This window comes from Corapipo altera, unplaced genomic scaffold, assembly GCF_003945725.1.
Source record: "Corapipo altera isolate COAL_440 unplaced genomic scaffold, ASM394572v1 61286, whole genome shotgun sequence".
Taxonomy (NCBI): domain Eukaryota; kingdom Metazoa; phylum Chordata; class Aves; order Passeriformes; family Pipridae; genus Corapipo; species Corapipo altera.
Genome location: NW_020884907.1, coordinates 3,694,065 through 3,838,243, shown reverse-complemented (window position 1 = coordinate 3,838,243; position 144,179 = coordinate 3,694,065).

Here is a 144,179-nt window from a genome sequence, read left to right as displayed (position 1 = left end):
GCCTTTTGCATGCAAAGACGGAGCAAATTACAACTTTTGTCGCCAAGGAACTGAGCAGCAGTACCATGTGTGATGGCCTCACAAGCACCATTTTCATCATGCGCTTGGGTATATCTTTTCAAATCTAGAGCAGGGAACAGATGTTTCATCAAAAGACACATTTAAAATAAAGATAATTATGCAGTAAGAAGCTTAATTACATAGGATTATTCAGGTCCACTTAATTGCTTGACAGTCTGAGAGCCTCCCATGTATTTGTGACAGAAGCACACTTCTCACTTGGTTACCAAACTCCGTCATGGCTTCAGGATAAATGTAGTTGTTTTAGTAATCCAACTAATACTGGTTTCTGATTTTCAGCTACAAGTAGGATAAGTAAAGACTAAGATACTGTTTTATTCCTATAGGCATTGTATTTTCTTCCATAAAGTATGAATAGCCTGAACAACAAAAATAAAAGTAAAATTGAATATTTTTATCATAGTATACTCTGTAGAACATTAATTGCACTTAGACATGATTTAGATAAAGACTAGAATCTCCTCTGGTCTGACTGCTCCCAGATGCTTATACATCCTCGGTTTTTAAAAGTTTGTCATGACTTTTCCACGTGGGCATTTAAAAAAGTCCTTTCACCTCCCCACAATGGGATACCTTCTTTCTCCACAAGGAAAAATTCTAATACTTAAAAAAAATTGTATTCACTCAAAGAAAATATTTTGGTTTTAAATCTTTGCTTAAACAATATAACGTACTCTGTGGCTGTGGGGCAGCTATTCTGAGGGACTGCATTCTCATGGTTACTGAACTGATCATACTAATACATTTCACAGAAAAATAATGATTTCTGTGAAATTATGCTGATAGGCTTTCAGTGTGAGTGTGTGGAGTCCTGGGAGCTTACCAGCTGCAGAACTTGAATTAAGCGCTCCTTCAAAATACAAAATTATGAAGGCATATATGGCATGTGATTCATGCTGAACAGGGAACCCCTGCATTTAGAGGGTCCTTATCATGCAGCTGGGGGATTTAAAGAACACACAGCATCAACCCATTAGAACCTCTATAGAATGTTTTTCATTCTATACCGGTTCCAGAAAATAGTTCAAACAATTTTTTTTGTAGAGAGCTTTGCAATTAAATTTCATCCCTCCAGCCCTATGTATGTTACTTCCTATGCTCAACACATTTCTTGATAATGTACTGTAGGGCAGAAGCAAAGCTGTGCATAGAATTTACATTTAGGGAGTGTAAATGTGATATTGAAAACCTGAGCACTAAGATGATCTCTTACTTGCCATCAAAGAGAGCACTATAATATTTGCATTTGTCAAGCCATTGCAGACTTTTCTTACATAGACAAACTAGCAATGGTTTCACTGTACATTGCTGAAAAAAAAATCTGCAGAAGAATTAACTTTATAAGGAGTTAAAGCTTGTCATTTAGAAAAAAAATCCTTAGTTCAGTCTAAGCAGCTAAATGTAACTTAAAGCTTGGGAAAGACGATTACCCTATAACGGCTCCTTTCACATTCACAAAGTTGGGGTCATTTTAAACTACTGCTATGTTTTGGAATGCTGCCCAGAAAACTTTGGTGTGAAAAATCTGCTGAATGCCTTTGCGCTACATTAGCTAACAGTATTTAAGGTCAATAATGCAGGTGCGAGCTTTCTCCCATTCAAGTTTCATTTTAAAAACTTAAAGCCTTCTTCCTAAAACTCCTCTTAAAAATGGCTTTTGCTCAGTCCTTTAAAAAGAAGAAACAATTGTGGAAGAATGAGGAAAGGATACCATTTTTCTGTTATCAGGAGTGAACATGAGAGAGGTGGCAATAAACCATAAACCAAGAATACATTTCAGTGCAGCAACTTAACTTTTATAAACATGTACCAGCACTAAGTGACTTGCCAAGCAAATCATAGGAACTTATGTTACTTTCCACACTAATGGTGTCAAGGTGCACTGAGTGTTTCCCCCCTGCTGCTTGAAAGTGACATTAGAGTCTTTCGGTGAAGCATATGCCCAAGTTCCTAGCTTTGCAGCAGTTATCGTATGCTAGGGTGACACTATGACTGATCATACTCAGGCACTGCTTCTGTCGCTGTAAATGGGCTTTCTGGTATAATGGAAATGTTTAGTTCAAAGCACCATATACATTACACATGTTATTAATGGCTGAAACAGATGCTTCCGTCTAGGTTTGTTTTTATATAAAGCAAATCCTCCAGTAAATTTGGATCCTTTAGCTGGTTGCATATCAATTTGAGGGATAATGATATAAAAAGCCCCTTCTACTTTGCCTTATATTACAAGAGCATTTAAATTTTTAATTTGTGTTTCATATAAACAAATTTATATACATCTACACACATTTTATTACACATTTTATATGGCTCTGTTTGTTTCTGTTGTAAATTGCACAGTTTCTTAATCACTACTAAGCATAAAATGCCCTATCATTAAATTATTCCTACAATAAAATACATTATGTGGTTTACAAATTATGGTTATTAATTTCAGGACAGAGATGCTGCATTTGTATTGTGGTTTATGTTCAATTAACACATTGCCGCATTAATGCAAAGTGTCAGCATATAATTGAACCAGAGACTAAATGAAAATGAAGTACCCTAAAAAGGAATTATTACCTATGTTAAGCAGAGTAAAAACCAATTTATTTGAGAGTTTGCTTTTACAGTACCACCTGAGATGTTCACGAGCAGTTCCAGAAGCATAGATCATGTTTCCAGAAGGAAATTATCTGATTGTTTTCATGCATTTTTTGTGGAAAGAACTGTGTCTCTACACACATGATTGATCAATGATTCTAAAGCTGGAGCAACTGCAGCTCATGAAAACCAGATTACAAGTAAGGGGTAGATGTCTTTAAAAATAAATCATCCATTTCTTTTATTAATTATAAACAAGGTTTTTTGCTAAGGTACAGGTAGCTCATGAGAAAAAACTGTGGTCAAAATGGAAACAGTAATTACAATCTTTTAAATGCAAAACATAACAAAGCTCTGTAAAGTACTCTGAAAAACTCCAAGTAACAGGAGCAGATGATAACAGTTCAAAATCAAAATGCTGAATTAGACTTTTTTGAGAACAGGAAGACTTTGTAGGACAAAATTACCTGTATATTTTGAATTTGAATGATGTAGAGGTTAAAACTAGTCATAGACTGAAAACCAAGTGGACTGGGATTATGTTGTTTGAACACATGGTACATCTCATTTCTTTTTTCTGCTCTCTCAACCTGTATGAATTGCAATGATTTTTTTTCTGCCTTTGACTAAATATCTGAATGGTTGTAAAATACTGGCATCCGAAAATAGGTTAGCATCCCTAAACAGATCCTGGCTTGCAGCAGACTGAAATCTGTTTAACATCAGGAAATGCATTTTGAATTAAATGTCCTCTTTTTTTGTAAGACATAGAGCTGTACAAGTTTAAGAATAACCCCACAGATTTTGCTCAGCAAACCTCCCAAAATATTTGTAAGCCACTAAATTTCATTGTGTGGATTTAACGCTAGAACTTGTGTATTTGTAGAGAAACTTAAAAAGCTCAGCTGGCACAAAATCACTGTAAAACTGGCATCACAATCCTGAATAAACTCCCTCTGAGATTTACATTTTATTCATATGGATTACATCTGCTTAACCATATTGCCCCAAAGCACCAAGCTCCCCCTCATCTCAAGGGAGCTTTGGAGGAGAATAACTCCCATATGGCTTTCTTCATGTAATTTCTCCTGTTTCACTCCACGTCAGCTGCAAGGTGACGGGTAGGATTTTCTTCCTCACAAAATAGCTTTTAGGACACAACTTCATAGCTGGAGGGCAAGCTGTGTAGATCTCACAAACCCAGGCATCACTGCTGGCCCATCTCGTGGTAAAGTCTCTCTGCTGGACTCTGGCGCACACCCTCCGTTTGGGAACCTCTTCATGAAGACAGAAGAGATAGAAATAGGGAAGAAAATAATACTCTGTTGTTCCTCAGAAACCAGGGAAAACTTCACCACTCAGTAATACAGACCATTAGCATGGGCTAGTCTGGGATGTAAAATATTGCTTGAATGGTGCATTAGTAAAGTTTGAAAAGCAGTGCTAGAAATAGAAGAATTTTCTAACACAAATATTTTTGTAAACTCAGATTTGAAAGTTCAGCATATTGAAGAAGACATACAGCATGTACTGTTACACAGTTACAAACCACTGAGGAATATCTACTGTTATACAGTCAGTAGAAAAAACAATTACTTTTATTCCCTAATAAGAGAAAAGTGTTTTCTGTGGTATTGCATTTTCACTTATAAAAGTCAGTGGAGTCCTGGACAATGGCTAGAAGTCACCATAGAGAAGTCTATGCATTTCCATTGCTTAGATTAAGATTTTTCATTAGCCTGTACTCCTACTTAGGCTTTACCACCTGGGATATGTCCCACATCTTCAGACTGTAGTTTCTCTCAAAAAAACATGTCCAGCTTAGAATCCACTGATTTGCTGCTATATGGATCAGCTTAAGCAAAATTGCCCCAGGAGATGCATTGCAGTAAAAGAATTAAGAAGTCTGTCTTTTTTAAAATTTCTAGTTCTTAAGTATTTTTTGTCCTTGTTACTAGACCTACCATAGAAGAGATCAGCACTAAAAAAAAAGGTCCTAGTTGGGGGAAAGGGGTTTGAGGTTTTGTTGTTGGTTGTTTTTTAAAATTTTTTCTTTTTTTTTTTTTTGTGGGGGAGGTGGGAGCTGGTAAATAAGGCAAATAATTTAGACATATCTGCAGGTAAAAAAAAATTAGGTACCAGGGAATTTACCATCAAGTTATTCACCATTCGAGACCTGATATTTAACCTGTGGATAGCACCTTCTACAATGAATCTTTAGCTTGAGGCTGGGTCCACAGCTGATATTGCAGTTCAGATAATAGTTATGCGTGCCTAGTAATCAGAGAAGATAAAATCTAACTGAAAATTTGAAGTAAAAATTACTGATACTGTAAAATACTATTATTTAGGGAAAATGGGAACAGTAACATTTATACCTTCTACAGCTATATGAAAATTTTCCTTCCTCTTACCCCAGCCTTCACTGACTGACAGGAGCCTTTGTAAAATTTTCTTGAATTTACCATGCTAAATATGCTTTCACACAGGCTCTTTCTGAGGTCATTTTGATGCCTAAAGCATTTGTGTTATACCTAGTTTAGAACTAACTCACTGGTACAAAACTAATATGGAAAACTAGTAAGAGGAACCGCCTTGATTGAGATGAGCATCTTTTTATGGGAAAAAGATATTTCTAATTTTAAAAATTAACTACTTCACAGATAAATCAGGATGTATAGTGACCAGGATGTTTAGTGACCATAGTTTAGTGACATAGCGACCATGTTTAGTGATCATATTTTACCGCTACTTTGCTGTATGATATCCATTAATATGTTTGGACTATCAAAGCTCAAATCATGTACATTAGCTTCAGGTAAATTTGTCGTTGTTTAGAACTAGTCCTGAATTAGGATTTACTCTATCTTTTCTTCTAGTTGATAATATAGCTAAAGAAAAATAGCTCACCTCATAGATTACACTTACCCTGAAGGACTTCAAGTGCCAGATGATAAAATTGACTTTGAGAAAAAATCGTCCAGATGAGAGAAGGAAGGATGAAGTGTGAAGATAAGAGTAAGGAAAGATGGCTTTTAAAGACAGACAAAGAAAAACCCTTGTTTACGTACTCCATACAAAGAGGTTTCTTTTCTTTTCAAGATTGACTCATTGTATGAAGAATGCTAAGAATATGGTCATGCCTGGCAGCCAGGATGCAGCAAACAAACCCACTGAAATATTCCATTTGTTCATAGATAGCTCTTGAGGAGTAGGTTACAAAATAATTTTGTCTACCAGAGACTGGTAACAGCTACCTGAGGGTTATATGCTTGAAAAATATGACTTCACATTTAGTACTTGTATGTCATATTGTTAAGTGTTCAGGAATGGCTCAAAAAATTGCTCAGATGGAAGAAAAAGAAAGCTAAACAAAACACCTCAGACATGTTTTATGCAGTGTGATTTAAGGAAAAGTGTCTTTCTTTTGTTACTGTTACCTCAAAAATGCAACGCATAGACTCATTTTTTAAGATTTTTCTCTCTTCCACATAACCTCAGAGGCCTCACTCCAACAATTCTAGCTAGTTTTTTCCCCTTAAATAAAACATGACTATAGATAATAGACTTCTAGTGTCACAGATTCAGCACAACCTCATGCTTATATATCAGGAAATATTGCTTTCCTTCAGACATGTTTTTAGTTACAAATGCCTTGCACATTTCAGCGGCTTTCTCATGCTGAGTGCTCCAGGTTTGGATCCAATCCAGCTCTCATCATAGGCAGTGGCAAGAATCTTACAGGTTTCAGTAGGGACTGAATGAAACTCTGTGGGTTTTATCCTCATTTCTTTGCATTCAGTCCCAAGTACAGCACTTAAATAAATGCTTAAATTTAAGTATGTGAGTAGTCCTATTCAAATCAAGGGATCGCTTACATATTTATGAGCAAAAGCATAAGCAAAAGTGGCTTTTCTGGTTTGGGAGTATGTACATATATATGTGTATGGTCATATGAATATGCTATTAAATCATTGAGAGCTGCACAGCTTATAGAAGAATAGTGCTTATCACTTCAAGTGTTAGAATCACAGACTCATAGAATCATAGAAATCTCAAGTTGGAAGGGGCCCACAAGGATCATCTAGTACAACTCTTCAATCTTCTCAGGACTACCTAAAAGTAAATCATATGACTAAGGACATCAGCCAGTCACTCCTTCAATTTTGACAGGCTTGTGGCCATGACCACTTCCACAGGAGCCTGTTCCAGTGGCCGACCAACTCCTCAGTGAAGAACCTTTTGCTAATGTCTGATCTGAACTTCCCCTGACAGTTTTACTCTACGTCCTGCTGTCTTATTTCTAGTCAGCAGGGAGAGGAGATAATTGTCTCCATCTCTGCTGCCTCCCCTTGAGGAAGTTGTAGACGGTGATGGGGCCTTTCAGCCTTTTCTTCCCCAAGCTGAACAAGCCAACCTGCCTCAGCTGCTCCTCCCAAGTCTTGACCCTGAGGACTTTTGTGTTGCTCTGGATGCACTCCAATAGTTCGATGCCTTTATATCGTGGTGCCCAAAACTGCACACAGTAGCAAGGTGAGGTCACCCTAGTGCAGAGCAGAGTGAGACAATGCCCTCCCTCAACTGGCTGGTGGTGCTTTGCCTGATGCCCTCCAGGACACAGTTGGTCCTCCTGACTTACTCACATTCATTGCCATCCACTCACACCCCCTGATCTCTTTCTGCAGGGCTGGTCTTCAGATAGTCTCTATTTTATGTATTTTTCAGAAGTCAGAGAACGAAGAGACTAATCCTTTTTGATGAGTCGTTATATCTGACATAGTCATTCTTCACAAATAAATGATCTGAAAAATGTAGCCCTTTATCTTACTCAAATTTTTTGTGACACAGGCCTGATTTTTTATGTTTGCTTTAATTATAATGATCAGATGAATAGTCTGGATGGACTATTTTAAATCAATAGATTATTTAGGCACTGTTCAACTTCAGTTTATTTGTGATCTGTGATCAATTACCTGAGTGTTTAAGTATTGCATCTGCCTTCTGATTGGATGCCTGAAACTTCCGCGAACAGGAAAAGAATGAGCCAGAAACAATAATTAGTACACAGACAAAGTGAGCACACTTGTTAACATATGAATGACTTAGTATAATATGAAAACAAATGTTAATATGAAAAAAATCTCTTGATAATTAGTACAATTTAAAAACTGCTTGTGTAAAATCCTTTAAACTATTTTTGCTATGTTCAGCCCTCTGTAGTTAGTTCTGTATATCCATTATCAAATTGCTGCAAAATAGTAGAAGTGCCACACTAATAAAATGAGAAAACTGATCTTTCCAGTGGCAAAGGTTGTAGAACCTTTTATGGTGCAGGTATAACATGGAAGCAAAAGCTTAGGTGCTTAAGCTGTTATTACTGCTATTGACAGAGGATTTCACTGATCTCTTATCAGAAGGTACTATTACAGGTATAACTAAATTAGTAATTAGTAAAAAGTAGTTGTTATGAGAATAGTCTAGATTATACACAGTACTTTGTTTCATACCCAGGTGACAAGGCACGGTAAAAAAAGAGCAATAAAATAATAACAATTCAGTGCCCTTAAGATAAAATACAACTGTAAAAGGTTTTGAATAATGCCTAGGATGAGGAGGGTAGCTAGAAGCAGCAGCAGGAGTGCAGCTGGCTTCTGTGCATGAGGGTAGTTGAACTGTGTTCTATTCAGATAATTAGAGGACAAGAAGGAGTCTGAGGAGGTCAAATAAATCGTTCAGGTGGAAAAGAATAACATAGAAAAAAAGCCCTGAGATGAGAGACCTGTGACCAAGAGGACCCAGGTCCAGACCAGTTTCACTGGAAGTCTGTTATAGACCCTCATCTGAAGGAGTTTGATGGCATCTCACCAGTTCCTGGGGAAACAGCCCACCCCGTGCCGCAGGTTTGGTGACCAAATCAGCACTTGCACACACATCCGTAAAGGGTGACCTTTTGTGGTCTGACTTCGACTCAAAGGGATGTCACTGAGGCAAGTCTTAACACAGCATCTATTCACCTTGTACCTGTCTCCAGGAGGAGAAGGGAAAGCTTACCATTGCAGTTACCTTTAAGGTCAAATAGATTTCATTCCCTTCCATCCTCTGAGGTTCTCAGAATTTCAGAATTACTTTTAATGGTCGAGAGAGCAATAGGTGAGAGGTGTGCTGGAAGGTCTGGCTAATGGGACAGTAGGGTGGCTGTGGGAGGCTCTGGCACCACCACAGGTGCCCCCTCGCCCCTCAAAGTCACAGCCCTTGTCTCATGGCTTGTGTGTCTTTAATGGAGATCCACAGTAGTGAGAGGAGGAAACACAGGGAGAGAGGCCCTCTGGAGAAATGGAGATATGCCATAGAGAGGACTACTGGAAAGGTGGCTGGCCTCTTGGGAAGAGGCCCCCCATGTCAAAGGGAGGAGTCTCCTGTGAAGGACTGAAGCCATCAAAGGGACCCACACCAAGGAAGTGACACTCCTAAAGGGACTGCAGACATCAGGTAGTCCTTGCTGGAGCAGGGGAAAACCAGTAAAACAGACGGTGGAGCCACAAGAGACCAGAATGCACAGGAATGCACGTAGTAACCATTATGTACTTGGACCCCAACCTGAATGGCTGCCCTTCACCCAGTGGAACCAGGATGGGGATGTGGAGAGGGTCTTAGCACTTTTCTTCCCACTTCCCCACAGTCCAGTTAGGCATTGATTTATTTGTTCAGATTTTCTTTTTCTCAATGCTTGAATCAGTTAGTAGATGTTTGGGGTAATGGACATTAAACTAAATTAAGTAAAAATTTTTCAGGTTGAAGATATTTTTCCCAGGAGAGGAGGAGAAAACATAAAATGACAAAATCTTCACACAGGCCACCCTAAGGTGCTCAGTAACAGCAGAGAAGGGGGAGTGCTGGATCTTCAGTGAGGGCACTACCTTCAGCTGTGTAGAATGAAGCCCTGACTCATTTAAGGATGTTGTGATATGCTGTTCTCCTAATAAAAAGGGAAGGGGCTGTAAGAAACAATCTGGTCAACTTTTCCAATTATGTTTTTTAAATGTACACATAGCTAGATAGCAATGAATATGACAATAGAAATATATATTTTTATATTGCATTCACTATTTCCACAAATACCAGTTTACTCTAGTAATTCTTTTGTACTATGATGATGAGTCCCTCAAGCTTACATGTGTGAAATCCCATTATGCCTTGATACATAATGAAGTACAGCTTCTGATTCAATGGGGAGGACTCAGTCTTAATGTGCATGCCAATCAATCAAGTAGATGTGAAATAAGAGAGGCTTTCTGTGAGATCTGTGACTGAAATTTAAAAGTGAATAAAACCTCTGCCTTTCTAATGAAAATATTCTAGGAGAGACATATTATCCTTCCTCTGTCAGAATTATAGGACATAGAGAAACATACAATTACTCAAAACCTCAACGTGATCAAGTATAAGGAAGAAATGTTTAGGTTGTTCACTTACATAAATTCAATAACATCTCTCCTTCGTTCACAGTCTTCCATGGATACATTGATGTTTATCTCTGTATAATCTCAAAATGTTACATGGCTCTTAATACTAGGTTGTCTTAGGCACAGTGAACCAGTCCTGCTGTGACATCTGCTACATGTACCAGGCTGTACCGGTCATTCCCTGAAGATTCAGGTATTTGGAAAAGCTTGTATAAAACAGAGATGAGAAGATATGAAGTATTTGGTGTCTTCACACAGTTAATCTTTCACTAAAAATGAGAGCAGAGCAGAATGCGGTAGTAACCATATTATCCCTTTTTTTTTTAATATTGTTCTGGAACTGAAACAGTCAGGAAACACCCAGGTTGGGGCTGGTTAAACAATTATGCCAAAATACCAAGAAATACTTGTTCATGGAAAGAAAACTGTAGAATCTTGCAGCCTTAGGTCTCCTGTGACCTTTTTTATAATTAATATATGTTTAATAAAATGCACCAACTAACCCTTTTACATTGAAATGAGATGTCAGGAAAAAGACAACGAAGATTTTTCTCATACTGATAAAAGCAAGTAGAAGCTGTGCTGGTAAGTGAGTTGCAGTACTGCAAAAACAACTCATGGTAACAGTCAGAACCAGGACTGTGTTCCCTGTCAAATGCACAGACATTGAGATTAATTTTGATTGTAAGTGAGAGCAGAATTTGAAGTTGTCAATTTACTGCTGAAGTGCTGCTTATTACTTAAACATTTGTTTTGTCTAAATGTAGCTTATGCAAATTTAAGAACAGAATCAGGGGTTCAGCATCCGCAAATATTTAGCTAGTGGATAATTAAACATCTCTGGCTAGGTGTTAGAGCATATTAGATTAAAAAATATGCTCAGAAAAGAAAACCTAACATATGTTGAATACTAATGACTGAAGAATTAAAAAAATGTGTTCCTCTTTATCTCACCATTTAGCCTAAAGTAGTCCTAAAACCCCCAGCTTAAACATGGGTTGACACAATTTTGAAGCCAGCTTGTCACTATGCTACAAAAACCATTGGTGGCTTAGATGGTTTTACTGTTTTGAAATTTTAGTTGCTCAGAAGGCATTGATAAAAATTTGAGGCAAGTTTCCACTGAAGTGGACTGTATTTTAATGAAAGCTTATCCAACTAATGACCTTGACAGGAAGTTGGTTTTCTTCTCAAAACCAAAATAAGACACCAATTTGTAGCCAATACGATTGTAGAACAAAATTTTACTGTTAAATTGTTTTCTGGGCAACAAATTAAAAGGTATTTTAATACTTAGTGGGGTTTTTTTCTAACTAATGTTTTCTTTGTTTTCTAGGACTATTCTTTTCATACTTGAAGTAGAGAAGACCTATTTCTCCATCTGAAAACCTCTCTCACATTTGGTTCATGCACAGTCAAGGTATTTGAAAGTATCTTGAACTTTGTTTTGAAACTCTGACATATCCTGGAAAGGTTCTCTTAGGCATCACCCAGCAGGACATCAACTACAACTACATGATAAACAATTCAGTTTCATTTACATTTTACCATTAGGTGTCACATTTTGCTATGATTTTATCATGCATCAAATACTTTATTTCACATCTTTACTAAATCTATGAACCATGAATTTAAACATTCCATGTTTTTGACATGTTATTCCACATGGTGTCATTTTTTTTGAACAAAACCTAGGAATTATACAAGAGTGAGCTCAAACTGAAACAAAATTAGTCTGAAATCTAAAAGCTAAGCTAAATCATTTACAGCAGCTTCATAAAAGGCTGAGATATGAAATGCAAATTCTCTCTGGCATTAAATAAAATATGTTTAAACCATGTCATATATTATAAAGCTCTCTGTTGATAGATTTTGAAAGACTGTCACTTTATTAGAGCACAGATGATACCTATTAATAGGAGATCAATATGTAGTGTTGGATCCTACCTTTAAATTCTTGTATAAATGTGGACGGTAATTAAATAGAGAATTTTGTGATTATACCCTTTGCCAGAAATAGTGTAATTTTAACCATGCAGCATAAAGTAATATTTCTTTATCTTTAATTATATTCTAAGTTTTTAATAGTTAGATGACAGACTATCCATGGAATAATTACTGTCAGATATTTTCCTTTTAAACTCTAGAAAACAATGCTCTGTTGAATACACATCAAGCATTTATTGCTCTTGAATAAGATTTTCCCATGTTCAGCTTATTTTCTTTTTGTAGTCATCTTACAAAACAGTACTACAGCTGCTGCAGTAGTTTTGTTGTTCATCTTTTTATACAAAATTTTTCGTCTGCTCAGACTATTTTCATTTTACCATTTTTCCTCTGATTCTTTTCTTTCTCAAGACAGAAATAATGCTCATCTGTAAATGACACTTTTGTTCAACACAGTAATTGAGGATTCATGTGGTGAAAATCACTAGGTACAGTGTCACATGCAGACTTTTGATGTTATGACTAAGTTCTTCTTCACAATGCCAGTTTTATGACATGAGTTCCTATTGTACATATTTTAATAGGACCTAATGGGAATAATGGAGAGCCAATACTGTGAGACACTATATCCTCTTCTAGTCTGGGCCACTCTGAAATCTCAGGCTATTACTAATTTTTTCTCTGGTCTAGTTTGCTCTTCTTTTAAAACAGGAATACATGCTTATCTCAGAATGACTGTATTTTAGCTTCACCACTAGTTTTCTGGGTGCTCATGAATTGGCAGTATCAGAGTGCCAACAGCACAGTGGTACACCCAAGTTAACAACCCATGCCAAGAGACTTAGAAGCAGATATGGAACAGAGGTAATTTAGGATTCTTGCACCCCTGTCTGAGCTAAAATTTTTTAATAGTTCTGCTTTGCCTCTCATAGGTGAGTCTGTTCTCGTTGATGAAAGCTTGTGCATTTTTCAACCACATTCTAACAGAACGTGGCACGTGTTGCACCTCTGGTCCAGGTCTCCTAAGCCAAAGCTCAATGCAGCTAACTTAGTCAAGGCAACAAACTATATTTTCAAAGTTAGGTTTGCAGTTCTACATCTGTATTGTCTTAAACACCACATTTAGAGTATAATAATGAACATTTGATTTGATGATTCCCAAAACAATCACAGAGACTGACTTCAGATACCCTGCCTGCAATACCTTGGATTATCTTTAAACCAATTACTGAGACAGCTCTTTTTGGAAGTATTTCTTGTAGAACATTTTTCAGTTGAAATGCTGTTTTGATTCTGACCTCTCTTGTTGATGTAAAGCAGGAATAATTTCACCAAAGTCAGCAGAGACGCAGTATTGTGGCAAGGTCAGAAACAGACCTTGCTTGGGAGTCATTCCAAGTCTAGTACCAAAATCTATTAGGTATCATATTCAGAACTTGGCACGAAGTTGTAAATACAGGGTCAAAAGATAGATATGTTGTGGATTATCAGATATAGATATTGCTCTTTGTAAAAGAAAATGTTGATCTAATTGACTTCAAAATACTTTTCAGCAACAGCTGCCAAGATCCCTTTAACGGAGAATTTGTAAGAATTTCATTTTCTGTCATTCTCTTAATATAAGCAGATACAAGATCGATCAGAGAAAGCAGAACCAGCCTTTTAAACCTCTTTTTCTCCAACTTCTTCCAGTGCACCTTCTTTAACACCTACAACACATCCTAGCAAAAAAATTATCTTTATACAAAGAAGTGAATAAGACAATTCATATTTTATATGTTAATCCACTACTCATTTTCTGATTTCCCCCAAAATTTTCTTATATGTCTAGCGTGAATAAGTGACTACATAGAAAACCAGACTGATATGCAAAAGTACACATTCAGCTTCTGTTATTCTGTACCATGATCTGGACACAAAACGGAGAAATGTCTAACTTTTGCTGGAAAAGCTCAGCATACTCAGAGCCCCAGTGGCACTCGCTGTAGTACAACATCCCTATGGTAAAAGGGTACCCAGTTCATTAAAGCATCATTAAAGGACAACATGGGTCTATCATCCCATTCTTATTTCAGTCATTTCCTCTGGCTAGGAGATTTTGCTGTCCACATGGAAAAAAATAGGACAAAGCAAAGGACCTTTTCCAGTCAACTGGTGAAGACAGACTCTTATATAAAGGAATTCTACCTCTGACACTGTATTGGATCATTCAATTGGTGTCTAGCTACTAGTCACAGCCCCCAGGGATCAGCATTGGACCCAGTCCTGTTCAATATCTTCACTGATGATCTGGATGAGGGAATTGAGTCTACCTTCAGCAAATTCATGAACGATACTAAGTTGTGAGAGTGTTGATCTGCTGGAAGGTAGGAATTCTCTACAGAGGTACCTGGACAGGCTGGATAGATGGGTTAAGACCAATCTTGGGATGAAGCTCAGCAAGACCAAATGTGGGATTCTACACTTTGGCCACAACAATCCCATGCAGCGTTATAAACGCAGGGTACAGTGGCTGGAAAGCTGGCCAGTGGAAAAGGACCTGGGAGATCTTGGTCCACAGCTGGCTGAACATGAGCCAGCAATGTGCCCAGATGACCAAGAAGGCCAATAACCCAGTGGCATCCTGGCCTGTAGTAAGAATAGTGTGGCCAACATGGTCAGGGAAATGATCATTCACCTGTACTTGGCACTGGAGAGGCTGCACCTCTAGTCCTGTGTCCAGTTCTGGGTTTCTCGCTACAAGAAGGATATCAGTGTGCTGGAGCACGACCAGAGAAGGGCAACAAAGCTGGTGAAGGGTCTGTTGTGCATGTTCTGTGAGGAGTGACTGAGGGAGCTGAGGTTGTCTAGCCTGAAGAAGAGGAGGCTCAGGGTAGACCTTATCACTCTCTACAACTGCCTGAAAGGAGATTGTAGCAAGGTGAGGATGGGTCTCTTCTCACAGGCAACCAGCGACAGGATGAGAAGACATAGCCTCAAGCTGTGTCAGGGGAGGTTTAGTTTGGACATTAGGAGGAATTTCTCCATGGAAAGGGTGCCTAAGCACAGGAATGGGCTACCCAGAGAGGTGGTGGAGTCATTGTTCCTGGAAGTGTTTAAGACTGGATGTGGTACTTAGTGCCACAGTCCAGTAGACATCATGGTGTTCGGTCATAGGTTGGACTCGATGATCTCAGAGGTCTTTTCCAGCCTAATTGATTCTGTGATTTGTGTGGCAAGGTTTTGGCAGCACGTGAGTTACAGGGATGGCTTCTTTGAGAAGCTACTAGAAACTTCTCCCATGTCTAATAGAGCCAGTGCCGGCCAGCTCCAAAACAGACATGCAAGCAGCCAAGGCTGAGCCCAGTAGTGTTGGTGGCAGCATCTGTGGGATAGCAGATTTCAGAATGAAATAAAGTTATTGGACAGAAGCAAACTGCGGCCAGAAAAGAGAGTGATGAGATTATATGAGGGAAGCAATTCCACAAAAACAAAAATCAGTGAAGGAGGGTAGGGGGTGCTCCACATGCCAGATCAGCAGCCTGTGAGGAAGACCATGGTGAGGCATACTGTCCTCCTGCAGCCCATGGAGGTCCATAGGGAGCAGAGATCCCCTTGCAGCCCATGGATGACCCAATGCTGGAGCTGATTAATGTCCTAAGGAGGCTGCAACCTTGTAGGAAGCCCACATTGGACCAGGTTTCCTGCCAGGACTTGTGAACCCCTGGGGGTTCCACACTGTAGCAGCCTGTTCCTGAAGGACAGCACCCCATGGAAGACACTGAAGCTGAAACAGTTCATGTGGTTGATGGGAAGGACCCATGCTGGAGAAGCTCATGGAGGACTGTCTCCCATGGTAGGGATCCTGTGCTGGAACACAAGAAGAGTGGGAGAAGTCTTCCCCCTGCAGAGGAAGGAGTAGCAGAGACCACATGGGATGAACTGACCATAACCTTCCATTCCTTGTCACTTTGTGCTGTTCATGGAGAAGAGGTAGATTATCAGGAATAAAGTTAAACCTGTAAAGGAAGGAGGGATGGGTGGAAGTTTTTTTTTTTTTAAGATTTGGCTTTACTTTTCATTATCTTACACTTTAATTGATCGGTAATAAATTCAGTCAATTTCCCTGAGTCAGGTTTGTTTTGCCCATGGAGGTAACTGGTGAATGATCTCTTCCTGCCCTTAGCTCAATCCATGAGCCTTTCATTATATTTTATCTCCTCTGTCCAACTGAGGAGGAGAGTGATAGAGCAGCTTTGGTGGGAACCTAGCATGCAGTCAGGGTCAAACCACCACAACTACTCAGATGAAAAGGTGTTGGAGCACTGTTCCAGGACTAGGGTTACACAAGTGCAAAGCCCTGAACTGCAGCACCTTTACTGAGTGACCCAAAGCAAGTTACTTTTTGAGCAACAGGTGCCCAGCTGCACAATATGGAAGATGGCACTTCCTTCTTGCTCATGTGGTGATGAAAATAGCTGTGACAGTGACCATGAAGCACTCACATTCTGTAGTAATAAGAGTATTCCATGCAAAGCAGGGATAACTCCTTTTGCATAGCTTCATCTGCTGCTTTTCATTTTACAACAGATGCAATTTTTACTCCAATGCTTTGACTTACCCATCTGCAAATATTTTGTAACAAACCTGGACTTTTAGTATTAAAAATTAACTACCAATCCTGGTAATCAGGGACAAGAAAAATACAGTCTGGAGCTTTGTACACAAATAAACATTTGCAGAGAGATTCACATCAGTTCTTATATATGTACAATCTGAGATCACTGTATTGAGGCTATTGCCTTGTTAGTCCTGGCAACATACTGTTGAAAGAAAGACAGCAGCTGTAGGGACGCTCATTCTTTTCCATCAAAAATGTATACCTAATTAAATGGAACCACTTGTGCTTTCATTTCACCTCAAGCCTCCATTTGGCAAGAAGAAATAAAAAATGGGATCTTGTACCACAACAGTTCTTTGTGCAACAAGACGAAAAAAAAAGCTTTCCATTTTAAGCTAATCAACAATTCTGGTGTTTATAAGCACTACTCCCCAGGAGATCCAGTTGACAATGTGTAGTTCTTGCTCATAAAAAAGAGAGAATTTGGTATTAATTGTTGCAGATTTTTTAGTCAACCCAAAGTCCTATTCTAAATGATGACTTTACAGGCAGTATGACATCTTTTAGTACAAAATATGCTCTTGCATTCTGGTGAGATCTCAAGTCTTTACATGTAATGTTTATTTCCTGCCGTGGCTTCAATTTACGTTTTCAGAGTGTTAGCAGAATTCCAACTGTGATTTCTTTGTCTGTTGCAAATGTTCAACAACTTACAGGAGAGATTTCAGGTCATGGGGTTTTTTAAACATTAAACATATAAAGATTAAGAATGAATGTGCAATCAGCATATAGAGAATCCAGCTTTTACAAGAATGAAATAGATGGTTCAGCTTCTTAAACCCCAACGGAATTCATAACATCTACATTCACTGTTACTGCTCTTTTGTGTCACCTTCAACTAAATAGGTTCCTTAGAGAGATGGTTTGGTAAACTAGGAAATACAGTAACAAAACTTTATTTTTCTTTCTGGCATGACACGGAAAATGTCTAGGTGCTTATCTAATAAAAAATTTAACACTTTGTGTTATGGTTTAATTTTTCTTCTTACTGTTCCCAAAGGCAAAAACTCTTGCCTTTTTCAGTTTAAAGCAGGAAGTACATCTAACCTCTGTTACAGAGAATGGAGGTATTAGAAAAGAATCCCTTCTGAATGGTGTCTTCATGATGTGCTGTGCACAAGTGTGGACTTCTGGGATCCTGAGCAAAAGTCAAGAAATGGGTGTTTCCAAGTTTCTGAACTCCTCTGCATTTACATTTCATTACCCTGAAAATCTCCCTTGGTCAAACAAACTCCTACCTGGGAGTGACTGAGAGAGGAATGTGCACAGAAGTGCAGAGATTGGTTCTTGGTCTGCCAAATTTGCCAAGCCCATTAGGGATTTCCCTCAGGACAGAGGAAAAAAACTTTATTTTGTATTTTCATTTGCAGTTTTGAGACTTGTCCACGACTATATTGGTTTATAGACTGTATTTGGCAATGGGGCAATCTAAATCTCACTTCACTCTATTCTTCCATAACCAATACCTTCTAGAATCTGAAAGTTATTTAGTCAGGACTTAGATCCTTACCCCAGTAGTTCCCTCTAAATCAAATGGTTGAAACTTTGCAAATCCATAACCATTTTCCTTCCTGTACCCATATTCTGCAACAAGGAGCCATTTTCATTGAGCATACCTGCAGGCAAAGTGCTGAATAGTATCCAATACACATAGCTAGTAAAATAAAATTATAAAAAAATTATTTGTGTTTGCTATTTTAGGTGTGTAACAATTTTTATGCATGTCCTGTAGTTATATACCAGCCTAGTTATTCTATTCTATATTAATTATGCATAATCATAAAAGAACCACATGAACATCCCATATGTAGGTTTTGATGCAGACATTCTAATATTATCTAATGCTAATATTATCTAATAATCTAGTATTATGAGGTGAAAGTGCTAAACTTCTTTTTTCCAAATCATGAGTTAAAAGATGTGTTAGAACAATGATAATTCATGTATATGTGTGATTGTGTGTAGTTCTGTTTATCAGCCTATTTATTTCCACTTTATTAATCATAAGATATTCAAATGTTTTATAATCCAATTAAAACCATGTTCATTGTTTATTTGACAGTAAGATTTATTCAGATTATATAAAATCTTAGTTAGAATTAGATGTGAATTGTACTCCTAAATCTACACGTTTGTTTCCTCTGCACTTTAAGAATTTTACTTAAAGTGATACACTCTCTGAAAAACTTTACAATACTAGGAAGTTCTATAGAGTTATTTTTGAAAAGAAATATTCTGTGGTATCAGATATCATAAATGGTTCATCCATTTAAAAGACATCACCCTGTTAGATTTTCTGAGATTTTATATATATAAAATCCACATATATAAAGTCCATATATAAAGAAAATTAGGCAAAGAATCAGTTTCCTTATAAATGAATGCTATAAGCTTTATGAAAAGGAGGTATCTAAAAGAAAAAAATACAACTTGTTAACTTCTGTAAAATAGCAGCAGTTACAGCAAGATGTAACCCACTGCCTCCTATTTTACAAAGGCAAGATATCCTTGCAAAGATGAATATTACCATTCAATACTGCATGAACCCATAGACCATTTGATTTGAAAAGACAGGGTAGCAGCAGATAAACATAAAAATATAAATAAGTTTGGAGTTGGTGACACTCTTCCTAATGAATTGCCTGGTAGTAGTAGTAGTAGTAAAATTACCAGTAGTAAATGGTAGGTTTTTCTGCTATGTTCTTGTGCTTGTGGCTATTAGAATTATAAAGTATATTCAAGAACAAGAAGAAAAATGAGGAGAATAGGATCACCAAATACTTACAAAGCAAGCCCTCCCATCTAGAACATACACACATGCACTGCAATGCTATCTCATCAGGGAACCAATTGCATCCAGGAGCCTTTTGGAAGAAAGATGTAGGAACATATTTGCTCCTATTTGAGCAATGATACGTAGGGCTATTTTTGAATGATTAATTAAAGGGAATCAATCTTCATTGCATTGCCACTGACATGAAAAGCACCATAGCTGTGCAATAATCACATGCAATTATTCAACTACCCCTTTGGCAAGGACAACGTAATTAGTCCTGGTAGTGTCAAGAGATTTTCTTTATACCCAACAAATTGGCAGTTTTAATCAAATGTTGCTGAAAATTTATCATAACACAGGGAAAACAATAGGTAAAGGTATAAGGCCCCAAGCTGTGTGAATCCTATCTATGATAGTACAAATTTACAACACTAACAACATGATGAATGCTACCAATCTCTGAATAAGCTGATTATAATTGTGTATCAGTATCATGTACCATAGTTCTTGATTGTTTGAAATTACGGACACAACCCTTTCCATGTGTCGTTACTCAGTCTGCTTCAGGTTTTTATACTTGTTATTGTGGTCACCTGTTATCACAGCTATTGCAGGTGAATGTGAATACTGATTGGGATTCAAACTACAGGGAGGACTGCTCGCAGCTCAGAGGAGCTGCCCTGCGAGGCCTAATCAGCTGACCAGGGTGTGGAGCCGAGCTCGTTGCCAGCAGACTTAAACTGCTCCAGGAAGTATGGTGTGGTAGTTCACGTAGGTAGGGTGAACAGGAAGGGCATAGCCACCCTCCTAGCTCTCTCGAGTGGGTTGGTGATGTAGGTGGGTATATATATATTTTTCCCCCCCTACAACTCAACTAGACCCTGCACTGGTTTCCGAACTAGCAAAAGCTGTTGCTGCTGCTATCAGGAGGAGCGTGCTAACCCAGACAGAACCCCCAAGAAGGATGCAGCTGTTCAGGTCTCTGGCTGCACAGGGAGTCTGAGCCTGGAGCCTGTACCAGAGGACAGTGTGAGAGACACCCGAGTACAATGCGAGCAGGTGAATGATTTGCTGTGCCTGGTGGCAGAGCTCAAGGAAGAAGTGGAGAGGCTAAGAAGTATTAGGGAGAGTGAAAGGGAAACAGACTGATGGAGTCTTTTGACCCCAAAAGAAGTCCAGCAGGAGATGGTGAAGCCCTGCCCCTCCTGCCATCAGGCAGATGGAGCAAACCAAGTGGACGGGGGGAAATGGAAACAGGTCCGTGACTGGAGAGGTAAAAGAATCCCCTCCTGACCGCCATCACCATCCTGGGTATACTTAAAGAACGGGTATGAGGCCCTGGACCCAAAGAGTCAGTCAGAGGGCAGTCAAGAAGAGTATCTGTCTGGAGGTTGCACCCTGTCTACCAGATAGATTACAGCCACAGCTATAAAGAAAAAAAGAAGGGTTGCTGTAGTCGGTGACTCCCTTCTGAGGGGAACTGAAGGCCCTATATGTCAACTGGACCCATCCCACAGGGAGGTCTGCTGCCTTCCTGGGGCCTAGGTGGGGGATATTAGTAGGAGACTCCCTGAGCTAATTGGACCCTTTGATTACCCACTGCTGGTGGTCCAGGCTGGCAGTGATGACATTAATGAAAGAGGTACCAGGCTAATTAAAAAGGACTTCAAGGTGCTAGGTTGATTAGTTAATGGGATAGGAGCACAGGTGGTGTTCACCTCAGTTCCTGTAGTAGCAGGGTTGAACGAGGAGAGGACTAGGAAAACCCATCTTATCAATAGGTGGTGATTGGTGCCATTGGCAGAATTTTGATTTTTTTGACCATGGGGCATATTCTGTGGTACCTAGCCTGCTAGAGTCAGATGGGCTTCATCTATCTAGCAAGAGCAAAAGGACTCTAGCCCATAAGTTGTCCGTGCTGATCAGGAGGGCTTTAAACTAGTTTTAAAGAGGGAAGGGGTTGAAACCAGACTCTGCAGAGATGAACCTGAGGGTGGAAAGCCAGAGTTAAAAGTGAAATCAACAGCCCAGCCAAAGTGCATGTACACCAGTCCACCCAGCATGGGCAACAAACAAGAGGAGCTGGAAGCCATTGTGCAGCAGGAAAGCTGTGATGTAGTCACCATCACAGAAACATGGTGGGATGACCCGCGTGACTGGAGTGCTGCCATGGGTGGCTACAAGCTCTTCAGAAAGGTTGGGCAAGGTAGGAGAGGTGGAGGGGTGGCTCTATGTGTTAGAGAGTCTCTTCAATCTGTAGAACTTGAAGTCAGTAACAATAAGGTTGAGTGCATGTGGATCAGAATCAGGGAAAGGCCAACAAGGCTGACAGGCTCCCCTGTATGGGAGTCTGTTACAGACCACCCAGCCAGGATGAAGAGGGTGATGACTTATTCTACAAGCATCTGGCAGATGTCTCAAAATTGCCAGCCCCTGTTCTTGTGGGCGACTTTAACCTGCCAGATGTCTGCTGGGAACTTAACACAGCAGAGAAGAGGCAGTCTAGGAGATTCCTAGAGTCTATAGAGGATAATTTCCTGCTTTAGCTGGTAAATGAGCCTACCAGGGGTGGGGGCCCGGTAGACCTTCTGTTCACAAACAGAGAGGGGCTGGTGGGTGATGTGGTGTTTGGAGGCCATGGGGCACAGTGACCATGAAATAATAGAGTTTTCAATACCCAAGGGTGCAAAGAGAAAACAAAACTTCTACCCTGGACTTCTGGACAGCAGATTTTGGCTTACTCAGAAGACTGATTCAGAGGGTACCTTGGGAAACAGCCCTTGAAAAAAAAGGGGTCCAGGAGGGATGGACATGCTTTAAGAAGGAAGTCTTGAATGGAAAGGAGCAAGCTGTCCCAGTCTGCCGAAGGGTGAGCCAGCCAGTAAGACAGGAAATGTCACATAGGTCCAAGCCTTCAGACATTCCAAATCAACAGAGAGCTAGAAACTTTCGGAGTGTGTGGCAAAATGAAACCAGTTACACTAAGCTGAAACTTATGTTCTGTAGCCAGACTCTTGGCAGACTTTTAAAAGGCACTGATGTCTTAAATACTCTTGAGCTCCTATGCTATGGCACATTTTGTCAGATTGGTTTGTTCCTGCTGTTTGAATGCTTGTAGTCACATTCAGCTGCTAGGTCAATCATGTTTCTGCTAGCTACAACAGATTTATGCCAGTACTGAATTTGGTAGCACCTCTTTCATTAGTATAGCTAGAGGAAGTGCCTTGCAAATTGCCATGTTACAGATGGTGGGTTCAGCGTGTATGAAGTGTTGACATGAGAGAAATCAGACATGCAGAGGTAGCTGCTGGAAAAGACAACACATACTAAAAATGATTGCACATCTGAGATAGTACTTGTCTCAAGTACAGACAGGTTCAGCTGTTTGTCACATACTCTTGAATGTGCATGCTGGTTTCTTTGCTAAATCTTAAACAGATATTGTATATTTTTTTTATATTACTTTCATTATAAATATTTCACTGTTAGTTGTTACTATGCCAATAAGACAGACCATATAGATAGTCCTTGTCAGTAAACCTGTGACAAGATTGTTTTTATTGTTACCTACCATTCTTACAGTGGCTGTTTATGAACTCTTTAATGGTATAAGTGAAAGAAAAGTGTGTGGTATAAATAGTTACAATCTAGAAAAACAGTCACGTTCATCGAGTCACAATCTAGAAAGGTAATATTTAGCCAACAGTTTTCTGTTCATCTTGGAAATTATAATTTAAGTGGGAAAATTTAACAAGGATCTGTGGTCCCTTCTCTACAGAGCAGATTTGGAGAGCTGTTAGTTCAGGTTATATAAATGTGTGATACCTAGACCTAGACCAAGGGGAAGAAAAGCAGACTCTCCCCCATAACTGTGGTCTGTTTTTTCACCTGTTGTACACTGAAAAGAGGAAGAAAAAAGGTCTTTCCATTCCTCTATTCTTTTTCCTTTTCCTTTTTTAACAGCTCTAAACACTGCTCTTACAAATGCTGCTGCCCTGTATCGCAACACAAAGGAATCAGTAAGATAATGGCAGAAGCATTGTTCTTTCTGCATTCAAGCACTCTGTTCAGCTTTATAAACTATTTCTGCTAGGTAGGTTGCCCAGTGCCTTCATACCTTTTATTTTTGCTTGTCTTTTTCTAAAGGAAGAAGTAGTATGTTGTCTTTTTAATATCCACTGTCTCTGAGATTAGTCTTGAGCTCAAAATGCAAAATTTTTCTTCAGACTGCATTTCCATTTTCAGTGTTTTATAACCTCATGAGTGGAACTCCACTTCACATTGTCAAAGGCATACATTACTTCTGGCAGTGTGTTGGTTTGTTGCATTGTCTTGCATTGAGTTGAAGGAACATCTCCCTCCATGCCTCCACTCATCCCTCACTCCCTAGTCCCTTGGAAAAAAAAAAAGGGAGGAAAAAGAAGGAAAGAAGAGAGAGAGTAGAGAAGAAAAAAACATAGTTCACATACACAGGAGATTTTGTGTATAATCTGAATCACTTTTACCCTTGAAGAGGTCTCTTATTTTAATGGCTTTCCCAAAAATTGTCTTAAATATATTTGAAAGCTTTTGACTCATATGAATGAAAGCAATTTGGTAACAGCATAGCACAAGATAAAGAAACTCCTGGTTTGGCAGAAGCATGCAAATATTGAACAAATATAGTTACTGATTGTCAAAGAATTTTGATTCTACAGCACTACATTTCCTTGAATACACTCCATTCCAGGACTATATGACTAACAAAGCCTGATGAGTGCATGCAGTGTTCTCTTCTGAATTCCTATAAGACATCAATGCCACAACAGCAGTCAGAAAAAAAAATCAATTTCATTCTGCACAGATGTGCATAGAATATGTACAGACAAAATCCATCTTGCATTGTCTGATATATATGTGTACTTTAGCATGCTACTTGCATCAAGCATGCTTTGTCATTCTTTTAGTGTCTTCTAAGTGAGTATTTCAAGAAGATGGGTAGTCACAAGAAACACAAAGCAGAGATTAAAATTAAAGAATCATAACGTTGAAAGAAAGAGAAATGGGAGCAAGCAGAGTAGTAGGAGGGAAGATGTGATGAAATATGGAAGGAGGGAGACAGGGAGGGACTAAGGATGTGAGGAACTGGTCTGAAGGAATAAGGAAGGAAAGAGGAGCCGACTGGAGTTTGCAACTGTATTCTGTCCTACTGGGGCTGATGGCAGCAAATGAGTGCTTAATGAGCTTGTGAAGAACTGAACTGACAGTAGTGTAAGCAAAATATAATAAAAAGTAAAGGAAACATCATCAAGCAAAGGAGAAGAAGCTGCAAGTAGAGATGTAGAATAGAAAGAGAAATGTGTAAAGGGGATGGAAAAGCCAAAAGGGTCCAAATTGCAAGATAAATATCTATATTATTTACCCTTCTTTGTGGGTTTTTTTTCCATTTTTTTTTATTGTTTGGTTTTTTAATAAATGAGTTGAAGATCTGGGGCGGGGGTGCATGTGGAATCAAAAGTCCAAGGGGTTATAGGTCCCCACAGGAATTTTGATGATAGTAGGAAGCAGAGAAAAGTGCTTGCTTATTGGTAGAAGGAGAAAAATGGATAAAGCTCAAACTACAACTCAGAAACCTGAAAGTGCCTACCTGGGCATCCTATATTTAGGGTAGCCAATTACTCATTGGAAATATGACAAGGGAAAATTGAAAGTAAAGTCTTCTAAACAGACAATAAATCAGTCATATATCTTCTTCTCTCCTTTGGCCTGTAAAGACCTCAGGTATTTTAAATTTCAGGATTTCCAGATTCCAGGAAAACAAACAACAAACAAAAAATGTTACAGGAAGAGATTTTCTTATCATTTTTTTTTCACATGTATTTTTTTAATGTTTCTCTCCTGTCAAATCCTCCTAATCCTCTGTCTGGGAAATTGAAACCCAAGTGATTTCTGATGCAGCTTGCTCCCACGTCTAAGGATTTTAAAACCTGTATCACAGAAATTAGGTGACTAAACATAGATGTAGCAAGGCACACCACATATGAACAGATCATAACACCCTCTCCAATATTATAGGTATTAAAGGCATGTATTGTCAGTAAACTATGAAAAATGGACAAATTAATAAAAACTAAACTTGGCACTTAGGTGCTATTATGAAGTGAGAAACAAGATGGTGTAACAACATAGATCCTGTTTCAAAATACAGTATAAGCACTTAGAGACTAGAATCATGAGGTCTTGAATTAGATTTGAAAATGCTTAGATCCCTTTTAGAGATTAGTCTTTTGAGTCACTGAAGGCTTCTAAAAAAATTCCTCAGAGCAGATCTGACAAATTGCTTGTGATATGCTCAAATGTGACTGAAGGAGTGAGTGCAACAAGACAGATTAAAGACCACAGATGTGTTTCTGAATTGAGATCAGGAGAAACAGAGTACATGATTATATAGGAATACAGGCTGGGATTACAACTGTTTATATGCTCTCTCTAGCTCACCGCTCCCCCCCACCCCATGTCTATGTGTGGTTTGAAATTCTTGCTGTTAATATGAGGGGTCTGTCATTAAAATGTTAAACTTCACATCACTAAAAATCTAGAGGCCATCTTCGTATTCTCCTTTTCTCACATCCCACACAAGACAATCCTGCGTTGAATGAAAAGGTTCAGTTAATCACAAATTAAATTGTGCTTTACCCATTGCTATATCATAGAATTTGTTTTATTGATGGAATTCAGTTGTGCTTTGTCCTGTTTTGTTATTCTGGAGCCATGCATGGGGCCCCAAGTATACAGTGTGAAGAGAAAAACAGCAAAGCTTGATGCTGTGCAATTTAGCTAAGTGCATACAGTGAAATCCACCGGGGTCCTGTGAAGATTTTGTAGTCAGGTTAACATTAAAAGAGAAACACTCGGCTGTGGCCCGTTCCTGCTCACTTTCAAGGTAATCAAAGGATTGCAGTAACATCAGCTGGAGCAGGTTTAGATCCTTTTTAAAGATTAAACCTAGATCTTTTATGGCATGTGGTTTATCCATCATCTCAGTGCCAATTCTGTAAGAAAACATCCAGAAAGTCAGAATTTGTAAATGTAATTTTATCATTCACTGTGGGGTTTATTATTATGTGTCAGTGTTACAAATAAATGCCTCCAGGAAAAGTAAAATCTCATCTTCTCTCAGGATATTAATATTTACAAATATTTGCTTCAGTCCTTTGGAGATGATAATATCCTTCAGCCGTTATCTTTTGACAAGTTATAGATATAGGAAAAAAATTCATGGGATGAACTCTTCCTTCTTACTTTACTATGGATTAGGAGTAACTCCAGGAAGTAAAAGCATTTACAGCAGAGTAAAACTGATCAACAAGAACAGAACTGAACCCACAGTTACACTGTGAGACTCACACATAAGTGCAATCTGCAGCTAAGAATAAATGTGTTTAATGTAACCTTCATAAGTCGTCAGCACAGATTTCTTTAATTTTGTCGTCTATCTATTCATATTGCAAAATGCCTTTGTTTAAATATTTCACTGACCTAGTTTAACAAAAAAGCACATCAATAATGTAAACTCCAACAACTGAGCTGATACATTATTTTTGTAAATAGTGGTATGTTTAATCAAATTACACTGTATGACAAATTCAAGTGCTTTCTTTCTTTAGCAGGAAAAGTGAGCTCATGTTATATATTTGTTTTATTTATATTTAGCTATTTTAGTTTACCATCTTCTCTCTTCTCTCCTTCTTTTTCGTGCAGCCAGCCCACAGAATTCTACACTTGCTGTTTGTATTTTCCCATGGAGTTTAAAGAAAAGTGAGGCCAAACAACAAAAAACAGGGAGATAACTTTTGAATGATCTTCACTATTTTTATTCTGGAAAAAAATTAATCAGGGTTTTGCATGAAGGTTTGGCATTTCATCATCTATCTTATTATCTGTTTATTTGTAATAATAGTTAAGGAACATCAGTGTAAATACCTGTTCCTTACACGTATCGTGATATAGGCCCAAAGCAAGGAACAGCATGTGACCGGAAGAGCTTTCCACCTAAACAGACAAGATGGATGGGAAGTCTTGAAAGGAATAAATAAGTTTGCCTTCACAACTTCTTATTGCTTCAAGATAGATGTAAGTAGCAGTGCTCCAGAGATGAGATGTTTTTTCTCAAATTTATTCAGAAAGTGTGGGGCACAGACAGGAGCTGCAGCTGCAGCCCACTCCATAAGCACCAAGCACAGAACTAGTCAGCGCTGTGCCTGCCCTTCCTAAGCCCTTGTAACTGTATGGCAAACATGGAAACACCAAAATTTGCAGCAGAAAATGAAACCAGGCCAGGGAATTAGTTAAAGAAACAGATTCTCAATAGTATTAACATTTTACCTGGTTAGGCAGCAGGTAATTCTAAAAAATACATCAATTCTTACCAGAACTATGACTTTGGGGCTTAGTACCAGATAAACACTATAGTTAAGTTCTTACTGTTAGTTATAAACAACATTTTTTTTCACTTAGCTTTTAAACACTATCTTGAGACAATATGTGTTTTAAGTGAGAAACCTAAGGTTCACAAGTGTGAAAACGTTCAAATAATTTACTTTAGGCAAGTACAAGTAATTTTTTATTATTTCTGTGAACTTGAAACTCAAAAACAAAAAAAGTAATTTTTAACTTCAGTTTAAAGTGAATTTTGAAACATTTTATTTTTCTTGTCATCCCAAGATGGTTATTTGCTTACTTGGAAGATAATCATAATTGGGTTACTCAGAGGGTTATTATATCCAAGTTTGTAGTTGAAACTTGGTTCTAGACCTAAACAAAACATACAGTTAATGAACAGTGTCTCTTTTTCTCTTTAATGGCATTTTATTTAATCAATGCACATTTTGCAAAAAACTCTTAATCAGTGTTCTCTAAAGAAATCAGCACTGATTTAGTAGTGACTTCCCTTCCACACACGCATCCCAGTTTGACTAGATTACATAAGGCCAAGAAGCAGTTCTTTCACACCCTTTAATAGAGCCAGTCACAGATCCAAGGTTTGGACTGATATTTAGTCTGTAGTTATTACATTACACATCATTACTCATTAATTAAAATTAATAGAGCTATTTGCTTTAATATGCTACAAATTAGGTTTAGAAATGGGATTATCATAAGGAGATAGCTCCTCTCTCTATTCTTACTGTCTGAAGAAGTTAAGGGATTTTCAAAGTATCTATCATTGCCTTAAATCAATACTGAAGAAGACTAGAAAAATGTGCTTGCTATCTATAACCTGGATAACCACCACTGGCAGCTACAGTGAACATTTCCCATGGTTGAACTTGATGATACCAGCAACCTTACCCAAGTTCATTTTGCAAGTCATTAGTGGAGTCACATGAAGAGCTTGGGGTCTCACAAGCCACCTACAGCCTTCATCTTCCTCTAGCATCTAGGTATATTAAAAGAGCACTAGCTCTTTTTAGGGCCCTTCCTGTATGGATTTTTTTTTTTAAAGCCAGCTTTAACATCAGTTTTCTTTCACCAACACAACCAAATACATTTTCTAGGGAGTCCATATAAATGGAAAATATTCCATGTATTCTGAAAATGAATCTCTTTTAATAAAAGTTAGCTGAGAGTTATGGGCTTATGTCGGGAGAAGATTTGATCCTTTTCTTCCATTCCCATAAAATGCAAGGAATCAAGACTTAACTGTCCAGTAAAATTGAATACAAAGTATGACTTAAGCAACCCCCTAAAGTTATACTTATTTTAATACTTTTTCTTTGTCCCTATTAAGAATAAAAATAAAACTTGAGTTTTGATAAAGGATTCCTCTACTAAAAGCAGACTATAAACACAAGCAATAGGAAGCTGTGTATTTTCAGAATATTGTCTGCCAAATCTGCTGGAAAAGCAAGCCATTCTATCTGGTCTTTGTGCAGCACTCTGGCTGGATGCTGGGATTGTTACTGAAAAGTATCAAGGGGTCTCTCATAGGCCATGGATTCCTGAATTCAGAACAGGTGCAGTCACACCCTCTGTGCAAACAGAGCTACTTTGTTTAAATAAGCACAGCATAGAAGAATGGGATGTATTAATAGCTAAATAGTGTCTTTATTAACAGCGGAACAGCTGGCAGTTCTGTATGACAGCACTCATTCCAATCTATTTTATCCAATTGCAAAACTATAAGCACACCACATCAGGGAACCGAGGGGACCACACACAAGTAATCAGCCATTCAACGGCACTATAATTGCTTCACAGTTGGAAGTTTGTTCTGCTCAGCTACTGTTATTCTTTTAGTTTGAATTGTTGATGCACTGCAACTATCTGGAATCTAGTGTTGTTAATGCAGATAAGCTTGCTCAGAAAAACTCCTTTTGTTTTACAAGCTAGCCTGCTGCAGGAACTGCTGCCGGTCCTTTGAGGATCACAGATACCTAAAGTGCTGGGTAGTAGAACAGACAGTCAGGCAGTCTCAAAATCTTGGCTGTATCTCCCTCAAAATGATTACCCCGACAAGAGGAAAAAAAAAAATCCCAATAAACTCATAAGGTGCTGTTAAACCCTACTTGAGAACCTTTACTGCAGACATCCTACTGTGCAAAAGAACAGACTCTGTGAGTCCCTCTGAGATGTATGAACGGCTGAAACTGTACTAGTAATGTAGATGCAGCAGGGAAGCTGTTCTAGAAGGAATTGGTTTCCCGTACAAAAGGGTACAGAGGTAGATAGTGAGTGTGTATATACACGTGGCTTAGTGTAGGTGTAAAAAAATACAGCAAGAGTAGGGATATTAGATTTACTAGTCCACAAAGAAAATTCAGCTTGATCCATTTATATTCATAAGCAACTAAGAGCTAGTAGAATTCCAGGTTGCAGTTTTCAATACTACTGTTGATTACTGTCTGATCTCCTACTTGTTTGCAATATGCAATCAAGCTAATGCTAACATTGTTCATTGTAACTTGATTCTACAATTTCATCCATCTGCTTGCCCGCTAGTCACCCCACGCCCATATATGAACACTTTTTTCCCTTCTGCCTTAGCAAAATGCTTATTTGGTGAGTTTTCAAAGTATCCTTCAGGGAGAAGGTTAAAAACCTCTTGGCTGTAGCTAGGCTAAGAGAATCCATACAAAATTATAGAATCTTTCTAATTTACAGATTGTTTTGCTTTCTGTTTTCTATCATCTTTTGGGATTAATTTGTACTATTCTAAGTTTATTACTCAGTAGATCTATCTCACACTCTATACACAACAGCACTTTGATATATTGTTGTGATTTCTTTGTTATCCCTTGATATATGGCTCTAGGTAATAAAAGCTTTGCATTGCCGCTGTTTCAGGATAACTTTCAGGCTGTCCTTTTTTTGATTCATCTCTACTGATGCACTTTGTGGATAAATGAATAGTTCTTTTAGACACAATAGTATATTTGTATGAACTGAAGATCACTGTTAAAACTAAAATTAGTCTCAGGAGAGCTTGGGAAATTCTGAGTAACGAGGAAAATGTCATATAAAGAAATCACCAACCTTATGAATGGAATAAAATTTCTGTTGAAATTGAGTTGTGAACAAGAACGTGCAAGTGAATGGTCAATAAATGTGAAAAAACCACGACACGAAATGAGAATAAATAGGGAATCATCTTTTTGAGTCATCTTAAAAAAAAATAAATTGCCAAATATAGGCATAACATGAAGGTGCAAGCTGTAATTGTACATACAAAATCAATTGGAAACAAAGTCTTTAATAAACAGCATAATTTTATTTGCCACTGGTGGAATTATTACATTAATAACCAAGACTGCAATTAACCACTAAATAGTCATTTTGCACATTTCTCTAGACTTTTTGCCATCTGCTCCAGGAGAGTCAGGTTTGTACTCCTCCAGCTTACAGTCCTTCACGACATCTTTCTTGAAGGTAAAGAACACTTTATACCCTATTCAAGAGGACCAAGTCCAGTTGGATCCCATGTACTTAATGTCCATTAGCATTGGAAGTGCATTAGATGCATTCAACATAATCCATTTCATGTACTACAGTGCTGCTTCACCGCACTTCGCCTGGTAAATGAAAGAATGTAGAAGATGTGCTTTCAAGTTGTGATTCAAATAAAATAAAATGGCAGTACAAAAAGTACTTAACATTACGATTTGCACCAACATTAAGGAGAATATTTGTAAAATTTTCTCAGCAAACCATACAGAATATTTATTTACTTAGGGGTATTTAATAATAAATGTTACAAAAATTGAATTGTCCTATTGGCCTCAATAGAGATTTTAAGAGTCTTATCAGTTAAATCTGAACTGTTTCTGGTAATTACGGCTCAGTATTCTGTTTCCTTAGAATGTCTCCAAATGGGCTATTAAGGAAATTACTGTTTGGTTTAGAATGCTTTACAGGTAATTCTACAAGTGTAAAAAATTAAGCTAAACATATATTTGAGAATTAAAGGGCAGAGAAAGCCCTACAGTTATCAAAAGACAAAAAAAAAAGAAAAAAAAACAAACAAAAACCCCAAACAAACAAACAAACAAAAACCCACACAAACCCAAACAAACCAACCAAACAAACAAACAACAAAAACCACAGAACAAACAAACAAACAAAAAACCCCACCAAAACCAACTTGTTTCTTAATTGACCTGGGGGAAAGAGTCTTGGTGATGATAATCCCAGAAATATCCCTCTGGCAATCTAACTAGTTGGAATAGTGAAAAAATATCTCCACAGAACTCCAAGCATTATGGTACATAAATGCTGTGTATCTTTGTGCCTGCTTAAAGAATACTTAAAATATACACAGATCCATGACATTCATGTGCAGTCACTGTTTAGAAAAAAATTTATACAAAACATGTATTTCATGTATGGCAAAATCATGCTGGGCACTCTTCTTTTTTTTTTTCATATTTATCTCTGCTCTTGGTTTTCTAATGGTTCATACAGTGAAAGAAAAGTTCAAGGGGTGCATGGCTGTTGAAAAGGAGTTACTGCCATTGGCAGGCAGCAGCATATTGATGTGGATGTACTCCTCATGAAGAGTGTCGAATATAAATGTATGTTTGTGAGACACAGACTTATAACAGCTTCTATTTAGGTATCAAGATAGATAAAAAATGCAGTATCTCCTCACAAGAGATTTAAAAAAAACAAACAAAACCAAACCATCCCATTTTCTGACTGGACTGGGAAACTATGCTGCCTACACATTAATGTAATTGATTTACATAAAATCTAGGTTGAGAAGAGGTCTGTGCAGTCTACACTGTCAGAATATATTGAGAATGCAAAAAAAAAAAGCAGAGTTTGCAATTTATTTCTGCTTTTGAAGAGTCACTTAAGCACATTTTGTGAGCTTTTGAGTTCCCTCCATCTTTCAGATTTTAGTGGAAAGGTTTATCAGCTGTTTTTAACCATCTCCAGGTTTCCAAAACATCAATCAAACTATTCTTTTCCTTGGATTTTTTTGGGTAAGATGCAACTTGCAGGTGAATTATCAATGCCTTCTAGAACTCCTTGTGCTACTGTCATTATCAGTATTATATTTGGTATTATAGCTAGTTGTCTAGGGTTGGTTACAACCAAAACTCTTATATAAGGTTTTGCTACAGAAGACAGATAAAGAATTCTCATTTGATTGCAAAATCAGAGGCATAGGTAGTGTAGTAACACTCATCTGTCACTGACGCCAGCATATTTTTCCAGTTTTCTTTTATTTTTCCTGGTCACTTTATCTGAGATAGACTTTTAGAGACAACTTTTAGAAAACAGTAGCCTCTGACAGCAGAAAAATGGTCTGGAGCTACTGGCAGGAATAAGGTGCCTACTACTCATGCTACAAGAATGTAGATAAGAAATTGAAAAGATGAGTGGCTTGTGCTTTCTAGAGCTGTACATTTTCTCCAGGTTATACTACACATTTTGCAACCCTCATCATACTGTTTCATGGAGAGGGCTGGATTCAGAAACCCGTGTTGTGATCTCAGCTCTGAAAAAAAAGATACTGCACAAAGGAGATCAGATTCTCTTCTTGTTCTCTGGTATATCAGTACAAATATTCTCATTCAGGGAATTTCTCATACCGGATAGGATGAACCACCAATTTAATAATCAAACATCTTGAAATTATTTACAGTGGGTAGTAGGACTGCTTCAAGGGTTTCTTCAGCCCCTCCCCCCCTTTTTTTTTCTTTCTTACCTGAACTTAAGTCAGCAGACTGAGTGATATCTCTCTCACTTGTAGAAAAAACAGTCCTACTCTGGATGTAGTCAGAAGGCCACTCTTTTACTGCTGCCACAAGAAAAGGAAAGAGAATTATTTCGGCTTTAGGGTTTCACAGATGTTATAGGGTAACCTAAGTGAAAAAAGCCAAGTTTTTCATGATCTTCAAAGACTACGGGCAAGCACTCTGTGTAACGACTAACCAGTACGGCATGTTGAGGAGGATGAGGTGGAGCCCAGATATGAATGACACACATGTCCATCCTGAAGAGGAGAGGCCAAACAGAAAGCTTCAAACCCGTGCTTCCTCAGAAACCCATGCATGGGGAGGTTAAAGGACTGATTTTTTTTACTGATTATCTGCCTTTTTCAAACCATCTTCTCCTGTAGATAGTGTAAAAAAGTATCTCCTGAAATATCTGCAGTTCATTCTTCTACTCTATACAGTTGACTTCAAGCCTCTTATAGTGCAGCAACAGAATTGTGCTGGTCAGTGTTGTCTTGGCCTGAAGGAAGATCAAGTACCCACTCTGATTTTTTTTTTAAGATTTCTCAGCTGCTTTCAGTACTGTTGACAGTGTGGTTTTAAATTAATGGCATTAGACTAAGATGAACTTGGCTCACTTCCTTGAGCATAACAACATCCAGACTTAGCAGCACTTCTGGAGTAGTTACATGTCTTGAAACTTTTCCTTTCTGCAATTTGAATTGTGGTAAATTGTTTTTCTCTTCTTTGATTTAGAGGCTTTACAGGGCTCTAGGTTCATTCTCATGAGTGCTGCAAGAAAGTCTCAGGCATCTTTGTGGAGACCCTTAACTGAGAGGAGAAGCTTCTGGTGAAGCTCTGCAGCACCAATCAAAAGGTTCATTTATTGCACTGAATCTGGTTTTCACTGAGTGTAATGTTCTGGGTAACATCTCTCCCTGAACTCTGAGAATGTATTTATGGAAAAATAAAGCCAAATTGATATTACAAATATGTTAGAGTTTAGGAAGAAGCAAAGTAAAACGTATTGCTCAAAATCTTCTTTGTGCAAAGGGGGGGCTGATAGAAGCAGAAATGCAAACTATGTCGCAGCTATTTTGTAAGCTAAAAAGGGCTCCCCCTTCTAGGAGATTCAGGCTGATTCTTTTAAAAAGTAAGGCAAATAATAATGATAAAAAATCTATAGCTGCCCCAAACACCAGCAGCTGAAAAAAGAGAGGTTATATGTGAATTTTAATATGCTGTCTAGCTATTACCCAGATGTACACATACAATATTAGAATTGCATTTAGTTTAATACTGTATTTAGCATACAAATACAGAAAACAGAGACTCTTTCAATATAAATATAGATCACATGTACAGGAGAAACATCTATGAAAAAGGCATAGTCTTTTCAAACAATGCCAGAAATAGAGGGCTAACCCTGTGTTTTTAGGCATATGACCTTTGTCTCATTACGTGTACCTTTAACTGTGATAAACATCCATTTAAATGAATATAATTTCCTTACAATTACAGAAGGGTCATACATAATATACCAAGTTCCCCTAGCAGCATACGTGTTAGTCATGCATATTTCATGAGCAGTTTCATTCTCCCAGTCAGCTTCAAGCGATGATCAGGCTTATGGTTTTGGCGTGTAGGAAATTAAGGTCTTGTCCATAAAAAGATTTCAAGGCAATGATTCTAATTCTGCACTTTATCCAGAAGAGCAGGAGAATGACCTCCTTGTAACTTCTGATTGGCATTGGTATCAAATTTCTTCATGATACACATTAATTCCCCTTATTTGTCAGTTGCTATGGAAAAAGCATCATTTCCACAAGTGTTTGAATGTAAAAACTGTGAGTGTAACTCAGCACAGAAGGGCAGTCAGAAATGTTGTAGTTGCATTGGAAATTGTGGAACAAAAGAAGAAGAGCGTGAGGAGGACTTAAATAGGTCAAGTATGGTACATGCTAAACTTTTGTGGGGCAGTATGCAAAAAATTTATTGTGATCCAACATACGATCTGAGCAGGTAAAGCAACATCTGTTTGTACACTGTAAAGGCTTTTCCGGATGCAAGAGGGGAAGAATATAAAGGGCTAGAGTGGTAAAAGGAATAAAAAAAGACTGTGGTATGAACACAAAGCTCTAGAAATTCTGAATACCACCAGCAGCAATCTCCCCCTTCTTTCTTTCCAAGAAAATCAATTTTATCAAGGCAGCTCTATCTAGTTGATATTTTTCACCCTGGTAAAGACACTGTTTGGAGCCGCATAAGTCACAGATGTCAGCTTAGACAGTGAACACATTCTGCTGTTGTAGCAGTACGGTTTGGTCTCAAGTCAAAAGGAAAGGTTATTCTCTGCTAATCTTTAAAACAGTGCAGAGCTACACAAAATCAAATCCAGCAGAAGCCCCCCTCCCAAGTGTGGCTGATGCTCAGAGATCATGATGCCATGCTTGATGCCCTGTGTTTTTGGGAGATATTTTTTGTTCCAGCAATTGCAGTGAAGAAAGCTGTTCTCCTTGATATGTTAAATTAATATTTATGTTGTTAAAATATCAGAGACACCACAGAAAAATATTAATATAAAAAGGTTATAATTATCTTTAAAAATAGGCAGCAATTGAAATGTAAATCCTAGTGAGCTGTGAGAGAGACTTGTTTGCATTGTGCCTGGGGCACCCTGCCTGCCTGCTGCAGCTACCATTGATCATTTCAAATCAAAGGAAACTGGAGATGTCTCTGGTGGCTCGACTGGGAAAAAAGCAAGCAGAGAAAGATGCTCTGTTCTGCAGGACTCTTATCAAAAAATGAGCTGGAATGTGTTTCAAATCTTGAATATGGAGCCCTTCAAAGCTTTGCCACAATAAATAAAGTTTTCAAAACACATAGAATCAGAAGGATATGTTTAAAGTCCCTCTGAACTAAGAATTTTTCCCTTTCTTGTTATTATTAGAAAACAACAGCATGAAACTAACGTACATGTGTTGATTAAATCAGAAGACTATGCAAGCAATCAGAAGCCATCATTTTAGAGTGGAAATTTGTGTTTTAAATTCCTGTGGATAGAAAAAAAATATTTTCAGGGGAAGGAATGCAAAACATGGGAATGTAGAAATGCAAATTTATATCACTATTATTTCCAACCACAATGTCTCTATGCTGTACTGGGCAACAATAAGCAATATGCCTTCAGCTGCCTACACTTTAATAATAGGAGATAAAACACATCTTCACTAAACCCTGAATATTACTATGTAGACATTTCTTGAGGTCCATTAAATTCTATTTGACATACATTAAAAAGATTTAATCACAGATGCCAGTCAGCTAACCAACCCATTAATCTAGCTGTTTTTCCTATGAAAATTGTATTTAAAAAGGTCTTTTTTCCCCTCTCAATTTAATTTAGTCATCCATTTAAATTTCGTGTATTTATCATGTAAATGTGCCTTATTTGCAAAAGAAAAGCTCAGGACTCAGTGAAATAAATAGTTATTTCATTAAAATGGATACAAAAAACCCTGTGATTAGGGTAATTAATTTGCACACTAAAAGCTATCTTTCTAGTTCAGATCATTAATATTGATGGTGTTCGATTTGTTCTCAGTAATGTTCCTTGAAATACACTCAGAACTGGCAAGCAAGTATGAAGAAGCAGCCGCTTAAACTAGAAATGAGGATTCAATAAGCACTTGGCTACTTTCCCTCTTCCACCATTCAAAATTAATAACTCACAGTCACGATGCCTGTGTCCCAAAGTGAACTGGATTATTTGGATTGTATGGGTTTATGTGGTTCGTCACAACTGAATCTTATTTACATATGCAGTTCTCACTGCATTTCCCTGACTTTATTTTTTTAAATTGTGAAATAACATTAGTAGAGATTATGTCTAGGTATTCATGCTGTTATACACATCCCTGCCAGATAACAAGGCAGGGTTTGCCAATACACTCTTTTGTCATTAGCTTTTCATCTGCATAATATGCAAATTGCGTTGAACAGCTTCCCAGTTTGAGTCCTTTCTACCACAAGATTCAGTCAAGACTCATATTTTGTTTTCCCACTGTACAGCAGATGTATTCCACAAAAGACCTTGCAGGAGAGGTGTCACATCACTGCGGTGCATTATCAATTACAGCTGTAGGTGAAGTGCCATGAAAAACAAGTTCTGGAAAAGTTTCAGACACATTGTGCTGTCTGTGCTACTCAGGTGTAGTTTGTGGTGGAGAAGTCACACTTGTACTGCCATATGGGTGCTGTATGGCTTATTTGTGTATACAAATTATAAGGATACATGATATAGGTCAAGGCAATATCTATGTGAAATATTTACTTTCAACCTGACTGCACAGTCCACTCTCTCCTCATTTTCCTTTCTCGGCACCTATTCAAACCCTCCAAGGATCATCAGAAAGTTTCCATTGTTTGAAAACAGGTTATCAAAACCATTTACCCCTCTTGTTTGCCAACAATGTTTTTTGTAGCCTCTTATCCATCTCCATAACTTTTGTCCTAGGTCAAAGACAGCTTAATGCTATAGAAGGTTATATATAAACACTTTTTATTCATGAAGGATTAAAAAAATGAATATTATCTTATTAGAGACAGTATTGATTCACATCTGGTAAATTTGGTATATAGAAAAGACTCTTCATAAATATTACATTTAAATAATTATTCAGTATAAATATGCATATCTATATAGTTTTTACAGAAAAGATCACACAAGTTTTTAAGTACTTTTTACATTTTCTAATTCATAATTATATAATTTGATGATTCCCTCATTCTCTGTCCTTTCTCAGGCACCATTTTTACACTCTTGACTTTGCAGGTAGTTGCATACCAAATCCCATGTAGTGGTTTTAATACCATAAATGGGTAATTTTTCTGCAACTTACATGTCATATGTATAACTAAGATGCTAAAATATAAAAGGATTTAGAACCATTTAATTATTCACAGTTTGTAAATTGTTTCGCTACCAATGAGCAAGAATTAATTCTTAGCTAATACAATAACGTCCTTTGTTTCTTCTGTATGTTTGAACATGGTATCCAAAACTAATGTTTGATTTGGCAACCTGAATGTTGTGCTGCAAGTGACCACAATAGTACCATCTGAAAATCTAGCCCCATCAAAAAACAACTTCCAGAATTACTAGCTGCCTTTAAAACAAATCCATATATCTGCTACACACAGGTTTGTGTAAATATGTAAATGCAAATATATATGTAATTTATATATATATAAAAGCCATCACATTTTTTGTTTATACTTTAAAACAATTTATTTCATGTTAGGAGTTTGGCATTTTCCTAACTGCTCATCCTACTCATCTGATGCTTTTAAAATATGAATTCCCAATGTCTTTCATTTAAAAAAAAAATAAATTAAAAAAAAAAATCCTAACTGCGAATAATACAGCAAATACTTCCTGATTCTTCTGCTATGGAACTGGTTGAAGACCATAAGTCACTTCAAAAATAGGAATTCCTGAGCAAAACACTGTGAATTTCTCTAATACCTTTCTGTATTATTTATTGACGAAAGTATTTGCATTAACATTTAACCATCCATGATTTAGAGAGTACAGGTCATAAGACAGTCTCATTTCTGTTCACTTTGGACAGTATCCAGCACACTCTAGGTATTTGAACAATCATGATATTTTCATAGAATTTGTTTTTAAAACCTACTTTCTCTCTTATATACTTTGATGTTGATCATAACTCAGGAGGACACATTCCTTGTGCGGTAATGGAAATGGTTTGTGCATCTTTCTAGTGAGGATCCACTGCCAGCTCTGCAGATATACAATCCCAGCACTGTCCCTTTTCCTAGATTTAGTGGAGCTTAGACAGACACATCTACACAGAATGTGGTGGGTAGAATTCCTGGGACAAAGAACCTCAGAAGTGACAGATGACCCCTATGCCCATGTGGAAAAACATCAGGAGAAAAAATCTTTAATTGTGTGAGGACTTAATAAACTTAGTTAAAAGTCTCCAAATGGAATTTTTGCATGAATCTTCAACAACAGAAGGCATTTACTTTCGACTTAGCCATTCTATTTTACTCTTTGATATCTTTTAATGATTTGTTTATGTAATAAGTATGGTATGTATTATCTTGGAGAAGATATTTTCATGAATCTCTAGAAGTCTCCATTCAAAAGTGCAGCTGCAGTCATAACATATAGGTTGCCTTTGTCAACCGTTTCTTTTCTTTATTGTTTTAGTGCCTGAAGCTTCTGACAAAATTTCTGGTCAGTCTCCATTCTCCCTTTCATTCAACTATTGCTGTTAAGTTTTTCTACTTTAATGATACTAGTGCTGAAATTCTGCTCTGTCTGGAATGGCTGTGAGAATTTTGAAAAAACATTTACAATATTATGCCAGATAAAATTATCAAAAATATGGTTTTTTAAAAAAATACTTTCCATACTATTCAACTATGAAACCCTTAAATTTCATTACATTTAAGGCATAGTAACAAGAGAACTCACTAAAAATGCTTTTGTTTCTAAAATATTATATACACATTCCAGCTCTGTAAAATAAACCTTTCCTATGTTTATAAAAATATATTTTAAAGTTACTTTTATACAACAAAATACCTACCCTGGATTTACTCACAGCTTTAACAGATAATTATTTCCATTAAAAAAATAAGTGAAACATTGAAGTATTTTAAACCAATCCCAAGAATACTCCATGGTATTTTTTTTCCCCAGCCTGTTTCATGAATTGATTCAAGTGGTATCCTCAGATGTATTGTAATAAGACAGTTCTCATCCATACAGCAACAACAGCAGTCAAGTTATAGCAATGTGCTAATTAAAGAGAGGAACTCAACACAAATCTACTCGTTACTATTCATGGCAAGTGTACAGCAAATCACTTAGTTGTTTGTTTTTAAAATAAAAGCTTTTGTCTGTCTTGTTTGGAAAGATATGCATGGGCTAAAAAGACTTTTACTAAAGCATGACATTGAAAACACATTGCCCCAAGGTTTGATTGAGCAAAAGGCTGAAACATTTATACTTTAATGTTAGACTCTAGTTTTTTTGGGTAGCTATTCTCCTTTCATAATATGTTTCCTTTAATTCACTCCAAATCAACAGCTGGAGGAGTAAGTGCAAGGAATCTTCTAGGATATATTTTGTTCCATGGAAAATGATAGGAAAAGCACCCTCGCTAATTAAAATAAAGAGATCTCTGATGCCTTGCAGTTAAATATTATTCATCTTTATTGAGGTACAAGGAGAACAGCACTGCTAATAGTCAAGAAAACCATTAGTCTCCTGGGTTGCACTGTAAATAACTGAGGCATTGAAAACAATACAGTGTGAAGAATGAATGAGCTTTATTCCTGGAAATGCACAACAAGTTTGAACTTTCTGAAGAGAGATTTTCAGCAACATACTATCTTATAAAGGTAGTTAACTGAAGTGAGGGAAGATTAGGAAAAATCATGTCATATCCAAATGCTCCACTAATCTACATTTTGTAGTAGTAGTAGTAGTAGTAGTAGTAGTAGTAGTAGTAATAATAATAATAATAATATACTGGGAAGAATACCACTTCTTTTCCAATTCTCTTAGAATTTATTTTCAAATAGAACAACAAACAAATATAGTTAACCTCCTAGAACACGAATGAAATCAAACACCTAACTATGCCATAGGTAAGATTTCCAGATTCTCTGAATGAGACCAAATTCTTGGCACTGTCTTAAGTTTTACTCCAGCCTTTGATGGCAGCAGATTTAGGATAATCCTGACCATGTCTGATATATCCCATTCCACTTTGTGGAAATATGGTGTTTACTGACAGATAGTTAGACAGTGCAAAGACTTGTGTCTTTTTGTGAGAGAATCCTATCACTTATGTATCTTCTCCTCAACCTAAGTTACAAATTTTTCTGTTGTCTTTTTGTAGCCTGGCATAGACTTATAGGAAAATACGTAACGAAAAAGGCTTTCATCTCTCCATTCATTCTTCAGTCTCATTCACAAAGGTTATCTACAGTAGCTGGTATGATTTACGTTTAACTGGAACCAGTGACATGGCCAAAGAGCAGGAGTCAAAGCCAGTGTCTTTTTTCATAAGCAAGGCAAGTTTTGGGGAGCCACAGAGCCAAGATACCCCCAAGGTGCTCAAGAGAATGTCTGGTACTGGCAAGGTGAACATGGGTCTCACTTCTATCCCATATCCAATACTGAGTGGGCTCAGGATACTGATTTCTCTTTAAAGTTGCTCCTGCTCATGCATGCATGTACCCTGTATCTATATCAGCTTTTAAATCTGTATTTATGCAATGGAAGATGTAAATATTGACTTTACTTAAAGACACATTCATTAAAAGCCACAAGAAAAGCAGAACAGTACAGATATGATGTGGAAATAGCTGAGCGATGGATATTCCTTAGCCTATGGGAAATGCTTTTAGTGAATAAGTCACACTTAAAAGGATTGGGTGGACTAGTCTGCAGTGACTAAGCAAAGCATTAAAAATTGCCATAAGCATCAATATGAATCATTTAACAATGGATAGAAAAATTCACTAAAAATTAATTAACTGGTTTTTTTTCTCTCCTTGCTTCTTGAGGAGAAAATATGTAACTGATGGAACCAGAGAGCATGGTGAGCAAGAAATATTGTTAATTCTGTTGGATGGATCTCAGTTTAACAGCACCTGGTGCTGTGGTTGGGAGGGTAAAGAGTGGTGGTTGTATCATCAACAATATAGGACAATGAGCCTTGGCACCAATAGCCGTATATTATTGTGAGTGTGTCCTTTCTTTTTGTTTTAGCATCACTACAGGGAGTGAATAAAAGTTCTTTTAACAGAGGACAAATCAGTACAAGGGGTGGAGTGGGTGGAGCAGGCCCCAAAACACAGTTTACAGTAGGAAAGTTTTTGGAAGGTAACAAGACAAGGCAGTGTCTTATGCAATTTACTGCAACATTTCTCTTAAAAGAGTCAAGGTTAAAGGATAGGAGACAGGGAATTCTGTCATCCTAACATTTAGTGTTTTCCACAGAAACTTTAAATAATAAAAGTCCTAAAAGAAATGTCCTCTCATTATATTAATGACTGGCTGTATTCAGAGCCTATGTTACACAAATTTCAAAGAGTTTTGGAAATCAGCTGCAGCTCTACAGTATGCAGTAATAAATATGAACAGAAATAAACAAGTTGGCTGGGTGCTTGATGTCTACATGTCACTGTAAATAAACCTATATCCTATAGCCTCCCATATCCCTGAATCTACATTAAGGTTTTGCTATCCACAACAATGAATAAGTGTGTTGTTGTAGCCACTTCGCCTTGTAAAACACACATCTGTCTTGTGAGGCAAAGAAGGAATACCATAGCTGCTTGAATTTGAAAGGAAACTTAGGTAGAATTTGTTGAGGACAGTGATGTTATCATCTTATTTGATAAAAGTTTCAAAAATATCTAACTGAACCAAAGTGGTTGAACTTAATTTCAAGAAAAGTTTCCTGCTATTATTTTCATCCCAAGTCAGAAAGCTGTCCCTTGGATAAATGCATTTCAATATAAAAAGACACAGAAAAAGATAGTAATTTGTGCATAAAACTGCAAAATTTTTATAAAGAGTGAAGAAAAAAATATATTTGTTTGGTTCACAACAAACAGAAAGATAGACAAGTGATTTTTAGATCAGAGTGAACGACAAATAAAGAATTAAAATAAAAATGGCTTTGGACACAAGATTAACGCTTTGATAGCCTCCCAGACCAAGGGAACATGTGCTAATAAAACTGCATTTTCCAGCAAATACAAGCTGTGAAACGATGCTGGCAGAAATACATTTTACTGTTGTCCCTTAACAGATCTAGCACAAAGACACTATGCTAATTTTCCTTTACATACAAAACCTTTCCCATAAATTATGTATGGAATGAAACCTACTGGTAATATATTACATTTTTTTTCCAGCTAGCTTTTATACTGGTCTCAGCCAGTGCACATTCAATGGAAGGATACATAAGCTGTATCTGCATATGAAGAAGTGCAAGACAAAAAACCTGAAAGAGCTCTGACGAAAATTTTTCAATGTATCTAAGTCCCTGTATCTGTATAGAAGTTAACTATGTAACTGTATCTCTACAGTTATCTACGTGAGACGTAATGTTCAAAAAATTATATTTTCAGTAATCTATAAATTATTAGAAAATGCTGAAAGGCTAGCAATTATGAAAAAAATGCCTAAGTAGAATACCAAGATATGGAGAAGGAATTCTAAATTGAAGCACTTCTTTGAAAGTTGAATATAGTTTTGCTAGATGTTGGAAAATGAGTCTGGGTAACGGACTTTCTGAAAATTTTCATTTCTGTAATTACTTTATACTCTTATTCTATTCCAAGCTGATCTATTAGCTTAATAAGAATCATTGACTGCAACATTTGCACAGCTTGTCTAAATTCCACATAAAAAGAATTATACTGACTGCACAGCAAAACCAAAACTTTCAGTTAGGAAAAGACAATGTAAAGGCTACAAGTCTTGTTGTAGCCTTTACATTGCACCAGCATTTTGCTTAAAGAGAGCACATGTTTCAGGCAAAAGTACATCTGTCATTTCAGAATACTGAACTGTAAAAACTGAGTAAAGCTATAGAAATGGGATTATTTTTGTGTTGTCATGCTTATTCAGAACACGTGCTCCCTTGGCACTGACAAGAGTAGAAGAGTTAATCTAGAGGGTGACAAAGGAGACTCTACCCTGTTGCGAAGTCACTTCCTAAACTGCGTTTAAGACTCAGTTCCAGAAAAAAGATAGGCTAGGTTGGGTTGCAGTGTCTTATCTGATGGCAAGAAAAGTAAAAGGAAAGACACAACAGGAGGAAGTGGAATGGTCTCTTCTTTTTTTAATCCTGACACAGACCGTCTGGATGTGATGTGGAAAGAGGTGTTCTTTGGATTCTCTGGACTTCCAAAACACAACCATGATCAACGCTTACCCTCTTTCCAGTAGTAATATTCTGTTTAAAAAAACCCCATAATGCTGCATAGAGATGTTGCTACATCATACCTGTCTAATTTCAAAGTAATTGGGCAAAGACATACCCTATATTTCACCATATATACAGACAAATTGAAATAACATCTTATATTTGAGAAGAAAAAAGTGCAGACAGATGGCAACATTCCAGATTCTTAACATGAAAGAAAATTTGAGTTTCAGAAATTGTCACCCACATGTTAAGAGGAAGTAAACAGGGGTTTAAAGCAAATTTGGAACTCTCCCAGGGCTCTGTGTCCGTCAATAAGGGAAAGATCTCTTACATTAGTTAGACAGATTTACAGTTTGTGCAGAGGACGTGCACAGATTTATTTGATTTAAGAAGAATAAGATAAACGGGAGAGCACTCATTAAGTCGTAGAAGACAAAGTTCTCTACAGATTTCATCTTTTACTTATGAGCTTGAGTCATGTCCTTGACTAGTAGATTCTTCTTCAGAGCTCTTGACATACATGCTTAGCTTTGTGTAAGATAGGTTTGATTGTCATGATCTGGAAAAGTATGAAAGAGATATGAAATGATAAAGGTGATAGCTTGCAGAATCTGGGGAAGTGAATATGCCAAAATAATTAATAATAATGATTTAAAAACGTGACAGAGAAAACTAATGAAAAAATAATTGGATTCAGTTGCATAATAAACAATAATCAGAAAACTGAAGAGGTGATACTTTTTTAGAAAAGTAAAAGAGGAGAGTCTGTACTGACTGTTCTGGACATTTTCTTTCAATTTGATGGCTGGAAGAGGGCTCCAGTTTCAGATATTTAAGGAATATCTACTCAAGAGCATACTATGTGATGCAGCTTTACATCTCTTTTGGCCGTATATATTTAAAAAAGTCAAGTGTTTTTCAAGTGTCAGTCACCTTTAAGGAATAGTTTCAGTAAGACCAGTATGCTCATAGTGAGCCTTCTCATGTGCAAATGGGTTGGTAGTTGAGTTTTTACAGTTCAGCAACACTTCCTGTACAGTGGCAATTCAATGCAGTGGAATGCAGTCACGGCCACATTTAAACAGGGATGGTTTCATGGCCTAAGTACACCCTTCATTCTGCATTTCCCCTTTCATTGCCTAAAATCATGTGGTTAGAAAGAGCACAGGAAGATTATGTAAAACTGTACGATCAATCATATTGCACTGTGTACTAAACTGTGGACTGTGTAAGCAACTAAAACTGTAACCAACTACCTAAAATTACTTGTTTACAAACAGAAATTAAAATTATTACATCTATAAATTTCAGTGTTGGGTGCCTCTCTTTTTTCTTCTGAGCAGCTGTTATATCACCCACTTCCACTTACTTGGAACTTGAAACTTCTTACAAGTTCTTCACCTTGCTATTCTGTGAGCTATTTTGTAAAGTCAGAACAATGTCTATACATTTATGATGTTTGAGAGAGATTTAATGTCTTTGGAGATGCATGTCGATGCTCTGCATTTCATCAAGTTCACTCTCACTTACCCATACTCCAAGATAACACGTATCTGTAAGACAAGGGAGAACAAATGCTAAGATTTCTTACTTAGGTCAGTTTTCCCACATTTTTTACAAATTACAGAAATTACAGGAAAATCAGGTACTGTGTCTTGTCCAGCAAATCCAAGAGGGCATCTGTGTGTGTGTGTGTGTGTATGTGGGGAATGGAGCTCTGTGTGTGCACAAGCACTTGCTTTTGTGTGTGTATGAGAGAGATAACTGGTCAGATACCGATAAGCCAGTCAAAAGTTTATTTATTCCAAAAATCATTTGCAATTTCCTATATATGTCCACAGAGATATCTTAGGTAGATCTGTATTTATGAGGTGATCTGGTAATATTATTTTCATAAACAAGATCTATTTTCACAGTAAAGGAAGGAGTGTTAGTAATGTACACATGCAATGTATTTGTAGTGTGTTTTTATTCTGTAGCCTTGCAGTCTCTGCCTGCTCTATATCTCTCACTGGTTACTCTCTCTGACTGCTAAAGGTGACATGTTGTCAAAATTTTGGTTTCAGAGAGAAGGAAACTGTGGTAAATATGTAGAGAACTTTTTTTAACTTGATAAGAACTCAAAAGAATAATCTTGCTTAAGACCTTCATAGTACAATTAATTAATATAGCTAACATTAATGAGACAATTATTTTTTACAAGATAGCAAAAACATAAGTTTGTTTGACTCACATTTCTCTTTTAGATGACTAATATATGGCTATCATTTCCACCATAATGGAAATTCACATCCATAATCTGTTTGCAAGGAATTAATATTTGAGATATTCATCTAAATTCTAGGGCCAAAAGATATGCTTAAAACCAGTCCTAATGAGAAGGGCTCAGTGTAAATATTTTTGTAGAAATGCCTCTAAAAGTCGTTTTAATAAAACAAAGTGAAGAAATAGGCATTCTGGAAGTCCTGATGGACTACATCAAATGCAGCTGGAGGTGCTGTGGAGGCATGTGGCATTGCAGCCAGAGAGCTAAGATGTGCCTGGCCCTCCTTCAGCTTCCACACTGCAACTGGGGACTGGTGTGCTTGAGGCTGCTTTACCCACAGCTTCTTGGTCCTCTGAGTTACATCTTCTGAAAGGAGACAGGGGAAGCAGCAGATCAACCTGCAGGTTTCATGTGTGTTGTAAGTTCACTATGGGGCTACTGTACTCTGCTTTTGCCTTGTTAAGGTGACCTTACCCCAGACACTCCCCTGCATAATGTTACTGTAAAAATCTAACAATGCTGACTTTCTGTGAGGGAGTGAGAGCTTCAGTGAACTGTAACATGGAGCTGGAAAATGGAAAGCATCCTGCAGGGAGATGAAAAAAATGTGATGTCAGGCAAAGGCACTACTGGATTGACCTCTGCAAATTTACATTTACTGAAGACCACAAATCGAAGGAGAAACATCAGTTTCAACTGGACAGGATGCTCATAGTCTTGCCACTAAAAACTATGTCTCAGACTAAGCGGGGGATAAGTAGGAGACAAATCACAATGGGTTTCAAAGTTTTGGTCATTAGAGTTTGTTAAATATGTTGACATTCCTTCAAGGAAAATACTAGCAAATCATTTAGTAGGGGAAAACACCAGTTAACGAAAGTGCAATTAATCTGGGCATGGTTTCATGAAATGCCATGCAGTTTAATAAAAGGACAGCAAATGTCACAAAGTGATAATGAATATCATGATGGCATTTTCTCACACTAGAATTATTTGCGTTTCCTCCCTTCAATTCTGCATAACACATCCAGTGTTTAATGAATAACTGGAAGAGAAAAAAAAAAGGGAAAAATTTGTCCAGACCTACAAGTTACACCTTGTATTTGATATGCTCCATGAACAAGAAAATGAAAGTCACAGAGTGTGCTGCATAAGAAGCTCATAAATTACTAACCAGCAGCCTCTGTATCTCTAACTAGCAGTTACTTGTCAGTTGTGGACAATTCCATTACATTTTTGTATGACTTGTATTTTGTATGAGTTGCATTATTATTGTTTTTGGTGTTGCCATTATTATTGTTGTTATTATTATTAAAAATGTTTTTCTCAAATAAGAGTAACTGCATCCAAGCAAACCTGTCAGCAAATTTTCTCAGCAGCTAAACAGCTACAATCAAAACTTATCTTTGAATTGTGCTCAATTTTCTACCCCTTACAGTTAGAGAGACAAAAATGCTCAATTACTCTAGGCACAATATGCCCAGTGATTCTATCATTTTAGGCCTTGAGCAAGCAAGCTAAAAAGTCATGGAATGCAATATGTTTATCAAAAATTGGCCTTGTGCTCAATAATCAAATATCTGGGAGAAACACCAAATACAAGGGAGAGAAAAACGTAATTTTATGATCCTTTTCAACACATTCAAAACTATGAAACTGACACCTCTTTGCCTTTACAAAGACATAGGTTTCAAATATCTTATCAGGCTAGGCTAAGAATACATAATTCCAAACAAAAGCCTTTCAGTACTCTGAGAAATTCTTTTTGCTCAAAACTAATAATTTATTTTTTTTTTTACGTTGTGTACAGAAGTAGAATAGTTTTTCGATTTCTCTGCAAAAATCCTTTTAGCTACCTCAAAAAGTGTATTTGGTACAGATTTACTTGATTTTTTTGTATATGAGCAAAAATTTGATTTGTCAAATTTTATTCTTCGAAAAGGCCTTTAGTTAAATGTCCATTTTGTGCAAAACAATGACTACACATCAGCTTGAAGTGATTGCACCTTAGCCTGGCAAATGGCAGCAAAATGTCAGCTGAAATGAAAGACACACAGCCCTGGGCTTATCACAGAAAGTGCAGATGATTCATGTAACATCGTAAATAAATAACACAGGCTTTGTGTTAAGGTAGGTTTAACAGTAGAGGCTCTCTTTTCACCACCAGCTCATTTCAAAGCACCCGTAATAGAAGCTTTATTTGGTGACAGTGACATGCAGCAAGATAAGGTATCCTGTCTTTAATGCTCATATTTCAAGGTCACAGAGTGTTACATTCCAAGTGAACATGCAGAAAACTCAATCAGATAAGACCTGCATTAATGGACCGTCAAAATATTGATAGTAGGTTCTCTTCCCTGCCTGCAGGGAATGTTTAGCCTACTTGGTAATTATGCAGGGGAGGAGAGAGAGAGAGAGAGAGAGAGAGAGAGAGAGAGAGAGAGGTATGAAGAGAGATGGCAATCATGATTTGTCTACATATGCCACAAAAATTAGGAGCAATTATTTGGAAATGGAGTTTGAACCCAGGATTTGTGGATAGTCGAAGTTCTTATTGACTGATCTCAGTGATCAAGTCTATGATTTCACAGCTTATAGCCAACAAATAAAAAAAATTCTGTTCCTACAAGGGGTATGAGACAGACACTCACTTCTGTTGCTAAGTCACAGCATTTTTTGCCTGACAGCTGTAAACTTCAGATCCACTTGTTTTCTTTTTTCTAAATTTGCTACTAAGTCTGAGGTTTTATTCCTAAGCATATGTTGATTGCTCAGAAGGGCAATGATGAAATACTGAGAGAAACAAAAGCATATATTGGTGACAACTCTGTCGGAAACAATAGAACAGAAAATTTTCTTACCAGCTTATGGATACTACTATTTCTCTAGCCCAACATTATTCTGGAAGCAGGTTAAGCCATGAACTTTGGTTTTACTGAACCAGTTCTGAGTGATCATCTGACTGTTTGCTACAGGGCAGCTGCCAGTACTTATTATTTAGGGTGTGATATGCCCAGGTGAGAGAATGCAACAGATACAGTCAGAACATGGTAACAGAGAACAAATTTTCTTTTGTATTTCAGTTATTTATGCATTTTATTTTTAAAATTAACAATGTGATACATATGAGACTATTTTAATAACATTTACTATACATTCAGATTTTGTGATCTCTGAAAATTAAAATTACTAAATGAAAATAAGTATGAAATACATGCAGTAGCACTGGCACTTCTGTTCAGCAATTATTGATGAACATTTTTACGTTAACAATGGTCACACTATGTTGGGGAAAAGCAATGATAAAGAATGTAGGTTTGGTAAAACTCTATTGCCTTTCAACTCAGTTATTTCTGTTAATCCCAGCATATAGCAATATATCGAAACCTCTTCAGGTTCATTAGAAGCACTTGGTCATCAAATGTTAAATATTTTCCCCATTTTCCACGGTATGGTGAGAACCTTTATGTAATCTAGTAGTCCTGTAGATAGGTAGTTTGGAATGCTGGATCCTGTCCAGCTTCAAGGTTTCTAAACAAAAACAAGTCTGTCTCCAGGTAGTAATTTCCTCTCAGGCTTCCAGAAATATCTCAGATATATAAGACCAAAAGACTTCGGAAACTTTCTGCTGAGATATGGAAGAATATTATGTCGTCTTTTGTTCAGTGATCTAAAAGGCTTGAATATCTTTTAAATTTAAACCAGCAAAACAGGTTTAACTATGTTAAACTTCTAACATACCAGATGAAATACCCAGATGATTTTCTGCAAACCCATCTGTCTTAAGTGAAGTTTTCCTTCCTTAGTTCATAAAATCATAACTTCCATCAGCAATAAAACATCTGACAAAACCAATTACTTTTTCACTTAGGATAATGTCACAAACTTACTCTTCTTTCAATACTGTTTGTCCAAAAGTAATCTCTTTTCATTCTATCATGATAGTGGATAAGGCACTGGGATATTAAATTCTAAAGTTTATCATCGATATTCTATATTCTAGAACTAAGACCTTATGAAGACTTAATTATATATGACTCTGTCTTAAATTTATGAGTTGTCAACTGCCTTGCATCAGAAAGTAAAATTTTCCCTAAAACTTCTCATTAATAAAAATTGATACTGAACTGCTATCCTGAAACAACATCTATTTTAAAATCTTTAATTGTAGACTGTATTGATGATTGTCTTGCAAATATCTTAAAAATTGAGTTTGACATTAAGTCAACCTGCAGATGATCATCAGGGCCTTATCATCTGACATTAGAGCTGCTTGCCTGATGTGAGAAACAAATTCCAGAAGATAGAAGGCAGTCAAGAAAATCATGGACTTTTAGCAATACAACAACAGCTGAAACAAGAAAGTTCTGTTTTGAGTTTTAATCCCAGCATAAAGACAAGAATGAAATGGTCATGGCTTCTGAGACAGAATTATCTAAAGACAAATCTTGAGGTCTGTAACAATATCCTTACTTGGGGAAAAAAACCCTGAGTGAGTAAAAACAAGAGTAAATTGACAGCAGAGACAGCTGGAGAAAGGCAATCTAAGAACAGAACTGTAATCACAGCTGAAATGCAAGGAAAAACAGTCCTGAAAGAAATATCTTATAATAAATGTTGTAGAAAGATAAGGGAAGGATGTAGGGTAAGGGTGTTTTAAATAGGAGTTACTTGGATCATATGGCTGCAGTGTCAGGTTAAAGCTGCATTTGGTGAAAGACTCTGATGATGTAGAGATTTGAAGAATCTTTGAAATTTCCCTTTGTCTCTCTTTTCTGTACCATATAAATCGTATCAATAAGGTATAATCAGAACTGTAATTTATGTCATTATTTCTCTTTCAAAAGTGTATCTTTCCACTCTCGTACCAAAATAAACACCACTTCATAGACTATCCAAAAGGCTTTTCTAGTGTCTTAAAAACCTCAGCCTTTTCCATAAGCAAGAACTGCGTAGAAAGTGAATCAAGTCATTAATTGACATAAATTCTTGTAGCTTCACTGACTTCAGTGAAGATAGTTTATATGTAAAGAATGTTATAGTCCATATATTTCAGAAATGCTCTGCTAGAAACCAAATAATCTAAAAACTGATGAATAATTAGAGAAACCTGCAGAGAAAAGTTTAGTCAAATGGGTCATTGGTCATATAATATCACACAAGTAACAGCTAGGACTTAATCTTTGGGGTGTCAACAAAGATTCTTAAAGTTATGGATTAATCAAAGCTTTGTCTTGGGAACTTATATGGGAAAAATATTACAGCAAAATTCCAAATGGTATCATGAAAGCTTACGAACTGAGAGGTTACAGGTGAGAAACTTTCAGCTTCCTTACATTCCTTTCAAAACCTCCACCCTAATCATGCAGACTCAATACCTTGTTTTTGTCACAGATCAAAGAGCTAACACAGGGCATGTAAAACAATGCCCTTATTTTGGTAGAGAATTTACATACATCTTTCTCCTTGTTATATTCTTATAAGGTAGGTGCTATTGTTCTCGACATTCACAGCTCTAACAGGTTTATATGGCACTGCATACAACTATTATTAAATTCCTTTAAAAAATCTTTGAGATTCTTAAGGCTAAGATCATCAAAGCTGACAAAACATGTGTCCAACTTTTGCAATCCACTGCAGTTCATTGTTTGCAGTTCTAAGTATAATATATGTTAAAGTTAAATCTTACCTCCACACCCAGACTTTTTTCAGATCCACTGCTTTATTTTTATACTTCAATGCTTTCAACTTTACTCTCAGTCCTTTCATGAGAGATATAGTAATCAGCAAAAAGCATCAGCTGCAAGAATAAGAGATTAAAATACATAACTAAATGAATGAAAAGCTAGTTATGTACAGTTTCATGCAAGTCATCATATAGCATTTTGATCCTACTTATTCTCCTAAGGCAGGAAATAGGCATTTAGTGGGAGTGGTGTTTGGGTATATCAGATGGGGAAGCAATAAAACTTAAAAAACTTTGAAGTGAAAAAACTTGCAAAAGGCCTGCAGCTAGGATTTAATCTGAATGGCCACTTTGCAAACAAATTTAATGAATAAAATATTCTCAATCACAATGTCAGGTAAATAAGTAGACAGAAAAAACTTCTTGCAGCAAAGTGCTCCCCAAACTTCCAATACTTAGCAATTGCAATTAACAGTTCTGAAAACCTTGAATAATTTTTGTCTCCTTTTCATTAGAGAAACAAAAAAGAAGTATAGAGGTTCGTAAAAACAAAAGGATTTTAAAAATATTGATCTGAGAGATTATATGGGATTAGGAAAGTCATGCTCCAAGGTGGAATGTGATTTTCTTTTTCTTGGTTAAGAATTCTTCTAGTTCACATTTCTGTTATAATCCTGCTTACATTATGTTTTCTCTAGATGAAATATTACATATACAGTAGGAAGAGACCTAGAGACTTGGACAATTTGCCTACATTTAATTCTAATAATATAATGAGACAGGGGAATCAGTGACACTACAGCTAAAAGCTAGAGATGAACTAACCATCGCTTTATCTTCTGTTGCCATGGACTACATGATGAACTCTGCAGTGACCTAAATTTATAATAAAATAGTGCTCGTTGCTGCTGTACTTAGCACTCTGTTGCAATTACAGCACATTAGCCAGAAGAGTGAATCTCAAGGGAAAATGTCTAGTCTTTTAATCAAGGAGTAGAAAAGTCAGAGTGAAAATTACTCTGCTCTATACATCTGCAGTCAATGTGTAAATGTACATCTAACAGCAGTCTTAATTTTGACCAGAAAAAATTTTTATTATATACAGGGGTCATGACTGTACAGTTCACTCACTTAATCTTTTCTGTACTTCAGTGCATTTGTTGCTGTATTATATTCTCAACCTTCCTGAACTTTGTTGGGAACACCAGAGAATTAAAATAACAAGTTTTAGGATTTCACCTTTAGCCTGACATATTTCAAATTAGTATAATCCTTTTTCTTTATTTTCCTGGTGTGTTCCACAAATCTGAAGAACTGGGGAAAGCATACTGTGAGCTGAGCACTTGAAGACAAGCACACTTTTCTTGCAAACAGCTTTTAACATTTAATGGAGTCTGTAAAGCTCACTTTACAAGTATTCTGAAATCTGATAAGTTATTCGTTTGTTTTAATGGATAAGAGGAAAGCTTTTGTAAACAGAGTGTTTCAAAACATTACTAATGAGTTTTCAAAAAGAAACTGTCATTTCTGTAGCAATAGCTGAAAGTGCTGAAGTTTAAAAAGGGGGTAATTTGAATTGCAGAAAAAAATAGGTCATGAAATTCAAGGTATATTTTAAACTCTGCTTATGGGCAGGATAGAGGAGAGAGCTCTTTTTACTTCTATTCAAATGAACAAAAGGATTCCTAATGCTTTCAGGGAAGGCAGGAGCAGGCACAGAGGCAATTCACATGACCCAACCTTAAATACCTGTCTGAGACACCAAAGCCAGGAACTTCACTCACTCTGGGCTGCCTGTAATGTAACTGCAGAGGGCTGGTCACGTCAAAGGACTAATCTGCACTGTGCAGCTCTGAATCACCATCTGAATGTGCCTACTTATTTTCTTTATCCTAAATAAGGTACTACTTAAGGGCAATTAGGGTCCTAACTTGGGTATGTAATGTTAAATGTCTGAGGGTGACTGATGCAAACCTTCTTGTGCTCAACGAACAAAATGGAAATCAAAATAATGAGTGCCTCTCATGACAACATAAGAGTATAATTTTGAAAATCCTGTTGTAAGTCAGCTTTTTTGGTCACTTATCCGGGTAAGGATTTGCAGAACTGCAAAATAAAAAGGATTTTTCTTGGTTTTCTCATTTTCCTCTTTTAGATGTTCATGATAATACGCTGCAAGCATAGTAGTAAAATGATGTGTATGCAGAACAAAATAATTTACGTGGCAAAATCTTTGCTATTTTTGTTTTCATGGTGATTTCAGAACTATGTCCATCACTCCAGGAAAAGCCAAGTTCCATACGTTTGTGACCCCAGTAAATAAACGATTACATTTTCTGAAGGAGCTCAATTCCACTGGACTAGTGGAATTACAATATATATTTCTAACTACAGCACCTTTAATGAACCATCAGTACTGTTAATAAAATAAAAATCAAGGATGAGATACTGTACATTTCACTGTTCGTTTACACTTCTCTCCATTCATCTATTTCTACAATGGCTACTAAAAGCCTTATCGTAGTATTTTACAGTAAGCACTATGTGGTATATTCTGTGAAGTATATGGGTCACCAAAACACCTTCTAAAAAGTGGAAACAGATATGCCACATACATTATGACAAATTGTAGACATTACAGGTTCTCTTTAGAATCTATTTCTTCTGATTTGTGTTTTAAGCTCAGACAGAACTTAGAGGGTATGTCAGAAATATGCATGAAAAATACAGAAGGAATTGTTACTATATCTTCAGACAGACTAATGTGTAGGTACTAAGAGAGAATAGATAACACTCTTTGAGACTTACTGTATCTGAACTCTGTGTATTTTCAGAGCATAAATGCCATTTCTATCTCAGGTATTATTGAAGTTTAGATGGTGTATTTTATGACACTTCTCTTCCCAACGCATTCTTCCCATCTTTGCGGAATAAGAATTGTAGAGGACTTGTGGAAATCAACCAAAGGTAAGTCTGCAACACCATTGTAAGAAGGTCAAAGAAAGATTTGGAGAACTGGATGCATAATACTTCCTGAAGTGTGAGCAGAGTTTTAGAGAGAGAATAACAGAATCACAGAATATGCTGAGTTGGAAGAGACCCACAAGGATCATTGAGTCCAGCCCTTAGCCCTACTACACAAGACCATGCCCAAAATCACACCATATTCCTGAAAGCACTGTCCAAATGCTTCTTGAACTCTGTCAGGCTTGGTGTTGTGACCACTTCCATGGGGAGCCTGTTCCACTGCAGTGCCCAGCCACCCTCTATGTGAAGAACCTGGATTGTTTGGAGATAGAGTTTAAAAAAAAAAAGAATAAAATGAATGAAGCTAACAGAGACTGATGAGCAGAGCCAAAGGGTAAAAAAAAGGGAAAAGTAAGTTTACTGGAAAAGAGAGTCACAAATTAGGTTTTCTTAAAGCGGAAATTAAGAAAATGAAATGAGTCTTCAGTAAGAGATTGACAAGTGCAGCTGTCTCTGCAAATAGCATTAGAAATCAGAGGTTAAAGACAAAAAATGCACTAATTTAACAACAGCACTCACATAATACTTGGCACATTTAGATGATTTTCCTTCTTCAAAGGGAGGCAAAATTATGTTTTGAGTCTCACTGAGTGTCTGTGAGATAGAATAATATAATTCTAACATTAAAGTCTTTAAAAAAAATACCTGTTTTCATGGTTGCAGAACTGAACATATAGGTACACATATATATGTGCATTCAGCAACACAGATGATTTTTTTTTCTGTTACACTTTACTGATCCTTATTTATAGCTGGAAACTCCTTTACTCTTAGGAGAAAAGCTTCAGAGATTTCAGAGGAGCTGAGCTTGCTGGTTTAACTACATTCAGCATCTCAAAATGATTATAATGATGACTACACTCTAGTAGTTTGATGGGAACATTTGGCAGCATAGTAACTCCCCTGCTGTTATTATTTGATGTGCTTTCATGATTATTTGTATGAGGACAAAGCACTATAAAAGGGTTACACATAAGCAGGCACCTACATCAGCCCACACAGAAAAAAATTCTTAAGATGCTAGTAAAAGAAAGAGAATATGTAAAGGCTTATACAGCTTCTCAGTCTAATATTTTTTTTTTCTGTTTTTATTGTAGCATGTAAAAGAGCAATCTGGGATGAAATGGAGGCCAATATATAGAAAACAATTGTGTATTTTGCATTCATTTTCAAGTACTGCTAAGTGTTTTGGAATTGCTCTGATCCTGCAATGATATTTCAAAGCTGTATTACAAAGCTGTATTGCATATCAGTAATAGTAACAAGGACCAGATTTGTTTTGTGGGTTTCTTTTCTCCATCTTTCTATTTAGAGTTATTTTTCTTATTCTGGCTCAAGGAAATTATATCACCTCAATCACAGAATCAGAGAATCAGAGAATGGGTAAGGTTGGAGAGTGCAACCGGATGTCACCTGGTCCAGCCTTGTTCAAGCAGAGTCCCCTCAAAAACCTCTCCAGACAACTTTTGAATATTTCCAGGAAAGGAAGCTCCACAACCTCTCTAGGCAAGCTCTTCCAGTGCTCACTCATCTCTACATTAAAGTTTTTCCTCATGTTCAGGTGAACCTCCTGTGTTCCAATTACAGCCTGTTGTCTCTTGTCCTGTTGTTCAGCATCAGCACCAAGAGCCTGGCTCCATCCTCCTGACACCCTTCCTTCAGATACTTTGATGAAGTCCCCTCTCAGTCGTCTTCTCTCAAGGTTGAAGAGGCCCAACTCCCTCAGCATTTTCTCACAAGAAAGGGGTTCCAGTCACCCTTTTCAGCCTTCTGTTGGACCCACTGCAGGAACTCTTTGTCTCTGTTGAACTGAGGAGCCCAAAACTGGACACAGTACACCAGCTGTGGCTTCACTAGGACTGACTAGAGAATCAGGATCACCTCCCTCCACCTGCTGGCAATGCTCTTTTCAATGCCTCCCAAGGCACCATTTGCATTCTTGGCCACAAGGTCACACTGCTGGGCCTTGGATAAGCTGGATAACACCAGGACCCCCAGGTCCTCTACAGAGCTACTTTCCAGCAGGTCAGCCTCCAGCCTGTTCTGGTGCCTGGAGTAATTTTTCCCAATGTGTAGGACCTGCACTTGCCTTCACTGAATTTCAGAAGACTCTGTTCTACCCATCTCTTCAACCTGTTGAAGTACTTCTGAAGGGCTGCAGAGCCCCCTGTGGTTTCGGCCACTCCTTCCAGCTTTGTATCATCAGTGAACTTGCTGAGGAGTCATCTACCCCTTCATCCAGCTTATTGATGGATAAATTAAACAATATTGGACACCACAGAGACACTGGTAGCTACATAACAACTGACTGAGACCCACCATTGAACCAGTTCTTAATCTACCTCACTGTCCACCCATCATGCAGCCTGTGATTCCTGAGCTTGGAGGATATTATGGGAGACAGTGTCAAAAGGATTACTGAAGTCCAGATAGACACCTCTGTTGTTTCCAGAGGAGGAAGACAAAGCAAACTGCTTCCTGGAGTAGTCCATGAGACAATCTAGCTATGTAAACGTGCTCAGGAGTCATTGGCCAGGCTGCTATTTGTCACCACTTAGGAACATGGGAACAGTTTAATGGTCTCCACAGTGCTGCATCAGGACCTGCCAGCACTCCCAGACACCTTTCAGAACAGTTGTGTACAATGTTCTTGGAGGCTGGTTGTAAGAGTGGACCTAAGATCAGTGTATGTGAGGGTGGTTGAAGGATAGGCAGTGTTGTCAGTGTTGTCACCATCATCGCTCAGCAACCTGACCACCCTGACCAACTATTGCATATTCTTACCTACTTACCAAAGACTTCTATCAGAACAGCAGCTTAGTAGCTGATACGTACCCTTTCCAGCAGCTAAAAGAACTTACACTTTGATGCTTCTGAGATGTAGGTAGGTTTTAACACAGAGGGAAAACCGAGGCATAAAATAATTAAATTATTTCTTCAAGGTTATAGTCTATAATAGGACTGGGAATTGCACCAGAGTTTCTGGCAAAACTGAATCCTTACCTTACATTTTATGCACTATTCCTCATTCTGTCATGATTTTCTTCTCTGTAGGAGTGATCAAGAGCAAAACTCTGGAAGATGCCTGGCTTCTGCACTGGAATTACTGCCAGAGGTACTCTTCTTGAAAGACTAGTTAGCATGAGAAGACAATTGCCTAATTAATCCCACAATGACTCCTTCCCCTTTGCATTTTAAAATTTTGTGTGTAATTTCCTACTTAAAATATCCCAGACCTTTCTGTGCCACAAAGCTTTTGATATTAACTTACCACTACTTCTCTTTTTCCCTACAACTATCACAGTCTCAAATCCTTAAGTAAAACATTTTCGTTTCTAACTAGCCTCATACCTTCTAGGCACGGGAAGACTCCATGTATTGCTTTCTGGTAATTTCTAGAGCTCAAAAAGAGAACAACAATGTCAACATTATGAAAAGAATAACCATGTCTGCTTTGTTTTTCACTATAACAATGGTCATTCTTGCAACTGGATTAAAACACATTGGAAAGGTAAAAGTTTGTCAGACACTATTCAGACATTTGCTGAAACATCCAAACCACCATCAGCTTAACTCAGACCAGATATTTTTCTAGAATTGATTGAGAATATTTTTTCCTAATTATTTTATTGTAAAACACTGAACCATAAAGTTTTGGATGACTGTACTTTTTTTTTTCTTTGTCACTGTTTATTGAAGGCCTGAGCCTTCAATAAAGCCTTGGACATTTTCAGTCCAAGATTTTTAAGGCCTCAGCATGGATATAATATGACAGATAGTGACCTCAACAATAGCTTTTTACAGAACATTCCTTCAGAAGAGAAGAATTTAATTTCTTAAATAGGGAGACAAAAGGTATGGTAAATTACCCTCATCTTATGGTTCTATATTTCTAATTTATAATCATTACATTAGTATATAATTTAAAGGGTTATAGATGTTGAAGGAAAAGGCACCATAATACGTTAAAAATCAGAGACACTAGGTTGATCAGCAATTAAGTCTGGTGATGGCATAAACACATTTACTCTTATACTGAGAAATATTCCTAGCATATGAATAGCCTTCCATGATTTGTTCAATGTACCTTTTCCTCTCAAGGTTAATGTTGCAAGGAAAAAGTAAAAAAAGCATTCATTTCTCCTTTTAATGCTTCCTGTCTTTTGAGAGGCCAGTGTATTTTCTAACCACATTACAAGGAGTTTGCTTTCTAAATGAATCTCCAACAGAGAATTCATTCAGACTTTTCAATCTGTTGTCTTTCAGAAGCAGACTCAGGACACTGAGATTTTTAAAAGATTCAGTGGTAATGGAGTTGCTATTTTACTATTTGGCATCTCTGTGTTATGTATTATTTTGAATTCTCTTCCCTTACCTACATATCCAAGCTTTTTCAAAAGCAGCATATGTGCCTGCTCCCTTCCAAACAAGATTCTGGGAGGTCACCTCTCCAGTAGCTCTTTTCTGCAACTCATGATCTTGGTTGTTTTTTTCTTTCTGTGATAACACTGACTTAATAGTGATGAAATCAGTTGTCACTGCAGGGATTTTTCCCATAGTTTACCCACAATACATAGTTCACAGATAAAAGTAAGCATGATCCTTCATTCTATATGCTATGTATTGATACAAATACTGAATTTTGAAGTCTACTGTTCTATTCTCTATTGTATAGGTCAACAACTTCCAAATATGCTAGTAAGAATTGGCAGTTAGAGTGAGGGCAAGGACAAAACTCCTTACTGCTTCCCTGACATGCCTTCAGATAGAGTGAGATTTAGTTGCTGCAAGTAGAGATTAAAGACTCAAGAACTTTCCCCAGACTCACTGTAGGTAAAAGGCTTGCAGGGCTACTGTGTTCATTTGCTCACCCTCAAAATAGAAATTCCCAGTACAATCCTTCAAGTATGGCCCTAACTGAAGGAGGTATGATCACCTATAAAAGAGAAATGGTTTTATGACAATTTAGTTTTATGTTTTTCTGATGAAGGACACTGTCCCCTGTCACAGAGACCATCACACCATGCCAGTGATAGTATTGTTTTGAAACACAAACACTTGTCTGATGCAACTTAATTGATACTACCTACACTAAGTTTGAGCAGAACTTTACTGTTTTCACAAAAGAAAATTTGATCTTTATACCTGTTGAATTAAGACAGCTAGTAAATATATGAAGTACAGTTTCATTTTGAATTTATAAAAAAATATTTTCCAAAATTATATTGGAAAAATAATTTTGTTAGAATCCAGTGTAATTCTTCAGACGCAGTTATTACTGGTATACTGTTTCTTGAAAAAATTATTCATACTCTGAAATAAACTATCATGAGCACACTTCTTCATGAAACAGCATTCATTAAAAATGGTTATTCTCTTAGCTGGAAATTACACTTTACCATTAGTCACTATTCTAAAGTAATATATAGTTCATAATATATTGCTAAAAAGGCAAACAGTAGCAAACCAGTCATCTTCTAGAGTCAAAGTGTGAATCAAACAGACCACCTCCAAAGAAAATATGTCAATTGAATGGATGCTGCCTGCAGTTACTACTTACTGCCATCCAGGTTCATAGTCTCTATTCTTAATAGTCACATGCTGAAGCTCCTTCTTCTTCAAGTGGTTTTCTAAAATATTTATTTAGAAAAGAATACTTTAGAAGTAGCCAGCAGAATATGTGATATAAATTCCTCCATCTATGGATATGAAGACATGGAGGTAGTTACTGCTTGCTTGGGCTGAAACAGGAATTTAAATGTATGTACCAGATGCTCAGCTGACGCAAAAAGGATCATGTCTTCCTCACATGCAGCCCAGCTGCACAGCATCATACCTTCTGTCCCAGTGTTTGTGCTCCACAACACAGGACTAGCAAAGGCTGTTAAGTTTGTAAGAAGAATTATAATTAAAATAATAGGAGTAAAACTGATTACACTGTAGCACATTTGAGTGACCTGGGGGATGAATTAGGCATGGTTTACTGAAGGCTGCCATGAAACCCTATGTGTGTGCTCCCAAAACCACCAAGTTGTTCATAGGTGTGTAATTCTCCTCTCTTTCAGAGTTTGTCATTACTGAGTTCAGGCCTCTATATTAAGAAGGTAGAAAAAAGACAAAATGAACTAATTTGCCTCGGGCATTGTTTGCAGAGGAAAGTTGCAACAGGACCAGGTACTCAGGTTTGGAAGGACATGGCATGACAACAGAAAATGGGAAGCATTAAAATTCACATAAGCTTCTTACTTTATATGGGCAATCACCTGCTTAAGCCAAACTGCTGTTTTGTCTGATGTTCCTTGCTTTGCAAAGCAGAGCTGTTTTTCATTTGTGAGTGACCAGTTTCCTAATCGGATATCCATCTGTGTTTTTCCTGCTCTACCGATGTGTACTGAACAGAAGGTTCACAAAGCAACAAGTGACAATATTTGGATTATTACATTTAACTGATTTTTGTATGTTAAAGTACTGAATGAGTAATAGCTGTTTGCCTGGCAACCTGCCGTTCTAGATACTAGCACCATATTTTTTTTTTTGGTAGGTCATATCATCCTTGAAAGCTCTAACATTTCTGCTCCTGGACACTTTGTGACTCACTGACTGCATCTTTTGCTATTCAGGAGGATGCTCCAAATCCAAATTATCATCACTGCAAATACACATTGTTCGTTAGGATACATTGAGAATATATGGTTAGATTTTAACCAGATCTCAATGTAACAACTGTTTCAGCAGACTTTTCTTCTGACTTATATATTAGGGCTGTTTTTACTTGTAAACTATGTTTTAACACTGAAGAAAAATAATGCGGTTGGTTAACCACAATTTAAAAATATAGAAGTCCTTGAAAATAACACACATACACAGGGAACTATGGGAGCCTTGAGATGTCATTTAGTTTTCTTCTTGCCTAAAGGCGGGATCAGTTATGCTGTTGTCAGCCTTGACAGATGCGGGTCTGACCTGTTCTTAAAGACTTCAAGTGTGTTTAGGGGGGGGAGCTCACAGACTCTCTTTTCACATGCTTTGCTGTCCTCATCATTTGAAATGTGACTTTTTCCACCAGTGGTTTAAGGCCACTGTCTCTTGTTCTTAGTGCCACAAGCAGAGAAATGGGGTGTAAGCTGGGTCTGACTTGCATCTCGAGTCTGTATCTTTGTACCCTATCCTTTCTTTAGCCAGTACACTTGTCCCCTGCTTAAGCATTCCTGCTATCTATCTCCGAAAGTCTAGTGCATGAAAAATGCAGGAAGAGTAAAATATATGCTGTCCAATTTACCAGAAATTATTCACTATTATGATTGTTGAATAAATGTTAATGCTTCAATTAAATATCCCCTTTGAAACATCTCAGCATTGGAAGGGATTATAAAACTCCTGAGGGCACAGTAGTATAGAATAGAAATAAAGGTGTCAAATATTTCTACTTTTGTTCTACGTAAAGATGTGTATATATGTATTGCTTTCCAATTTGCACACGAGCATGTGTATGTTAAGTTGGGCCAATACCAACTACATTTTTTATCAGTAATGAGGTGTTTCAGGCTTCTCAAATATCAACTCTCCCCCCACCAAGAAAAACCCAACAGCTGAAAACATAAATCTTGGAGTCAGCAAAATAAAAAATAGGCATTTTATTACACCACAGCATTTCCCTCAACTTTCTCTGTGGTATCATTTGAAGCCTGCTTTCTAAAACAGAAGTTGAACAAATGAATCCTTCTGTCCTCACTTTCAGTTGTCAGCAGTGCTTCAGTGTGAGATGAAATAAATTGCCAGTCTCTTTCATCTTCTATAATCAGCTCTGCACAGCTGAGTACACCCACATCCCTGTGAGCTGCCTCTGCCAGCACTAATCCTGTGTGGAACGGGAAGTCTTTGTTAGTGCCATGTTTCTAAAGTTCTACACAGGGGTGGGTTTTATTATTTTTATTTCTCCCTTTTTCTCCTGTGGACTTCTCTGACTGATAAGCTACTGTACAATCCATTTTCTTCCAGAGATAAGCTTTTAGGTGGGTATGTTATTTTCAAAATATACTTCAAGTAGGGTGCTTCTATTCCAATGGGTCCCGCTATCACTGATATAGCATCAATGCTTTTGCAACACAATACTTATAAACTGGAAATTGTTTGAAGAAACCTTCAACCAGTCTAACAGCAGATCAAAACATTTCATTTTTCAGAACTGTGAAAGCTCTAAGTTTGTGGCTGCTGCGTCAGTGCAGGGCATTGTGGAGATTTACTTATCATAGGGTTTTGTCTTTCCACCATGTTTGCTCAGCTCAAGAACAGTGCAAGGACATCATCAGGCAAGGGAGGACCACCGTTTCCAGACTCACTGGCAACTTAAAACACCAGGCTGTTATCTTGTATCAAATTATTTCTTGGGGAAGTGAGAGGCAATCAACAGAAAATCTGGCACTATACGTACAAAGATGTGGAGATGGACTTTGTTAATGCACTTACTGTCCCAGGTGACAAGTGATACAACTGTGGCACCCTAGCCTCCAGGTCATCATCTCAAACCCAGAGCAGGTCAATAGAGGGAAACATGTTATGGGCAACTGTGAAAGTCCCAGCAGACACATTGAGACAATTATCCTACCCACCACACTCGCTGGCAGCCCATGACAGTGTGGAAAATCACTGTTTTTTACTGAACTATGCTATTCTCATTCCTTCCCTGAATTAGCCCTTGAAGGATAAAACTGTACAGACTTTGTCATTTGAATGCTATCTTCTACAATAGGGCTAAGGATTGAAGTTTTCAGTCACTGTCCCTATCATAGTATGCATTGTTTAGAGGTAAACAAAAGCACAGTATGCTACATCTCAGTAACCAATGAGTTGAAGCAGTCCAGCAAAAGGAAAATAAGGTAGACCAGAAGATCAACTTTTTCCAACATTTTTACTTCAAACAAATCCTTTTCTGCCTGCTAAATGATGTCAGGAGTAAAAGTCTAAGATTTGGCTACAACATGGTTTCTGGTATGTGGGCTGGTATGTTCTGTGAAAAGGAGAACACTATTAAGCAGTGAGACTTAGCAGGAAGTGCAGTTTTATCGTAAAATAATAACAATACTGGTCAACTCCAAGGCAGAAGCAAAACATGGCATGACCCTATAGAATCTGATTCTCCCAAGAAATGCACAACACACATTTTTATTAAAAATTATTTTTAAAGGTCTTAGAATTTAGAGCACATAAAATTTTTTAGAGCTCTTAGAATTAAGTAGTTACTCTTCAGGAAGTTCATATTTCAGCATTTGTTTGAAAGAAAGTGGACTATTAACAAGGCAGATATCATGACGAGAGTCTGTTATAGACCCCCCAACCAGGATGAAAAGATGGAAGTTTTCTATAAGCAGCTGAGAGAAGTCTCACCATAGGTAGCTCTCATTTTCTTCAATTTACCAGATGCTGCTGGAAATACAATCTAGCAGAGACAAAACAGCCCAGGAGGTTCCTGGGGCATGTGGAAGATAGCTTCCCTACACAGCTGGTGAGTGAACCAACTGGGGAATGAACAGCACTGAACTTACTCTTTGTGATCAGAGAAGGACCTGTGAAAGATAGAATCATAGATTCATCTACATTGCAAAAGACCTTTAAAGGATGGTGACTCAGTCACTTTCTTTTGCAGCCTGTTCCAGTGCTTGGTAACACCTTCAGAGAAGAAATTTTTCCTAATATCCAATCTAGTTCTCCCTTGGTGCATCCTGAAGCATTTTCCTCTTGTCCTATCACTTATTACTTGGGAGGAGAGACCAACCCCCCACCTTTCTACAATATCTTTTCAAGTAGTTGTAGCAAGTCTTAAGGTCTCCCCTGAATCTCCTTTTCTTCTGGCTAAACACTCCCAGTTCCCTTAGCTGTTCCTCATAAGACTTTCTTTTTAGATCCTTCACCAGCTTCATTGCCCTTCTTTGGACACTCTCCAGTACCATCTTTGGAAGTATTTCCTGTAGATGTAGCCCTTAAAGACAGGGTTTAGTGCTGAACTTGGCAGTTCTGGCTTAACAGCTGGACTTGCTAATCTTAGAGGTCTTTTCCAACTTAAATGATTCTGTGATTCTATGATTAAGGGTACTGTGTAGCAGAACAAGGCTTATATATTATTCTACCTTTAAAAAATGTTTTAACAGCCAGTAAAATTGCTCCCTGTGACAAGTAGTTTCCAGTCTTCAAGTCACAGCTGAAAGTGCTGTTAATATTTTTTAAATTACTACATATTTGCTGTTGACCTCTAAATCACCTAGTTGATCTTTGGGCACAAGTTAAAAAAAGCTATACATTTTTCCAAGATGTGTGTATCCTCAATGAACTGACTTCCACTCTTCTTAGAACTGAGGGGTGCAGCAGGCAGCCGCTGTGCTCTTGGAGCTATTGGAAGCAGGAAAAAGACGTTTCTGTGAGGTCTTGTTCTCTGCTCACTGAAAAATTCGGAAATGAGGACTTTCTGGAGAATACATTTCACCTCCTAATTTTGTGGTATGCACACTTCCACTAAGCCATGTTGAACAACACTAAGGAAGATGTACCATTACAACTACATTTCTAGAGAATTTTCTTCTACATGAATGCTTCAAGCTTGGCATTCAAAAGCTGAATGGACACCCTGTGTAAAAATATTTTGAGGGGTAATCACATCTTCACATAGGCTGCCAAATATTTATGACTGTTGTATAAATACAAAATGTAGATGTGATATGTCCCCTCCTTTGTAAAATCACTTACAGATCAGAATAATATCTAGTAAACACTTACAGTTGTAAATATGCACAGCACTGGAAATGCAAGTTCTGTAGCTATATCGTAAGAGGAAATGACCTGAACCAAAAGGAATACCTAACTACCAAGTATGTTAGAATTTAAAGCCAGATCTAAATTTTGCTATTCATAAGAAGCCAAAATAAAATTCCTAAAGTTGAGCTTCCTTGAGCTTTGAGGTATTTCAAATTTGGATTCAGAACAGGAATGCTGCATCCATTGGTAATGTCACAAAAAGTTAAATACAGTTAACACAATGATATATGTAACAAAGTCTAAGGAAATTCAAAATGAAGTCTAGTTATGACTTCAGACCACTGAAGAGAGAATTATAAACTTTTCCCCACAGATTTATCTTGCATATTCTTCAATTAACTATAATGTACTTTACAGAAATCTCTATCATGGGTGTAAATATTATCAGGAAAAAGAGTAGGATAATTATATGCGAATTTACGTGTCTCAGCAAATAAATAATTGGCATTTATTTCTGAATCAATAAACCCTTCTAGTTTTCTGTGCTTCTAGAAGGCCCCTCACTGCTGCCAATGTTAAAATCAAACAAAGGTCAGAAATTCCAATCATAGAGTCAAGACTATCCTGGAAAACAGTGCTGAAGTACTTGGACCTGGATAAAAGAGCAGACTATCTTTTTCCAGCCACCTTAGTGGGAATTGAGCATGTAGATGTGGAGGCTTCAGGGCTCAGCTCCTGGTTGTGACTGCTTGTAGGGTATAATGGCCATCTCCTCAAGGGTCAGGAAGAACTAGCCAAACTGCAAGTACCCTGTTTATGGCTATGAAGGAGGCAATGCTGATGTCCACAACAGTTCTCATTTTCATACCTCTGTTTGATAAACAACAACCCGTTTTTGGTAAAGTTAACAAGGTCCATCATGTTAGTCAGGCAGGAGCTAAGTTGCAACCATATTATTTTCATCAAAATTTTGTTTCATCAAAGCAATCTTTCCAACCATTAGGGAAAAGAAGGTCAGGATAACAGTTATCTGGAAGTCAATGAAATCAGCACATCCCTCCCAAAGCAGGAAATTTTTTTAAAAATATTTAGACTAGCAGAGTATTTTCTCTCTTGTTTAAGAGCATCTGGGGTAAATAATAACCTTCTTTGCACAAAAATCTAGATGCTTCAGGCTATCTACTGTAACAATTATGAAATCAAATCCATATGCATAAAAATGACATACAGGCATGCATGTAGGAGCTATATTATTGCTACTGTTGAAATACTTAAGAAACCTGTTGCAAACTTGTTCCTTTAAGCTTGATCACAGCTGTATTTGAAGAGTTTAAAGCAAAATTAAGATGCAGTGTGGCTACTGCTATTTATTGCTGCTAATATAAATCAGAACATTAAATATTAGCAGAGGATATAGCCCAATGCCAGTATTTGTCCTTTGCATAAGACTAATTTCTTTACTAATTTCTAATGAATAATTTTATTAGTTAAAATAAGCACTTTAATATTCAGAAAATGGTTATGTTCTAGGTAATTTTTTCCAAATACTAATCTGTCTCATTCCCACATGTCTGTTGTCTGCAGAAAAGCTCTTTTTAAACTATGTGAATTGAATTAAGCATTTCTCAATGTGGTTTACTGAAGAGTAATACACTTGGTATAACAATAATATCCAGTTAAATGAATATTTAACAGCTGGAGCTGGGACCTAAGTAGATTAAATGAAAGCAACTCAATGAACAGGTGCCTAGTTAGATCTCAGCACATAAAATGTCAGTAAACATGGCATTTGCTTTATAGTATTTTCTAGGTGTGTTTGTGTAGAGAGAAGGGTTTATTTTTTGCAAAACATGTTTCATAATCCTCTCAGCAGTAGACTGATTGGCAGAAGCTTCTTTCTTACATTTATTTTATATAACTATTAGATCTTATTGTTGTTTCCCATATTTGACAGTGGTTTTCCTTTTGAAGGAAAGAAAAGAAATCTTCTCATTAGCTACAGCTGGCACAAGGCTAAAACCACTGACAGAGAAATTTGCTTTCAATTATATATTCCCATTACCAGTAATACATAGCATATGGGTGAAAGAGACACAAGAGGCAACAAATACTTTTGGACAGCGCTGAATATCACAGTCTTGCCCTATTGTACTTTAAATTTACATTATATCCAGCAGCCAAGGAGAACATTAAATATGTTGATATTACAAGTTTGTAATATCCTTTCTCCCAAAGTGTTGATATGATTTTATACTATGAGGATTGGTACAATTCTAGACAGAACTGTGACTTTTTTAATGGTCACTTATTAAATTTCTGAGATTCCAAGTACTCAGCAAGGCGGAGTTCAGAGACTGTGGCCAAATCCTGCATATTCCGTAGGGAGTCTACAGAATGAGGTGCACAGCAGGTTATTGCAGGGCAGATCTTCTGCAAAGTACCTCTGTGATTTTTTTTATTCTTTATTGGCCCTGTGTTTTCATCACTGTAGTGTTGAGGGATATTATATTCACAAGGCTGCTATTGGGGGAAGCACGTTGATAATGCTGTACACTGGAAAAACCACTTCTATAGGTGTAGATTTCCTTCTTAGAGAATTAAAATTTTGCAGACATGCATCTGAATCCCAAGTTCAACTTCCTGATAGTTTAAGACTTTTTGGAATTAACATTTTGGCACCACTTATTACAGAAATGAGACCCAAGTGTAATTCTTGGATCCAGGCCTATACATGGATCCAAGTTTTCCCTATTTAGTTCTTGATGTAACTTCTGTTACAGCCAGTGGGAGGTGTTCCACTGACTTCACAAAACATACATCAGGCCCTTGGCTGAAAAATTATTTACACAGTGGAATTCATCCCACCACTAATTTTAATAAACATGTTTTTAAACTTTGCTTACAACATTTTCCATTAAGAAGAAAAGCTAACAAACTGAAATGCTCTTTCGAATATGAATTCTGTCTTGACAATATATTGCAAAGAATTTCCTAATGACAAATTAAAATGCTCATATGAAACACACATGCCCATTTATTATGCACATACTGTTAAGACTTACAGAAGAAAAAATGTGTGGCTCCAAAAGAAAATTTGGTTATTCTATCTGAGACTAAACAGTGATGGAAACCCACTAATTTTTATATAGTTTAGAGAAAGACTCTTGACAAAAAATCGGGTTACATTCAGTATTAATTTTAGAGATTATAACGCTATACAGATCTCCTGAGAGCATGAAAACTAATCAGTCTTTTATTTTGTTGTGTGTATAGCTAAGATTTTTTGCAAGTATCGATACCTTGTTTTACTAAGAAATCCTGGAAATTTCCTTAGCACGTTAAAAAAAGTCTTTCAAGAAAGAAAAAAACACTACTATGAAAACAAACTATCCACAAGTGCCGTCTTGCTAAAGTTAACAATTCCAACAACTCTTAATTTTGTCTGGTTCCTTGGTGGAAGGTTTATATTGCAAACACATTCCCAGTTATGCTGTAATCCATCTCAAAGGTGGCATGATATCAACACCCCGGCAGCCAGGACCAAGTCTGTGGGTATGAGGGCAAGAGAAGGGCATCAAAAAAAGAAACAAATCTTGGTTCCTGCAGTTCAAAGGCTGGTCCCATCAGAGCAGAAGGAGCTTATTTTGATTTTATATTTTGGTAAGAAAAACTGACATGAGTTTGTTTGTGTCTATTAGGCTTCTGCCAGATGGAAAGGTTTGCTCATGAGAGGCAGCTGTTTTAGCAAATTACCTCACTGTGGTATAATGACTGAGTTATAACATGCTATTGAAGAAAATCCTTTCGTTTCCCAGTGAGATCATGATAACTAGAAACAATTTCAATAAGATTTTTGATTTACTTTGGAAAGAGTTCAGTTGAAAAGACTGGTGATACAATGATGTATTTCTCTTGTTCATATTTCTTTCTTATATGTATTAAGCATTTGGTTTTGCTCCGAACTAATGTATTGATAATTTTCTCTGGGGTGATGTATTTCATTATTTAAAATATAACTGCAATTGCACTGGGTAAGAAGCTGCTCTATATACAATATGCTTTACTGAAAAAAACTATTGCAGAACTCACAAAGAATTAATTCTTTTCCATTTATACACCTACTTTGTGCTTACATGATTAAAATTATTTCAAGAGAGAATGTAAAACAACACAGATAGCACAAGCTATATACAGTCTGCATCCAGAAGGGTTAATGAAGGGATAAACCTTTCTGGGGAGTTCAGGTGAAGTTGGCTTGGCTATTTTGAGGAGCTGAAGGAAAAAAAACCAAAACCAAACACAAACACTTTCACAATTTTAATTTCATTACTGTAACTTTTGCTAGAAACAGAATTAGCATGCTGGAGAATAAAGCACCACAGAACCTTTGGCAGGATCTTGGTCCCCTGGTCACAGAGGTGCCTTAGGAGGTCTAGTAAAAATTGGCTGTGATGTGCTTTGGCATCAGTTGCACTTCCTGTGGCTGCAGCAACTACAGCTGCCCAGCACTTGCATTTGTAGAGGCAATGTCAGTCTTTTCAGCTTTTTTTCACCCCAGCTCCATTTTGAGATATTTTTACAGGCTGTACTTGCGAAATAAGACCTGAACTGGATGCACAAAAGGTTTTCCTTCCTCCTAATAGGCCTATGCCTCTGTCCAAGCAAAGGTGAGTGTAGGAACCTTGCCCATGCACTCCTCAGCATCAGTACTCTTCCCAGAGCCTGCCTCCCCAACCAATGAGCTTAAAAACCAAAATCCCTTTTCTGATCAAGCTGTTTCTTTCAGTCATCTTTCTCTGACTATTGGAGTGGAAAATGAACTTTCAGTCCTGCTCGTGAATATTTTAGGACACAGCTACAGAGACTGACCAGATGCTAATCCTTTTTGAGCCCCTGGTCTCTTAAAGGGCAACTCTCCCGTGCCAAGCACTTGGTAAAAAAAATTTGCAATTAGCTTAGGAAAATCTATTCCCCATATTTAGTTTACACAGGTTAAAATAATCAACAATAGCCCACCAATACCAGCACTAGCAACTGGATTGCAATACAGCTTGACATAGTTTATGACATCTGGCCACAAGAAGGGCACTCTGTACACACCACAGCATTATTTTAGGCCCTTCTGGAGAGGATATAATACTTCAGTTTGGTCAGCCAGTTCTATGGTTTCACAGTTCATTGATCTTGGACAGCCTCTGAGGTACAGCAGCCACAGCAGCAAATTTAGTCTAGACAGAGGTTTTGTTTACTTTTATGAATGCAAGTGTATACTTTGAATGAGTGACTTCACTGAGTTGCCTCACAGTGAAGCCCACATTGTATTTTCATAAGCACTAAACAACACAAAAGTCACAAGCAATTTAAAACACTCTTTTCACCATATATGATTGTCTTGCATTTTATTCGTTACTTGCTGTCCACTTTTTATATGGTATTGTAAAGCCCTTTGCAATTTTCTTCACCAGTGAATCATTTCAACACTTTTGCCATCTACTCTGTGTATTACCACCATATATTTCCCACCTCTACCAGCTTATTAATAAGAAACTTAAGTTCCACCATCACTTTTTGCCAGTTGGGAATGAGTAATTTCTTCTTCTTCATTATTCAGAATGCACAACATTTACTCTACAGTTCGGTTATGCTGAATATGTAATATAGGGTACACTCAATTAACACTATGTGGCAGTAAACAATATTTGTACCTCATGTTTGTATCTGGATATCCAGCTCTAAAGTATTTATTATGTAAGCTCTTTGCTTACATAATACACATATTCTGAAACCTGAGGAGCTTTATAAAAATTTTTTGTGTTTGTTGATAGGAAAGATCATAATCATATATAACGGGGAGTTCTACTTCAGGAATATGTTATTTAATTTCCAAATCATAGAAAACCTTCAGGATTATCCTATCTTTAGTCCACTTGGGAAACCAGCTCAGTTTAATAGCTTGTTTTTCCCCAAGCATACGTTAGGGATTTATTAACCTGCAACGTTTCCTTCTTTATATCACCAGGTATATCATTTGGGGAGTGATCTTTAGATAGCAACATCAGTTGGGAAATCTGCTGGAAACTTACACTCCTGATAAACCTTGCTTTTTGCTGGCTACTGGGAGGGGAGGGCAGGTATGTGAGCAGGCAGGATTGACAAGTTACAGGCAGAAAAGTGGGCTCCTGACAGGGAAGATGCTGGGATCCAGGAAGAAACCATACTGAGAAGAACTCCTGGGAATGAACACTAGGGTGTAAGACTAGCAGTGACTGGTTGAGCTGCTGTGTCCAGCCCCTTGCAAAGGCAGACAGTTGTGTGACCAGTCAAAAGGGTCCACAGAGCCGCTGTCACACATTCCCCACATGTTCCATAAAATATTTCCCAATACCTCACAGCAAAATTAAAACCTTTAGTACAAAACCAAAGGCACAGAATCTATAAAGTGTCACAGGAAATGAAGCAGATAACAAGGACATTTATAATGTACTAAGTCCATGAAGTAGCCAGAAATGTGAAAATTAACAGATGACTTTAGAAGACAGATTATGCCACAAACAAAGACAAAATAACTGCAATAGGCCTGCCAGTATGACCTTGTGAAAATTTTTTCCTGAAGATATATTTGTCAAATTATAAGCATGTGTGCAAATGATACAAAGACGGAAACCTTGATCTTGGCCTTCGCATTCAAAACTTGGTAGCTCTCTACCCCATAACGCTTAGGATCAACAAATTTTTTGAGAATGGATGAAAGGAAGTCCTTGCTCTCATTTAAAAATTCATGTGTGCATAGTGCTTAGCTTAAAAGTCCTGTTCAGTCATGGAATAACGTCTGCCCAGTGCTGAATAATTTCCAGGTAATCCATAAAAGCCTGCTGACTGTGAAATGAACTGAGGTTTTTATAAGGTCCTATGGTCCTTGGTCACTGTTCACAAGAGTGGTAAAACATACTGTTCTCATTAAAAAACCCCACATATTATTTCTTCTTGATGACATGTGGGGTGTTAATTTCTCAGAGAGAAGTTTAGTGGAATTTATTTAACACAGGCAAAGCAATGAGATTTTTTTTCTTTTCCTTCCAAAATGTGACTAAATTATATTCCATAGAATGGAAAAACACTGTATCTGAGATAAATGAATTGTTTCAGACTAAACTGTTAAAATTAATTTCCAGTTGCTTATTAATGTTTATTATTGAGAAGGGATAAATGGATTTGGAAATAGGGAATGGTCTTATCATAGAATTTATTTGTTACATAGGGAATAAAGGAGTATTAAACTATGCAAACACAGTGTTTTGTGAAAAGACACTCACTGCCTTCCAAGGGATTTTAGACAATATTCCATGACACTGAATGGCAGACAAACTGGAACTATCTGGATGAGACAAAGGACTTTCAAATATGCAAGGTTTTCATTTTATTAACCGGAGCACATGTAACTAATCTTGGAACCCAGATAACTATTCCTTTCAAAGCAATTAGCTTTGCTTCGTTAATATGCTGCTTAACATTTGCTTGGGAGTTTCTTTTGATTTTTTTTTTCCCTCATGAGTGAAGTATATTTTGAATTTTTTTAAAAGATAATTAGAATAGATTGCATGCATTAAATCTGGAAACATCTACAGTCAGGCACTCCAGAAGGCAAGAAGTTGACATTTGACCTTGAAGCATTAGAGAAGTCATAGATATTTGGACTGAGATGCAAGAGATGTAATTTCCCTTCTTGTATATCATCAAGAAGAGATGGATTTGGCACTGGTCAAGCAAGAAAAGCTTATACAGGATGCTCATTAAATTTCCACCTTTCTGTGGCTCTATAATTTTGCAGAAAAAATGTAAGAAGATAGTAGCATAAATGAGAATCAGATGTGATTCTGCAGCATCATAATATATTACTTAGAGAATTCTTTATTATTTTTTTATGTTACCATACATTATATAGTTCCATCCCTATTAGAAATTAATTAAACAGGCATTCTTATGAGTCCTGTTTTGAGCTAAGAATGTGAAAAATTTATTTTTTGAGGTGAAATTCAATAGTTTTTATTCTGTCATGATCCTCTTTGGAATCTGTTAACGGGTCTTGGTATGATAGAAAACATGAGGTGATGGCATCTCTTATCAGCCAGTTGAAAATCTCATAGTAAACATCAAGCTATGGTGCATAGGCATGGAACAATCTTCACTTCACAACACCTGAAGCCAGAGGGCTTTTTAGATCTCATCTGCCATGGTAATTAACATTGAACAGGTCAAATAGCATCATTTATATCAAAGCTTTTCAGTCCAAAGCAGACAAAATGTAAGAAATTGAGGTACCACTCCCAGATGAAAGTCCTTTGGCAATAAGGAGCATTGTCAGAGACAGCTACAGGAGACAGTTGCAGCGTCCCTTCACCTACAAAAGATACATGTGTCCAAAGCCTATTTGAAACAGATGTTTTTCTTCTTGCCTGAGCTTCTAGTGACCTTTGATTTGGCACTGCACACATGACCTGAACACAGTGCATCCTAGAGAGAGTACTCTCTCTGCCATCAGAGAGAAGTGGTAGCTCTGTTTCATTTTTACCAGGGAGTGATTTTAGAGGAAGGAGGAGGTGAGAACAACAATTCTATTATCATTACTCCTGATAATTCAGAGCAAATAGTTACTTAACAGCAGGTATGATTCAGAAGCAAATGCACAAAACTGTGAGCTGTGTCTCTACTGGATTCAGCTGAGGCATTTTCTGCTGCTATGGCTTGTGCTACTATGTGAGCTTTAAATTGGGGCAGCTGAGGAACAAGTACATATTCACATCTGCCATGCCCACTCCAGGGCAGTAACCTTTGGCAGCAGCACAAAGGGACAGCTGAGAGCAATAACCTTGTAAATATCCCCATTACAACTTGCCAGAAACTGTGAGTCAGAGTCCCTGACATGAACATTTTATCTGTAAGATGATGGAAGATTGGTGATGCATTTTATTCATGTCTCAAAATAACATCTTGTCCTTCTCTGGTCTCTGTGCCTCCTTACTCCCACAGGCACATCATTTCTCATCGTTTCTTTCCTTCACACTGCCACTGCAGCTAATTCACCTGAAGCAAAACCCTGCTCGTTTTTCTTGCCAGTCCAGCTGATCAGCACAATGCAGTCTGAGGGTTACTTCTTTTTTCTGAAGTATAGTTAACTGGATAAACCCTCTGCCAGCAGCATTGCAATTGACAGCCATTTCTCAGAGGGAGTCTCCCACCCTCAGCGTGCTGAACCATTACACAAGCTAAACTCATCATGTGCGAGGGCCAGGCCAAAAACTGAGCCCCAGGCTTCTTGAAACACAAGCCTGTGTGTTAAGCAGCTGAGCACTCAACCTGCCTTCCCTGTGCTGTAGCTACAGCAATGCTGTGATTATCTTGTGGGGTTCACTGTGACCTGCTACCTCCTAACTGAAATGCCTTGGTTCAGTATAATAATGAATCCGTAACAATAGTTCTGTACAGTACATTACTATTCTAATCAGGTATTTTAATGGTAGCAGTATCCTTCTTAAAGCTAGCATTCATTTGCCTCTTTTGCATTGTAGAAATCGTGCTGCTAAGGCAATGGATAGCTGTAAAGCTAATGGTCTTACTCAAACTCCCCCTTCTGTGAGAGAGAGAGAAAGAGAGGGATAGAAATCATAGTAATCTCCAGCCTTTTCCGTTAAAACAGAATAAAAACAAGAATCATTCAAAAATGATGCGCCAGGCAGCCTGTATTAATATTTATATTGACATTAATATTGATAAGAATGCACCTTATGCATTGTTGTCTACTCCCAGCATCCTTAAGTTCCCTGTTATTCCAGCTAGTAGCCATTACCTTGCATCTTCCTCTGTACACAAAGCTTCAAACAGCCTTGGCAGGGCTCCAGCTCACTTACGCTTAAATGGACACTCAAGCTTCGATGGACACACAGCTAAATAGAGGCCAATAATTCAATACAGTATGACTGTACTGGGGTTTCTAGTAAATCCATCAGGCAGTAAATATCATCTGAAGCCAATGCAAGCTTTTATCTTTCCAATTTTGTGTATGTCTGTGTGAAGCCCAGGCATTCAGTGAATCATGTAATTTATTCTGCAGTGCAGAGCCTGGGCTGCCTCAGACATCATATTGACTTTTTTTCCATCTGTCAGGGGCAGTCACTGCTACGCTTTTGTGCAAACGCATCACATTGCATTTATTTATTTATTTAATCCCGCTCTCCAGTGCAATTGGGCAATGAGACATTTTTGCAGATCAACAAATACTAAGAAAAGCATCTGAATATCATTACAACAGCATGTTAAACATTTGTCCTAACCAGTTTGTTATATCAGTAAATGCACTTCCAGCAAATGCTTGTAATGGCTTAGAAAAGACTCCCTACTGCAATGTTTTATTAAGCCTCAAATATGCCCTGTTATTTTCTTTTGCTCTTTAGGTCAGCAGAGATGCCAGTGTAATGTAAATAATACCAAACAGCTGGGCTTATTGTGCTCTATGTTTGAGTGGATATTCAGACCCAGTCAATGATACAGACACAAAAGTAGATAGCACAGATCAAGATAGCATTCTCTCCTAGAATTGTAGGAGACAAAACTGCTTTTTCAGGGAGAGGAGATGTTGTGCACACCGCATGAGAGAAGCTAGGCTGGCCAGAACCCTCCCACAGGAGTGGGCACGTGGCATCACTACTCACTTCATCCTCAGGGCTTCCCTGTACAGTTGCAGAGGTGACAGGTGAAAAGCACCAAGTCAGTGCATTTGCCAGCACTGAAGGGTTGTTCTGCCTGGGAGATACAAAGCCAAAAGGCCTAGGCTAGGAGGTACAAGGTCAAATGACACGCTGTGGAAAGGTTGTGATTGCATGGCATATTTTAGTACCTGGACTGTATATAACTGCCTCTGTCACATCAAGGAAATTAGTCAACTATTTTAATTCCTTGATTTAAAAGTAGCTTTTATTTTGAAAAGAGAGAAGACTTCACTAGCTGCCTCCTTTAATGACACAGCCCAGGGGAATAAGAGCTTTTCTAATTCAGAGACAGAGGGTGAAATGGACGTTTATTAAAGGGATGAGCCATCTTATAAAGGGTAGGGATGGAAGGTGCTGGAAAAGTGGGAGGAGTTAGGGAGGAGAATGCTAATGTAAACTGTATAAGGAGAAAAAGGGAGGTACTAACCAAATAAGGGATTACTAAACAATGAGCTACTGCAATGTGACGCTTGTGAGCCAATCAGGGAGAAAGGCATAAACTGGCATACAGAACACTAACGAATTTTATAAAAACCAGGGAATAGGGTATAATAAAGGGTAAAAATACAATGAACATTGAACATGAATGCAAATGCGGAGTCTCAACAGTCCCATTCATCATCTAAATGTAGAGAAGATGTTGTCCTTGGTGGTCCCGCAGAGCTCTTCACATATATCTATTTCTCTTTTCCACTGCTCGTAATCAAACCTCTCCTGGTCTCCCACACTTTAATATACAGGTCCTTTTTTTGAAAAACTTATGCATTCTATATATATTCTCAAATTGCCTGTTCTCAACAACAATCCAGTCCACATCATATTGGTATACAGTTTGGTTCAGAAATACCTTTAGTGTTTGTGACTGATTTAAGTTTAGGCTCATGGCATTTAGGGCAGACATACCCGCACTGTAGGCACTGCTCCCTTTTGACTGTAACCAGGGGTTATCAGATTGCAAGACCAAACTTGAACTGCGTATCACATGGGTCCTTGCAACAAGAGGTTGCATCCAACAAAGCAAGTGTACTGGCTGTTACAATCCCATGTGACAAGCTCTTCTGGGCATGGAGTTAGGTCAGCGAACAGAGTGAGACTATGACCAGTGTGCATCACGTATGATGCAATAGCAAGCACTGCAGTGGGCATGTCCAGTGACTTTCTCTCTTTTTCACTGTTTCTTTAGCCCAGGAAAACTATTATGTTCCAGGCTGTGCCCCTCCTGAGCCCTGTCATTCAGCAAGTGTTTAGAGATTCTGTTCTACATTTCTGTAGTGGCCATGGGCAGTGTGTTCTGCCACATGAGGCATTTTCTGGACAACAGCGATTTTTTAGCAGTGTAGGAGTCTGAGATTCATACTCCAATCTGCTACCCACCTGAGGGAATTGTCTATAATCAGATATGCAGGAGCTACTACTGGGTTATAAACCAGGACATTGTGGGCCACTAGGACTGATTTATTACCACTAACAGATAGGTGGTTTCTGGCTCTTCAGGTATTTTGGTATGCTTTTTTCTTGGGTCAAACCAGTGTCCTTTCTTAAGCCCTAGGTAGGGAGACCAGGGGTTTAGGGAATTGAAAGCTCTAAAGACTCCTGAAAAACATACAGACAGAGCAAAAAAAAAAAAGACAAACAACTTAAAGCCATGAAATATATTTATCCCATTAGAAATTCTGAAAAATGAGTCCAGTCTAATCATACAACAACTACATAACAAGGAAACTGAAAAACAGCAGGTAGATTATTTGCCAGCACAGAAAAAGGAAAACAGTAGGATAGAATGCAACTTGATGTTTCAAAAATCATTAAATATTTGCAAAGGTCATGAGTTGCTAAGCTCTTGCATAGAAAAGTGAATCAAAAATATAAATTGCAATAGCTGTAGTCAGTAGGCACTATCCCAAATGGGAAAGCTTTCCTTGTGCTTGAACAGTTTAGATAAAAAAACACCCATCCAGACTGCTTGGTGGGACAGGGTTTGAATTCAAAGCCATCTCACATCTTCACTTGATTTTCACTGCCAGATAAACCATTTGGCTTATGTCTCTACATACTCAGACAAAACACAAACCTCTCTGGACCACCAGGAAGTTTAGATAAAGTGAAAGCTCACCCCCAAGATCGTAACAGAACAGAGATGTAGTTGTTTTAATAAAATAATGTCATATAATTCCACTCAGAAAGTGTACCTCCCTAACATTTTGAACCTTACTGGCATGTCAATTATAAAGTGTAGAAACTGTATTTACATATGAAAAGAGCACTTTAAGAAATAATAAAATAATTATAATAGTACTGTTATTCTGTAGACACGATACCCCTAGAAGAGTTTTGCTTGAATTTTTGGTAATATGAGATTTTTTTGGTTTTATTTGTTGGTTTGTTGTTTGGGATTATTTTGCCCTGTAACAAGGGAGATAAATCACATAATGGAATTGTACTGCCTCTTAGAAAAATCAAAACTATGTTATCTGTGATCCAAGTCCTTGTAGATGTTAAATAGTCGAATAATACCAGCTATAATGAAAGCAACAGCAGTTGAGTACTCTCTGCTTTTCTGGATCAGAGACTTAATGTGCAGCCCTAAAGGGGGGAACATAAATTATATTTTAAAACATCATCAAAAAGGCATCTGAGTCTCTTCACTACCTGCAGTCCTCCACCTCATCCTTCTCTCTTTCCACAAACACACACATGCACACATGCAGAGAGGCACTAGCACCCAAACATGCATTCAGTGCACCCTTATTAACCTGCAGTTAGAAAGTACTGTGTGGAACACATTACTTACAGTACCCTGAAAAGCAGCATGCTGGTTTTCTAAAGAACCAAATTAAAAGGCAACTTGCTGAGCAATTCTCCAACACCTGAGAGCAATTAATGTAAGCAGAAACAGGAAACATCATCAATTATTTAAAACAAAATGAATATGTAACATTGACCTTCTACAGCACTCATCAGTTTTATACCTCCACCTGAACAAACTCAGGGGAGACAAAACCACAAGACAGACATACACCGCAGGCTATAAAGTGCTGCAAACACTGAAAGAGAACTCTCTGTCTCCACTACTGTCCTCAGCATTTTCAGTTCTGCAAATGAGGCTCATGCTGTCAGTCTCTCAGTTTTGATACATGCACCCTTGCCTCCTGTATTTTGAAATCTCATTTTCCTTTCAGTGCATTCTCTTGTCAAAAGAAGCAAACCAGGCTATTCAGGCTGCACGAGAGTGATCAAAGAACAGTAGACATCTTCTGTGAGTTGTCAGTCCCTGAATTTAATGAACAAAAAAAAGAAGTATCCATAGGTCATGCTGATTTGGTCAATACAGAAAAGGGGTTTATAAGGCTCCAGAGCAGCTGGGTTTCAGAGCTCTATGTGTTTTTTAAATGCAGAACTGCCAATCCTGAGGAAAATATTATGGTCCAAATTATCACAGACTTGGGTCTGGACAGACGGGATTTCAAGGGAACATGGAGTTTATTAGCTAATGCAATTGCTGAACATAACATACGGCAGAAGGAGAAGGATATTTGGCACACTAATGGCTAAAGATTTTCAGAGCAAAGCCTATTAGACACAAAGTACAATAAGTCCTTTGTGACTCTTCAGGCTAAACAAGGCTTGAAGTGCTGGTGTCTGTTGTTCCCTCAACTCCTATTAGCAGTTTCAAGGAAATTCATGAATGCTTCATGCAGAATAACACAAGCTTGCACAAGGTCATGTGCTTAAAATCCTCCTACAGACATCCAGAATCTTGACTAATTGTTTCATATGAAGTGTGCTATGTCATTACCATGGAAGCTAAGTACATTAGTAGTCCTCAGGATCAGATTCATGTTTTTATTGCTGTTGGGGTGCTATTAAGGACATTTCAGGCTTTCCATCATTAATTTTTTTACCCCTCTGTTTTGGAAGAATAGATCTGCAAAAAGTGGCAGGGAGCCAAAGGCTGGCATATAGAATGTCAGCAAGGAAGCTATTAAAAGAATAAGTGATATATTAACAGCTGAGTTTTAAAAGAGAAATAAATAAATTATGCCAAGTCCTGTCAGGGATTTTACTTATATATTTATTTACTATAACTCTGTAATTCCTAATGACATCATTAGAAAGAAGTTTGGAATATGATATTTCTTCAGTGTCATCTAATTATATTTTGGAGAAATCTGAATGATTTCTCTGAAGACACGCAGTATTGCTCGCAGGTTCTACATTCAGCACCAGCACAGCAAAACACTTTTCTGTTCACTGGAAGGTCTTGCCACATTGCTGCGACCAGTACCTAGGAGTAGCCATGCAGAGGCAGCCCAGGCACTATGGAGTAGAAAGGAAGCCCCAGCAGGATGAGGGGAAGCTGTCAAGAAGAGCTCTCCAGGAGACAGAGTGGTGTTGCAGGCAGGGCTTGTTTAGCCTTTCCTTGGTGAGCCATCCTCCTCCAGCAACTGTGGACTTGTGGTTTCCCATACCTGGCTCTATGATGCAGTGCACTTTGGGGACATATTTGGGCCTGTTTGTCCAGCACGGTAGCTGTCAGGAGCAGTCCTCTTGCCAGGACTAAACTCCTATGCTGTCTGCTCTGCATAGGAGGATGAGCTACAGAAACTGTGAGCTGTAATCTGTTTAGTGGGCTAGGCACAGCTGGAATCACGGAAAGGTAAAGAGAGCTTTACAAGGGAGATATTTAGGAGTCTAGAAATAGAGTCATATCCAAAAAAATTAGGCCCCTTAGTCACAGTGACAGCCAGGCCTGTCTAACAAAATTCTTAATTGTACTAAATATGTTGTTATAAATAACTTGTAAAGAATTGATCCAATTCATACAGCCTTTGGCAAAGAAAGAGATCAAAGCCAGACTTTTTTGCAGGTCCTAATGTGGCCCTCTAATCACCAAAGCTCCTTCCCCACTGTACAGCCTGTCCCTGGGACTCACTGCAACAACATATCACTAGAGCAAAGACTTCAGCAGGATCCAGTAGCCAGATTAGTTGTTCACATAGATATTAAAACATGCTAAGTACAGGACATAGGAGATCCCACAGCCGTATACCAGGTCACTGCCACAAAGGGTGGCTGCCGGTCTACTGCTGAGTTCAGCATCAGCCAGGATTTTCCAACCTAAAGGTGACCTTCAATTTCAAGATCAGGAAATGAAGATAATATTTTCAAAAAGTCTTTAGACAATACTGTTTACAATAAGATAAGGTTAGGTTTGGGCTGTACTTATCTCAAACTGTGCAGATTGACTGAATGTAAAATTTTTTCTGGAAGAAAATACACAGTAATATCATCAGTCAGGTTGTTCTTAATATAAGTTGATAATGGCATGTTAAAAGCTACCATACTCATTTAGCTACTGAAAAAGTGACAGCAGCATTCTTAACAGTGGACAATCATTCTGTACCAAATATTTACTATCCCATCATCACAAAGAGTTGAAAGTTGACTACATACAGAGCTTTTTTTATGGTACATGATATCTATGTATTGCACTAGTATGTGCTTACTTGTGCAATTTTTGTTCTCCATGTACCTACCTCTAGAAATTAGCCTAAGTTATGAGTAGAGTGGACATAGTGTTTTCATGGACAAATGGAAGACAATTCATGGTATTATCCTTCAGACAACTGTTAGCTATATTTTGATTTTAGGCTCTTATGTATTAGATATGATCTGGCTGTAGTTTAAAAGGCTTACTTAAGCCATATGTTTTCTAGAGAGGTACCATTAAGCATTACTTGCCCAATCGTTTGGCCAAACTATCCCCATGAGCAAAGTAAGCATGTATTGCTTGTTGAAATATGGTTTTAAGTCCATTTACCTCTTTACTTTATTTGCCTCCTACATAATTCTGTAAGTTTACAGTATAAAGGTAATTTTTGCTGAAATGGGGGTTGTTTTTTGATATATCTATATTTTGCATTTCTGTTTTGTTTATTTATATTCAAAATACATTTTATTTTACTTTAATTTTCTCATAACCCAATATTATTTCTAATGAGTAAAAGTGTGTTCCTGGGAAATCATGTTAATGTTATAAGGGTGGATAGAAGTAGATACTGCCTAGCAAGATAATGAATAAACCTTCTGTTCTTCAACCCATCAAATTACAGCAAAAAACCCCTCAGTGCTATGTAGCAGCTTAATTGTTATGTGCCTTATCACATTACTGTAGCATATAGCTCTTGAAAATGTAGAAGCTTCTCTGCAACTAAAAATTAACTTTTCTCAAAAATTTTAAACAATGCTGACATGTGAAACCATTCTGTCTTTCTGGTTAGCCTAAAAATAAAAAGTGTGTTTACATATTTTTATTTTTGAAAATTCAGTTTAGGTCAGATTAAATAATTCAAGTAAGTATAATATATTCTAAATTTGGATTCCTCTTTATGGAAATTTCTAACCTAAAAAGTCTTTATTACACAAAACAGAGCATTTCACCTGACTTTGGGGACTGTGTTGTGCTCCTATGGCAATAAATATCTAAGACTCTTAGGCATGGGAGAAAATTAATCAATTCTACCAGGCAAAAATTCAGAGAGCAATTTTCCAGACTTGTTGTTAGGGGTGTCTTTTCTTGATCAGGATGATAGCTGTTCTCCAAGCTGCTCCAATTAAGAGGAATCTACTGCATTCAGAATATGTGCTGAATCTCAAAGGCAATAGGTTAAGAAATTATTAGATGTCAAAGTTGCAGAATACAACACTAATATGAGAATTAAATTCTTTTACCCAAAAACTCCTTCATGGAGCTTAAATGCCTGCCTGTCTTATATGTCAATTTTTTTCTGGCCTAATAATTTCCAACATGCCCTTTGCCCTAGATCCTTGAAATAAAACAAGGATGGCATTTGTCAGCAAGTTTCTCAAGTCTGCTACCTCTCATTCCATGAGCTGTCATTTGAAAAGGTACATTTAACTTGTGAAAAGGTCATTGTTCTACTAAGAAGAGAACTTGATGTTTTAGGTGATTTGTGTCTTGATCCAAATTCCATTTGACTCTACAGAAATAGTTTGCACATGCATATGTATATATACATCTGTCTGCGCGCATACACAAATGAAAAACACAACAAGGCATTCTCCCATATTAAATAATTTCCTCTCCTTGGGAATTGAAAATATACATACATATACTATGCCTTTCCAACAGGAACCTGTTTCATTACTCTTGCCATAAACAGGGTGACTTACCATATCTGTGTGTCTACTATATCTTCAAATTTGATGTCCTATTACAAAACAGATGGAGAAATAGTTTATAAGTGGATTTTATAAGTGAATTTTAAAAAAGCAAGAAAAACATCCTTAGTTCAGTTTCTCAGTGTGCTTTTCTCTCTTGCAAAACACTCCAGAAGAGACTGCGAGAACATGGTCTTTAGTGGCAGGCAAGCAGACAACCTCTCAGGGCAGCAGAAGGAAGTAGTCCCACAGCTCACCTGGAAGCACCTGGAAGCACTTGGTCACCACTGGAGAATCACTATCACAGGCGGTGGTTACAGAGTTTTACAGCACATGAGTCCATCACACACCTGTATCAATGGCACAAGTGATGTCAAAAATCACAAACAGAGTAACCCAACATCAAAGAGGTTCAGTTGCCTCATGGTTCCTTGAGACTTAGATGTGAAGTGGTTTAGGTATACAGTTATTGTTCCTATTTATTGCTGATATTTTAAAATCTGACGGTCACTTCATTATCTGAATTAGAGCACCATATCTTCAAAATCATCCAGAACTCACTCAGGGCCTTAGGTCTGTGATGATGTGTTGCAGTTACACTCAAAGGTAAAATCTGTAAAATCCTATCAATGCTGGCCCCAAAGGAGCATTATGTCACCATTGCCATCCCACAGTAGTCCCTCCATCCCACAGTAGCACCAAGTGCACAGCTTGGTGGTAGCTGCATGTGGCATCTCCGTCAGGGAGCATACAACATGATCTGTATGTTCTGTAAGGTAAGGCTTTACAGCATCAAATTATCCCTGCACCTCTGACTGGTATATAAAAGAGTTTGCAAGACTGGGCCAACAGGTGTCAGGTGTCTACTGTCACTGGGACAAGCCCTGTGAATAGGTCTCTACAGCACACAACGATTTTCCTTTCTAGCAGCTGTCAAATGTTTTTCTGGAGCAAGACTATTTAAGTAATAGCAGCTTGAATGTAGCTCTTTAAAAGTTTGTGTTTCACGAGGTGAAGAAAATTCTTTCTGGTCCAATGGAGACTTTTAACTGAGTATATAATAAAGAATTTTTTCTTTCTCTCTCTTTTATATCGTGTAGAAATGTAAAAGTAATGGTAATAGGTTTTCCTCTTTGCTGATAATATAGGGTGTTTCTGACAAGAAGGAAATTCAAGATGACACATTCCTGGCTCAGTTTGACTACTCTGACTGATGTGGTCTGGTTACCTTTTCCCCCCTATTTTCTTTTTAGAAATATATTATCACTGGGAAATCTGCACCTCAGAATGAACCATGTATTTCTGTTACAAAGGTCAACCCATTATATAATTTTGCACGTGTTCAATACAAATCAATTCTGTTTGGCTCAAGTGCACCTAAAGAGGCCCAGAGCACATTCAATCCAAATTGTATCACATTCTCCTGACTCAAATTCCAAAGAATTCAATTTTTTTTCCGTCCACTGAAGTAAAAGAGTATTAAAATCCAGCAAAACACAAAATTAAAACATGTCTAGCATGTTGACTGAAATACTTGAAGATGACACAGACGCAGAGGTACCAAAATGAGCCCTGGATTGATGACCTAAAAGAAGGCACTCGGTTACTTCACGTGATCAACAATGACATGGTAGTTAACATTTCATCATACAAGCTTTCTGTAGAATTTTCACTCTTTTTATAGAAATTGAGATCAAAATATTTTGCTCTGAGCTATGTGGATAGCTTCTATGCACCTCAGTAATGTGAGATAGATTTGTTTAATTTAGAGTGCAGAGTTAAACATTTTGTAATATAAAGTGAATCATAAAGTCTTTGAGGTTGGAAAAGACCTCTAGCATCATCAAGTCCAGCTGTTAACCTAGCACAGCCAGATCCACCACTGAACTATAGAACTGTAGAATTGTTAAGGTTGGAAAAGACTCTTAAGATCATGAAGTCCAACCATCAACTTAGCACCACCACCATGTTCACCACTAAACCATGTCTCTAAGTACCACATCCACACAGTTTTTGAACATTTCCAGGGGCAGCGACTCAACCACTTCCCCAGGCAGTCTGTTCCAATGCTTGACCAGCCTTTCAGCGAAGAAAAAGGAATCACTAACTTCTTTAATTATGTACCTATTGGTTTCAGTCTAGAGAAGTTACACTTTGGTTTAAAAATTAGGCAGCTTTTTTTCTCTTTGATAGGTATCCAAAGCAATCTTGCCTATGTTTCTGTTAGCTAAAGAGACTTCTGTATTTTCCACTCCAAGTGAGTATGCTACTTGGTAGAAGAAAACAAGCATATCTGCTGACACTGAGTACAGGGCATTTTTACAGCTGCGCTGGGCAGAGTCTAGCTTTGTGAAGCCCTGGATTTAGCAGTCAGAGCACACCTGCAGCCTATGGGAAGGCAACTGACCTTGGCCTGCAGTGGTACAACTCCAACAGTCACAGCTGTGCCTTTACAACCCTGAAGGAGATGCAGTTCTACTGATTAGGTGTGGGGTTTTTTAATTAAGCACATTTCACTCAGCGCACGGCCTAACTGTGCTTTCCCAAAGAGCATCTTTTGCTACTGGTTACATTCACTCTCAGAGGACCATGTCGTCCTGTCTCAGACCAATGCTGCCTCATGGATTGCACGTTACCAAGAATGAAAAAGACAATTATGAAGAAGCAGACGATCACTAACAGGTATAAATTATTCAAGAATGAAACATTCGAGTAATATTAACGGATGGATGAAATCATCTAGCTAGTATTCAAGCGTTGCTATCTAAATAATACTGATTGATGTGAACCAAGCAGACTCTAAGAAAATTTCATCAGGATGCCCAAATTCTGTTCCTTCTAGCTTCTAACTCCTTTCTGTTCCTTATGTGATTCTAGCTTAATCAATCACGTCTGTTAAGTTGTGCAGCATTTTGCTACAAAAGTATTAGCAGAGAAACTGGGTTGTGGCAAAATGAATAAAACATTTCCTACAGTGTTAGAGTAATGACCCTTAAGTGCCCTAGAAAAATGAGCTGCACAAACTCCTTTTTTTTACAGAGAGACTTGAGGGTAATAGGTAAAATAAGGTAAAAATGATGATGTTTAAGGGTGGGGATAAAACAGAGTATGTACCACTTACTTGAGGTGTCAGCCCAGTCCCTTCACAAATACAAATCCATGGGACACTGAGGTATGTATTTGTTTTTAGCCCCTCACCTCTTTCCTGTTGCAAACAGTTTTTGCATCAGCATTAATCACCTTCATCTCTTCTTGTTCTTTTTTCATGAAGCTTGTTGTGTCGCCATAAAGACATTGCTCAAGTGGTGGCTGACAGGATAGAGCTATTTACTTTGAAACAGTGGGAACATTGCAGGGCAGGGAAGCACAGTGAAAATCTGCAGTGGCTGCAACTTACAATACCTGAACAATTCATACATCTCCTGGAACAGGTCTCCAAAGGCAAAGAATAATGGCTGAGATTTCCTTATAGAAATGTCATTTTTATCTGAGGCATAAAGTAGTAAAGAAAGAAAAAAACCCTACATATTAAGCGTGCTTAAAAAGAAGCTTATATAATGATAATTACAGAGAAATGTAAAATCAGCCTATGAATGGTGGAGGATTATTTGCCGTCATTTCAAATTAACTTACTTCAAATATATCTAAAGCAAACTTGAAGTTAAGATGAGACCTTTCTTCTGATTTCTATTTTAAAAGCGGAAGGGGAGAAAGAAGGGAGACCTCTGGTTTCGGGTGTGTATTTCATTAGATAATATAATTGGTAGACAGCTGCTGACAACAAAATGCTCCTTTAAGAAAGTAGTGATTTAAAAACTAGTGTGAGGTCATGTAACCTCATTATTCTCTTTACATCTTCCATTAGGTCAAAATACCAATACCTTTTGCAGTAACTTTCATCTCAGACAGCATATGCCAGTGCTTCACTTTCAACTCTGGCTTTTTTATTCTTCAGAAGGATCACAATCTGCAACACCACTGCTTCATTTTCATTACAGTGCTGTTCTATCTTTAAGGGGAAATCAGTTTCACATTGTGTTATTCTTATACTCCTTAACAAGGTTTAGAAAGAAAAAGAAAAGAGGAATCCTTTTAAATTAAGAGGTCCCAGTTTGATAGCACTTCCCAAATCCAAGAAAAAAAAAAGTAAAAGGAAAAAAGAAAATAAAAGAAAGCTTTATTATCTGAATAGTTTGCTTGAAAAGGATATGCAGCAGTGGAACATTCAAATCCCAACTGTCTAAGCTGAAGTCATTGATGTGTATTATCTGCAGGCTGCTATCATTAACAAGGCAGCTTTAAAAGAACAATTCTAAAAGCCTGGACAATTTCTTTGGGCTAAAACTCTGAGGACGCCCTCTCTATCCTTTAGCTGAAAAATGGGAATCCTCTAGTGTATGAACACACATAAAAAAGTTGTCTTCTCTTGCTGGACTTTCACAAAGTCTTTTTCAGAATTTCTTTGCTTGACTCATCTCCCTTTCTGTGCCAGGCTAAGATGAGAACACTTCTGAACATTAACACAGAATAATTAGTAAAGTCCTCTGACTGATTAGGAGTATGCAAAGTCTTTCTTACTAGTCTTCCATAGATATCTGCTACTGCTTTCCTCCACCTCCTTAGAAGGAAGATTTTATGGGAAAGTTTAATGTATTCTGTCTGATGATTTCATAGGAGTTGATATAGGTGTAATGACCTGCAATTACGTCAGGTTTTTAGTTTTATTTTGAGTAAGGTTGTTTTTTCTAACTTCTTGTTTAATCTTTTTCTAATTTGCACTTTTTTTTCTTTTCTTTTTTTGAGGGGCGAATTTAAGACTTTTCACTCTGACCCCCAGAATGGAATCTGATTCTGGTAAACTGAATACAATAAAAGAGCAGTATTTTCCTTTGTTTGAATATATTTCTGGTTATTGGGAAAGCAAACTTCCATCTTGCTGTATTGCATGTTTGATACAGTAATTTTCAAATGATAGAATATGAAGGAAAAGAGGGCTTAAACAAAACAATGACGACACAGAGACTCTAAATTTATACTTTTTTTTTCCCCAAGGTAAATGTTGGACAAAAACATGCAGTTGTTTTTATAAATTTAATGAGATCTTGTAATTGTCGTTGTCAGATGTTTATTTGATTATAACACAACTGGTGTCTGGTAGGGAAAGGGATATGGTATGTGGGAAAAGAGGTATATTTCTACAGGGAAACTCATCAACAGACTTCTGATAAAACTCTTGTATTAAATACCTAAGTTCCACAAGTTACAGAATCTCCCGGCTTGCTCAATCTATAAAATAACCTGAAATGCCAAAGGTCTTGCAAAAAACATAAAGTAACTTCATTCATTAAAAATTGAACCAATCAAGGGAACAAGGAATCAATATTTCTGCCCTGAAATGGAACATGGTAGTTTTTAAGATATCCATCTCATATTATTGTAGATTTAATATTGCCATAGTACTCTATTTTTTAACATCTTTAAAAATAAATTATTCCCAGAACGATGATTCTCTGTGTTAGTTTCAATGCACAGTGAATATTAATCTTCGTAAATCAGTGAAAAAAAACATGTTGATCATATAGTAGTAATTATTGTGTAGTGAGACCATTCATTAGGCACACAAATTTCCAAGTGGGAAGCACTGAGCATAGCTAAATGCCAGGAAAGTGGAAGATGAAATTCAGCTCCTGGGAGTGGTCTAGATTGACCTCTCCCTGTCTTCAAACTCTGAAAGTAGGCATTAGGAGATTGTGGCACAGACTGAAGCAGCACTTTTTTTGCTGTCTAGAGCTCAGCAACATCAGGAAAAGGAACTCACAACAGTTAAGGCAAATGGAGTAACAGCCTCAAGATCCAACTCCCAAAATAGATTAAAGTTTCCTTAAGTTTATTTGCTTCTATTCTTTGCATATTCTCAGTTCTTATTATGCAGAGGTGGAATACTGAAGTACTGACCAAAATGACCAGTTTTGCAAGAATCTCACCTAAAAAAGGTGTCCTATCAGTCCTTGATTATGATTGCATTAATGAGATTTTTCACCCTGGTAAAACACTGACATGAGATTCGATTGTTTCAGGTGTGTTTTGAATTAAGATGTGAGATGAATTTCCACATTTTATCAGTCAGGGACGTCTCTGGACTTCAGAAACCCTTCTATTTTAAAATAACAAATGAAACCACTCTCTGAATTTTGCTAGCAGCAAATGGACTGTGAGCACTCAGCATGGAGGATTTACCTGCATAAATCAAAAAGGTAAATACACTTGAGCTTGAGAAAATACACCTATATAAAAAACTACCAGGACTTAGATCAGAATGAATAAATGAGCACATCAGGGAGTGATTGTATGTACTTGTGATCTGCCTCATGCATTCACACACTGAAAAACATGTGGATTGCAAAAAATAAAAAATAATTCTGCCTTTCCTTACACACAGAGTACTCCATTTTGTGCTTCAGTCCTTAGAAATGAATTAACTGATTTTCAACAATACTTCAAACTCTAACATTACTGAAATTATAGTTTATGAAAGGAATAGCTAAGGAGTCTGTTTCAATACATTTTTGTGGACCACTTCAATTAACAAAATCATGTCCTTACTAGCCATGTCAAAAACATATATGGTAGCTCTTGATACAACTGATACACTCCTATATAAGGAATGGTTTAAAAAGTTATTCTGTGAAAATTAGGTCCTTAATAGGTGTTACTTGCAATAGCTACAATGAGAGGAAAAGGGAAGAATTTTGATAATATATTTTATTCTTATTTGTTACACTGCCTTTGATAAGCACTTTCCAAAGGTAAAGCAAGGCATTTGACAGACCTGCACATGCCAAGGATGCCCCATATTTTCTCTGTGATTATCTGGCAAAGACTTAGAGGTATCCTATTTGTCTAGTTTATACCCACCTTCACAGTAAAGTTGTTCAACATTTTTCTCCAAGGATTAATAGAATATGATTTAGATGCTTATTAGATGACCAGTAGCATTCACAAAAAAATAAATTACTTGAAAATTGCTTGAGTGTAGGGGGAAAGAAAGGCCGTTAAGTTTTTTAAAATTAATTTCTATTGCATGTTAGTTTCCTATTGCCTCCTAAATGATGAATCAGTATATCTGCAGATGATATACTATCAGAAAAAGCCTCTGGATGCACAGAAAGAGCAATATAGCAGCTTCATTTTCCTGCAGGACTTAACCTTATGAAATATTCAAGAAATGCAAAGCAATTAAAAATGTGCATGTGTGGGAATGGTTTTTGAGAAAGTTCACTTCTTAGACTTGAATATAAACTTTTATATATATATCATGTATCCCTAGAATTAAAAGAAAACCTCTTTGAAAACGAGAATTTAGAACTATTAGTCTATCCTCCAAAGACATATTTGTGTCCAAAATAATAAAGCTTTGAGATTTTGAGATTAACTATATTTACATAATATAATAAACAATGAGAGTTACTGCTTGTCTCATTTAGCATGCTTAGCTTCTGCTTGTAGAGGGAACATTGACCAGAACTGTCATAAGCTGACTACATATTGGATTTGCACTACAGTGCAGAGTGAGACCTGCAGAAGGCATTTTTCCATCAAAAACTCATCATAAATTTATTCTCTTTTCTGCATGTTTTCACTGACTTGCACAGTTCCTTCTCAGTCACTCTGACTTGAGAGGAGAATGAGATCCACTGTTTTGTTATGCTCTCATGGGGTATTAAGCACATTCGTGCCCAGACATATTTTAGCACTGAGTCCAGAAACCATCCTTCTGTCCACAGCTCTTCAATACCAGGCAGGTTGTCTCCTTCAAAGCAAGACTAAAAAGCTATTCAAACTTCTTTTTCTTCCTCCTAAAAATGGAGAAAGTAGAATTTATACATTAAAGTAATACTATTTTTTTTAATACCTTTCCCTGTTGTTAACTACCAGAGTCTCAGGAAAAATTATCTTTCCCTCTGTATTCACATCATGAACATTTTATACCACGCCATTCCTGCAGCAACTCCCATCCTTCTGATAAACATTGGGGAGGAAAAAAAATAGGGTAAGTGCCACATTTCTTTTCAACCTCTGTTGATTAGAGATAAGACTATGCATTTTGAAATACTTAAAACATTGGCTTTATTGACATTACAAACAGAAGAAGAGAGGAAAGGTTTTGTCACTGTCAGCCCAAGCCTGTACAAGCATATCCCTCACAGCAGCTGGTAGTTTAGGGCCCACATGAATAGTATACATACTTTCTTTGGAGCAGCCTAAGTGATCAATCCAGCCAAGGCCTTCAGCAAAACCTTAGCCTTCACAGAGAAGGCATTGTGGAGTTTAAAAAACAAATGGCCCAGGATCCTTGTCCTAAGCAGTAGAATTATGTTTCTGCACACTAAATATAGCCCTGGTCCACAATTTTTCTTTTGTCTTTTCTGTCTTCTTCCTAGGGACAAGTTTATAATTTTTATAATTTCACCCATTATACTTACATTTTCCCATTCCCTTCTATGAAGCTGCTTAAAATCGCTTTGTGGGTTACACATGGTTAGAGGAAGAAACACAACCTCTGTTCTCATTTGTGCATCCAAAGACTTTTTTTCATTTCATTCATTGCTCCATGGCTTTTCCTCTTTAGTAAAGTCTAGTTCTCAGTTCTTATACCCACCTTTCCCTTAATTACTTATATATCAACATGCAAACATGAACAAAAACTCATCTATAATATGAGGTCTGGTTTCTGCAAACCACCAAGAGCTGACTCAGGATTCCCCTCTTCTGCTTGCAGGGCTAGATGACTTGGCTTTGTGGAGGAGTGTAACAGACCACAGGTAAAGTAGATAAGCTTTTAAGGTTTCATTTAGAATTCAGAGCACTCGGTGACTATAACATATCCATGTATTCAGAATGAGACAAAGTAGTAAGCATGAAGAATGTAAAATGTATTAGTCTTTCATTTAAAACCAGGAAAGCCACTATTCCTCTTTCATATACCTGATCGTTGATTTTGTGCACATTAGTTTCAGAAAGTAATGTTTTGTATGAGTAGACTTTGGCAATAAATGTCACACTGACTAAAATGAGGACAGTAAAATATCTCCAGATTCTGTTTTCACATAAAAAAAACAATAGATTCAATCTTATGTAATTACAGAGACTGAGGAAGAGAGTGTAAAGAATGTGAATATGTGCTTTGTACCATTATACTAAAAGGTATTAAACTCTTTGTTTATTTCATTTCACTGCAAATACTCCTATGCAGGGCAACACTTCCAAGGCCTTAAGCAGTAGGAATGTATAAAAATGTAGGAACACACAAGGATCAGATGGGACCACAAAATTTAACATATTTTCATGTAAGCTATTGTGAATGAGGGCACTTAGAAGAAACAGCAAATATTCAAATAGTTTTCTGTGTGCAGTTGGTTGATTTGCTACCACTAACACTAAGTTGTATGGATAAATTAGGAGTATTGGTGCCTGCTAGCTTTTAGTCTGTGATCATTACCATCACTGTCAAGCAGTCTCTTGCCAGAATGTGATAGATACACCTTTTTGTATTGTCAGTTAAAATACTATGTTGCTGTCATCTATAAAATGTATTTTCTCAAGGAAATTACCTAGTCATGGAAAACTTTTAAAATCCTGAAAAAGGAGCAGTGGTCAAGGTTCATCCCTCAGGCACAGAATGTGATAATGGCACTCCGCCACTCCAGTTCATATCGTCTAAGGGATAAAATAAAATAATTTTGGATGAATTTACATGTGACCTTAGTATCTCCCTGGGCACAGTGAAAAAATTCCATAATTTTTCTCTGATAATGAGTATGTCTTTTCACAATCACTGGTAAGAAAGCACATTTCTCTTTGTTTGTACTTGAGAAGAACTTTACAGAACACTTCAGTCTGTGGAAGCAAACCAAAAGCTGAAACCTGTTCACAGATCTGTTCACACACAATTACACTGCATCTATGCCTAGGTGCACAACTCTTTGGTCAAAGCTTACAGTGTTTTGACGTCCTTCATGTAGAGAGGCAATAAACACCATGATAATAAGCTATGTTTTGTAGCTGTCCTGCAGGGATAGTTAATATTAAAGTGACCATCATAGAAAAGTCTGCTATGTAAAATATACTGTAGATGCTTTGGAAGGAAGTAAAACCTCCATATATTTACTTAAAAAAAATAAATTGTTAATCAGATTCATTTGCAGAGTCACACAATCAGAGAATTTACAAAAAATGAAACCAGTTTAAGGCTGAGGCTGAAAGACTACAAAGAAGTAGTGGCAATTTGCATAAATGATTCCCACTGTCAGACCATAGAAGTGAACTGAAATTCATTTATCGGAAGATGTTGGGAATTTCACCTAAGAGCAGAAAACAGTATGTCCAAAGGTTCTGACATACAACTAGTCCTTCAAAAACTCAAGATCCTTCAGTTTAGCTCTTGAACTTTTCAACACTTTCTATTTGATCTTAGGCCACTGACTTTGGACCGCAGCTTCAATCACAGTTCACAGGCAAGTGACTTGATGCCAAGAACAACTTTGTTTGGCAGCAGGAGCTGACACATGTGCTTTAGTTCTCCTGCAGTACCACATGTGTCTTCCAAAAACTGTGGTTAGAGACTGTAATAAAGATCTAACTGTTTCAGCATATTAGTGAGGAAATATACAGTCCCTAACTAAAGGTTTGGAAAAAGATCCAAGCTTGGAGCTTTGGCTCTTACTCAGATGCCGGCTTTTTAAATAGCATGTTTCACTCAGCTTTTGACAGACTTTATTTGAAAACTTTTAGTATCTATGTTTATTAGAGCTGGATGACTGCTTTTAGATAAGATATTTTTTAGTAATTTCTGGGTAAAACAAATAAAGGAGAGGAGGGAGGACAGAGAGTCCCAGTTACCCTGTGGCAGCCCACTCCCTGGTGGTTAGGGAACTCATGAAGGACATACTGCAACCTTCCAGTTGTAAACTGTTCTGGGACTCTTGAATAAATTTTCAAGAATATTTTAGGAAGATTTTGCTTTGCTTTCTTTGCATGCTTAAGGGAATCATACTTCAATGTACCCAAATATTCTCTCAGAATTCTTTTTCATCAAGTATAATATTTTCTTCCATCTCCTGCAAAAACGTCTGTACATACTACATACATTTTAGATATCACCATTTAGTAATATGTTAATTTAGGAATTAAAACAATTAACACAAAGAATTATTTGAACTTTATATCACTTATTGCTTATAGAATGAAAAGTGACCCAGAACAACTATCTGTGTACCTGTTTAGCTATCTAGGACCTTATGGTAAAGCCCTGCTATTTAATTTGTAGAATGGTTTCTTCTTTAACATCTTAAAAAGAATTTCTTAGTTATTTTATTGTATTTGTATTTTCCAGAAGCATTGTTTTGAATTTACACCTCTTCTATTGGAACTGAATAGTTATTATTGCCATTACTTAGACAATGAGAGAACCAAATACAGTCTTTCATTATATCTTAAAATTTTCATAGACTATTGATTTTTCAGTGGTCTTATCAGATAATAATGTAATTTAGGAGGTTGGTTGTTGGAATCCATTCTGCTTCATCATACAAACTGGCTTGACCACTAAAACTTTAGTCTTTATGGCAAAATAAAATGAAAGTGAAAGAAAATCTGAGCAAGGTGCCTAAAAAGATTCAATTTGGCCTACCTGATGGGGATTTTATCATTATTATGAAATCAATATTTGAACTGAAAATTTGAAGCTTTAATTTTTGAGTAAAAATATCCGCACAAATTGTATATAACAAGAAAATTCAGAAAGTATTATTTTCTAATAGCTTAATCAAAAGTATCTTAAGAACATTATATATCAGGAATTCAAATGTACATCTCATGTAAATCAGTATTTAGATAGACATTAAACAGATGAAGAGAAAATCATTCTGACAGCCTCCAAGCTTGGGGACTGTAAGTGTTCTCAACCACAGTGTAAAAACAATATTTTTTTCCACACCTTTGTGAATGTCTGGCAGTGTAGAGTTACCTTGACCTCCAACTAAGGAGAAACCAGATTCTAGTTTATGAAATGTATCTCTATACACACGCTCACATACACAGATAGTTACAATGCCGATGTGCACTCATATCATGTATCTCCTATTTTATCTTTGTTTTAATCCCCTGGATACCAATGGCAAGGAGAAATTTACTGTGGACTTAAAAAAAGAAAATAAACAGGAGGGATGTCACAGCATGAGCAGATACTTTAAGGACAGAAAACAATGACTCCTCTCCCTGAAGAATGCCATGGGAAGGATGGCATAGGTCAACTCCAGCCCAAGGACAGATAAGAGACATGGGATTGCCAGATGTGTCTGTGCTGTATGATAGTTCTTTGGTGTTTAAGCTTGCAAGCAGCTGCTATACTGCCTGGCTACACTCTACCCACAACAGCAGCTCTGACAGTCCTAGTGGCCACCTTGGTTTTGTTCCCCTTTTTCTATTTATTGTAAGATGTTTCCTCTCCAAGACAAAGTTAACAAGAAAAGTAGTTAAAAAATGACATTGTAATTAAAAAAATCATAGAATTGTGAAATCATAGAATGGCTTCAGTTAGAAGGGACCTTAAAAATCGTCTCATTCGAACCTCCCTGCCATACCCAGAGACACATTCCACTAGACCAAATTGCTCAGACCCTGATCCAGCCTGGCCTTGAACACTTTCAGAGATGATGAATCCACAGCTTTTTTTGGCAACCTATTCCATGCCTCATACCCTTGCAGAAAAGAATTTCTTCCTAATATGAAATTTAAACCTACCTTCCCTCAGCTTAAAGCTATTCTCTCTTGTCCTATAATTACATCATGCCCTTATGAAAAGTCCCTCTCTAACTTTCTTGTAAGCCTCCTTCAGGTACTGGAAGGTATTCTGCAATCTCCTGAGAGCCTTCTCTTCTCCAGGCTGAACAGCCCCAACTCTCAGACTGTCTTCGTAGGAAAGGTGCTCCAGGTGAGCTCTCACGAGAGCAGAGTAGAGGGGGAGAATCACCTCCCTCTACTGGACCTTCCCTGGCCACACTACTTCTGATGCAGCCGAGGAGAGGGTTGATTTTCTGGCCTGCAAAAGTTACCTTACCACATCAGGTGGAGATTTTCATCCTCAAACACCCCCAAGTCATTCTCCCCAGAGCTGTTCTCAATCCATTCTCTACCCAGCCTGTATCTGTGCTTGGAATTGCCCCAAATCATGTGCATGACCTTGCACTTGGCCTCGTTGAAATTCATGAGGTTCACACAGGCCCATCTCTCAAGCCTGTCCAGGTCCCTCTTGATGGCTATGTGCAAATTCCCATAACAAGCTAATAATTAAACTCTACCTTACTCTTCTAAATGTGGATTAGGATGTAAATCATCCAACTTTTCCTGTGGGCACTTCAACACCATTTTGTACCAGTAATTGAAGATTAAAAAAAGTAAAAATTGTCTATCTAAACTCCTACCTCAGGTTAAATCACTTACATTCCCAACTATTACAATATAACTCAGTATCAGAGAATATGCTGTACTTGCCATGTTCAAAATATAGGTTACTTGAGAGGTCAGTAAAATTTGCCGTGAGACTACTATTTCAGAGTAGTGAAAATCACACCAAAACGCTTTCTGCACTTGGGCTACCCAGGCAATCCTGCCACTGTCAAGATCTATTCTCACTGCCAGCTTTCCTAGCAGAATGGGGAGATTTTGAAAAACAGCAATAGATGGCTCTTAACCACCATCATGTCTCAGCACATCTCAGACTCTTTCCTTTACTACAGCACTGTATGTATCCAAATAAATTCATTGCATATATATTGTTTATGTTGCACAGAAACCAGTAAATCACTAATGATAAAGTGTATCTTTTCCTGAAAATTCGTATTTTACTGAGGATAAACAGAAATGTAGTGCAGAACTGCATAGCAGGTCCAGTGCTTCTTGGCACATGTATCTTTGATTATGTGTGTTGGCAAGCAAATCTGTCACCTCTGTGAAATGCCAGCATAGAGGTAGGTCTGCGGCATGGAACCTTCCCTCCAAGATGGAAACACTCAATCTCATTAAAAAAAGGTTCGAGGCTACTGAGTATAGAGATTATAGGGGTCCTTCTGAAAAAAAATTAATCCATATTTGTTTTAGAAACTTGTGTTTCCTGGGCTAGTAACAATAAAATTTTTTGCTTGATCTGGTCTGGAGGGTTTTGGCATGTGCAACAAGCCTTAAAAGTCCTTCCATGCTGCTGTTCATTTAAAGCCAGTATCAAATGTCTCAAAATTGTCTCATAGACTTCTCAATCTTTAAACAAAGCTCTGTATGGTCTCAAACATATTTGCATCAACACCTGAATGAGTACCTGAATGACCATCTTGTGGTCTTTAAATAAATCTCATCAAATATATAGTGTTTCCTTATAAGCATGTAAAAACAGGCTTTCCAAACCACCATGGTCTAATACACTTCCTTGCCTTTGTAGACTCATATCCTTAGCAATAGTTCTGGCAATACATTATTTTCCTTTTGCTTGGAAGCAGATAAAGTATCTCCTTTCTTCCAAACTGACAAATCTGGATTTGAGCAATTTAAAACACTATGATCACATAACCATCAAATCCCTCCTAAGTTTGTTTTAAGTCTTCAAATCATAGGTTTGTAGCTGAATTAATAATGTCTTTATTCATGTGTGTTTCAGCCCCCTTTTGATCATTTTAATAACCAGTTTATGGTTAGCTTCAGCTATCAGTAAAATAGCCATGGATTAGCAATTGACCAAAAAATAAGAAATGAAAGGAAACTTCTTAAAGAAGTGAACTAAAGACAAAATGTCCTCCTTTCAATTAATTTATTGGTATTGATTTTTTGTTAGCACCAAGGCTAGGTACTCTTGTTTAGTTCTGATAAATAAGCAAAAGTACATGTACTAGGAGTAACTCACTATATTGGCTCTATTTATTGAATTTCTAGTTACACAAGCAGGGTTGTTTGTAAAAGCAAAACCTTCTCCTCTCTCTTTTCCTGTTTTTAATTCCTCATCCTAATATTTCCAATCCTCAATCTTCCATTTTCCCATCCTTATTTTGATTCACTCCTTTTTCCTGAAAATTGCATCTGTTGGGTCTTTTAAATGTGAGATTGAGGCTTTCTGGCAAAATATACCATCACTGTTAATAAGCTGAGCTAAAACTCATGCTAAAGTCCACGAGTTTAGGGAGGTGGGGAGGACCATTCTCATCATACTGCCTGTACGAGGAGTGAGATCAGGTTTCCACGAATCACTCTGTCTGAGCAACAGAGTGAAATCTGAGAAGTTCGATCTGAAGAGTTCAAAATGCCAGATTCCTTGGCATTTGAAATTTTGTTGGAGACTGATTTTCCCAGCTTCATTTCAATGATACAGGTATATCCAGAGGCACACAGGAAACACGTAGGTGCAACTCTGAAGAACAGCGACCACAAACTCAGAATTTATTAGGCCAAGCCTGGATGATGTTCAGCTATTACTTTAAAAAGTAGTCTATCTCCTGTCATTTGGGTTAGGAGGAATATAAAGCATTAAAAAGCTGTTAAGCTGCATCTGTGAAACTGTTGGCAGAAGTACCCAACAAGAGAGGATAAGAGAGAAAAATCAATTATTTTAAATCCTCTGCACATTTTGGTAACATCTTGATTTCTCAGTCATTAGCTAGAAAGATCCTACTTTACTGCTCCTTCTTCTACCTGCAACACATTTATATTTATAAACCATTCCATTCTCAGCTTTGTTGGTGCAGCTTAGGACAAACCTCTCCCTGCTTTGTCAGCATGGTTAGTCCTGGCAATGATGAGCTGATTGCCAAGCTATAAGTGGCACATTTTGCAGAAGGGCTGCAGAGCTTCACCACTCACTCTTTCTCAGGGATCAAAGATCACACCACAGACTGTTCCTACTTCAGGAGACTTAGCAGTCTGGGACTTCCAGCAGCCTCAGATGTGCTGAGCATGGTAGGATTCCTAAATAGGAAAGAAAACTTTGCTGTGGCTTGACTAGAACTGCAAAATCTGCAGGTAGCTACAAGGGGTAAAGCCTTCATCTACCACAGCTGAAGCAAAAAAACCACCTAAACCTGTTCCTTCTCTTGGCTAAACAGCTGAATTTAGCAACTGTGTTTGTAATGCCGTTAATGACAGAGAGAATGCCAATTAAAACTATTTACTTTTTTGTCATCTTATTTGTAAGATGTGTTGATGAATGCTATGTGATCATATGTAAAGATGTCAACATAAATGCTTGTGGTAAATATTGATGATTTCAAAACAGTCTTAGTTGCTGATAGAGCAATATACATCTTTTTCCTGAGGGCTGTATACAAATTCCCACAGAAAAATAAATACTAATATCTGTTTTCTCATGAGAAATGTATTGGAAATGTATTATTTAATATAACCATAATCTACATGCTTGCTATATGATTTATAGTTAAAACTGTGAAATAATGTTTATGAACGTGGACTGGTCTTTCAAAGAACACGTCCATTAAACTCTGCACTTATTTTCTATATGAAGAGATAAGTCTTCAGTAATATTTTGAGGAATCAATTTCTTATTAGTTTCACATATGTACAGTTTGATCTCTTTCATTTTAGGACACCAAAGTTCCCAAAAGAAAGCCTACAATTTTTTTTGTCGTATGTGTTTTTCTTGTTTGGTGTATTTGAAGATATTTTCAAACACCATTTCTCCATCACAGGTCAAATGCTTTACAGGTTGCTGATCTATCACTGTACTTAAAAGCCTTTTGTTCTCAAAAAAGTACTTGAAGAACCTACACAGGCATGAAGGTTAGAAAGGAGGATTTTTTTAAATGAAAACTTGGCAAAAAATTGAATACTTTGGGAAAAGTATAGCAAAAAAGAAGTGGCTAGACTTACGAGAAAGATTTATGTCATAAAGAAAGAACCTATCTTCTTAGTGGGAGCTATGAAAGTCAAAAAACTTAAGAGCCCATAGGAAAATACTGAGATCAAACACACTGGAACAGTTTTTCATCATAATGCTAACGACAGAAATTATCTGTACTCTTTCTGCTAGTGGTGATGAAATCTGTGTAATTCTTCTGGCTCTGAGAAGAAGTGCTGTTGAGCATAAACAGAGAAGTATTGAATCACACTTAGATTTCTTTAATTGAATCAGCTCTGTACTCAAAGGGGTTAGTAGTAAATCTGTAAATCTTTCTGGCCGTTCTTTGCATCTGGGGGATGACTGGAAGTCTCGCTCCTAGTAAATCAGTGCTAACTTTCTCATTTGCTCCAAAGGATCTATGAGCAAAATCAGTACTGGTAGCTTGGAAAAATGGGCCAATTAAGTAGATACCCCCATTCTCCAGTACATTTTCTGTTTGTTTATTTTAAATTAGTCATATTTTACAGCAAGTAAAGAAAGAAGAGAAGAGATCATCAAAGCAAAGCAAATAATGGTTAAATGATGTCCTGGATTTTTCCAATGGTACAAAAGAAATGCTACAAGACAGTAAAAACCCTAATACATTTGTCCACTTATTGCTCATTACAGTCTTAGGCACTTTTCTTTTTACGTGATTTAACTTTTGGTTGCAAAAAGGGGCTAGCAGTAGAGAAGGGGGTTGTCCCACTAGCTAAGCATAAACAAAAGGACTGTGTGTACATTAATCTAGATCCTGGTACATAAAGTTCTGTCCCAGCTGGAAATGGTCCTATAAGTGTTGAAAAGCAATAGCGTTGCACACCTAATTTGATTAATAGTGCTTTCAATGGCAAAGCTTGTCATTCATGCAAAATGCTGTGGAGTGACACTGCAGACCAGACCAGAGAATTGATCTAGGTCACTTTTTGAAAAGTTGTTTAAATTCATGTCAGGTCTCCAATCCAAGTCTCCAAGTGACTCTGACACACCAGCATGGGGATGTGGAGCTCTCTTAGGACAACTGACTGGTGCCAAAAGAAATGCTTACCAAAGCACATTGCAAGGCTATTTTTTAGTATGTATCTGCCAGTGAAATCCCTAATGAGAAGAGAGGAAGGGTTTTTAAGAAGGCAAGGAAGGTAATTTGGGATACGGCAAGTCTTCTTTTTGGGTGACAGTGATTCTGGGGGCTTGTACAAAATCTTTTATGACACTCCATCCCCAAGAACTGCAAATGACCAAACCACCACTTCTATCTTAACTTGAACACAACAGCAACAAGAGGGGTGTTTGTAAAGAGATTTCACAGAGTTCACAGCTATAGATAGAACAAAAGAAAAAGAAATAAATAAAAACCTGCCTAATTTATTCAATAAGGTCAGAAAGGAGCTTTTCAATAATCCTAGCAGCAGGAGAGCACAGCAACAAAAAGTGAGCCAACTAGAAACTGTACTCCTTTGGCTTGGCACAACTGTCCTAAAAATGATGTATGTGCTAAGCTAAGGGGTAAGACACTGACCTCTTTAATCAGAGTTATGGATCCTGTTGCTTCTGGCATATGTTTTGCCAGCCATTTTCTGAAAGTTCAGTTCAAGATCAACACTCCCTTATTTCAACAGGCACCCAGAAAGACTAAATTATTATCAATACAATGAAAACAATGGGGGGGGTTTTCAAAAGAAAATGGTACTACTCCTCTTGCTGCCCCCCAGCATGTGGTTTGCGGCAGCACTGCTGGCTAAAAAGAATTTATTAAGAGAGAAGAAATAGCAGAACACTACAAACTCCTTCATGACAAAAGTAAATGTTAGCAATGAATCCTATGCCTGAGCATATTACCCTACCTTGAGGCAGGTGTATGTATTCATCACCTATCTTGTGGCAAGCCACACTGCAAAAGTTGGCAGATAGACCCAGCATTATTGCTGACTCAGGATTACTGGAAGCACTACAGTCACACATTTTTAGAGTCAGGGTTTTTTCCAGCTTGAAGAATACTTTTTAGTGTTTTTTATACTGCAGTGGAGCTCTACAAACACACTGAACCACCCCAAAACTAAGCAAATGAAAAGCTGGTCAAATTTTCTACTATTAACAAGTGACTAGAATCCATAAAAATGATAGAAATTGCTAGTTTAGTAAGAAGAATGTAAGAGATTTTTATGTGCCAATAGCAGGAAATACATGATATTTTGAAAAATGATATCTACATTTGCACTAAGGTCATAGAAGAGGGACAAAAAATTTACCAGAATTGTTATATCCAGCATTACTCTGGAGATTCTCATCTCTACGCTCTTCTTTCTTCTTTGTTTCAAATGCTCTTTTGACTCATTGTAGGCACATCTCTTTCTTGCCTCCCACAAGACACAGTCTCGTGATGGAAATCTGAAACTCATCTATCACTAAAAAAAACCAAGATATTATACTTAGAGAAAAAGAGAACCAAATTTTTTTCCTGTTTTTGTGGGTTTCTTCAAAGGCAATCGTTACAAAATAGAATTCTGAGCTACAAAACTCTCTTATTTCTTTTGTTAAACAATTTAAAACTGAACATGAGAGTATATGTAACATGAGTTTAGAAGTATGATTTATCAGACTTCAATTTGAGTCAAGGTTGCCTTCTATAATGGCTAAAATAGACATAAACTGAATCTCTCAATAACTAGAGGGTAATAAAATACTGAGAAACAAGTTGTAAGATTGGGTAAGCATTATGTTTTTACCAAGAATCTGAATCCAAGAAAAATTGTAAAATAGGAAGGGGGAAGAGAAGCAGAGAGTCCTACAGCGATTCACACCTTGATTTCATGGCTCATTCACTTCTGTATCAATAGTGTCCACACAGAAGATGCACTATCATTTCACATAATGGAGGGGGCAGCTAAACAATTGGCTTCATTGCACACTGCAGCTACATTGACATTTGTAAAAACATCCAAATCCAAAGGATAAATAATTCACAGTTTTGCTGAAAGATAGCACTGAAGGGTTTTGATAGGTTGATAAAGAAGAATGCAGCTGTAAAAATCTGGCACATCCAAGATGCAGGGAATTTGGACAAGCCTAATGTGTCCTCACATTTCAAGAGAACTGTTAAACTAAATCCCCTTAAATGTTCTTTTTCAGCTGCAAATGATCCCTATGATAAAGTACAGGAAGATTAAAGAAAAAAATTAACAAAAAAACCCTGAGCAAAATGGGTCTGTAAAGGAAGCTTCAGGAAGGCATTGAGTGTGGCGGCTTGTAGTTTTCTGATTGCTTCTTTAAACACATTCTTAAATTGGAAAAAGAATTATAACTTTGCATTCCTCTCTCTGTAGTTTGACAAATCAACAATTTGTCCATTGCAAAAATAATTATATATTTCATTTATTTTCACCTATTCTTTTAATAGAATATTTTAGTCCTAAAATTTCAAGGACAGCTGAAAAGCTTCTTTGAGAATGCAGAAATCTGTGTATTAGAGAAACATCTGTGATGCCTAATTCTGCTAACAATGAATGTAATGACTTAATTTGTTTCTCATGGTATCCTCTGCATTCCAAACACTTGAGGATACTCACTGAAATAGACATTTATCTGATTTTAATCCTGGAGGCCCCTTCTCCTGTCCATATGACCTGCAGTCAGAGACAGGATGCATTTCAAAACCAATCTTTATCAAATAGATGGACAAGAGTTGTAGAATTAAAAAAACTGTGGTAATTTCTAAAAAACCCAAATTTTTCCCTTTTATTGCCTGAACTGATCGTAGGACTAAACAATAACTCTGGCTCCCACATCTCAATATGGCATATAGAGCCTGAAAACACCTGGTTTAAGAATCATCAAGCCCTATCCCCCATGCTGCAGAGGGTTACAAGCACTCCCTTTGCTAACATGTCCTTCTTCTTACTCTTGAGAAAATGTTTAAACATGCTTTTCACTTTTGTAGATTTTCAAGACTTGAAAGCTTGTTTTTATCTATGTACTGAGACAACAATAAGAAATCTTGCGGTGTGGGTTATTTAAAAATGTGTCTGATTTGTTTCTTTTACATTTTTTTCCAACTTTTTCCCCTGCACAGAGAAGCCTTAACAAGCTGTGGACATGTCCTTTTGCCTTGAGTTCTCCCTCCATTCCTTCAGTTTTGGAATTTCAAGGGTTCTTCTAATCCCCTATCCTCATTTCACCTTGGGGTTCCCCAAAGCTCTACTCTCCTATGTCTCTGATTCCTATACCCACCTTATTCTTTGAACGTTCATCTCTGAGCTGCAGAGTCACAAATCTACCCTGTTATTCCAGACCTAACTCTTTTACAAACTCAACTCTCAGCATGTCTCTCTGACCTCCTGTGGATAACTGCCAAATTAAGGTCAAAATGGTTACATCTTCTTCCTGAGGTATTTTTGCTTCTTTCTTATTCATTTACTGTGGATAATGGTATTTATATCACAAAAGCATCATCTTTAACTTGGCTTGCTCCAATTTTCAAATATGAAGGATACAGAGTATGCCTAAGTTCTACTGCACAACACCTACCCTTAACAGAACTAAAATTTTTGTCTGGGGGATCATCTAATGTCTTCATATTTGCGACTTTCTTTTTTTTTTTTAATTGAATAAAGGAACCTCAGTGCTTCAGTGTGTGTGAAATACTGCTGCTTTCAAAGAATATTTCCCTGTCTTGCTGATTGAGACAAACAGTGCTTCACCTTGCAGCATAGCCTTTCCCTCCTCTATCATGATGCAAGTGACTTGAAGTTGTTTTTTCCCCTGTTTAACTATTATCTGTCATTCAGTTTCAAGAGATTGAAGCCCATATTCCAGTTAACGATTATTTCCTTGATCATTTATCAGGTGAATTTTCAAACAAGAATCTTCCGGCTCACACCTCTTTATGTTTGGCAGAAATTCCTAGTAAAACTCACAGAACTACTTTATAATCTCTCAAACAATTTCTGCAATTGCCCTTTCTCTAATAGAAGATGGATAACATCAATCCCTTTGGTGTATCCAAGCCATTAGCTGCTGTTTTTAACTGTGTCATTTCCTTGTTGCTTTTTGCTCCCAGTCTCCTACGTAGACCAGATGGCAAGCTGGCCAGAGACCAGATTTGTTCATTGCATCTTTATGGAGGCTCAGCAGAGGGAATCTCATCTCATCTCATATGTAGGACCCCAGAAGCTGTCGTAAAACAAACATATGAAATGTTAGTTCTAACATACAGTATGACAATAATAACCATAAACTCTTCTGAGTTCTGGAAAACACCGTGTTTTTAATATTTATGTGATCTTTTTTACAACACTGAGCCTCCTTACTGGAAACTCTATCACATTTGGCCTACACAGACCAGGGTGATACTCAGATCACCCGTCATTAGACATCTCCAATGTAGGTATCTCAATCTGCAGTAATTCCCTAGACTTCCTCTAGTGAAGGCGGTAGAGGAATAAACACTCTTGGGCACAACTCATCTCATCCTAAATAGACATCTATGGCAGATGTAAGTCATGACCTCACTGCGCTTATTTTTTCTTCTCGTTTATGAAGATGGACAGAGCTGCAGTTCAGAAGCCCGTATATGCAGTGCAGATATCTAAAGGTAGGTGATGTGAATTCCCCTCCTGTTACAATGCCTGGGGGCACAAGGCAGTAGCATACTTTTCTCATGAGATTTCAAGTTCCATCTTTCTTTATTTAAGGTGTTCTTAGCACAAAACTCATACTAAGGACATATGTGCAGGGTAAGTTTTTCTCGTCAAACACAGTCAAAAGAATATGATAGTTATTTTCTGTTCCACATAAGAAATAACAGCTGCTAGTTTCTGATATAGAAAATACACTGATCTATAGTTTCAGTTGGAGCAAGAACAATGAGAGCTTAAGTCTTACATTTTCCTTAATCTTTATATAGTTTTAATTCGTTTTAAAGTTTAATCACCACCGTCCCCTTTGCCAGGTTTTTTGTATGTGACTTGAAACTAACCCTTAGACAAATGTAAAAGCAAAGAGAGCTCTGAAATACTGTCTGTATGTTCTTTTGTCTTGGGAAATGTAAATTAGGGAACTGGTTGAATAACACTGCTTGGCTTTGTGTCATGAAATGTAATTGTGGGGCTATGGCAGGGTCAAGATTTATGAAGCTATCAGGACTGAAGTGGGCAGGGTGCCAGCTTACACCTGCAGCGCTGCTTCTGTTGCTTTCCAGACAAGTAACTGTGGAGTAAGGAACGCTGGTTTCTAAGCCTATATTATTTAACTCATCAGCAGGCGCCCCTTCGAGATGGACAGGAACCGTACAAACTGGCAAAAAACCAATGAAAATAAAAGACAGATAAGTCGGTAGTTTAAATTTATATAGTGTAAATGAAAATATCTTTGAATAAGGACAAAGATAGTAATAAAAAATAATAAATTATTTGAGCAACTCAAAAAAACCACCTAGATATTTAAACATGAATAAGAGGTAAAGAGTTATGGTAAGGAAACTAAAGAAAGGAAGTAAAGGATTTTTACACAGTGACATGTCTCAACAATAATTTATTTTTAAAGAGTTAATCTAAAAGAGCCCTTTTTACTGCTAACAAATATGGTCTGTTAAAACAAACAACAAAACCCCCTATAAACAAGCAAAAAACCCCCACAAAAATCAAAAAAGAAACAAACAAAAAATCAACCCCAAATCTCACACACACACACAAAAAGAAAAACCAAAACCAACAAACAACAATGACAACAACAACAAACACAAACAAACAAACAAACAAACAAAAACACAAAACAAGCAAAAAATAAATAAAAGCACAAGTATATATAAGTATCTCTGCCCCAATGACCAGGTTTCTATAGATGTCCATCATACTACTCTCTTTCTTACTTATTCACAGCTCACTGACCAGATTATACAATCACCAGCTTCTGAGGCTGCTGAGGAAAGCAAAGTAACCTTTCTGTGAGTCAAATGCACTAAACGAGGGATTACAGAGAAAAAAATCAACATTTCTTCTGTATGCTCTGCATTACCTTTCTGGTTATTAAATGGAGCTAACATTAATGCAGCAGAAATTTGACAAACCATTTGCAATGAAAAAACAGGTATGGAAAGTAGTCCTTTTGTATTGAGGCAGTATCTGAGTAGTCCTAATTTCCTTGAACATGGTCAGTGCATAAGTTTGTATTTCTTCATACTACTTCTCTGTTGATTGCATGTAGATAGACAGAATTTCCATTGGAAAAAAGTGTCAGATCAAGTAGAATTCTTTCTACTTTTCACTTTCTTACATTTGTATTTCACATATTAATTTAAATTGTAGTCTTTTAATTGCTAGAATATTTGCTTCCGCTAAATATTTTTCTTCAATCACAGAGCACAAAAGCAAGTGTACACATGGTGAAGAAAACCATTAAAATACCCACTAAAAAAGTGCAGGTTTTTTCTACATATGTAATTATTTAAAGAACAGTAATTTTTTATATTAGAAGCGTTAGTTAAAGAAGAAAAATTGTCTCTGTATTGCGTTATCTTGTAACAGGGACAAACAAGGTGAAACCCAAAGTGAACAAGAAGACAAAATGAGTTACTATAATCACAGCAGTGCCTCTGCTTGTGTGCTCACACTGGGCAGATATGCTGGACCCTCCTCTGTTTCAGATGCCAGGAATCCAAGTCTGTCTTTCTACCTTTTCAAACACACTCCTGTTTGTAACAGGCAGCTGCCAAACACACAAAGGGCTGGGTACTCAGCTAGAACAAACTGATGCAAATAATTTCAAAGTCTGTAGTTTTCATATACCAACGTTTTGATAATGCCCCATTTCTATTTCATATTTTGAACTTGGTCCAAAGCCTTTTGTATTTACAGATTCTTGAACTCCACTCATACAACTTCTTAAGGAATCAATATATGCTTAGTTCTCTCCACTTGGGCTTGTATTCTTTTCTATTGTATTTATCTTAGCTTCCAAATGATAATGTTAGCATTCCTTAGCAAGATCTTCTACGCTCTCGGCCATTTTTATTAAAATCTAAATAGAAAGCAGATAGCACAGAAAAGATCATTAAAATGTTTCCATGCGAAACAAAATTATCTATTTAATGCATTAGTTCCATCTGGCAAGAATGAGATTTCTATTGTCATGCAGAAAATTCAACATGCCAATCTGGCATTGCATTTCTCGTTGGAAGCCTTCACTGCAGTAAAGTGCATTATAAGAGGCTAAAAAATTAGTTGAAAATCATCTCATTATTTAGGTTTTATAAAAGCCAGAGCCTTAGCACTGTACAATACTCAGAAAGTTGATTTAGGAAGGAAGTGTATGTATTAAGCCTCGACTTGAAGTTAAATAGAGGAGAGAGTACCTAAACTCTGGGCACTAGAACACTGCTATACATTTTCACTGCTGTTGGCACTAATCAGACAATAAGTGTGGAAATAACAACTAAGTTGAAAAGCCTGAGTACTTACCACATTACTGTATGAACTTCTGTCTTTTCCTGCTGTTTATATCTAAATTTAAAACTAATACAAGAACATTTTACACTTAATGTTTGATAGATCCTATTACAATTCCTTCCTCCTCTTAGTGTACTTCTTAACAGTGTGTACAGCAGAAAAGGGCAAGGAATTAATCAGAATGCCAAAAGAGTTGTGTTACACAGTGTGTAGAAAGCACTTCAGCTACATTATTTGCTCAATTTCTGCAGGGAGTTGTGAAATAGAGGTCTTAAATTTAACGTGTCTGGCTTACTTCCACCTGGATTCACTTCAAACCCGTTGCCTGCAGCTTGCTGCATACAGAGTGGGAAATCAGTCATTACATTAAGAACTGATGGCAAATAATTCCAATTCACATTTTTCAGCTGGTATGTTTTTTAACCTGGAGCAACACCAAATTGAAAAATTCTGCAAGCTGGGCATAAAAGCTGTGTTGTAGACTAAATATATTTCCAGTTCTGTGAGGTCCACAAGGGGATTTTTATCCAACATTTCTCCAGTTGCTATGCTACCCACTGAAGTTACAACGTGCACTTTATCATCAACTCATCCTGTTCTTTTTCTCTCTGCTACCTGTCAATGTCAAAGCTGTTCAGCTGCTGTGATCTACAGTTTAACACTGACCCAATTTCAATACATTTATAAATGCCTGATATAGACTTAAAAGCTATTTTCTGCAAGATAAAAATACACGTTTCAAATTAGTCTGCTGCAGTTTCTGATTTGAAGCGTGGTTATATGGTATTGCCAGGAGTTGTGTATCTTTCTGTTCTCTATCAAAAAATCAGTTGTCACTCAAATGCATTTCACTAGCTCATAGAGACATGACCCTGTTCTATAAAACACTGATACACACTCCTCACTTAAATTTTTGAGAAAACTCCGACAACTTCTAGAACTTATGGATGTGAAAGAAAATTTTACTGCCTGGAGTCTCATATAGTATAGAAAAGAAATCTGTCAAACCTGAACTCTGCTACTGATGTCATTTTAACCAGGGGACCCTAGTGGCTATGTAACACTAGATGTGTTTAAATGTGTATTGATTTTGTGATGTTGACAAATGTTAATTTAAAAGTTACAGGAGAATGTTTTAATCATGTCAAAAGACAGCAGATCCAAAATTGTTTTCCAGTGTATCACAACATGAACTTGATACAGAAAAACTGTGATACAAAAAACCCCCCAACCTCAATCTTTTCCTTTATTTTAAAAGTTTTAATGAAGGTAGTTTAACTTTCATTCCTGCAACAATTTAATGCATACCCTCTATTATCCTCATAAAAGTATTTCTATATTCAGTGACAATGCAAAGGGAAAAAGGTTTAATTTGAGCTTATCTTTCACAGGAGTTGTAAATGGGACAATTACATTTCTGGGACAGTGCCACTCAAATCAAATTAGCTTTGCCTGGACAGTTTTATGAGATTCTTTAAATTCTAGGGCTAACTAGCCAAATTAGTGACTTGTTTCAGTATATTTTCTTACTTGTATTTCTGTAGAAGATTTGTATGTTCAGAGAAATTTGGTTATAAGTCAGTATAAAGACATCAGTCAGCGTAAAATTTTCTGACAGTAGATCTCAGTATGTTAAGAGATATCCTAGTATCCATGTAGAAAGCTAGAAGAACAAAAGAGGGAAGAGGAGATTTCCTAGATTTCATAGAGTGGGCAAGTGGAAAATTTAAGAGAAAAAAATGGATTGAAAAGTGAAAAAAAAAAAGAGCTGTGGGTACACAATTTTATCATAGCTTTTCAGTGAATGGAAAGTTTCTTCCCATTTATTCCATGATAAAAAGCCTACCAAAGGAACTTGACCATGGAGAGAAAGGAGTCAGCATTCTTGTCATACCTCGTTCAATGGCCATTGTTAGGGACAAACTTTCATCAGTCATAGGAACAGTGAGGCTAGAGTGTGTGTTTGTGTATTGAGGTACCTTTCCAGTAAGGAAAAGGCAGATTTGAATGTTACATTTTAACAGAAGGTAAAAGAAAGATAAGGGAAACATATATCAGATTTCCCCTTCATTGGAAATGCCTCAAAAGCTACATGGATTTCACACTTGCTTCTACACATGACTTCTTGAATCTAATATGGATGTGGAAAAATGAAAAGGGTAAAAGTGCTTTTTAAACCATTTGTTACTTAGAGTAATGACTATGTCAGTGACAGAGTGTGGTGGCTTGAAACTCCCAAGAATATAATTTTTAAGTTTCAAACCACCACACACAGCATGAAGAGTTCTTACATTTATGTTGGAGAAGTGCTGGAAACTCAAATCCTACTGCAATTAACATGTCAAGATAAACTTTCTGTCAGAAAGTTAAGATTTTGTTCAGGACCAAAACCAGAATATTCTATTCCTAGACTTGATCTTGATGCAGCCCAAAAGGATGGAAGTCTTGAGATAAAGGCTTTAACTGTGAGAAAATCACACCTGAGATGCTTTGTTAACCCAAACCCTAACCCAAATCACACAGCACAACCCAAACTTGTTCTGGTGGGGCCAGCAGAGAAATAGAAGCATCTGTCCAAATCCCACAAGGAAAGGGACCATATCTTTGTAATTAAGCTAATAAATATCATAAGATCTGGCTGCTGTTCTAACACCTTGCTCAGCCAAGCTGAACCCAGTCTGCTTGCACTACATCCTAGCTTTAAAGTATTTTTAAAACTATGTCTTAAAACTGCCACTAGAGCTGTCACAAGAAGAAGGAGAATCCATCACCACAGGTGCCCCAAAATATTCTTACTTTCACAGGCAGAAGATAAGCATAAACATAAAATAAGCAAGATAAAATGTATCGATCCAGTCACACATTTTGTTGTAGTTGCAGATCGTGAAGTTATGTACATCATGTGTTCTCTTTGCAAAGTGTTCTCTGTTTATGCAGTACATCCAGAATCCAAGCTTAGACACAGCTCTAATTTGCTGTCCACTGACTCTTGATTAAAATTATGCCAGATAAGACTCTCATTCAATATAAAACATTAAAAGGAATAGATAATACTAAATGTTTCTCTGAATAAGCAAATCTGGTATCTCTAACTCTGTATCTGGAAGTGAAACATTTTTGTAATGACAACTTCTATGTGTGTGTTTTAAATGGAAATTTAAAAAATCTGCTAAAGAACTGCATAAAAACTTATTATTGGGGTGCACAAAAAGCCATTATCTTCCTCAAAATGTATTTTAGCTCCCATATTGCTACCTGTTATTGTTCAAAAATAAGAATTTGATCAAACAATGTACATTTATGTATATATTTGATCCAGAAAGTTTGCTCTTTAGGTCTCTGTTCCAAATTATGCAGGTATTAATTTTGATGAATTTTTGCTAGCAAACTCAGCTGGCAAGTGGAAGCTTCCACATGAGTATGTTTTTCCAGGACAATGCGTAAAAGAACGTGAGATGCTCTTGAGAATCTAAATTAATCTACTTTCTTAATTTTGTTATTCTTACTTCTTTCAAGTGTTTCAGACTGAACATCTTTCTACTGATGTCTCTGGAAAAGCAAATTCCTCCATAAGTTAAAGAGTCTGCTATATTCTAGCTAAGACTTTTTGATCATATAATAATACACCTAGAAATTAAACCCAGATAGAATGCTTTATTTCCATTTATAGACATGGGGTTCTTTTCATCAACTATATAAACATTATCAATTTCATTAACTGATCCATCTCTGTCTTTGTACATTAGTACACAGACTAATTAATCAATCTGTCCCAGATACAAATGAAAATGAAGTAAAGTTTTTTAATTTTCAGGGCTGTCTGCTTCTGCTGTGTGCAAGTCATATGTCTCATTCTTAATAACTACCCTGGAAAGATTATGTTTCTAACATTTAACCCATATTGCTCCACTCTGGTAGCCTAAAGAACCACATTTTATTGGAAAATTTGGCCCATTATTTTTTAGGATTTTTTCTACCAGATAAATTAAATTTTCAGTAGAGCTGATGAAATTCCACTGTTTAAAAAACTCTCCCTCAAGCTGTTTGCAGAAGTTCAGTGTTTGGGTTTTGGGAAGCAATTCTGCACCTCTAATTTCTGTCTTATTTTATGCTTCAGTAAACAATCTGGAAGAACAAGAGACTAAATCGATTCCTGAAATAACTCCATAGACTTATGATATTGCAAGGCATCTAGGAAATAATTAATAAACAAAGTTGTGGACTGACAAGTTCAGCTCACGTGACCATATATATAAAAAAAAATTATTGCCTTTTGTCTGTATGTGGAGGTATGAACAGATGTTTTAATTCATTTTTCACACTGGAAGACATCAGCAGTACCCTGATGACTAAAAAATATGTCATCTCTATCTACTTACTTTGCTTCTTACCATAACTGATAAAAGTTTTGGTCTACCAATGTGTCTGCTTGAGGTTTTTAGAGATGGCTCTCTGTCTGGTAGAAACATATCCATACACCATACAATGCAAATTTTTCTTTTGTTTTTGGCTTTAGCATAATTTTAGTACCCTATAATTTGCATCAGACTCCATAAACAACCAAGGACAAACAATTCATCTTATAGAAACTAGCAATGGTCTCTGGCTCTTGTGATCCAATATTGTAAATAGAATCAGTCAGCACTGTGCTAAATTTAAAATTTTCAGATAAATATTTCATAGTTCATAGCAATATTTCAACTATGGAACTAATAGCAACTGGTAAGCATGGAACAGAAAGCTTGCTAGATGACATATCAAAAGCATATATCTCTGCGCTGCAGTTTTGAATGAAGTTTTGAGTGCCCGAAGCTGTAAAAACTTTGAAAATCTACCCTGACAGGTCATTCAGTATTTTCTCTTGCTTACGTATAAAATAATACTTTATTTTCTCTTTACTTTCCATGTAAACTGATTTATACCTTCATGAAGTGTATTATTTTTTCTTCTAATACACATGGTGTTAACCCAGAATTTGCATTCTCTTGTTCTTTTCTTCTGTTTAGTCTGGATGATATAAAACACTTTTAAACTATCCCATGTCCTTATTGATGAAAGCCACATTAGTCTTTAAACTGATTATTACAGTCAAAGATCACCAAGGTGTAAGAATTAACTGCTTAACCTCAGATACAAAAAAATAAAAAGATGACACACTGAGCTTACAACAATGCAGCAATCAAAATGCTGAATAACTTAGATAATTTTGTTTATTCTCCTAAATATCATGTTGTATTAAAGTATGGTTACCTGTCATTAAAACTATCAGCTGTTGCTGATCTCCACTTAAACTGTAACAATTTTAAAGCAATGACCATCTTTATGTTTTGCTCTTTCAGAATATGTAGCTTCAGGATAGATGACTGATAACTGAGGTTTGTACATGTTTCCACAAGGCAACAATCAAGTGAGTTAAAGGAAAGTAAAACCACTTTTTTTTTTTTTTTTTTACAAGATAATGTACAAGCAATTATCATATAATTATTTTCGGTACTTAAAAGTTTGTTGAGTTTTTAGTTGTTTTTTAAATGTTGTAGGTTTACATAGTCCTAGTAGAACATAAAGAAAGTGGTAATTAGGTAATGCAGTGTAAATTTACCAGGGGGAACAATCAACCCGTGTGTTTGTACTTTCACCTGAATTTCTGGCAGGTTGCCACTGAGCTCACCTCAGTAGCATCTATAGAAAACAGGGAGGTGTCTTTACTGCCTGGAGGCGTTTCATCAGGAATCATCACACCTCATTATCTCCATAAAAAATAATCCCAAACCTACACTGTGGTAGTGCTTAATCTCTCTTTTCTCCTCCCTCATTTTCAACATCTGTATGTCTGCGACTACAGTATATAGCTAGCTTGTGGAAGAACTCAGATCAACTAAATACAAGTTCATTTGTCCCAAGGTTTCTGGCTTGCAGAGAGGAATTTAGAGAGGAAGGAAGAAATAAAAAGAACTGAAGACAAGAAAGTCACATATAAAAGGATTTTACTTGTAAAATCTTTGTTTATAGCTCATCTGGCCAAGTCAAGCTATAGCAGCCTGACTAACAAAATTCAGCAATTCACCCAATCCTCTCTCGAACAGTTTTGGGGTTTAAAAAAGAATAATTTGAGAAAACAGAGCAGAAAAATATTACTATGATTTTCCATAAGAAATGGTAAATACTGAAAAGTCCATTTTCATGGAAATTATTTCAATTTAGAAGTAATTAATGCTTTTGAATATTAAAAAAAAAGAAAAACAACAAATATTTTTCTGCAATACAGAATGCTTTTCTGCAAATATATTTGTACAGAAAATAAATTGCTCACAAAATGTGTATCTCTGACTAGAGAAATCGTTGCTATGGTTGGGCGAAAAGAAACAGAATTCCAAGGATTTAAAACCTATGTTCATGTCTGTAACAAGAATGTGGTTTACGTTTACAACCTTCATAGTTAACAAGGTAAAGCAAATTACTTATATTACATTTGTAATTCACAGGGGTTTGTATTTCACCTAATTTCACTCATCTCAACAGAGATGAGATATTTTACCTGTTTAAACTCATATGCTAAGCAAAAATTGCTTATATAACAATTAGGTGGAGACAAACCTTTTTTTTTTATTTTAATCCTACACACCTATTCCAAATTAGCTCACATAAACCAGACCAGAATCTTGCCTGAGCACATTCACTGGCCAGGCCAATATGCCTTTCCAAGTTATACACTGCATGCCTAAGCTGATGATCTTTGCTGGAAATTTTTTCCTTTAAACACAGTGCTGTGCTCCACGATTTCTACAGACCCTGTTTAAAAACTCGCCTTCTATGACTGCCCAAGATAATTGATTTAAATATAAGTCCAAGTATGTTTCCTTAGCCTTAGTAACACCCTTGAATTGCAGGAAGGCAAATCCATGGTTCTCCAAAGCTACTCTTAAGAGCATTAGATGTAGCAATGAGACCAGGTACCCAAGTTACTTAAAAAATTGCATCAAGTCATAATTGTTGTTTTAACAACTGTGATCAAAGCAGTGTTGAGTGAAAGGAGGGAATGTAAAGCTGTTTTACAGACAAGGGCAGAAGCACCACATCAAGCTTTGACAGAAATTGAGTCACATAGAAAAGTCCAGCATGTACCAATTTAGCATTTGGTGTTGTTTCCACAGGAACAAAGTTGAAAAAGTTACATTAAAGTTGAAATATACAGACATCAGCATCTCATAGTAGTAGAATCAAAATAATGAAATAACAGAAAATACTTCAAACTCACTGGAATGTTTTCCACAAACATGTTGACAAAAATCAGACCAAACCAACATTATGGATGGACTTTTTTCCACTAGAAACCTTTCTGGTAAGTCTAGTTATTACAGTTGCTCTAGGTTTATATTAATGTAAGAAATAGAAACATGCCTACCAAAATATGTGTTTTGTTGCTTTGTCTTTAAAAAGAATGTGGGAGTACAAAGTACTTGGCAGTGCATGGTGTACTGAACAAGAAGCTCTGAATTCTTCTCACCCTCTACAAAAAGGGATAAAATGACCTGCTACATTTATCACTAGTTCCTGTTGAGAAAGTTAATAAAAATAAGAAAACAATTTATTATTAGCAAAACTCTCTTAGCACAATGTCAAAGAGAACAAAAAATTAAGTTACAATTCAGTTTTTGCAGCCTCCTATAAACCAGAATTTTTAGACAGGATTTTGGTGCTAAAACAATATTCAGACCTCAATTCAGACCTCAAGTAGGTGTTTAACACACACAATGGCACCTTCACAGGCTTTAGAAAAACAGGTAAAGCACTTTGCTCTTCACCTCTTTTGTGAAGTGCTGCAATCTCAGTCCAGGCCTTCAGCTCTCCTTTACCTGCATAATCCTAAACAATGAGATCTTTAATAAAAAGGATGAAATTTCAGCTTCTTTTATTCACCATTCAAACAAAAGATTTTGAAAACCATACATTCAAAGGACCAGTGTGGATGATGGGGAAGTAATTTCTCAGAATACAATCCTAAACATCCACTGGTCAGATTATGTGACCAATACATCTGTTTTAGAACAAGTAGCAGTCACAAGTATTGAGGCCACGTTGCTGAGAACACAGCTGCACCGGGCAGGGCACGTCTCAAGGATGAAGGACCACTGCCTCCCTAAGATCCTGCTTTATGGTGAACTTGCCACTGGCTGCTGCATGAGAGGAACCCTGAAGAGAAGATATAAGGACTCCCTGAAACAACATCTCAGCCTCAGCCATATTGATCATCATAACTGGTCTAATTTGGCCTCAAATCAGGAGGTCTGGAGACACACCATCTATAACGCTGCTGATGGCTTTGAGAACGCACGCAGAATCACTCTCAAGGAGAAAAGACAACGCAGAAAGAATCGTGTCTTGCAGAATTTACCACCTAGGGGGTCCTTCTACTGTGCCTTTTGTAACCGGGCATGTCTATCTCGTATTGGCCTTTTTAGCCACCAGATTGCTTGTAACAAATGTGGATAGAGCCTTCCCAAATCTTCGTTCTCAAAGCCTAACCATGATGAATTTCTCAGAATGATGAGAACTTAGTGACTAGGACAAAATTACAGTGTGAGTGCTAGTAAAATCAGATAACATCATTTATATTAATCCCTTTTGCCTAGAATGTAACTTTGCTGAGATCAGTAGTTGTGCTCTGAAGTTGCAAAATGACAGGCATTTTGCATAAAGATATTCAAGTCCTCCATCAGCTTAAGTGCTACAATACCACAATAATGGCAGATACCATACTCCTTCAATAGTCTATAAGTATACATAGAACTCAAATGCATTTTTTCTGGGATACAGTATTCCACAAACAAATAGGGTACAGCCTACAGTATCAGTGGTAACATTACTCATATTTTAGGAGATTCAACAGTACATATTAAGAAACTCAATGATCCCCAGGTTGGCACAAGAATATTTATAAGAAATTAGAAACACTGAAGTATGCCTTCCTGTCACGCATTTTCTAATGACCCAAGTCCCTTAAACTGTGCATGCAGGTCTGAGTTGGTCAAAGACAATGCATATCTAAGAAACAAATACCATAGAAAGAGACTGAGACAGCACAGACTTCCCTGTCAAGTTTTGACCACAAAAGACATTTTGGTTTTATCAGTATATATAGAGAGCCCAAACACAGAGAGAAAACATGTAACTGTATACAAAATGTTGCAATAGAAATTAAACACAAAACTAGTAAAATCCTTAGTAAATCCTTAGATTTATAGTAGATTGCTCGCTCACATCAGTGAGCAATCTCCGAGGAACCATAGAAGAAAATCTTACTTGATTTCCTCTGTAAGTTTTCCAAGTTAATTCTTTTTGGAAACACTTACTACAAATATTCTCCCGTGAATGTGAACAAAAAAGGGCTGCAAATTCCCCAGATTCACTTTACTGTAAAATCATTAGTTGAATATCATTAAATGTTAATTCTTTTCAAAGAGATAGCAATGGGTTTCCAATGAACAGTCTTCACAAGGTTTTATTTGCTTTTGGAGAATCACCACCCCCTTACAAATTTGTGGATGATGACTGACTCTGCTCCTTTTCTTTTGGTAATACAATAAAAGCAATGTTCTCATAAAAACAAGCATGTTAGCTCATTTTTGTCCTGTATGTACTGTTTTTCCTTTAGTACTGACCACCTTTGACCACAAATTAGGTACTGACCACCTTTGATCAGTAAATAAAGTTCCCCTTGTTACTTACATTGGAAAGGCTATACAAATCTTTATTTTGAACATTTCAACACACAATCATTTCAATTTTCATCTAAAAATAGCCTAAAGTTACACAGTTTTGAAACAGAGAAAAAGAGGTGGAATCCCCATTGAAATTCTTTTTTATTTTATATCAAGGCTCTCGCTAAAGTATAACTCTAAATGTATGAAAACTCCTTTCAGAACTGGAAAACAGAAAAAACAGAATACCTGAACCAAAAGTAGGAAAGTCATAAACACAAAATACTTCTTTTCTTAGTGAAAAAAAAAAAAAACAAAAAAACAAACAAAAAAAACAAACAAAAAAAAAAAAAAAACCACCAAAAAACCCACAACAACTTAAAACAACAAGCTGGATGCTTTTTTCTATGTTTTTTTTCCTTTTTTCCCATTGGCATCAGAAAAGATTAGACTTTGAGAAAACATAAAACTGATATTGTACGTGAGAGTGCTTCTTTTTATATGGTTTGGTTTTTTGCACAGTGGGTGAGAGTGGGGAACAACACGTTTTGAGATCAAGGGAATTACCATAAAGAAATAAACACAATTTTCTATGACTCTTCTTACCAAAATTAACTGAAGTGTATAAAGCACAAAAGTAATTTTGCAAATAATTCCACACAGAGGAAAATACGATTAAAAGTTTATACCACAAAACAGCTCAAAAGATCCTACCATGGTAAAAAATTATATATAGCATCCAGCCTGCTAGCAAAAAATTTCAAATTACGTTTTTGTCCAGGAATTGCACTGGTATTAGAAAAGGATATGCAGTGTTATCTTACAAACAAAAAGGAATTAAATTTGGTTTATGAAAAAACAATGTCTTTATATCCTTCTATAAGGATGTTGTGAGGTACTGTAAGGTATAAAATGTAACTGTTGTAGTAAAAGGAAACAGTATTATATCTTTCCATATAAGGAGGCAGAACTAACAAGGATGATATTGAACCACTGAGAGGAGAACAGTGTTTACTCTGATGCATGTATGCTGTGCACAGAAGCCTCCATGGCTTCCTGAATGACATGGTCTAGTTCTTGCACTGGAAGAAAAACTGTTAATTTGTGGGAATGTAAAATCATTAGCCTACAGATACTCTGGTTCAGGGCAAGGACTTGAACTTGTCTTTTAATTTGAACTATGTGACCTAGCCAACAGGTCACCAAGAGGATATCTTTTTTCTAAGGGAAAGACACACATATGTGTGTATGTGTGTGTATGTATTTATGTATGTATGTATATATACACACTATATGCATGTTCATACATATGTATGTCTGTGCACATATGAGTTTCATCCTGAAGGGAAGTTTCTAGATTTACGTCTTTAAAAGACTCAACTGAAGGTAACAAAATTTCTCACCTTACTCCAGGATGAGATAGGTTGGCCACCTTCATGGAGACTACTTGTGGGGAGCTTCAAGGTAGTTAAAACCCCCGGTCAGACCCATGTAGCAGCATCTTTATTTCATGGAGTGGCTGTGGAGTCTCTACGTTCCTACTGCAGTACCTACTCTAATTCCTGGCTTGATAGAGTTACTGTGATCCTTAATCACATGATTCAGAAACAATATGAATTTGGAAAATACTATGGTGCTATATTTGGAGCCTGGATCTGAAAAGTCTCAGTGAAAAATTAGAAAATCCCAGAAGAATTCATTGGTACTGACTGGTATCAATTAATCTCGAATAGTTTCAGGTCCAGTGCAGACTCATGTGCAGACAACTGAAGGGTTTGTTTCCAGAGTACCCCACCAGGCCAATCAGAGCAAAACCACAGAAGCTGTGTCTCTGAATAAAAGTGTATCATGAACCCTGCCTTGGCACATTCAAACTGCTAATTGAGAATGGTGCTTAGTCACAGTAATTCCCAAACCATGCTTAGGATTTGTGGGGTTTATTGCTGGCATGGACAAAAACCACATCAGGGGTCGCAGAACCACACCTGCCCAGGGAGGGGACCTGGTAAACCCTCCCATCACCCACCCTGGGTTTGTAGGACAGGCTTCCCCCTGGCTCTCTAGCTTATCTTAACAAAGTGGATAAAGAGGTAAAGTTCACCATTGCACAGAAGAATGAGGTGTCAGCATGCAGAATGCCAAGTGGGTAGCACCAAAACCCACAGATTACAGCACAAATAGCTTTCTCCATATTCAGACCAGTTCCACTTGTCATTTTAGAGAGAAAGACTAACTCAAATGAGCTTTGATCATCCATAATGGATTCTTTCTGACTGGTTGTCAGCCTGAAAATTAAAATGGCTGGTTGAGAAAGCACAACAGTCTACTGCGGCAAGGGGAGATTTGTCATTTGTTCTGACTAATGAAGGCATCATCATCAGTGTAAATCAAATAGGCTGGATATCATTAGCCACCGATATTTTCCTTAAAAATCAAAATGCCTGTGCCCACAAAAGCAAAACCAGCATATCAATTTCAGTGTATTTATTTTACTAATGGCAAAACTAATATTATTTTCTTTCCTTTTCAGCTACAGGTCTGGACATAGATGAAATCAACAGACTTTGTACAATTTATGGTAAGATAAACAAAGACGTAAAATGAGAAGCTAAAACAGCGATGCATTCATAAATGCTAAGTTATTCCAATATTTAAATTAATTATATGCTTAAAGAGTGATTGCTTTTTTTTATCTTCTGCTAACTCACAAACTGAAAAAGAGATCAAGAAATACAGCTGGGTATTTATTAATTCTATTCTTTCTCTACAATTATACTTTAATCTGTTTCAAAGGATATTTGGGTTCTGTCCAATGCAGTTGCCATGCTTAAAGCAGTGATTAAAGATAAAAGATATGAACATTACCTGTAGCATCATTTTGGGGGAAATTGTGTTTCCGGAAGAAAAGTACTTTGCAACAAAAGAAGCAAAGGATTTGACGCAGTGGGTAATACACAAAATTAGTTATAATTTATATTTCTACAAACAGACAACTGGCTCTCCTTTTGTTAAGCAACATCTGTGAAGTTTTATTTAAATATTTTACCTCATGTGAGTAGTCTTTAGAAAAATCAAGCACCAGAATTCTTTAATGTCACTAGCCCTCAGCTGGGATTCATCATAAATAACCCTCAATAACTTAAGAGCTGATGTAAAACTTGTATAATCAAAACCAAGACTTCAATCACAAGTAGCAGGTTTTTAAATCTAAATGTTTATTAAAAGATCCAAAGTCTTTCTTCTCAAAATGAGAGAGAGTAACATCAACGAAAAGCAGCAGTTTCCCTTCCTGCAGACAAAATGCCTGCTGTCAGCGGTTGCACAGATCAGTCTTCGCCTTGGGCTGGGGAGCAGTATCTGTTTGCCTTCCCCTGGAGCTGAAATGCAACCCAGGAAGGAGAGATCTGTAATCATGCTACTGTGAAACATTAATATCTGCCAGGCCACGAAAAACTATGGCTGCCTCGGACATCAAATTAGATCAATTGGCCATCTGGGGTGAACACATGGAAGAACATACAGAGAGCAGTGAGTAGCAATTAGTCTTCTGAGAGTTTCAGGAAGGAGACTAATCAGTAACACAGAGATTTCATGTCTAACAGTACTGTAATTTGAAGAACTTTTACCTTTAATGAGATTTAAAAGCCCTAAACAAATAGGAATGCCCACCTAATGAGAGAGCTATCTGTCTGGGCCAGCAGATATGGGGAATAGAGCCTCAAACCTTGACCAGCTGCACTTTACTGAGGGTACTGGGAGCCTTTGTTGCAGGCACTCCACAACAAGGGAAGGTCAAGCATCCTTTTAACCGGTGCTATGGAGAAACCTTAAGAGTCAGGCTCACAGCACAGCTCCCAAGATCAAAAGTTTGGGCAGAATAGCACAAAGAAGGGATCCTTCTCTGAGTTCAAACAAGCCTAAATGTTCTTGGGCACAGTGTTGATGTACCACAGAACATATTGCCCAGCAGGTGTTGGAGCAGCTGCCCCTGCCAGGGCAGAGGATGTAACATGGATGCATTGCCTTCAAGGCTGAGGAAACTGGTCGTGCTTTCAAATGAAGTATCTGGGCCAACACACCTTGGACTACACAAGACCACCACAAGGAAGCAATGACGGTAGTAGGTGACTCCCTACTGCAAGGAACAGAGGCACCATACCACCAACTTGACCTATTGTCTGCAGAAGTTTGCTGCTTGCTGGGAATCTGGATCTATGTGACTATCCAACTAGTACCCCCTGATAGTCTTACATGGGAACACTACTGGGCAACCTGTATCAAAGGTAATGACAGAGTTCTGGGGATGACAGTCAGGGGTATGGGGTTTGTGAAGGTGTTATTCTCCTCACCCCTGCCAGCATGGAGAGAGGAGGTCACTAGTAATGTATGTCAGCAGTTAGTTGTGGAGCTGGAGGCGGCAAGATGATTCTTGTTTCTGTGGCCATTGGACCCTGTCTGAGGATCAACATGTGCTTTAGCAGGGGTTAGGCCATATAACTTCCAGAATTCCCTTCTGGCCTGAACCTGTCTGTGATTCTATGAACCACTGGCAAAAAATGAGACCTAGAGTATGATCCTGATACAACATGTTGGCAGAGATGTTTTGTATTTAAATTATGATAGAAACAAAAGAAAATATTTAAAACTCACACTCAACAACAAGTAATTTTCGCCAAGACTGGACAGTTGGTCAGACTCCAGTTCCTGGAGTGATGTATATCTCTACAAGGCTTAGTCTATGGGAGATGAAAGCTTGAAGGCTGCTTCTCCCTCCCTTAGAGCATTTTACCCAAGTGCCTTTTGCCCTAGTTCCTCTGTCCTCAGCTACAGGAGCTTTCTGCCATTCACAGGAGACCAGATGAGCAGAAGCTGGCAAAAGTCTGCTGCCTGCCACCTCTGCCCTCCTACTAATGAGAAATAGATGCCTCCTACCTTACTGGCTTGGGGATGTGTCAGAGTTGTTGGGTTACAGATATAAATGACAGCTGTGCACTTATATTGAGAGCAGGGAAGTTTATCTGGGATAAATGATCCTTGCTTCCTCCCAGTTTGTTACTGAAAGCAAAAAGGAAGTAAAATGAAACAGGCCTGTTAATTGTCTTCTCTAACTGGTGTCAATCAGGCACAACTCCTCAGAAGCAGGTAAAACTACACCACTATAAACTGAGGTACCTAAGTAAAGTCTTCTCCCAGTAGAAAGAATTTGGTGGAAAATATTTTTTACCAAAGTAAAAGCAAAAAGAGACCTCACCTCTTTGAATTCAGGGCTATCTATTTATTTTGATTCCAGCAAAAACTTGAGACCAGTTTTATCTTATTTTAGAAGAGTCAGTTTGACATTGTTTCTGAATGAGCTGGTAGATAACAGTGAAACACATCAAGACACAAATTTATACTCAGACTCTAGCAAAATATAAATATTAAACTTTATGTCTAATTGCCAGTTACTAATTGCAACATAAATAAAACTCTTACTCAGTAGCAAACCATTTGCTTTACATGGTGCTGTGTATTTTCTATCAAACATTTGTGAGCATCTTTTCTTCCCCTACTTTGTTTACAATATATAGCTCCCCTTGGAATTGTTAGATTGATTTGGTTTATAGTTTGGATGTGAGTGGCTCACAGTCCATAGGGTCCAGCTTTCCCTTTTATAAATAATTCTCTTCTTATGGTGCAATTAGGATGCTGTGTATATTTTGCAATGCACTTCAGAGGTAAGCTTGACAAATGTGAGGTATTAAATGTTCTGTTACTTTTCCTCCCTGACACAAGCAAAACCCCAAGAACCCAGAATAAGGACCATAATGATGCTTCTGAATATATTCAATTCACATTTCCTACTGTGAAACCATACCATACTTTTTATGCTGGTGCTTTACTGTGCTGCTGCATTTGCACTTGATGTTTACCTCTGTCAAGGGCTTCTCAGTATTGATCTATTTATCTATGCAAGCACAGATCCACACATGCTTGTAACTTATAACAACTGCATAAAAGATGATGAGATGTTTTGGGAGTTTCTTAAGTGGGCGATTACAGCTATGCCCAGTCTAACGGATATTTTTGTTCTTCTGCCTGTATGGAAGATGTATAACTGAGATACCCTCAAGGTACATGTAAACCATTTCACCAAACAATTTATTTTTTACATCAAGTCAGAAAAATATTTCCAGGTCTTTTATGTAAAGGAATACACGTTTACACAAACAAACTCCTTTATGGATCAGATCTATGTGAAAAAGTTTGCACCAGGTTTTAATAACAAAGTCTGTAGAAAAATAAAATTCTAGAGAAAAAGAAAGATTATTTGTTTCAGTGCCTATAGGAATCAGAAACTCAGCTATCAGCAAGATAAAATTATGTAGCAGGTTGTGGACAACAGGAACTGGGAGAAACTCCTTACTCTGAGGAGCTTCATCACAAGACCCATTAATATTCAACTAGGTTTGATTGTCCTGTCTCCTTCAGCAGGATATGAAAGACTTTGTGGTTGTCAGACACCGCAGAAACCCTTTTGTTTTCTCCCCCCATGTGGTCTTAGCTAAGGGAAAATATTAGCCACTCGTGTAACTGTAGCAGAGAATTGTGTAATCCTCTAGTTGGCATAATCCATCTCCTAGTTAGCATAACCCGTCCTCTTCATTTACATGTCCTGCCTCCAAGACCCTTATATTGCGAGTCACGTGTTCAATAAATATTCCAGTTTCTACCCCCGACCTGGGATCAATCAGTTTTTGACCTCCACAAGTGCCCAGTTATCACTCATGCTTTGAAAAAATCTGCAAACCATTTCCTTCATTGCTATGTCACAGTGCGTGTGTTAATGTGAGGTCTTCTATTAAAAAATATTCCTATGGCCATGCTGAAATTTCTGGCTTCTCTCCCCTAGCTTAGAAAAGCTACAATCACAAAACCATGAAAGAGAAACAGTGCCTCATGACAAAGGTAACCAATTACAAATCATACATATAAAATACGTGCAGTTTTCTTTTTCATTATTCTGAAATTGCTTGAACCATTTCAAACAGTGAAGAAAAAATGCATTTTAATCCCTCTGCTCATTGTCAAAAACATGCAAACAGAAATATGAACTACAATCAATTAATACATCATTTGGAGTACTGTGTTTGGCTCACGCATTTTTAGAAATGCATCAGGTGTTGAAATAAGGAAATCACAAGTCAGACATTAAGAAATAAAGTCATCATTAATATTCAGTTTGCTAGGGAAAGTAATCCATGTCAATATTATTTGCTACATAAAATGAATCTGTACTCATCTCATGAAAAATCAGAAAAGCACAAGTGTTGATGCTTGTCTGCTCCCAATAGAATTGGAAATGTCTTGGGATTAGATTCATTTTGGTACATGAGGTGCAGAGCAAATAGCAGTGATGTGTTTCGAGCTCTCGCCCTACTAGGGGGCCCTCACCTACTCCAGGGAAGTTTTCTAAGACATATGCAACTTTTATTAGACATTCTTCTTAGGCTAAATAGCCCAATCTGTGAATTAGGCTTTCTGAACCTGTAGGCTTTTAAGATGAACTCTACTCCACCCTAGGCTGACACACAAAAAAAGGATGAAGTATTTATCAGTCATTAGTGCCTGCAAGATTCTGTGGCTATCCAAACCCATCCATACCAGATGCAGAGAACCCAAGCTCAGGGAAACAGCTACTCCATTGGATTTCTCTATTGGTCTTGAGTCAACTTTATTCATCTGTAAAATCACGCTTTTTAACTGTGGAACTGGAAGCCCTTGAGCTCTCATCTGCACTCTTCGATATCAGACAGCAAGTAGGTCCAGCCACATTTGGCAAATGCTGTCTTGAAATCTTAACTCAGCAGGGAATTCAAAACCTTTGGAGAGTCCACTGCTAACCTTGAAATAGAATATTTCATCACCTGGGCTCAGCTGGCTCCTCATCATGGGAAGTCTGATTCTACCCTTTGAGCATCCCCAGAAACTCAATAACAAGAAATGTTCCTACATTTTTACTGTCCTCTTGTGCCTTGAGACACATATCCTCATGTTCTATTTTCTTATTTTATTCATCTCACTGGCTGTTCTATTACATATATATAATGTTGTGCAGCCATGCTCCTTGCTGTATTACCGGAGGCTTAGGGTTTCCATGAACAGCTTCCAATTTCTTTTATTATCTACTTTACGTTTTTCTTGCATAAATACAGAAAGAGAGCTCATGGAAAAAAGAATGCCTTGAGGACTCATACAAGAGCTTTACAATGCAGGGAGGATCTGGAAATGCAAGGCTGTCTAACAGAGGATGCACGCTTTGCTAATACACACATTTCAATAGTAAGGCTGAAAACACACTGCCTGGAACTGAGCAAGTAAATTTTTGTTAGCTTTTTTGGGGGGGGTCATTTGTTTGTTTTTATTATTTTTTGGCAAGTTTTTCCCATGTTGTTGCAGCATGGACACCAGCAGTAGAAACACAGGTTTTTTGTGAGCTTCTTAGTTAAATGAGAAAGACAAATATAAATATAATCCTCTTTCCCTCGCAAACAAAAATACTTCTTGTGGCCATTTCCATATTATCAGTAGGGAAATGGTCTCCCCTTACCTGTTTTTGGAGGACGGTACACAAAAGTCTTGTTCCTGGGAAGCAATGGCAACACCACTGCAGCAATGCTGCATCATTAGACAAGCTTATGTTCCAGACACACAAAGCCAGAGGAGATTTGAACTGCATGTTTATTGATCCTGAAGGCATCAGTCAGCCTCTACACACACCAGGCTTCCTAATGAAAACTGTTCAGAAACATCAGTGAAGTGAAACAAATTTTGTTTAACTGTGATCTTTCAGAAAAGGAAGACAGACTGCAACACAGTAGAAAAAATACATTTGGAGAAGAAAATTGGAACCAGAATTTTTTTTTTCATGTTTTTACCTTAATCAGACTTAAGCTCTGCCATTCAATTTGGTAACTGTGCTCAAACGAAACCAGAATATTTCTTTTTAACATTCATACATTAATTTGATCAGAGTGTCAAAACCCAGACAAAACTCCAGAGGTCATGCTGGGACTTAAGGTGTTGTAGTATTTTATTATGATACTATAATAAATCCGAGAAGTATGATCATAATCAGTAATCAGTGCTGTGAAATCAAAGATCATATCACAATCTCTCAACTATGTTCTCCTCTACATCTGCACCTGTATGCTTTGCAATGCAGGCTTTTACGACTATAGGTGGGGAGAAAGCTCAACAATGGTAAAAAATTATGGAATGGGTTTTGTAGCACTTCAAGAGGCAGGAATCTCTGAAATTTACTCTGGCAGTTGACACTGCCTCAAATCCTCTTATTCTGCAGTCCTCAGAACTGAAGCTATAACAAGATGGTCAACATAGAAACAGCAGTAGATATGTGGACGGCTAAACAGACGTATAAAGAGGGAGTTCTCCTGTTATGTTTTGTTGCAGTAGTTTTTCTGGTTTGTTCCTGGCCCAGGAAGCAGGGTGGGCTGTGCTTGAGAAAAGTAATTTAGGATGTTAAAGTTTCACAGTCCATTTGAACACAGGCATGATGAATTTCATGAGATTTTTATAGTTGATATGATGTGCAACTCTCAGCTAGGACTAAATCTCTCCAGCTTCTTAGTGTTTTTTGCAGACAGTATGCCTTTTCCTTGGCTCATTCAACAGACAGCCTCAGTGCTTATAAACTCTCTACAATAACGATAGGTTATTTTTCATATTCCCTTCAAGCTCGATACAGTATTCTAGCCATGCCTGCACATTAGATTTGCTGTGTTCAGCAAGAACTGAAATGGAAATTTCTGGGGAATATGATGGTTATGACAGTATTTGAGAAAGAGTTTGTAAGCAGGTGTGAGATAGGCATTTTTCATGCCAATTAATCTTGTTTCATATTTGAAGAATAAATATTCCTTTTGCTTTTATTATCAGAGGTTTTGAAGCATATCATACAGATACAATGTCCTGAGAGTGTCCTGTTGTTTCATTACAAACTGGATGATAAACATCTATTTTGAATGTAAGAGATCTCATGAGAAACCTGCAAAATATCTTTCTGTTTTTTCAGAAAAAGAAAAAAAAACAACAACAAACAAACATGTTCTTATGGGACATGGAAAATCTGATGTGCCTTGTGAAGGTCCAGGCATGATGCTCTTCTTTCTAACTCTTTTTTTTTCCCCCAGATAGGAACGCAAGGCTGAGATTTGTTGCTCAGTGTTAGTGGATTTTGTTTTCAACTCTGAGTGTTTTTCTATCAGTGTCTCTTTGTGATGACTGCAGATGTTATGCACTTTTATTTTAGCTCTCCATGCATTTAGCTGCAAGCATGAGAATCTTGACCCAGACACATCTCTCTCCCTGAAGCCCATTAACAATAGTGACAGCTTTTACCTTTCTTTTCATTAGGGAGAGGGGGGAGGGGGGTGACACAAGTGAAGAGTGAGAAAGTGGAAAAAAGCAGGAAATAAATCTTACCAATCTTACTCATAATCTGAGAGTGATGCCAAAACAAGTACCTGGTGAGTGATAGAGACAAGAGCTTTTACTGTCTCACTCAATCTCTACTAATACCCTACTCTACCTCTACACTATGAGAGTGGGTCCACACTCCCCATGGCCCTACATATGCAGCAATACCTGTCTGTAAGCATCAGTTGTCCTGTGAACAGCATACATTTACTCTATGTTGCAGTGAGTGTGCATCAGCATCTGAAAAGAACAAAATCCATCTCTTTGGCACATAACATCTTGTGTTTCTTCCCATCAGATATTATTTGATGTGTTTTCCTTTCACCCATCCATCTAATTCTGCTTCCTTTTTTTGCACTATTATTTTCATCCTCATGATGATCAGCACTATGAAACCTGGCAACAAGGCTTTCTTACCAAGGACTGCCAAACAGGAATAGCCTTGTGAACCCTGGAAAAATTCGGGAACACAGAAGTTTCTTTGCTTTGCGAGATTCAAGTTACAGCTAATCTGGTGACCAGGAGAGATGCTTCAGAGAGATGACAGAGAAAAACAATGTCTTAGACCAGTTTATGTCCTGAAACCTGAAGTTAAATAAATAAAGAGATCTTGGTCAGAAAAGATGAAGTAGGAGACTTTGACTGTAGAGGACTGGAGACGAAATAGTAAAAGCTCTGGCACATCCTACCTGTTTTACCTTGTGTGTCACCCTCCCTTTTCATAGCATTTAATATAATTGATAGGTTACTTTCACTAAAACTGTGTTAGAAGCACATTTAGAGTGTTGATATCTGTAAATGAAATTCATGTCCCATTTTTGTGCCACATTCAGAGGATCTAATGATAGCAGTCATGAGGTCATTGTTATTTCATCTATTTCTCATTAAAAATAATCAGGTCCTCCTACATTCATTACAACTTCATGTTACAGAAGATGACCTCTAAGGGAAAACACCACCCAGAACACAAGCAAAACAAGAATAACAGAATCATCACCTATTCCTTGAATTCATCTCTCATATTATCCTGATTTTAACTGTTTCTACTCTGATGGTTATTGATTCATGCAACTGGTTTCTGAATTTCTAAGTTTATCTTCTACAAAATATTTTGCATTATTGCATCAAGTAGTTTTACCAGGAAATACTGAATATTTGAAGCTATATTACCATGGTTTTGTTTGTTTTGGTAAAATTTGCATTTCTTTTGTGAAGATATTCATTCCATTTGGGTTTTAATGGCAGATTTTTAAAAATTCCTTCAAAAAACAGGATCAGATTAAGGATATATATAAAATTAGTTATCTTGTGAATTTTTTCCTCTGATGGAAGGCACTTCTGATACTCAAAAGACGTTTGGTGCCCTTACCTGACCTGGGTACTGGAAACTATGCTTTGCCTCCGGATTTCACTTTCTCCAGTTTGTCATTTTCTTCAGACTCTTACTGACTCTAATATGAAATCCTGTGCACTGATAGATATCGACAGGTCCTTATTAAAATTCATTTCACATCGCCTACTATTACTTCAAAGGAATAAAGGTCTTTTCTTGAAAGAAAACCTAAGTTTTCTTTGAGGTGTAGAACATGAAGACTCTGTCTTTGTTTGATAAGCAACATCTGATGATTCCTCTCTTTTCAACTCAAGAACTGGTCGCTATTGAAAATCCACAAAAGCTGGATTTTGGTTTTGTCACCTCCAGGTGCTGCTGACAGGTAACAAACTGCTATTTGGAAAGTGGTGTTTCTCCTTACCAATTTCCTAAGGCAAAAGAAATAGAAAGGTACCACAGCTTGAGGCACAGAATTTGCTTTCGTGCCAACTCAGTATTTTTTGTCTCAAGGGAAGCTGCTTCATTTCAATGTAATTTTCTTCTGCTTGTGGTGATTTACAATCTGGTAGTTAAATCCTGTTCCACTTCCACTGTGCTTGCCGGTTGCATGTAAACTTCCAGTAAGTTTTGCCTCCTTTTCCTGATTCTGATCAAGTCCAAGTCATTTTTATATTGCAGGCATATGGCACCTAAATGGAAATGGAAGACAGTAAAAAAACTTATCCTCTGAAACTGAACTGAACCAAGTAAATCAAAACAGAACACTTCTCTTCCAGTTGTTTCATGATCTCAGACAGTTTTGATTATTTCCAAGTACCAAATTGCAATCACAAATTTCAACAATGAATCCTGGATTTAGTCCCCAGGGTCATATGGAAAATAAAATGGTCTTATCTCTTCCTTTGACTAGGTCTCTTATTTCTCTGCAGTCTACTACTGACTGCCAACATCTAGTACACAGTGCAACTGACAGCCAAGAAAATAAATCCCTCTTTAAAAGCGATAGTGTGTTAAGGAGAGATGTGAGTCCTTTATTTCCCAGATTTTCCAGGGAAAAGTAACATATTATAAAACACTACATTGGTTGATTTACTAAATGCATTTCTTTGGCCAGACTCCAAGCACTTCGCAAATTCTTTGAAAATCTGAGCAATAGAAGATAAACTTATAGTTCAGACCTGCTTTCAGCAAAAAGTCCTTAGCACTGCCAATCTTCCCTGGCACATGGTCGATAAAGGTGACTGGTTTTGGCATAATATCTCACATGGTACAAACAGACCTTCCACTATGATCCTTCAGCCACCATCAAGATAGTCTGTCAAGTTTGATTGTTGCAGGCTCTCACCAGTAAAAATGGTTCCTCCTCAGAGGATGCAGTGAAGTTACAGGTCCCAGAAAGTGGCATTTCCAGTTTAAGAGCAATTAGCCTCAGTCTGCATCAATTCTTAGCCTATGCCAGTTCTTAAATGCTTATTGCCAGATGGTACGTGGTCACTGACAATATTGTAAGTAGGCAAAGAAATTCAGTCCTAACTGAACTCAGCAGCAAGGAATATTAGGAAAGTAGATGTTTGAGCTACCGGTAAGGTATGAATAGGACTACAGCTAATAAGATCAAGGTCAAGAAGAACAAGTAACCTTGGCAGAGGTGAACGAGTTTAGGAAAAATAAACATCCAAGTTGTCTGTCTCAGAGGTAACTAAGTCTTAACGTGTAATGCCCAGAGAAGACTAACAGCAGATCTGATGTAGTCAATGAAGATAAACCTGTGTTTTGAACTACATCCATTATACTTGAACTTCTATGTAACTTTCAGTGACACTACAAGATGGCACAAGACAACTTTGCTTTTGAGCAATTTGATTTAAGAACATGTGCTCCATCAGTGAGACTAAGCAGCATGGCTACACAACTGGGCAAAATCCAGGACTTTGACACAGGGATATCCCAAACATACATAACACTAGCAAGATTAGTACAGAAAGAAGAGGAAGAACTGAAAGATGAGGGCACTCGTATGCCAGATACACACCTTCTATTGCAGTATGTGTGAGTGGGTTGTGTGGTATGCTGCAATGGAGACTTGCTTTTATTTTCTATGCACCTGATGTCTTCCTTCCTTCCTTCTCAAGAGATGCAGAAGACACTGTGTCCTTGTTCCAATGACCTAATTTTATTTCCTCAGTACTTTAGTAGTTTTGATATCTGCCAATGTATCTTCCTCCTCTCTTTTTGGCTATAGCTTTCTCGAGTGGAGTGGAAGTGCTGAGTTTAATGTGGGTATTACTCAGCTCACTTATTTTTTCCCAAACCTACCTGAGCATAGTAGACAAACAAGGGAAAATAACACAGAGGAAATACATTCTATTCTTTAGGTTTTGAAGGAATCTAAAGGACTGAAATATGAAATCATAAACTTGTACCTGACGTTGCTTAGTGTCATGAGCTATGCCACAGGACCAAGCAAGGTACTGCTGTCCTGTATTATGATCACCTTGAACTTGCTTGGTTAATGGACACACATCTTCCAGGGGTGCTCAGGCACCCCTGATGCAGCACAAGTCTTGAATCTACTCAATACTCTTTGACTGGGCTATTTAAAACATAATGCCTTGCAATACCATCCACCTTAACCACACCACCATCCACTCTACAACTTCCTGACTCTACACAGGCAGCAAATTCAAAAGCCCAGCTTTGACAGACAGTCAGTATTCACTTTCTGTTCTGAAAAGATTGTAATTGATATTCCTATAGTCTGGTTTTGAGAATAACATAGATTAACTAGGAGAGATGTAACCAGAGAGTATCATAATCACCCCACCATAATTACCAAGGAAATGCTGTAATCCTGCTGGTTGACTTACTAACAGCCCATTTCTCCAGCACAGGTATACTTCCCATAACTGGCAATGACCCAAAAGCTTTTTTCTGTATGTGTTTTATTCAACACAAAATAACACAGCAGAAAGAAATAGAATGATAGTAATGGTTGCATCTTAACTGCATATCTCAGTGCAATTACTATAAAAGGTGGAAAAATATGCTCATTTTGAAATATTTGGTAAGAGAAGTCTTTAACAAACCAAGGTTTTACTTCTTCAAATGTATTCGCCATTCTCACACATTTGTCTGCACTTGAATCACAGGTTTCAGATTACAGTTTATTAGTTGTCACCTAGTGTTACGATTATGGGTGATGGGTTCAATTCATATGTATAGCAAACCTGGCAACTACCCCTGCTGCCTTTCCCATCACTGCACTTCATTTTGTTTTGTCACTATTCTGTACAAGGCCTTTAGACTGCCTTGTAGACAAAAGGTTCATTAACCTCTTGCAAGAAGAGATAAATACCTTTCCTACCACCTCTGCTTCCTCTTGACCCCAGTAGCTCTACTTGTCAGGATCAGGTTCCCTACCAGAAACATCAAAGTAGTAATAAAGAGGCATATTGAGAGAACAGCAATAGGAATGGTGAAGGATGTAAAAAAAGGACCGAGAGGGAAAAGACAGAGCGGTGAAGGTTTAAGATCTGGCAACTGACCAGATCCTGCTGCTGACTGACAGATATTCTACTAATCAGCAGCTGGGATAAGTCATTCAAGGTAGCTTTGTTTCCTGCATTTTATTTGCCAGAGTAACCACATTAACATGGGTCAATAGTTACAACACCTATAATGTCTAGCACATAAACCATGATCTAACTGCCTGACTTGCTTATTACCATCTGTCACTCGAAAAGCTCTTATTTGAACTTGGTTGCTGTAAGTTTCTCATAAAGCCTTATTTTTATAATTATATTTTTAAATAGCATGAAAATTAAGATTCCTGCATCATTTTTTAACCAATGATGATTCAAAAGAGGATAGTACTGTTTCTAGCTCTTTTTATATATTAAATGCAATCCCCCAAAATGAACAAAACCAAAGTTAAGACCAGAAAATCACCTATGATAATGGCTTTTAACAAAATGCTGATCACTCTTGTTATATTTTCATCTCAGTGCATCACAGTCTATGTAATACTTGAAACAAAAAAGCCAAACAAAATAAATAACAGCATGTACTTAAACATGCTTACAGAATTACAGGGCTCTGAAAAATTACAGAGTATTCTGCTACTGGGTATAAAAAATCCCAGATGTTTGATACTGTGAGGGAAATATATTAGGTTTACATTTTATAATTTCAAACCCTGTTGTCAACAGGTAACTTATTCTACTTTATATTCCACTCATCACAGCCCACTATAATTCCTTCTGGCACAACCAAGTAAAATATATCCCTCTGTGCTGACACTACTTATTGTTTTTTTGTCTCCTATAAATGATTTGTGGCTATGTTTTGAATTTTTGTAAGAGTACTTGCAGAAGCTTTAAAAAGAAACAGTACATTCAGCAGAGCAGACATACTAATATTTTAAGAAACAGGAGAAAACATTTGGTTCATTGTCTGACCCTGCTTAATTTTCTTCCTGCTGCTTCTTGCCAGAGTCCCCCTGGCCCCTCTTTTCTGTTCAGGCTCATCAAGTAGTCATGGAATCTATTAAACTACTTGCTTTAGGCTATTTGAGCACACAAGTGCTGCTCACTCCAGCCCATATGTCATATATTGAAATGAATCAAGAATCAGTTTTTCTGTTTCAGTATAATGAAATGTTGGTTAGGCACATCTATGTCCCATCAGTGGAGGAAGGAAATACCACACATGGTGAAAACAGCCATGAGCATGAAGGGAACTCTCTTTCATCTTGGTACTTTAAACTAATTAAAAGAGTTCATTAGCAGTTTCTAGTCTTGGCAAGGCTGGCAGATAGAGCAAATGTCTGTTTACTTACCAAGAAGGCCCACATGATCTGAAGCCCAGAAATCTGGTTCGTTGGGGATTTTTGCTGTGACTTTTGACATTAGAGTACATTTTAAAAGCATTTGGTCAAATAATGTAATTCACAGAATCACAGAATCACAATCATAGAATCACAGAGTGGTTGCGGTTGATAGGGTCGTCTGGAGGTAATCTGGTCCAAATCTCTTACTCAACATAGACCTGGTTGCACTGGAACCTGTCTAAGTGACTTTTAAGTATCTCAAAGGATGAAGATTCCATAACCTCCCTGGGAATCTGCATCAATGCTCACAAGACAAAAGGCGTTTTTTGTTGTTCAGAGGAAGTGTCCCGTGCATCAATTTGTACACGTCTCTTTGTCCTGTCACTGAGCACTGCTGAAAAGAGACTGGCTCCATCCTCTTTAGACCTCCTTTCATCATCATCATGGCTGGGCTTCGCGAACGAAGATTTGGGAAGGGTTCTACCCACGTTTGTTGCAAGCGCGTTGGTGGCTAAAAAGGCCAATACGAGACAGGCATGTCCGGTTGCAAAAGGCACAGCAGAAAGACTCCTTAGGTGGTAAATTCTGCAAGGCATGATTCTTTCTGCATTCTCTTTTCTGCTCAAGGGTCATCCTGTGTGCTTTCTCAAAAGCATCAGCAGCGTTATAGATGGTGTGTCTCCAGGCCTCCCGATTGGAGGCCAGAGTAGACCAGTTATGGTGGTCAATATGGCCAAGGCTGAGATGTTGTTTCAGGGAGTCCTTGTATCTTTTGTTCGGGGCTCCTCTCTTGTGGCAGCCAGTGGCAAGTTCACCATAAAGCAGTATCTTAGGGAGGCAGTGGTCCTTCATCCTTGAGACGTGTCCTGCCCAACGCAACTGTGTTCTCAGCAAACCTCCTTTCATACTCTTGTGCTTATTGACGGGGTCCCTATGTGCCTTCTTTTCTCCAGGTCCGACACTTTCAGCCTTTCTTCATAGGTGAGAGATACTTTAGCCTCTTGTCATCTTAGTGGGCCTTCCCCTTGGTGAAGCCATGCTGACTACTGATGATTTTCTTGTCCTTCATGGGCCTGGAAATGGTTTCCAGGATTAGCAGCTCCACTGCCTTCCCAGAGATCAAGGTGAGGCTGACCTGCCTGTAATTCTCTGGATCATGCTTCTTACCCTCCTCGAAGATGGATATCACATTATGACATTTGCTTTCCTCCAGTCTTTGGATATTTCTCCCAGTTGCTGGGATCGAACGAAGATTATTGGGAGCTCCCTCAGCACTCATGAGTGAATCACAACAGGATCCAAGGATTTGTATAAGCCTGGTTTGTTGAAGTATTCTCTGACCTGATCCTCTTCCACCAAGGGTACTTCTTCCTTGCTGCAGGGGACCTGGGATTCCTAAAGGCCAGTCTTTCTAGTAGAGGCTGAGACAAGGATGGCATTCAGTACCTCAGTCTCTTCCATGTCCTGTGTAACCAAGTTCACTGCCTCAATGAGCAGTAGGCCCACATGTTCCCTAGTCTTCCTTTTGCCACCTATGTACTTACAAAAGCGCTTCTTGTTGTCTTTGATGTCCTTGGCCAGGTTCAATTCTTTTTGAGCTTTAACTTTCCTTTCTCCATCCCAGGATGCACAGTGTTTCAATATACCTCCCAGGTTACTCATCCTTGCTTACACTCTTTTTATGGTTCATTCTCTTGTTTGCTTGAGTTTGGCTAGAAGCTCCTTGTTCATCCACACAGACCTCCCTTTTTTTAAAATTCCTCTTCAGTTAAATCACTAGTCTTAATTTGCTTAATTTTAATACATGACATAATGGAGACTGGAGAATTGGTTGATTTAAACACCATTACTACCTATTTAATTAGACTAATATTTATGGAACTAATTTTTCAGGGTTCACAGCAGGTTTCACTACCTAATTGAAAAAATAGAGAAAAAGCATTACCCCTACAACTGAAAAATTCAAGCAACTATTTTGCCAACAACATTAGAGACATTATCAGTGTCATGACCTTTGACCTTTCATACTTTCAAGAGTTATCCCTAGGGAAATCATCTGCTGGAATGTTAATCTTTTGCTTCTCTGACCTTCTACACATGTACCACATTATTATTACAACTGCATGCTTCCCTTTTCATGCTGTCATTCTGACAATGGGGCCAACAGGCAATTCATCTCCAGACCAGATAGTTAGAACAAAGTGGATACCAGTAAATGAAATCAGATTGAAAATGGATATTTCTAAAATCACAGTAAGACTTCTTTTCTGCAAAAGACTCAGTTTTCTAATTATACACTCTGCTAGGTAACAAGTATGCAGCACCTATATAACAAAGGTTCAGAGATAATGGATGGAATTATCACAGTCCTGGCATTTGTTTCAAGCTTTTCACAGCTTTTTCTTAAAACAAAAATTTCCTTCTGTACAGATTTATTATTTGAGTTTTCCCAGCCCACATCATAGCTCTTCCTTTTACCTGACATTTGCTTTATCTCCCAAACTTAGCATGACTGTCACTATCTCAGTGTGTCTTAAAAAGCATGATAAGAATAGTAGTAATAATAACAATAATAACAATAAGATTTAGCACAGTGATTGTTAGAAAATAAAGACTTGCTGACAATCAGATGCTGTGGTTTTTATTCGTGCTTAGAGTGAACAATATTTCCATCAGAGTCTCCTCGTGATGACTACATGTCAAGAAGCACATATCTCCCCTTTCAAAGGCAGAAGCAGAAGGAAAGGTATAGCTCCATGTAAGTCCCACCCAAAATTAGTTCACTCCTTGAATTTTCTCTATGCCTCTGAATTGCATCAACCAGCAAGTCTGCTGTAGTAAAGCATGGCAATTGTTGTGAAAGAACTCAATATTTTAATTTGGCTTGATTTTTTTAACCTCATCTCGTTTGAGACGTTAAATATTTTGATGCTTCATTGTCCAACAGAGGCCTCTTTCAGAAATCTTCCAGACACTTGCAGCTCTGGCACAACAGTCTGAAAATGTATTTACTTGCATGACTAAATTATATAATTTATTTTAACTATATGCACTCCAGTTTTGAGTTGTAAGTCGTTAAGGTAGGGGAGATTTGGTCCTCAAAGTTGTTCAAACATCTCTGGCAACTAGCATAACAATGATACTTAACATGAATACTATATTTAAATTACACAGAAAAAGCTTGTTTTGAAACTGTCATTACAGAGGAAAATGATCAAAATTAAGTTCATGTTTTGATTTTCTAAGTGACACAAACATTAAAAGTAACTTCTAAGCATTTTTCCCCCCTAAATAAAAGCTAATATATTTTCTAAGTCAAAACTAAAATAATCTTTTGAGGCCTTTCATTCTGAGATCACAGTGATGAGGAAAAAAGACTACTTAAGAAAAAGAATGGAGGATTAAAGGGCAGCAGATTGCAGAGTTCAAATTATATATATCCTGGGCAAGAAAAAGGTGCTTCAGAAGAATGTCAAGAATGCTGGGCTTTTGTCTTACTTTCAAAGAAACATTTCAAATTAATCTACCTCTACCATAGCTGTAATAAAGTTGAATGACATATTAAATTATTTAGGATGCAATCTTAAGTTTTGGGACCTTAACATATAAAGTGACATTTCATCACCTTAGAAAATTTCTCTAATCTTCCTTTTAGGTAAACTGATAAAAAACATTGGTAAAGAGTCAATAATATATATGCAATACAAAATGTGTGAAAAATCTACAAGCCAGACCGGATAATATTTAGGCAACAATTTGTGGGTCGGGGCAAGTCTTTCTCCGGAATGACTTGAAATTAGTAAATAAGTAAGATAAGTTAAAACATAAGTAAAATAATTTAAAACATACCCCCATGAAAAAATTGTTTAGATGCTGTTCTGTGACCTTGACCCAAACTCCAATAATCATTTATTCTTTTTATTTTTCACTAATGATAATACTAGAATTAAAAAATGAGCATGGAGACATATGGATGTGGAAATTATGATAAAGTAATGAAAAATTGGAAATTAAGTAGAAAGGGGTTAATATCAAAGTAAAATGTATTTGAAAAAAATAAGGGTTTAATAGTGTTAACAACGACAGATAAAAATATTCATTATAGCACAAATTAAAATTAAAATTAAAAATAAATTTGTTACTGTCCATAACCCAATTTTTACCTTGAAATATAAGGAATTCTCTAACCACAAAGCACAGAACAAAAGAGAAAGTCTTGTCCTAAAAACATTCAAATTATGGAGAGGAAAATTACTGACAAATTTGAGAATCTGATCATTTGGCATTTCAGAAAAGAACAGCATTAAACAGTGGCAACTCTGGCAAGGATAAAGTATGTGCTGCATCCATAGAAACAGCAAGTATGCACAGAAATTGAAAAATTATTAATCAGGGACTTCCTTTTGAAATTGGAACAAAGGGTGTCATAGAAACCATAAATTCATAAGCTAAATCTCTGTGTTCTGAAGAAAATGGGCTGAGAGCCTATTTAAGGATAAAATAGTACAAGACCAGGTTAAGACTAATTCTTCAAGGTCAAATGAGCAGACTTTAAAAGAGAAATCATGTCAGAGTCCTTTTGAGATCAGTTGTTTGTGCTTTAAAAGAGTTGCTAGCAGTAACTTAGCTTTTCTTAAGGTATTTGAAAAGTGCCTTGAAAACAGACCATTAAGTAGTGTAACAACAGATGAAGAGACAATATAACATTGTGAACAGGGAACTAATGAAGGAAGAAAATATAACAAATGAGCCGCATCAAACTTAAGCCCTTTGCTGTGGTTAAGGTACATAAGACACTACAGTGTCAGACAATGAATACAAATAAGCAAGGATGGGATTGCCTGGAAAGAGCAATACTGCAAAATATTAAAGATTCAGAAATTGAGATATGAGAAGTGTCATGTGTTTTTACAAACCTTGATGTCTTTAAAAATTACAAAATTTGGTTATTTAATTTCTGGCAGCATACCCAAGTGCCCAAGAAGACCAGAAGTGTCCTGGTTTGTATCAGCAGTCTTGTGGTCAGCAGGACTAGGTAGGTGACCATACCCCTGTACTGATGAGTTTGCACCTCAGATACTGTGTTCAGTTTTGGGCCCCTCATTACAAGAAAGACTATGAGATGCTGGAGCGTGTTCAGAGAAGGGCAACAGAACTGGTGAAGGGTCTGGAGCACAAGTCTGATGTGGAGCATAGTAGATGTTGGGGTTGTGGAGTTGGGAAGTTGGGATTGTTTAGTCTGGAGAAAAGGAGGTTCAGGAGAGACCTTATCGCACTCTACGACTACCTGAAAGGAGGTTATATGAGGTTGGAGTGAGTCTCTTCTCCCGGGTAACATGTGACAAGATGAGAAGATGTGGCCTAAAGTTTCTCCAGGCTAGATTTAGATTAGATATTAGAAAAAATTTCTTCCCCTAACGGCTGACCAGGAGTTGGAACAGGCTGCTCAGGGAAGCTGTTGAGGCACCATAAGTGGAGGTACTTAAAAGACGCGTAGAAGTGGCGTTTAGGTGCTTAGTAGTGGAAGTGTTAGGTTAATGGCAAGGTTCAGTGGTCTCCTTCAAGCTAAAAAATTCTATAAATTTATGGTATTAGATCCTTTAAAATTCATCTTCCCAAGCTTTTATTTGCAAGTTAGAAACACATTTCTAAGAGAACTGAAAGATGACATTGACAGCCAAGTCACATGAACCCAAGGTCTGAAGTTTTCAGAGGTTCTGACCACAGGAACAGATTTTCCTGGTGAGTGGACTGTAGGGTGAATGGTACATGCCCAGTTTCGATGCAGCTACACCTCTGCAGCCAGGTGCTGCAAGGGGACAGCTGTTGCCCCCACTGAGCCCTTCCTGCCTCTCCACCTCCCCAATGACCTTCCCACCCTATACCCAGAGATGTTTATGCTGGAAACAGAAACATATAACCTGAAGCCAGAAAAGACCAGAAAGGAGATACCACGCCACATGAGAGGTGTTAGTTTGGAAAAGAGAATAGAGAAGGGAATGGAAATCTTAATAACAGACATCAGAAAGAGAAGATCCCTGGAGACTGGCACAAGCCTCTCGCCAAAGATCAGTCCCTGGCAGAGCATAAGCTTGCCCTCAACTCTGCTCAGTTCTTGCTCTCTTTGCTGGCACTACAGCAACGTTATTCCAGGGCACTGCAAGAGTGATGTGAGGGGAAGAGCTCGTTTTTCCACCCAGCTCTCCAACAATGCCCTGAGGATGGGAGGAATGTGTTTAGACCTGCTTCACTACAATCAAGTCAGAGGGTACACCTATGTCAGGAAAGAAAGCAATGTCCTAAACACCCTTAAATCACTGCTGTCTTTTCAGATTGTTTGGAGGCAATCATGCCTAGAATGCTCCAGGACCAGACCTGTACCTCCCTCACAGGACAGGTGCCCTCTCAGTCAGGCAGTATCCTTTCAGTTTCAGTATTAGAAACATGTAGCTAGAATAACCCATTTCACCTAAATGAAAAACTGATGAAGGGATTGAAATGCATTTACCACACATAATGTCCTGATTTGTCTGCACAGAAAGAAAATAACACATTTCATTGCAGCAACCAAACCCATCCAGACTCTCTTGATTTGACTCATTGTTAGCCCTGGGCAGCTCTTCTGCTGCCTACAGCTCTGCCTCCTAAATAATATATATTTAACATGGAGACTCTGCTTTCCCTCTGCACTTTGTCCTGCCATGATGAAGCTGCTCTTAAAAGAGGGTGCCAACACTCTTCAAGAACCTACCAGATATTTCTCGTTACACTACCCCCCAAAAACAGATACCACTGTTCTTGTGATTGTTTAGTTTTCCTGGGATGTCTCAGAGAATTACTTTGATATTATTTCCACCTAAACTGTTTGTAGTATTCCTGCTTAATTACTGGGCTGTTTACCCACTACATATATAACTAAACCACTCCAACTCTCATATTGAATGCAGTATATTTGCTTCCTGGTGTTTCTGTTGATCTACTTATTTAAGGATGTTAGTTGCTTTAATACCACTGTGCAGGTTCTGTATTCCCACTGCACACATTTTGTTCTCAGAAGAAGTGGCATTTATTTTTGTCCCTGAGAAAGGTCATAATTCATGAGTCACAGGAATAATTAAGAAAAATTAAAGTATTTTTCCCACAGAACAGATGGTAAGGTCCCCAAACTGAATTAAAGTATATTATATATAAAAATGACATTTCATAAAACATGATGCACAAGGACTACGCATAAAGCTGAATTTTTTGCAATAATTTTTATTTACAAAAGAAATATTTGTTAATATTTATAAAAATATCATTCATGTTCTGAAAATATTTTTATTCATTTAGGATTTGAGAAGTTTTATTTTCCGAGTTGCTTTTTTCTAATACCAGAAGATAAAAACAAAACATCAGTTACTAATGGTTTGAGATACAGATATGCTGGAATCAAAGTACATTTATGCCATATTTCAGAGTAAAACTTTCAGACAGATATTGACATCAGTTCAAACAAAATACCAAGAATGATTGTGTGGCACTCAGTCTTAAAACATACTTGTCAGAAGATAAGCAGCAAAAAAATTAAGACTGTATATAATGGAGATGAAAGGAAAGCAGAAGTATAGCACCAACATTGCAGAAAGAAAAAAATCAGCAGAGTAAGGAAAAACTAGTTCATCATTTTCAGCATGTGCAATTTTGGGAATTATGCTGTAATATCTGTTGCATATATAATGAATTCAACATGATAAGTTTTTAGCCCTGGCCCATAAAAGTGAATGCAATTATTAACTGATTTGAAGTGAAACAAATGTTTAATAGCTTTGCTGGGTGTCACAGTCTGAGGAGACTGAAATGTTTGCTAAAGAGGATGAGTTATGAGATAGACCAAACTTCTCTCTCTCAACAATTGTAAATTCAAAATTAAGGGGCTTTAATTGAGGAAGTGTGGAAAAACAGAAGAAAAAACAACCCTTTATTAAAAGATATATGTATGCTGGCAAAAACAGTAACAGAACACAAAAAAACCAAACAGCAATCCTAGGAAAAAAAACCAAAACAAACAAAACAAAAAGGTCTGAATGAATACTTCTCTGTCCTTTGG